Raw genomic sequence first — 142,192 nt, 5'->3', positions numbered from 1 at the left:
GGCTCGCTTATTAAGGGTAGAACTGGATATGGAGTGTTTAGTCAATCCCCTAGAACTGCCCTTAGCGGCAGTTTGGGTCGGAACTGCTCCATATTTCAAGCCGAAATCTATGGTATCCTAGCCTGTGCCAACCTAGGCCTCACCAGAAGGTACCAGGGAATGAACATCTGTATAATGTCAGACAGTCAGGCAGCTCTTAAAGCTCTTGACTCCAACAGCATTTCATCCAGCCTTGTGTGGGAGTGCTTTAACACTCTCTGCAAGCTTGGATCACGCAACTGTGTGCGTCTTGGTTGGGTACCGGGCCACACAGGCATAGGTGGCAACGAATGTGCCGACAGGCTTGCTAAAAGCGGAGCAAGCATGCCATACACCGGTCCAGAACCGAGTTGTGGTATAAGCAAGTCAGCCGCTTACCAAAGTATAAACAAATGGTCCAGGAAGACACACCGCTTGCGGTGGCAGAGTCACCAAGGACAAGCACTCGGCAAAAGACTGCTTGCCGATTCTAGCTCCGGATTCACCAGATGGCTGATGGGGCTGGGCAGGGATCGGGTTAAGCAAGTGATTGCCTTGATCACTGGACACGGCCACTTCAGGAAACACCTAAACACTCTAGGTTTACGAAATGAGGACTCGGAGTGTAGACTCTGCAATAAGTCTGAAGAGACTGCAAAACACATAATACTGGACTGTGAGAGACTGGGAGCAAGGAGAAGGGCTCTTTTCGGTGATAAACAACCAGGCGACGAACCAGATGCTAGTATCGGGGAAAAGCTTCTTAGCCTAATTAAGGGCACGAAGATAGGCTTACCCCTCTAACATCAAAGGGGCACACAATAAGCTCAGGTTGACGTGTGAGGATCTATGAATCCACCCCAATATCCCAAAGGAAAAAAAAAACCGTGTTTCTACGCGAAGATTGTTGCACATCGCAGAGCTCCTTCTTAACTTGCTCTAGCTCACATTGTAGCTGAGAATTCTCCACCTTGAGATTATCGATCACGTCAAGGCATTTGTCAACATCTTCTCGTTGGGCGTTAATTAAAACCTTTCCTTCGTCTATCTTGTCATGTGTAGAATCGATCGACTTTCCCATGGATTTTGATTCCTCACGAAATTCACGCATTTCCTTACCAAGGCTTTCCAGTTGACTACTCAATGAACTCAAAATGTCACTGTCACTCATTGATCTAGTCTTAACTGTTGAGGGTTTTTCCGGGGGAGGCATGATGCCCTTTGCTCGGCGATAAGACAGACCGATTGACCTTGAACTGCCCAACTCCGCCCGTCGCTGCTGCAAAAAACTTGAAAGTGCAACTGAACACTTGCAAAAAACTACACTCTCCTTAGACAAAACTTCATGACACTTTAAAACTAACGTAACAACATGTATATCTAACACTATGCCAAGTTACACAATCATCCGCTAAAGATAAACCACTTAAAACAAGGCGAACAAGCGGAGCCGAAACCAACGCAGTATAGTCTGAACTCATCGTCTCGTTATCTCTCGAACTCATGCTTTACAATATAGTGTTTGTAAAGCATGACAACATCCGCGTTTATTTCACTTTGGGCCGTTACAACAATATCGATGTTTTCTATCTTGTTCAAACATACAGTAGAATTTCGAAACAGCTGATACGGGACAATGCAAATTTCGGATGACACGAAAGCATTGTTTTACATGTATTACGAATGTACGCGTATACACTTGATTCGAACATAATTAATTTTAACGCATATTCAGGTAGCCTAGCGGAGTCCAAAGGTAAGTTTTACAAGTTGTGTGGGTATGAGTACATTATTCACTCGCCTTTTAATTCTTTGAGCTTGAATTATTCTACTTGTACTTTCAGTATCTGCAAGAATTTCTTCATCAAATACTGCACCTTTAGAGTAAATTGTTACAGAGGGTACAAACACATTACATTTTGACAGATATTGGGAGTCGACTATATTATTGCCTCATATGTTTTACATTCAACCGGTAGATTTTTTACCAATCCGATCAATGTAATGAATGTCAGAGTAATTAATTAATTATTTTACCTATACAAATCTCTTAATTAATTAAACATTTAATTTTTATTTCAGGTGGATTGTGATGACATTTCTTGTCATTTTTATTAAGGTGTAAGTGACCTGTATCTCGTTTCGTTTGTTTTGATTTATTTCAGTGTTTGTGTCAGTACTATAATCATGATCTAAAATTGTTTCTACGGGTTTTTGTGTCATATTCTGCCACAAGGACATCGCCTGCTAGACCCTATAACATGTTGGGCCCGGCCTGAGCAGATTTAAGTTGAAGACCACTTATTGCTTAATTGAATTGTTATAAAATAAAATGAAAAGAAAAGGAAATCAAAGTTGTTTTTTAATCTTAGAATAGAAACAGACTCAGGAAGATTTTTACATCTTATCTTACTCACTCAGACAGTTTAGTTGGAACAAAATTGAATGTTACAAATTTCTATAAGACACATTAAAATGCAATCCATGATAAGTGACGCTTCTACATCAAAGTACGAAATGTAGTTATTTTGTAATAAGTTCCAATTTTTATCATATTATCAGCTCTTAATTATCTGGTTATTTAATCTTTAGTTATGAAATTATCTTAATACTTGAGTATCTGTCACTATATAAATATATACACACACACGAATTTATCATATCAACTATTATTTTTATCAAATGTTTAACTACGCAGTGCTTGGTTAGTAAAATGGAGCTGAACTTAACATTCTAGGTAGTTCATGGGTATCTAATGTCGAAACGATGTAAAGAATTCGTTTTGGGCTTCATCGTCACCGTCTCTTTTGGATCTTTTCAGACATCCATTGATTCCGATTCCAGGAGTCAAGTCTGTCACAGTGTCACAGTGTTAGACGACTTCAGCCGCTGCGCTGAGTGGAAGATGAAATGGAACTGAACTATATAAACATTCATACTAACAGAATTTGAAAAATATATTCAGAATATCCAAAGACATGTAGAATTGAAGAGACAGATGTTTGAATAAAGGACAAATTAATGTTTACATTTCTTAACCAGTACGGGTTTTCAGGGTTTCGTTTGGCATTTAAATCTAACTTAATCTTTTAAATGTTGCATTTCCTCCATTAGGAGCGAGAGGTTTTTCTCTTTATTACTTACATTTATTTGATTTGGTTTACGTGAAACCATCTGGACAGTTGTGGATTTGGGTTGAGTTGCTTGCAACAGATATGTTTACGTTGTATCTGTCGTTTTGGACTGAGATGTAGTTTTAGGTACACTAGATTTTAGTTTAAAAAGTATGTAATTAAATATTTGGTAGAAATAAAAAATATAGGACTATAACATTTATTAGAGTTATACTTCTTTTGAAAATAATAGAATGTTTCAATATATTATTTATTATTCAATGTATTCAAGAGAATATAGTAATGTATAGTTGAATGGAATAAAAAAGATAAATTACAAGCAACAATGAAAAGATCAAGTTTAGTAAACATATTGTTAGCTGATGATGATATTGTTAGCACACATGACTCAAAGTCAGTTATGATTGTAAACATTTGAATGCTTATAGGGTTATAAGTTAATCCTCCTCCAACAGGTCTCTTGATAAAGCTTGAACATGTTGAATTACTCTTATCTAGGGTTTATCTGGGTAGAATAATTACTTACGTGTTCTATTATACATTATTTAGACTAACCGCTATCTTGTATCCAGCACGATATTGTGGAATGGCATATTTACAATAGCTGAAGAAACCAAAAACAGAGGGACCGTAGGCTAACACAACTAATCTAATTTGGTTTCTGATAATTTGAGGAAATAAACATACCTAAGACAGTTGCAATTGGAATCGCAAGCAATGTACCAGATACAAAATGCAATTTTTGGTAGCGAATGGGCAGCGGATCCATTTTCTTTTACAGATATGAGGTATTATACCGATTTAAAATTCTAAAGCTGATATACGTAATTCTTCGATTGAACCAAGACAATTAGATGATACAGAGATGATAAAATATTTGAAGGCTAGGAGATAAACCGATTACGTTTACTGTTATTAAGGAATTAAATTCAATCATACAACTTATTTTTGTGATGGGATGTTTGTGCTTATGCCAAGCCTAACTATCTGATTCTCATTAAAATATGTAACTAAAATTGTACCTACTTCCAAAACTTTTACCTAATTTCAAAATTACTAGTACCTAGTTTCAAAATTATACAGGTCTATCGTATCACATCGTGACGTAACTTATTTAATTAAGAAAGCCATGGACACCAAATTCAGGATTCCTCCACACTAGTTAAAAGTTACAGAAATCGTTAGAACTAGTCAATCAAATATCATGAAATGTTGTATAGAGATTCAAGTTATATCATGGTGGTTATAAAAACAGATTTTTCTCAAACTTCAGAGCCCCGAAACACTCAAATCAAATCATTTTTATTTTGCTATAATTTGGACCAATCACTCCACACACACACACACACTGCTCTTTAAACTTCTAAAACAAATCAAGAAGCATCACTTCAGAATGTTTGTGATCCCAAAAAATGTCTGACATCCCGAGACAGCTCATCAAACCTTCTCGCAGCCAGACCACGGTCGAGGCAGTCGAAAGGCCTTGATATCAAGAAATTACCCACAGTTTTCCAGTATTTTAAACTGCCAATAATATACTCAACCAAGTCTATTAGTGTCAATGTTGTTGTCTTCCCAGCAATAAATCCATGCTCAGTTTTAGGAATTATAAAATTATGATGTAGATGGCTTAGAAGTCTAGATAGCACTAATCTTTCATTAATTTTGGATTCAAATAGAAAAATTGATATTGGCCTGCAGTTTTGTCCCTTTTGTTGCATGTCTTGTGTAGTTGTTATACATTTGAGATTTTTAATTTGGAGGGAAATAATCTTTGAGATAGGAATTTGTTATTGTCTGTCAATGGTATACAGATCTCCTGAGCACAAGTCTTTATATCTTAGATGAGATAACATTAATTTCTGCACAATTCTTTGACTGCAGTTAATGGTTTTTATTACCTATTTAGTAGTAGTTGGCTGAAGTTTGGAGAGTATTGCATTGGGTGTATGGTCTGGTATAGTATGTGTAACGGATTTACTAGAAATACTAAAATTAGCATTTTTAATTGTAGCATCATGGTGTGCTATGCTGTCAATGTCCGGTATAGTTTTCCCCATTTCACAACATCAAATTGTTCAGATCTTTAAAGGCTAGGTTAAAAAATCAGTACTTTGGTTTTAAACTGTTTTGTGTTTTGCACTGTAATACTTTTAATGTTTTCTGTAATTTTTGTGATGTTAATATTTTTTGTTGTTTTTTTAGTTAGAAGTGCAAATATTGAACCTAAATTAAAATATATTCAGTCGCTTTTCAAGTTGTTAGTTCCATTTTAAATAGTAGTAATAACTAATCAAAGCTTTTCAACCATAGAGTAACTAAACAATCAATACAAAAAGTTTACAGGTTTGAACATTTATAATTCTAATTATCTACTTATACAGCAGTCATATATATAGAGAGAGTGTTCATCAAAAGTGTTCCAATACTTCGGGATTTTGTTCTACACATAAACATAAGCAAAAAGTTCATTTGAAGGAAGTCCTAAAATCTTTAGTTCTCCGTCTACCTGTATATATGTGGTTTTTATAAAAAAAATACCTTTTGAACCAGTTAAGATGAAATTTTGATGTATTTATATTTTGCCTAACTTTTGGATTAAGTTTGTATAAGGCGAAAGCAAGAAAAGATAAATAATGAACCTTTTCAAACAATGAAGATGTTGGCAATTCCCTCGACTTCTCGAGTGATTGTTAGGAAATTCCATCATTTCCGTTTATAAGTTTTTAAAAAGATTTCGAAGATTTATAGTTTATTCGTAGCAGATTTGACAACATTTCCAATAGATTTTACATTGATTCTAAGGAGATTTAACATTAAAACTGCTTAAGAAAGTAGAAGCAAACAGCTATAGATTCGGTTATTTTTCATTCGTGATTCCTCAGATTTTCATTTATGGTTCACTAGAGTAGATATATATATGCCGGTCCTGGATTACTTTTGGAAACGAACGGATGTAGATTCGGTTAAATTTTCATTTGAGATTTGCTGTGTTGTTTCTCAGCTTCCTTTATGGTACATTGAACCGGACTTTACATTGATTTTCGGTCGGCTCTAAAAGTGGTCCAGGACCGGCATATACATATCTACTTATACGTATATATACCTTTTGTATATATATACACAGGCCCGAGAAGACTAATTCGGTAATAAATTATCTACTTTCGGCCATTGTAATATACATCTAGTCTAAAATATTTCTGACGCCACAGTTTAGTTTGTTTTGATGCCAAGAAATTGCACAGACAGCCTATAAAGGTTCGAAAGTTTACTTCTAAAAAAAACATCCAAGTTAAGTTTCATTAAAGCCTTTAAATCTATAGAAAAAGTTAGACATTAACATTATCTTTAATTCCTGTATTACACTACTGATCAATTTCATTGTCTGAATAACCACTGTGCTCTAAAAGTGATTACAGAAAATATTGAAATAAGTGAAATTATTTTTATGCTTACTCCATGCTTTGAAGACTAAATATCACCTCATTTAAAAATGGTAGGCTACTTACATTAATTAAAAATATGGTTGTGCTGTAATATTATAAATTTTCACAGAATCTTTTAATAAATAAAATTGTTTGCTGCAATGCATTTCTAATAGAATTTTCACATCTTTATCACCAGCCCTGAGGTCTTGGAGAAAAGTTATTCCTGAGCCTCCAGGGCGCAATATGAAGGTAAGTACCAAGTTTCATAACTCTATCTTTCATGGTTTTTACTTGGCATTGATAAATAATTCAGAACCTTCCTTTATATAGATAAGCTTGATACACTAAATTGGTTACAAAGAACCGAATTCTGTCTGTTTGAATTCACTCTGCCTAAGATATTTACAGTACCATTTTAGAGTTTGCCTTGTGCTGGGATCAAGAAAATTATACCAACGAAAATAAACTTTGATCATAACGAGTCTTCTTTGGGCTATTTTAATTAACTTTTGATCTAACCATATTCGATTAGATTTGTTGTTGTGTACATTTAAATTCACAGCTTTGTACATTAAGGTTCTTTTTAGAACAACATATGAATAGTATTTACATTGTATTAGATGGTTTATTGATCATTGGTGCAATCTAAATTAAAAATTGAATAATAACTTCGTCTTTGCAATCTGGATTACACTTTATATTACGTGTTCTATCTAGTGCAGTCTGCTGGATCCAATGTAAAACATTCCAAAATAAACAAAAATAATTTATAAATAAAAAAATAATGTAATAAACAATTTAAATTGGACCAAATTGTAAATATAAACCATTTTTGAATCCCACCTGAATACACACAAAAAGTTTCATTAAAATTGGTCCACCCGTTTCACAGGAGTTCAGTGAAATACACACGTGTGTGCGCGCGCTCACACAATATATATATATATATATATATATATATATAAGTAGATAGTAATATGGGGTTCCTGGCGCACTTTCGGAGCCAACCGAAAAGCAATGTAAAATACTGTTCAATGTACCATAAAGGAAGCTGAGAAATAACACAGCAAATCTCAATGAAAAAATTAACCGAATCTACAGTCGTTCGTCTCCAAAAGCGATCGGTACATTACTATCTACTCTGTGGAATGAAAAATTAACCGAATCTGAGCTTCTACTTTCTTAAGCTGTGCTTTGTAAAATGTTGTCAAATCTGCTACGAATAAAGGATTTATCTTAATAAAATTTAATCAATTTAAAACATTTTTACTAAAAACATACTGTACTTTAATAAAAAACTTTTCTACTAAATAAACAACATGAACTCACCAAGCTCTCTTCAGTTTCTAGCATTTCAAAAACTTACAAAGAAAGACAATTTTAACGAGTTCAACGAATTACCAAAACATTTTAAAGAACAGTTGATACTTTCCTTAAATGATACAGAATTCAAAGAACTTGTAAAGTCTTTTGCAGAAAAAACGTCTAATGGAGTGTTTTACTATCGGCAAAAAACTAAAAAAGTAAGGGATTACATATTTAATATAATTACGAAAGATATTGAAAAGAAAGTAAAAAATAAACAAACAGAGAGTTTTCATCGTTTTTTTTATGACATTTTTCCCATATTATACGTTCTTTCAAGATAATCAAGACTTAATTGATGAATTTCTTAGGAATTTTTGTGAGTATCAAGATTTATCAACACAATTCATTAAAGAGCATTATAGAATTTTTCTTATAGAATATAGCCACATTTTGTGTGAAACAAAAGGTATTACTGTAGATAATATTCCATGTGATTCCTATGAAGAAAGACACCAACTATGGTTATCAAAACAGTACTATGACGTAGGGAGGGACTGCAAGTTTTAGAGTTAAGACTTTATTCTACAAAGTTAATTGTTATAATTTCTTTATCTTTTATAGTCTTCTTTCCAGTAACAATCAAGTGTAATTTTTCATTTTTGTATAATTCTTTAATCTTTTTTTCATCCAAAACAGTCAAAAATCTGTTCGGCAAGTGTACTTTACAATCTTCCAACTCGGCAATTATTGTAAACCCGAATTTATCTTTCATTTTCTCCAAATTCAAGATTCTATGTTTCTTCCTTTCTTCCAATTCATTTAACTTCTTATACTCTTTAAACTTACATTCTCCAATATCATTTAACTCCTTCAAGAACTCCATTTAAATAGAAAAAATTTAAAGACGGAAAAAATGAAATTCGCTAACCTTCACTCGAGAAGTCGGGGAGAATGTGAGTAAAACCGCATTCTTTTCAAGAGGTTCTTCGTTTAATTTCTCCAAATGTACTATAAAATCATCGAGGATTTCTGGTTCAAAATCATAAACAAATTCAACATCCAGATAATGAAAAAATACAGGTAATATCTTTTCATAATAAACGTGTGTATCGATACCTACAAACCTAATGTATTCTTTGAAAAGGAAAACTAATTTTGTCAATGGTTCCAAGAGATAAGTAAAAATTTTTATTCTGTTTTCTAAATTCTGTAACAAATTTTGTTTGCTTCTTGTCTCCATATTGCAATTTTGTAAGCAGGTTATTCAAATGTGTTAATTTATTTCGAAATTTCTTAGGTTTAGGTCTTTCTAACAAAATTAAATTACAACCTCTACAAACTAAATATCTTTTATCGATAATTTCTCCTCTATTAGAACACTTGTAACAGTTGGCATTATACTCTTCCATTTAAACAAAAAGATTTTTTTATAAATGGAGATTATGGAACTAAGTCTGCCGAGATATAAATTTTTCGGCGCAAATGTTTGTGTTTACATTTCTACAACAGAGATAAATAGAAATAATTTCATTCTATTGTACAACTATTTAGGATATTATGTGTACGATTATAAAGATTATTACGGGAGAAATCGGGATTTTTCAGTGGCGAAAGAGTATATTTTTGAAATATTAGAAGGAATGAAAGTGAATAATATGAACATCATTAACTACTGAATTTCTCTAATATCGTTCTTAATCACATCATAGGCTAAAAATTTCTCAGAGACAACAACAACATAACAAATCGCGTTTGTAACAGCTTTTTGAAAATCCATGTTGATAATTATATCGTTCTTTGAACCAGAAATATTTGTCAAACTCTTTGTTGTATCAATGACATAAATAGGTCTATTCGCTAAAAATTCTTTAGGATTGTAATACATTTCCTTATTATTACAGTAAACTTTCTTAAAATCTTGATACATCTGATACATGATTCTGAAAAGACCTCCTGAAATGTTTAAGTTTTGTAATTCATCTGGATAATAAGAACCGTTCAATTTTACTCTGATATTTTTTACATCCAAACTATCAAACTTTGAAGGATTTTTCTCTTGATTATTCTGTCTATCTGTTTGAAAACCTATGATAACGAACTTGGGATTGAAGATATTTCTATAAATATTTGTGATATCGAACGAATAAGTTGTTCCGGAAATACCTTTTTGTTCAATACATTGCCAATCTAGAAAATTAAACATAATGTTTTGACTTTTTGTAATTTCATCAATCAACCTTATTTTACTCGTGATTTTATAATCAATCATTGGAACTCTAATAAAAAAATCTGTAATTGTTATTTTTCCATCAACAGGCATAACATTTCCAGTTGCAGTCTTCAGAATCACATCATCGTCTTCTGCTCTTATAAAACTTAGATAAAATCCTCCTTTATAGATCGGAATAGTAACATTTTCAAAAAATCCTAATCCAAAATGAGATAAATTTCCAGCTGCTTCAAAAACACCAAATTTAAAATCTGATTCAAAGCCATTAGAAGTTTGAGAAATAACATCACTTTTTGAATACGAAATAGTTCCTTTAATTGTGCTTAATTGGCCACAGTTTTCGACTTCTTCTATCAATTTATTGTGTTTTCTTACTTCAATCTTAGAAAATAAAAACGGTTATAAAATTATCGATTAATCTAACATTATCAGTTCCAAGATATGCTTGACCATCTTGTTTTGTTAAAGTTCCAGAAATATAAAACTGGAAGTTAGACGAGCAAAAGTTATCTCCAAAATCAATATTAAACTCAGTTCTTTTATTCGGTTCATTCAAATGTTGTTTACTAATTGGATAGAAATTTTTAAACTCCGCCCTTTCAATATCACTAGCATATTTTCTGTAGTCCGCCATTTAATAAGAGAAAATTTAGAAATTTTAAACATCGTGTATCATTTTTTCATCGATCTAATGTACGTTTTTATAAGAAAAGATATAAATTTTAGTAAAATAATTAAAAAGATTAGAGTCATTTTTAATGATCTACTTCGTCATATTCAGGATTCTCTTCCTTAAATTTTGCGATCTCGGTCACATATTTCAATAAAATCTGCACAGGATAGTAACCGCTATCTATAATATTGTTCCAATCAACTGTATCTTTATTTTCATCCAAAAACTTTATACTCAAGTGTTGATAGAGACAAAGAACAGACATATGATCTTTTAATTGATAATGTATATTTTCTTGAATGAACTCTGATGATAAAGTTTGATATTTAGCAATGTTATACCAATTCAATTTGTTTACGTATAATCTCATCATATCTTCGGATAATTCATATTTTTTGAGAAATGTCATCCCAATGTTCTTTTTTCAAATCTCTTTCGTGTTGCATGATAAAAAGATCGAAAGCACTGTAATGTCCCGCCATCTCTATTTATTAGGAAAAAAATTTCAAAATCAAGTTTTTATAAATTGACTCTTTTTTGAGTTACATTCAGCACATTTTCCAGAAATTCTCTTAACTCCATTGATGTTTGCATAGTATTTTATATCATTTGTTGCAGTTTTTTCTTTACATCTCACACAATATATGAGCGCCATTTATATAAGGAAAATTAGTCATCATAGCCGCCTAATCCATTAAAATCTGTTATCAATATTTTCAAAAGTTTTATTAACATCTTCTTTAAATTTATTAAAGTTTTCTTCTAGTTTATTTACTTTATCGAGATATAAAGAGTATCGATCATCTATTCTTTTAAGTAATTCATTATTATGTGTTGCTTTCTCATTGAAACTTGTACAAAAATTTTCAAAAAAGTTTACTTTCTCATTGAAATGTGTATCAAAATCTTCCAGAATTTTGTTAATTACTTCACCAACTAATACATTAACATCATTTTTATATGTATTAAAGTTTTCTTCTAGTTTATTTACTTTATCAAGTAATTCACCAACTTCGTCTACTGATCTTTTACTTCTTTCATCAAGTTTTTCATAGACTTCTGTTGTAAAATCTTTAACATGCTGTTTATGATTCTCATAATTTTGTTTTAGTTCATTAAACATTTTAATAGGATCTTCTAATTGAATCATTACAACAACATCAAATGGATTAATTCCTTTACTAACACCGCTAATTCTTTTTCCTTTAAAATCTAAGGCATTTTTAACATTCGGATCATGTAAATCAACAATATCGATGTTTTCTGATAATTTTAGAGGTTTTAAAATTTGTTCTTTAACAACAACATCATGTTTGTCAATACCAGGTCGAACACCGACAATTCTTTTTTTATTAGCCAAACTAACATAATTCTTTTCAACTTTGATCGCTTCAGTAATTTCATCAGCTTTTTCGATGTGAGACATTAAATTGGTAAATAATTTTTTTACACCATCATCAACTTCTTTTTCCAATGTTTTTATTTTATCAGCAACTTCATTTGAACTCATGAAATTTGCAAGTTTGTTATCATATTCTGCTTTAAAATCTTCAATCTCGACAGCAAACATATCTGAATCTGGAAGGTTTTGTAATAAATTTTCTAACTTGTTATCAAACTCATTTCTCAAACTATCAAAATTCAAACTATTATCTACATTTTGAATAATTTGTGTTCCAAATACGTCAAAAATATTTTGTGAATCCATATTTATTAAGTAATAATTTGTTAACAACTTCTTTAAAATCTTTACCAGTACTCAGTTCATTCAAAACAAAAACACATAAATGACCACAAATTGGGGGATCTTTATAGTCTTGAATCTGAGAATCATTGTAGTAGACGCTTGATTTTTTCAAATATTTAATCAATTCTATAGGTGGTTTGTCCTCAATTCTTCCATACGAATCAAAATAACATGCATTCTTATCATTTTTATAATAACAAATCCAATGCGTTCCACTTCCCATAATCGAGTCTAAATTCACAATTCCACATTCAAATTTCTTAACTTTTTCAGGTAATGTATCTCTCATGAAGATTCCTCTAAAATGTTTAATATTTTTGCAGATTTCTTCCAATTCCCCGAATGTTAAAGGTTTAAATTTTTTTTTCAATGTTTGATTTCACGTAATTCAAAGTTTTTTCATCTAATCCAGATCCTGTAACATCTTCCAACTCTTTATCTAACCAATTTAAAATGTTTCGAACAATAGGAATCACATCTTTTTTAACGATTGGAGCAGCTTTACGAACATAAGGAACAACATTTTTAACAACTGGAATATTTTCTCCAAAATCTAATAAATCTTTCAAAAGTCCACCATTTTTAAGTTCTTTCAACTGATTATAAGAAAATTCTATTCTGGTTCCTTTATTGTTTTTCTTATGTTTTTCGAGTTTATTGTATTGTCTATTTGTTAAAAATATCTTATCTTCGCCATTTTTTAGTTGATCTATTTTAAATTGAATACTAACGGGTATTTTCTTCTTAAAAGCGGATTTTATTTTTTCTTTCTGATTTTTGCTGAAGTTTACGTTCACCTCCATTTATATAGTTAAAATTTCAAGTTCTCTTCGATTCCCATTCCTAGTTTTCTCTTCAAAAACATTGCTCCAGCTGTTGGAAGCGCAACAAATCTTTCACCTAAACTAGCATCTTTTGATAAAAATCTATCCATTGCCTTATCTTGCAAAACTTTATCTGCGATATGTCTGGAATTTGTGTCTCTATGTTTTGCATAAAAAATATCGTGTTCCATAGCAGCTTGATCTAATTTATTTATACCAGGATCTCCTCTTTTTAGTCTTTTTTTCGAGTTTTGTGCCAGGCCCCAGATACTGATAAGTTGGTACGTGTAATTCAAAAGGTAAATTGTTGATAAAATCATTCAAAAGTCCACTACCCTCAATCATAGATGAACTTATTGCCGGCAAAACTCGTTTTAAATATTTAATTCCATCAGGTTTTTCAATCATTTCATCAAGTTTGTTCGAAATAAAATCTTTAATCGCTTTCTTTTCGTTCAAAAAATTGTTGTTTCCAGCCTTTTCTTGAGCATAAATATAATTAATAATTCCATCGAGTTTTGTCAAATCGTCGATATATCTGTATTCAATCTTATTATCACTGTATTTTCTCACACCTGATCCTTCGATTCTTTTTTCCCAAATTGGTTTAATCAAATTGAGATATTTTTTACCTTTACTTGACTTTGGTTTCTTAGTTGATGGATCATTATTTTTGTAAATTGAATCAGATTTCCATAAAATTTCAGTATACTTTTTCAAGTCTTCTTCAGAATATAAACCGTCTTTTGGAACATCAGTGCCTGTTAATAATCTCCATAAACCTTGAGTTCCTTCATATGTTTTTTCATTAATAATGATATCATTATGCTCAAAATTCACGGGCAAATTTCCAATCATAAAACTTTTCTTTTTTCTGTCCCAATACAAACCAAATTTATCATCCTTTGCTCTAGGAAGAAATTTTTTACCAATTTCACCAATTATTATATCCGTTGTTCCAGGACTTATTGGTTCAACTATGGTAGAGTCTTCAATGATTCTAGGTCTAAATGGTGTTGAAGATGGTAATTTTGGCAATTCAAACTCAGATTCTGGTATCGAAATATCAGCAAATTGTCGTACAACTGGGACCAAATTCATCAAATTTTGATTATCGCTTAAAACATTTTCAATTTTGCCCTCAACATTTTTTATTGCAGATGTTACAGGTTGATTAATTTTTTGAATAAATTCTTGTTCTTTTTCATCAATTCGAATCTGTTCTTTAAATTCTTTGATTAATTTCTTTTCTATTTGATCAAGTTTTTTTGCTTCTTCTGAAGTTACGTTCGCCATTTATTTAGGAAAATTTTGAAACGTAAACGTGGAACGTGGAAACGTGAACACGAAACGAGAACACGAAACGTGGAACGTAAAACGTGAACACGGAACGTAAAACGTGAACGTGGAACGTGGAAACGTGAACACGAAACGTGAAAACGAGAACACGAAACGTGAACACGGAACGTAAAACGTGAACGTGGAACGTGGAAACGTGAACACGAAACGAGAACACGGAACGTAAAACGTGAACGTGGAACGTGGAAACGTGAACACGAAACGAGAACACGAAACGTGGAACGTAAAACGTGAACGTGAAACATGAACGTGAAACATGAACGTGAAACATGAACGTGAACGTGGAACGTGAACGTAAAAACATGAAAACAACTAGATTATCACACGTTTATATTGGAAAATTTATTCAAATATTTGCTATTTTTAGGCTTCAAAGTTAGATTAATAGTTAAAAATCCGTAGTCTTCCTTCCAAATTTTATCACATAACTCAATAAAGTGGTTAAAACTCATATCAGATCCCACATAATTGTTATAAATCTTTCTCGAATAGTGATCATCTTGCTTAAAAATACACAACATATTCAGGTTATTTCTTATAACTTGTTTATCAACCTTTGAAAAGCATTGGGAAAGATAGATACAAGATATGTTTTTGTGACGAGACATTACGAAATATTCCTTAATAACGTCCTGATTTTCCAAAATACAATCATCAAAAACGATTAACGAATTGGGTTTACATTCGCTTAACGGAACTATGTCCTCAGAAGCATTATAAAAATGTGATATTTTTTTGTTTAAGTTTTCTCAATATTTTCAAATCTTTCTTGTAATTTTTTATAGGCGTCTTGTTCTAAAGATTTACTAAAGACGTACAAATTGGAATAAGGAATCAACCTATTGTAGATGAAATTCAATAATAAAGTTGTTTTTTTTCCACATCCACTTGAACCAACAATTAACAATCTGATTGGTTGATCTTTCTTATTTTCTTCAAACGTTTGAAGTTTTATCTGATCTTTTTGCTTTAAAAATTTCTCCATTTAAATAGAAGATTTTCATCTTGAAGCAACGCTTGCGAAAATGAAGCTGTTCAAGTTGACTTCAGAAAGCTCTAAATTAGTTTTAAACTTGGAACATCCTATACACTTAGAGGAAGAATCAAATTATTTTATCGGTTTAAGCGGTTTTTATTCTGACAATTTTGTAATAAATATTAGTGAAAGTTCTCCTTATTGCATAGGATTTAGTGAGAAGAACATAACAAAATACTATGGTTTAAACAAAGGATATTATACTTTCGATCAAATAAAAAATTCCCTTAAAAATTATCTGAAAAACATTCAAACAATCAGATAAATCTTTAAACTTTGACGAAAACAAGTTTGAAATGCAAAAAAATTATCTTTATAATAAAATTCAAATAAAATCACCAGTAAGAATAATGTTTTTCAGCAATTATTGTAGATTTGTTAGGGTTTGTTCAAGAAACTATTGAGCCAAATCAGGTATATTTAGGAAATAAAACGCCAAAATTTAGACCGTTCGATGTAATTGAAGTGCACTGCAATCTCGTTGAACCTAGTTTTGAAAATCATACCGAACATTTACACAAAGAATCTGAAATTTTGTACACATTTTTCCCAAATGTTGCTTATGGATCAAAAATCAGTGAAAAACCGAATGAAATCGATTATATTCCAATTAGAAAAAATATTAAAAGAATTCAAAAAATCGTTCTAACTATACAAGACTCTGAGGGAAATTTATTAAATAATGAGAGTAAAACAACAATATATTTAAGATTGAAAAAGGATTAAAATGGACCCCAAAATATAAAAAAAGCTTCGAAAACATACATTCTGAAGGTAGGGGTGATTCGCCCCCGCCTTCAAAACTTTCAAAAAAACACTGTTTTCATTAATGAATCTGGGCTTTATTCTCAAAATAAAAATTACTAGTTAAATTTCTTTTCTATCTAAATGGAGACAGTTGTAGATCCAATAAATAATCAACTTATATTCAATAATAAAGACATTGTAACGATTGTAGACGAAATCAATGTAATCTGGTTTAAGGCTAAAGATGTTTGTGAAATATTAGGTTATGAAAAAACAAAAAACGCAATTAAATTAAATGTTGATGATGATGACAAAATTCAATATTTTTACTTAAAAAACAAGGGGCTATTCGAATGGCCCCTTAACAATCTTCATCCTGACACTGTTTTTATCAATGAATCTGGACTTTATTCTTTAATTTTGAGATCACATAAAAAAGAGGCAAAAATCTTCAAAAATTGGGTTTACAAAAGAAGTTTTGCCAAGTATTCGTAAATTTGGTGAGTACAAACTTGAAAACAAGATTAAATATTTAGAGGACGAAGTTAAACACTTGCAAATTAAAGATGAAATAAAAACGGAAATAATCGCAAAACAAAGTGTAAAAATTGACTTAATGAAACCAGACCTTGTTTGTAAAGATTTTGCTAAGAAAAAACACCATGTTTTTGTAGTCTATTAATTAAGAAGAATCACATGTGGGAATATCCTTATTACGTTATCAGAGCTCAAAAGAGAGAAATACCGAAAAGATTGAAAGAACTTGAAATTGATTACCCAGAAATGGAAATTTTATTAAGACAAGGAGATCCAAATAGTATAAATCTCTACAACCAAATGAAAGAATCTTTGAATATTTTATACAACGGAAATCATTTTACTACAAATATGGCAGAATCTCGACTGATTTATAGAATATCTAAATTACACGATGAAAATGTTTCTAAATTTTACTAAAAACTCTCGATTTATTATATTTTGTTTGTAAATGTTTAGCATAACTAGGTAACCATTGTAGAATTCTTTTTTCATATTCACAAGGCATTTCGTTTTTATAACTTTCGCTGAAAATTTTTTTAGCACAATCTTTGCAAAAAGCATCTTTTCTATCTTTACTATACTGCCAGTTATTAAATTCAGAAATATTTTTAATTTCTTTACAAAAGTAACACTTTTTCTCTTCTAAAGTTAATTTGTTCATTTTATCGTATAATTCCTTACAATAACAGTCTTTTCTATTCTCTTCTTGACACTTTGTACATTTCTTTTGAGACTCCATTTATATAGAAAAAATTATTACACGATGAAAATGTCAAACTCTTGAATTATGATATTTTGTTTGTAAATGTTTTTGATAATTATTTAACCATTTTATAGTTCTTCCACATTCACATTGAGTATCTTCATAATATAATCTATGGTGATTCTTCTTTACACAATCTTTACAATATGAGTCTTTCTTATCTCTACTATAGTGATCACTATTAAACTCTGAAATTTTTTTAGTTTCTTTACATTTAAGACATTCTTTATCTTCCAAAGTTAATTTTTCTATTTTATCATATAATTCTTTATGATATTCCCTTTCACAATCTTTGCAATTATAATGCATTCCATCTTTCCTATTTTTATCTTTATAAAATTCATTTAAATCTTTAAATTCTTTGCACTTTGTACATTTCTTTTGATGCGCCATTTATATATAGAAAATTTATATTACAGTTTTGACTTCTTCAATTCATATTCATAAAACTTTCCGGTTATTTCTTCATTATTTAAATCTTTTATACTATAAGTTACAGGATCTGTGTTATTAATTTGATAAATCACAAAGATTTCTCTTGACCAATTGTTCTTATATTTGTTCGAAAATGTTTGTTTTTTACTAACAATTCTTACATGATCATTGACTTTAAATTTAGTTTTCGTGTGAATTTCAGGTGGAACATACTTGAAAACCGACTCTAATAACTCTTTTTCTGCATCTTTATCTACGTCTTTAGGCTTCATTTTGATTGTGCTATGAACAGTATCGTTATATTTCTTTACGATTTCTTGAAGAATATCGATCCATTTAAAGTTTTTATTAATCTCAAAAAGAACCTTCATTCTTTCATTTTGAGTTCTGTTATATCTCTCTACAATACTTGATTTCTCTTCGTTTTCAGTATGATAAATCTTAATGTTGTATTTCCTCAAAACATCGTTAAATTCTTTATTTTTAAACTCTAAACCCTTATCTGTATGAAGTAGGTTAGGAGGTTTGTGATTGATCCTTATGGCATCTTTTACTATATCTTCGAAAGCTTTTGAAATATCCTTGCCGTTTTTTCTTTTGATAGCTCTTGACCAAGCATATTTTGAGAAAGTATCAATAACATTTAACATATACTTAAATCCATCATTTTGATCTGAATAGTTAGACATTATAACTAAATCTGCTGCCCATAAATCGTCAATTCCTAATGTTATAATTTTTCTCTTTTTAAACTTTTTTCGTACTGGTGCATGAATTTCTCGAGCTTCAATCTCTATCTCATCTTTAGTCTTCAATTCTTGCTTAACAGGTTTTGGATTTGGATTCTTTATAAACTTACTCTTGTTTGTCTTACATTTTGAACATTTTGCAGCAATTCTATACAATCCATTTTGAGTTTGAACGATTTTTGAATCTATATTTTTCGTTTTCTTTTTACACTTGTGACAGTGAATTAAATCATCTTCCATTTACATATCAAAGTTTCCAAGTTTATTTAATTCGTCTAATATATCAGATTTTGCTTCATTTTTATAGCCATACGGTACTGTATCGATCTTATTTTCTAGGACAATTCTCTTATCATCTTTAGCGTTCAGTGCCAGCTTGTTTATGGTAACAGTGTACAACTCATGTTTATAACTTTTGATGACTGTCATCTCCCTAAATTCTTCTTTATCTTCGAACAAACATCTCTTCAAGTTTTCGATATTTATTGTTTTATTTACAACGCTTCTCTTAATTCCTTTACACCTAACTGGGTTTTTATCTAGATATTTGTACGAGTACATCTTAGACCTTAAACCACAAAATTCTTCTAAAACTTCGCTATTTAACTCATCTTTGAATTTCCCTATTACCTTCTTATTTTTAGTAGTGAAACATTCATGATCTTTTGGATAATCACTTGTATCAAAGTCATCTATATTTTCTTTAATAATTTTAAAAGGATCACGTTTCAATTCTAGAAAATAACTGTCTGTATCCATGTAACACAGATTCAAATCTGGATCAAACCTCTTTAATTTATCGTAATAAAACTCGTACATTAGCAATTTTGATAGGTCAAGAACTGAAAATCCTATGTAGATCGGTTTGTTAAATTTAACCTTTTGTTTATACATGTGACTCGCTATACAGTTGTCGTCAAAGATAGTGAAGCTTTTGAAGTTCGTTTTCTTGGCCTGTTTCATTGAAAATTCTTCATTTCCTAGTCTAATATCGCATCTATTTCGCACATTTTCCATACTTTTTCCAAAAACTGAGTTGTTCATCAGCTTATAAAAATCCTTCTCAAAGTCACTTGTAGCTTTGGTCCTCATATTAGTATTAAAATCAATGTACTCTTTCATAAAAGGCTTCTGATCGAATGCAATAACTCTATTCACATGTTTCAAAATCATACCTTGTTCCAAATAGAACTTCAAATTTCTCGAATGAACAACGTATTCAGTTTTATCCAGTAGAGTTGTGCAAAGTTTGTTTTTAAAATGTTCTGGAGCAAGAGGTAAATCCTTGTGATGTTCGTGTAAATTCGTTGGATATCCAAGATCAACTTCGAGAATATAGCCATAATCTTCGTCGCCAGTGAGTTCCAAAATTGTTTCTTTCCATTCTTCAGTTGTGTAAGTTTTTGGATCCATCCACTTGATATCACTAAACGGCAGTTTTTGCATTAGGCCATACCCATAAAGGTTATTAGCATCAACGTATAACAAATAGTTTTCGGGCTTTGTCTTATCGAAATCTTTCAAATATTTGTTATTTGCTTTCACATATCGTTTAATACACTGAGAAATGCCCCCGCGAATGCCTTTTTCAATCATCAAATACATATTATAATCGTTAATTAGCTGAAGCTCAATTTTCGTTAATTTTAACATTGCGTCCCATGCGAGACTGGGAGCTGTTAGATAGTGTGCCGGATCGAGTTTATAACAATTAAGGCAAATGTTTCTGAAATTTTCGAATATATCAGCAAGCAATAAAACATCTTGGATATTGTACAAATCAGAGTAATTTCCAAGATTTTTCTCTTTTAATTTGTTCCAAACATTTAAGTAGTGTTGAAAATCTTTCTCAGATATGCTCTCATCTGTCAAAAGTGAATAGAAATCTTGAATTCTCAATTCTTCTGTGTAATCAAGTTTTTCAATACTGTCGATAAATTCATAGGGAAATATTCCTTTTCCAGATAGAATTTTAAAAATCTCGTCGTCGTCATTTGGCTGTCTTTCTATTATCTCATTCAGTCCATCTTGTATAAAATGATTTGTATGTTTGAAGTCTTCTCTCTTTAGATTTTTAGCTAACTTTTCTATAGACGAGGCCATGAATCTGAACGTGTCTACAAACGAAAACTTGATGAATTTTCTTGGCTTATCACCTTCGAATTCATAGCCATATCCAGAATTTACAGAATAATTTATATATTTTTCATCGGTGTTTGCAATCAAATCAACATTTCCATATTGTTTAGCCAATTCTTTTATGTACAAATGAGTATCGTAATTTGACATATTGTGGCAGAAAACTGGGAATATTCTGAGGAAATTTCAAATTTAGATTGCAACATGCATGAGCTGCGCCTCGAAACTTGCCGGTTAAATGACAATGATCTCTCACTTTATTATAACTCTTATCTTTCCAACTATCAGGAGTAAAACCATACTGAATTGACCCAACATCATAAGCAGACCATTCACAGATATGACAAACGTTTGAATTTTGATACGAAATTTCTTCTTCTTCTGTCAATTTCATAGGTTTCATGTTCTTAGAATTATATTTTTTTCGCTATGTATTTCGATAATTTATTGAGTTCTTCAAACAATTTTGTCGGGACGTTTTTCAAATCTTCTTCATTTTTGGCACGATAACATATCGGTTTGTACATGCGATTGGTCACATTCGACACTAAATATAGAGTAAAACCATAAGGAATGTGCCTCTGAATCTTGGTTGTAGTCGATCTTTGTGGATTGTTCTTGCATGTCGGAATTTTTTCTAATATGCTCTCAAAGTCCATATAAATTACGTACGGATGGTTAAATTTCTTTTGATAATTAGTAAATTTAGTTGTTTGACCTGGAAATGGCATAATTGGCTTACAAACTTCATGATTTTTACAAATTTCTAAGTGATCTGTTAAATCTCCAGATTTGTAAAAATGGCTTAAAACATCTTCTACACAAAAATTTTCTTTCTTTATGTTTAGACAACTGCGAAGAAACAAGCTTATTTAAATCGGTTATCAAAACATAATGAGATTTATCATCTTGTTTAACATACAATAAATCAATGTTTGTTTCAGCGTCATATTTTTCAGAAATTTGTAACGGAACAATGTTAATATTTTCATCAAAACTGTAGACATTGATAGACATTGTTGGATACTTATACTTGGAATTGTAGCTTCGTTTTTCAAATATTTGTATATCTTTCAGAGACATTGGATACTCAAAACCTGAAAATATTTCGTCATTCACAAATTTTTCGTATTGCTTTACACGTTCACAGTCTCTTTCTGGTTTTTCAATAGCACATCTTATTGAGTAAATAAAGCAAAAATCATCTCTATTTTTTATATTTATACAAGCTTTTTTATCTTTGATATTCTTTGGTAAATCGATGTATGATCCTGCATTCATCATTTCGTGTTTGTTAAGGCTCAAAACTAGTTGTTTACAACTTTTAAATGTCCATCCGGAACCTTTATTTGGATTATTCGTTTGTTCTCGATGTGTTAATTTATTAAATTGCTTAGTAATAAAGTCGTTTACGTCAAAGATTTCGTCTGCTTTGATAGTAAAATACATTAGACATGTTTGCGGTTCACCATTCACTAAAGTTCGTTCGTATTCACATTCCAAAGAGAGATAGCCCTTCATATTTTTAACATTTTCTTGAAATTTCTCGATTAAACTTTTAATTTCTGACCGCATAATTGAAAGATATTTGTAAATTGACATGGAATTGTCGTTCAAGTTTGTTAAAATGTATTGCTTGAAAAGACCGTGTATTGAGGATAAAACTTCTACATCAATGATATTTTCGGATTTTACTTTAAGAGTTTTATCAATTTCTCGATCATTTCAGACTTGGTTTTATCGTTAGTACCGATAGCCAACTTTTCAGCTATTGAATGAAGTTTTTCATCATTAAATAGGTCGAGATTTTTCTTTTCAACTTTGAAATTTCTCTTTAATTCACGTAATTTCTCAATATTAAACATGTTTTTCGTGATCGGCAATTTTATTTTCTCTAGCCCACTGTCTTAAATAATTTAGTTCATTATTGTAAATTTGCTTGTTTTTTTCATGGACTTTTAGAATTATAATGGCGATCATAGTTTTTTCTTAAAATTTCTATTTTGCAGAACGGACATGATATTTTATCGCGCTCCATTTAGATAGAAAAATTTATTTAACTAAATGGTGCTTGTAAACCAACGATTGCGCCTCTCACGGCGTGATATCACTACGGATATGACGCATGCGAAGCGATTATCGTGATGGTCGGTCTGTAGTAGCACACCTCGACTGTCATTGATACACACAGCGCAATCTTTCGGAACTAAAATGTCGGTAATGCAGATTTGCTTTTAAGAATAAAAATTGTGTTCCCGTTTACTATTATAACATTTTCTTTTTCAAAATGTTAGATAATTTTACCTATTTTAAATATGCGTACATTTTGTTACTTGTAATTTTCAAATTATATTTTAAATTAATTTCTTAAATTTTTACTTCTCGATGGGCTGTTGTATTGTGTTGCTGAGTATATATGTCCGCGAATTCGGTTTGGTCGGTTAGGAAGTTTACTTCTGAACTGTTTCAATGCGAGTGGCCATAGCGGAGAAACACCAAGTTCAGAAGTATTCAGATCGTATTCCGGAACCATTTCTCTATCCGTATCTCGCTCTTCTCTCTCTCTCTAGCCTGAATATAGATCCTAGCCTATAAACGGCAGAAGTGATCGTGTCATAGGCATAAAAAGAGAGGGAGAGAGAAAGAGACAGAGGGAGGAGAAAAGGTCGACCGAGAAATGGTTTTGCACTTTTTGACTTTGAATTTTTTCTATTTAAATGGAGTTCTTGAAAGAGTTAAATGATATTGGAGAATGTAAGTTTAAAGAGTATAAGAAGTTAAATGAATTGGAAGAAAGGAAGAAACATAGAATCTTGAATTTGGAGAAAATGAAAGATAAATTCGGGTTTACAATAATTGCCGAGTTGGAAGATTGTAAAGTACACTTGCCGAACAGATTTTTGACTGTTTTGGATGAGAAAAAGATTAAAGAATTAAACAAAAATGAAAAATTACACTTGATTGTTACTGGAAAGAAGACTATAAAAGATAAAGAAATTATAACAATTAACTTTGTAGAATAAAGTCTTAACTCTAAAACTTGCAGTCCCTCCCCACGTCATAGTACTGTTTTGATAACCATAGTTGGTGTCTTTCTTCATAGGAATCACATGGAATATTATCTACAGTAATACCTTTTGTTTCACACAAAATGTGGCTATATTCTATAAGAAAAATTCTATAATGCTCTTTAATGAATTGTGTTGATAAATCTTGATACTCACAAAAATTCCTAAGAAATTCATCAATTAAGTCTTGATTATCTTGAAAGAACGTATAATATGGGAAAAATGTCATAAAAAAACGATGAAAACTCTCTGTTTGTTTATTTTTTACTTTCTTTTCAATATCTTTCGTAATTATATTAAATATGTAATCCCTTACTTTTTTAGTTTTTTGCCGATAGTAAAACACTCCATTAGACGTTTTTTTTTCTGCAAAAGACTTTACAAGTTCTTTGAATTCTGTATCATTTAAGGAAAGTATCAACTGTTCTTTAAAATGTTTTGGTAATTCGTTGAACTCGTTAAAATTGTCTTTCTTTGTAAGTTTTTGAAATGCTAGAAACTGAAGAGAGCTTGGTGAGTTCATGTTGTTTATTTAGTAGAAAAGTTTTTTATTAAAGTACAGTATGTTTTTAGTAAAAATGTTTTAAATTGATTAAATTTTATTAAGATAAATCCTTTATTCGTAGCAGATTTGACAACATTTTACAAAGCACAGCTTAAGAAAGTAGAAGCTCAGATTCGGTTAATTTTTCATTCCACAGAGTAGATAGTAATGTACCGATCGCTTTTGGAGACGAACGACTGTAGATTCGGTTAATTTTTCATTGAGATTTGCTGTGTTATTTCTCAGCTTCCTTTATGGTACATTGAACAGTATTTTACATTGCTTTTCGGTTGGCTCCGAAAGTGCGCCAGGAACCCCATATTACTATCTACTTATATATATATATATATATATATATATATATATATATATATATATATATATATTTGTTAATTATCCTACATGTTTGGCTGTAATGTTAAGATAAACCATAAAATTGAAACAGGGACTTGCTTTGCTCAGTCAGTAGTAAAAGTAAACTGTAAGCATAAAGTGGTATAGGCTAGTATAAGAGAGCCATATGCGATAAAACAGGTAAATGAAACATTCTCATTAACAAAACATATTTAATATAAAATCTTACACGGTTTAAATACTCTGTATTTACATAACATATTGCATAAAAACACAGCTCAGATCAAAATTCATATAATTATAATTTGTATAAATTATCTTATCAACAACATTTTAACATTAAAAATCTTACACGGTTAAATACTCTGTATTTACATAACATATTGCATAAAAACACAGCTCAGATCAAAATTCATATAATTATAATTTGTATAAATGATCTTATCAACAACAAATATTTAATATAAAATCTTACACGGTTAAATACTCTGTATTTACATAACATATTGTATAAAAACACTGCTCAGCTCAAAATTAATATTTAATTATAATTTGTATAAATTATCTTGTAAAAGTAAAAACATGGTGTTTTACATTTAATTAGGTTAAAATAAAGTAATATTTTGTAATTAAAAAGATCTTATAGTTTTCACTTAACTTCCAATGCGTTATGTCCAAAATATGTATTGCATTAAAAAATACTAGTGCAGAGTCATGCTACTCAAATTTTCTCAAGTAATACCAAAGAGAATTTGAACTAATTTCTACTTCAGTCTTCATATCACAGTCTTCTTTTTAAATCACCATCACTAATATTAATAAACACAAGCTTAGAATAAATATTAGTTTTTATCACAGAAGTCTTTAGTGAAGTATATAATGTGATTATTATTCATGACCGAAACTAATGATACATACACAAAATACATTTACAAAAAGCAATAATTTATGGTTTTATAAAATTAATTTTATTCAGATTTACCATCAACTTAAAGACACAAGATATTTATTGGTCATTTTAACGTATAAGTAAATGCATTGACAAAATTATATACTACATAGTTGTATATTGTCCAATAATAATGCTCTCTATACACAAGCTGAGACTGGGCATAAGTATTACATGTAATGTAGTAATCAAGGGTGATATGACAAACATTTGGGACTAGAATAATAAATGAATAAGTAGTGTTAAAAGCCTTATGTTATTTTCAGTCTTCTCATTATTTAACAAGGAACAGTTGGCTGCAAACAGGTCTGAGACAGTACTTAAAAGTGTTATTTACTTTTCAATTTAATACATTAATATCTAAACCATGCATTAAAAAATTTGAGTAGTTAGCATAAGAATCAGTTTCAATGCTACAATTTACTGAAATTAAAAACAAATAAGGGCCAAAGTCAGAGCCTTCAGGTACCCCACATATCACAAGGTGACCCAAGCAAAGCCCATGTCTTCAAAAATGTTGGCAACTAAGGCACCAATGGCGTCAGTGGTACTGCAACTTTCTAAAACCAAACTGAGAGTTGATAATGAAACCGCAAGCTTCAAAATAACAACTTACCTGATCAAACATGATGTTCTTTATGACTTTTGACAGTGTTGGGATCAAGGAGACTGGTCTATAACTACCCGAATTTCTCATGTCTCCATTCTTGTGTGTAGGAGTGATTTTGTACATTTTAATATCACTGGGAAAAATACCTAGACTCAATCATGTATTTATGATAAAGAAAAGTGGTGCTGCAATAATATCACCAACATGCAATTACGCACGCAGGTGGCCAGTCTTTAGTGTGGGACTCCCCTAAAAACGGGTTTACCCACTAAAAAACCTTCTCTACTCTTTAGGATTCTAACCTGGGATTGTTTATCACATTACGTCAGGCTAGGCCTAAATTTGGCTTAAGCCCATAGGGCTTTCTCCTTTTCCAGCCGCTCGGCCAAGGGATCTGGGCCACTTCACGGTCCAGATCGGGTTTCTTTTCCAGGAGGTTGCCCCAGACGAATTGTGACAAACAATCCCAGTTCCCCTCATCCTCTATAATCTTTTCACAGACAGTGTCCACCAAAAAAAAAAATAGTTTTTCTTGTGGCCTCCAGGCGAGGCCTTTCCCATCACGGACAGCGGAAGGTGTGTTCCACGTCGTTGGGCAGTAGATGCAATCCGGTGAACCGGTCTTACCCATCCGGTTCAGGTACGACTTGAAATAGCCGTGACCTATCTTGTTTAACCGAAGTATGTGCACTCATTAAATATTGATAATTCAGAATATTAGGTTTATTGTTACTAGATATCATTTTACTACAGACTCAATGAAAAATTCATTTAGGCTATCAACACCAATAGGAATTTCACTGCTTCGAGATCGACTCAGCCATTTTATTACTTACAAGGCTAGTTTGTATGTATTACCTGAATTTTCTATTAAACTAGTATTATATTGTATTAAATTGTATTACAATTAACTACATCTGAAATAACTTTAAAATTCATGATCATAGTAATTAATATTGTTTATATAGGATTTACAAAAAGGTATTTGTCCTTCAGAATATTTTAGTTACACCAAAGTCTTTCTAAATTGTTTACTAATTAAATACACAATATTTAAAATTTTAGCAGTATGTAAATACTGAGTCTCCTTATCAGAAACTGGTATTCGGTAAATTAGCACCTAAAGAAGTATTTGTAACCAGTATTTGTACTCAGTAACACTGAGTATCAATATCAAAAGAAGCAGTGGTAAACAAGTCCTTACAGATCTAGCCATCTTTAAGCTAGATGTTGCGCCGGTGCATGTGTTTGTTGTTACGAGCCTTAAGCTATTGACTGCAGGTCCTTTCGGCAAATTTCGGAAATGCTTCCTAGTTCTGATCCCTTCCACAGTTTCAATGACTTCCCTCCCTGCAACACCTTCTACCGGTGTTGGCAGCAACACTCCTCGTGGATATCTAAAACATCATACTGCGATTACTGATTTGTTGTACATTGAGTCTTAAGATTAGCACGCTTGTCAATATACTAGGGCTTATTTTTAATAGTTTTACACAGTTTTGACTTTTCTAACAGGAAAGTAATTTTGAATGATTCAATAGAACTCGGTCTTTGTCACATCTGTCTCTTTCGGCTCTCTGCTCTCAACAACTGGGCGAAAACAAGTGTTGAATAGTCAAAGCAATGGAAACGGTTCAGCATAGGAAAAGCAGTTTTCGTTGTTGGCATTAGAAAAAAACCATTATCTAAACATGCATAAGCACGGGTTGGCTCTGTTATGCCAATACAAATTGTATTGTTTCAACAATTTTACAAAATTATCACTGGTTTTAGTCTTGTGTAATATAAAATTTTAAATTAATGTAACTAACACTAAACATAAGATTAAAGGGAAACCATTGGGGTTGGTTAAAGTAGATTAAAAGAATCTGAAGTGAATCCAAGAAAATTGCTTCAACAACATCTGGCGTGCAATATATAAAATAACTATCATCTTGAGCGCTACTAGTAGTATTGCACAATCTTCAATATCTGCATCTGTACAAATATTACTTAAGTCCACTAGTTTAAAATTGTTATCTTATACAAATATAACTTTACCACCTCTCATGTACCAGTTTTTCTTATAAAGTTGCTAACTTATCGTCCGCTAACTTACATTGACAAAACTAAAAATATGAGTTCTACTGTTGTAGTAGTAATGGGTCCAACAGTGTGTATGTTGTGATTAGATGTAAACTTCCATCCATTCTATTTATTTATTTCAACGGTACAACACCAATTTTACAAATATTACTAGTAGATCCGAATGAAACCAACAATAGATAATAAGTATACAATAAAACAAAACAATATCAAGGTATTTTAACAGATATGAACTAATTGTAAAACAGAGACTACGTAGCTCATGCACCACGCATCACTTCCAGTCTCTCAGGAAACCAATAGCATCTGTCCGGAAAGAAGAATTCCCGAAGAAATTGACGGAGGAAGAAGCCGCTTTGCCAGTCCTCAGGAGTCTGGATATGCTGTGGTTTTGAGTATAATTAGTTGGCTGAATTAGTACAAAACTGACTTCGAGCGAGTCCCTCTCGGCACAGTGAAAGTCACAGCACCCAGCAGTTTTTAATACCTTAGTTTTGATCCCAAGTAATAGGTAGATTTATCTTTAAAACGTTAACTGTAACAGAAGTTTTACGGTGCAGAGCATATAGAGATTATGTGAATGTCTAGTTCAACTCCAGTCAACCTTGCTCTTAGTAATGCTGTCACAGAAGACTCAGCTGGAATCTGGAGTCATGTTTGTCTGAAGAGATAAACAAGTCAGTGAAAAAGAAGCTCAAAATTAATTCTTTATATTGTTTTAACATCACATTTACTACAAAATTTAGTGTAATCTAGAAGGATTCACTGTTTCTTCAGATGCAGAACTGAGTCCACTACAATGTTTAAGAAACAATCTCTAAGTATAGTGGAGCAATGAGTTTTCTTTACATAATGTAGCTATGGTGGGAAGAGTTGATTCAATGTGAAAGTTGAGTTAAGCTACAGACCATCTCCCTCTTAGTGCAGCATCTGAAATCTAAAGCTGTCTCATACTTGACTCCTAGAATATGGAGTCATATTCATCTAAAGAGATCTAAAAAAAAGTCGATGACGAAGAAGTTCAAAATGAACTCTACATTGCTTTGATTACAGAGACTCCTGACTACAAAATATAGTGTAATCTACGTGAAGAGGTGTTCTTATTGTACAGGTGTAGGTGTTTCTCCTGCCAACCAAAATTGGAACTTTGAAACTCCTCTCCTCTCTTCTGCCACCCATAGGCTTGAGAACTTTTAGTATGTTACACTACTAAGACTCCAATCATGTCCCATAGTCAGTTTTTCAGCTTATTGATTTTTCTTCTAGAACCCGTATTTGGCCATTCGTTGACTGGACTACTACTTGTCGAAAACCGGTGTCTATAAAAAGTCATTGTTTCTAAATTATATTCTTTATACATATATGAGGAGAATTAAACAAAATAAATTATACTGTAATTTCCATTATTATAACTATTGGTTAATTTATAGTTAAATTGCAAAGTTTTGTAATTTTAGAGCAATAACTTATCTACAGTTTGTGCATTTGAAGATGACAGTCACATGTGAAAGTTACTTTTCTTCCAAATAAAAGCCAGAGGGAATATTCTTATTCCATAAACATTTAAACTTTTGTAAAAAAAAAAATACATAGAAAAAATAGAGTAGGTAAAGTTTATCAATCTTTAAAATTAAGATTAATCTTTGATTCAGAGATATGTATTATTAAGTGTACATAGTTAATTTTTCTGAAAGAAAGACTGATCTAAAACAGTTTAAAATAGAATAAACTACATCTAAAAACAATAATTAACTTTTGAAAATGAACTTATATGAAAACAAAACTCAAACATCTAAACTAAATAGGCCTACTTAGAAAACTTTTGAGTGTGTAAAGCTGTTTCTAATATGTAAAGGCAGAAAGTTGTATTTAGCTACTTTGTCTAGGTTCATAATTAATTATTCTTATGCACATATAAGCAAATCTACCATAATTATCACAATGTATTCTACTGCTGGAAGCCAATGTTATGAATGATGTTATTTTTCATTATAAAACTGACAGCAATGTAATTGTTTTTCACATTTTATATACTAGTATTGTAAAAATGTAATGGGTTTGGCACTATACATAAAAGTAAAGTAAATCAAATAACAAAATGTTGTAAGTATTCCAAGTTCAAATTTAGTTGAAATTTATCTCTGTATACTACTTTACGCTTTCAGAACTATTGAATAATTTGTATATCTATGAGGTGTGGCTAGAGAATAATTGAGGCTGAAAACAAATTTTACTTACAGATAATTACAACTTTTACTATCCCCTACAATGTACTCCCCTCTATGATCTCTACATAGCTCCAAGTAAATTTTCCACTGTGTTAAACAATTCTGCAGATCATTTTCCATAACTCTGTTCATGACTTCTGTCACTTTTTCTTTTATGGGCTTAACAGTCTCAAATCTTGTTCCTATCAAAGCTCACTTGATTTTGGGGAACAAAAAAAGTCCCAGGGGGCCAAGTCGGGTGGATGATCTAAGATGGGAATGTTGTGTTGGGCAAAAATGACTTCACTGACAAAGATTTGTTAGGTGGGACATTGTCCTGGTGGAGGATCGATGACTTGATTTTTCCACAAATCATCTGATTTTCTCCGTTTTGATAATCCCTGTTTGCTTAGAGCTCTCTCTGATAGTTAATCGAGAATCTTGTCAAAGAAGGTTACCGATCTTTTCAATGTTAGCAACAGTTTTTGATGATGATGGTCTGCCAAAATGTGTGTCATTACTTGTGTCTTTGTGGCCATCTTTAAATAGTTTAAGCCACTCAAACACTGGTGTTCGTGATAAACAGTTGTCACCTTTCACTTGTAACATCACAAATATTTCATACACAGTGTCTTTATAGATACTCAAAAGTTTTGGCAATTTAGAGACAAAAGGTTAAGTGATTTAAACTAATGCCAAAGGCAGAAAAAGTACGGGAGCTAGAAAGAAACACGAATAGGAGAGGGAGGGTGAGTCATGTTACTAGCCGTACGATATTCAGCTTTAGTGCGTTTGTTCTATGGCTCCACTAATACTAGCCCGGTTATTTTCTAACCAAATCTCAATAAACGACAGTTTTAAATTGGCAATGGCTATCAAACAGATTAAACTTAGACTTGGTTATAAGTATGGTAAAAAACAACTACTATCAAAAATAAATAAATGTTTTTCTTTATATAATTAAATATCAACACCTTTAACAAAGTTGAACATTTTCACAAAACTGGCTTACCTCATATTCTGTAGAATTTCAAAGGTACATTGTACTTTTCAGTTGTTGTGCCATTCCCCCCCTTGTTAATATGTTAAGACACTGTTTAATTTTTAAGAAGTAGTCCAAAAGTTACTTGTTATACAAAGAATTTTAAAATTTTCAGCATTTTTCCACAATAGCATGTAGTTTATATGAATTTTTAACATGCACTTATTTGTACAATAAAGTTTTCAATTCTCGGTCACTTAAATAAGACATAATATGCCTTTTCACCTCATTTGGCAATGTTATATCAATTTTAGCACTCACATTTTCTACTGCTAAATCTAACAGTTTACGCCTAGCTTTTGCTCTCTCAAATGTTACTCTCAAAAGCTGAGCATACAATGGAAACTCTAAATCCAAATTAGAAGAATATATCGCTTCTTCCATGGATTGTTTCATAACAAATTTAGGATCACTGTATTGGGAAAACACATCATAGAGATTATTGCTACCAATTTTCTTTGTTTTCATGTGCTTCAGTTCTGTTAAGCACGTGGTTTGAAATGAATCAAGTGGTCTATCATAAGATTTTAGGAGGTCTGACACAACTTCTTTATTCAAATATAGTTCTAAATTAGCACATTCAGGCTTTGATGATAAATTCTGAAAAAATATTTGGAAGATTTAATACAATTCTCCCCATAATCTAGTGGTGTTTTCCCTCTATAATCTTTTTATATCCATGGTAGCCCCATAATCAAGCAATACTTTAGCACAGTCATCTCCTGTCCACATACAGTATTGAATAACCACGTGGAGAGGAGTTCTTCCTTTTGAGTCTTGAATATCAACTAAAGCTCCTCTCTCTAAGAGTTTTCTTGACAATGACTCTGATCCACACTTAGCTGCATAATGGAGAGATGTGTTTCTTCTCTTGTCCCTCAAATTTACTTTGGCTCCATAGGTAAGTAAAGGATCAACTCCAGCAATAAAATTGTAACAATATTGCTAAATGAAGTGGGTGTTCTGTACCACTTATCTCTAAGGTTTACATTTGATCGATGTTAGTAAAAGAATTTCTGTTTACTTCAACATTTTTCATTAAAATTGCATAATGGAGAGGGGTAACTTCCTCGATTGTTCTTTATTATTTACATTTGCCCCATTATTAATTAATGCTTCAACCAAAGTCTTATTGTTTTGCTAAGGACAGCCAAATGAAGGGGGGTTCTGTTTTCAAACATCCCTGTCATTCACACTTGCTTCTTTCTCTAACAGTAGTTGAACAATTGGGTTGAAATGATCTTGAAACAGCAATATGGAGGAGGACTGTGACATTTGCTGTTTTTTGAGTTCAAACAAGCTCCATTATCTATCAATGCTTTGACCAGATCATAATCCCCATTTGAAACAGCAACAGTGAAGAAGGACTGTTTGTGTCTCTGTCCTTAAAGTTCAACATAGTTCCCATGGTCCAACATAACACTTACTTCTGAACCAAACTCTTCTCCACAATTGTAGAGTGCAAGGTGAAGTGGTGACATGTTTTCCTTATTTTTTAGGAAAATGGGGGGGTGGGGGGGGGGGGGGGTGGGGGGGGGGGGGGGTGGGGGGGGGGGGGGGTGGGGGGGGGGGGGGGTGGGGGGGGGGGGGGGTGGGGGGGGGGGGTACATCCTTATTCCACACGATTCAAAACCTGTCCTATGGTTCCAAAGCATCTCCATTCTTTAAAAGGACAACCACATATCTTGGGCCAAAAATTTGAATGCTCTACCAGACTGTATCAAAACTAGTGAAACCCTTTCAATATTAAAAAAGACTAAATAATTATCTCCAAGAACAGAGTATGTTATACCTTGGAGGAATTCTTGGGAGGCTTGTGTCTGACCAGTGTAAAGTATATAAATGTTAAGTGATTTTTTTTATCTGATTAAATTTGAAAGGGCAATGAGTAAGTAATATTATATGTAATATAGTTTTTATAAATATTATACATATATGATTATTAACAATGTTCCATGCAGTGCTGTATTGTTAATGAACAAAAAAATGATTAGAATCAATCAGTTGACAGGAATACTTCCCGTCATATTGTAACCAACATGATTTGCTTTAAAGGTGGACTTGCCTATCTGGTTTGCACTATGTAAAAGTGTAATAAATGTATGTAGCGTTTTCTCCGTGAACTTGAGCGGTGGATCAGCAGCGCCGCGCCACATCCGGCGCTGAAATAAATTGGAATACGTGACCAAAGGCATAGAGGCCGGGTTTCCTCTGCGATTGCGATTGCGGATAAATACAAATCAAGGAAATTGATATGAATAGGATGAGAGGGAGGGGGGGGTTATGTAATCAATATTATCACTGCCGAGAGACTGGGCAGTGGCAAGAGCGCCGAGCGGCAGTACTGTAGTGTCCTTGGGGAGTGGATGAATGGGCTGTGCTGGCGGGGTGGGGAGGGGGGAGCGGATGTAGAGGGGGGACATTCCTAGCACGTCATTTCCGGTTAACGCGAAAAACAACTGGCTTGATCGGGCTGCGACCGCTCACCACTCCTTCGTCTGCTTTATACAAAATCTGCGGTGGAAAACAACTTGAACTGCGCAATTTGGAACGTCATGGAAATTCATCTAAAATGGACATTGACATTACATTTAGTATAACTGTGTAATTTTTAATATTCCCATAACAAAAAATTAGATGTGTTCCATTTATTATGATTCCTATCCACATAGTAAATTGTTGTAAATTCACACTATTGACAATTTCAAAAAATTTATGTTACAGATTTTCGATTTTATCTATACAATACAGTTACTAGATATCATGAGCCGGAAATACAAATTTTAAGATAGTCATAAAAACACTACGAAACACTTGAAAGAAAACCTTTTATACTTTTTGTCGGGGAAACTAATTAACCTCTAAAACGTTCTTTTTCCATGTCATTTAATTAAAGCATGTAAATAATAGGTTTATTGCGACAATACGAAAATCAATGAACTCAATTCTAATTACAAAACTTATCAAAATAATAAATTGTAGTGTTACTCTTAAAACTATATCTATACCATTCCAGAATTAGTTTGCACTTTCAAATAATTTGTGTAGAGAAATAAATAATAGGAAACATATTGAACACCGTAAAAACCATAAATACTCCTGTTTATTTTAAGAATAAAATTCCATTGCAATGTAGTTTTACAAAATATAATATAATTTTGTAGTCATTAATTTATTCGAAGCTATTTTTTTTAGTACAACATAAATTAACTTAAAATTAAATATTAATAAATAATTATTAAAAATACATATTATATACTTCAAAAACCATTTCAAATTCCATAACACAAATCAATTAAATTAACTATATCTACAATTTTACCTACATGCCTAATTTTAACAGTAAAAATAATAGTGTCATATCTTCCAAAAATAGACAGAATTCAAAAGTTTAAAAAGTGAGGACGGATTTCTTCCTGTCTAATTAAATCCTCACATTAAACACTATTCTTATAGTTCTCTGCAGGAAGTACATTATTTCTTTTCCAATAAATATATATAAGATGTGTATAACTTTCACGGTGTGCGATCGACGGATATACCGTGAGGAAATATATCGATGGTCAGTTGTACTGCCAAAAGTCTGGGACAAACCATTAATAGAAGTCATTCATTCATGGCACATTGTTCCATTCAAGTAATCCATTCATTTGAAAGATCATTGCTACTGTTGGTGTCAACCGTATGCTAGCGCTTACCTAGCAGAGAAACGTACAACTTATACGAGAAGAAGAGTAAACAGAGATGCTTGTATTTAGTCACCTCTTTTTACGGAAGTGTATTAATTCTAAGAATAATATTCCGTAATTTCAAATTTGTTTATCAATGTTATCATGTTTACGATAATGAAAGCTTGAAAGAGTAGAGAGATATAATTAAAAATAAAAAATGTTAGTTATAATACCCGTTTGTAAAATTTACCTTACTTGTAAAATGATAACATTTTTAATATATACTATATACAGAGCTCCTCCTCCAACAATTTGCAAATAGGGTCTACTAACATAACCTAAACAGTACAGCAAATACTATATTTATACACTGTGTAGTCTATATGTGGATATATTATATTTTAATCGAGTAGGTACTTTCCACATTTTGTTTAATTTCTGTACATACACTAATTATTTTACTGAACATCGTAATTTTTTTTTACATACATACTTTTATTATTTAATGTAAAATTAGTTTCCTACTCAGCTTGACTTTCATACAAATATTGTATTTTTTATATGTTAATTATTAATAATGTACTACTGACTTTTGTCATACATGTAATACATGTCTACGACAATAAAAAGATTGAAAATTGGACTTGTGTTCATTAAGTTTATGTTTCATAGAAGTGTGTTTGACTATGAACAGAACTATGAACAGTCTATGAGAAGATGTCACAATGCTAAAATCTGTTATCACTTGAAAAGTTGTGTAAACAAAAATAGCAGTGATATATAAATACATTACAGAAAAGTATTACACATGCTGTAATAGAGTCAACTGACAATAATAGAAAACACCCAATACTTTACATTTAACTACTACAATTGAGGTAATTACTGAAGAATAAAATGAATTATAGCTCTAAGCAAAATATGTACTATAGTGGTGGTATCTACGTTTTACAGAACATAATTAAAGGTCATATTCTGTGGTCAGTCAAAGACAATGTTCAAAATAATGAATGTTACTTTGGATTAAGGGGGTACTACAACGCAAGATGCGCTGAAGTCAATTCTTGTTTCAAACATTAGTTTTCCACATTGTTATTTTTACTCCATGAATAAAAATGTCTCCATATTGAAAATCTCATTTGATTGAACTCAGTTTGTTTAAAAAACTCTATTTATTCTGCTATTTTCTCCAGCTACCATGGATACCCAAAATACCAATTCGCTAATGCTCAACCAGACCCCATGGGGTGACATGCACCGCAATCAAACTCATTGTTGCCTATATAGCAATGGAGCACCACGCAAAATTTCAAATCTTTAGGTCAGTTAACCTACAATATATCGTGCGGACAGACAGGATTTGCTAACGTTCAGCCAATAAAATAGTAGCTATGCCTTTTAACTGTAGATTTTCGTATAATTTCCAACTCCAGTTATAAAAGAATATAAATAATTTATACTAAATGTAAACCATAGATACATCATTTCAAGAAACGATTATTACAGTTTAGTACTCAATAATGTGGATTGACACCTTTGAATATTTTGAATAAGTCACTCGTATCAGCTAACAGATTATTTTTTGATGATATTTTTAGTTATAATTCAAAAAATCAATAACTATAAATGGTAAATAATTTTCTTCTCCTTTCAAAAGTGGCTGGTGTGAAACCATTTCTAAAACTCCTGGTCTTGAAATATCATTATGATAGCTATCGACCCATTTCAATCTTCTATCTTCTAGGGTGGTTGAAAAAAAAAAGTGTAAAATAAAATAGACTTCTATCTTTTTAGCTACAAATGAGATTCTGCTTCGAAAGCGTTTGGATTCTAAAAGCTAGAAAAGTACACTCACTGTAATGTATTTTACAAACAAAATAGTCGTTGTCATGAAAATGTGTGCTTTAGGTTATTTTGTTGACCTGAGTAAAGCTTTTGATCTGATGGACTAATTTCATATTTTATACAGATTTTCAGGTAGGTGTCAGATGTATTAATTCATGTTTGGTTTTCTTCTTACATGACAGGACGAACCCAGAGACAATGAATTAAAATTAGATTGTATTATAAGTCACTTTTACTACGACTTTCAATTGAGTGTCAATTTTTCCATTTGGGATTAAAGGTACTGTCTTGGACATTTTAAACACTTTTCACGTAAGAAAACTAGTTTAAGCTTTATTTTGGTCCATTGAAATAAACAAATAGGAACTGTATTATTATTTGATATGGATTAAAATCATAAAAAAGTTCTGAATAGGTAATAAAAACGTATATTTTCACAATATAAAATTACTGTATATTTTAAAAATTTAGTTGAAAATTTAAATAGAGAAAACATCTTTACAAAAGATCTTAACGAAAATATTGACAGTAGAGGTTATCGCAAGCCACGGGCGTTTATAAAGGGACAAATAAATTGAATATGTTAGTTTACTAATCTCGTTATACGCGTTAAGCGACACGTGATCAGACGTAAAAAACAATGGTGCTAAAGATCGAGCGCACTCGGTTACGCTAGGCTGTGCCCTTGATTATGAATCCTCAGAAGGATCATGTAAGGTCCGTGTTCGTCAACAGTGGCATCCTCTTCACACGTGTTTTCCCCGCAAGGGCACTCACCCTCCATGCGTTAAAGAGTACTTTACTACTAGAGAAACAATTAGTTTTTGGGGTTGGGCATGATATCCACAATGAGAAAATAACTGCTAGGCTTTGTTCTAGCTTATTTGCACTTCGAAACTGTGATAATACGCAAACCCATATATTTCTTTAACACTCTATTATGGGTGTTGTTATCCTCAAACTTGTGTACTACACCAATCCTTGGGGAAATGAGAGTTTTAAGATCAATACATTTTTCGACTGCAGAAAGAAAGCATGTTAACAGGAAAACCAAGTAATCCAATCTTTGGTTTAAGAGAATCCAGTCTTGTAGATGTTTGTTCTGGGAAGACTGTATTATTTTTTCCATGTGTCTTCATTTTATAATGTTTGCTCTTTTCAACCTAAACCAGACTTATACAGCTCACTTCGGATACCAAAAACACACCAGTCACCCATCATGAGTCTTTAAGAAATACGTACAGTATGATTATAAACATTTAAAGGTTTGTAAAAAGACTTTTTTTTATTCTTTTACTTAAACCAAAGAACAAAAGTTAATTATTTATACGGGTAATAATAACTGAGTTGTGAATTAATTTTGAAATTGCTGCAGTCTTTTTTATTACCCTGTTTAATGCACAATTATGACACTAAATGGATCAACTATCTCCCAGCTATTTTGAAGGAAGATCGACCCATACATTATTTCAGATACATGTTAATGATAGTTTCTCATTTACAAATAATTTTACAGTGTTCATGAGTTTGTTAGTGATTAGATATTCTGTAATAATAAATTTTGTTTCAAATACAATAGTATTGTATTTACTGTGCGTGTACTCTAACTTTTCGTTTGGTAACTCTACCGCTTAGTGTGGAATTGGAATAGGCAACACTGTAAAGTGATGGTAACGCCCGTACGTTTTATAGCTAATTCGCAGGTCTACGTCCTAAGGGTATTCTTTAAATTAAAAAACTTCATATTTTATCTTACGAAATTGTTAAATGTTTACTATTAACCTTGCTTTAATTGTAATAAATATGTAAATATAACTCAAATCAAACAATTTTACGTATTTTGGTTTGCTAACATAAAATATATATCTAGCAAGTTGAATATGTGATACATATATCAGAAATTCATTTGAGTATTGTAAAATGACTATTGCTAAGTTAAAAAAGTGTTTTGTGGCAATACAAAAATCATTTGCAACGATTGAATAAGCCTATTTTTATTATATAAATATGGTTAATCAAAACCCATTCAAAAACTCAATTGCTAACCAACAATTTATATATACTCTACATTTTGTAATCTAATAATTAATTACAATTACATATTTTATACATTAAAATTTAAAAAACAGTTTTGTAACCTGCGAGACCTCGAATTTGCAGTACTTCATTACTGTATCCTCAACGAAAAATTGAAAGTGCAATGGTTGATATCGAACTTCAAGATCAAGGTTACGAGTTGTTGATTATTTAGTTCTATAAGAACAACATAAAACCTCTAACGCTTTTCACTCCTTTATTGTTTGGTATTAGGATTATAGAAGATGCCTTATTTTAAATATATCATTAATACGCATCCAACCGCTTTTCAGTTTTTTTAATTATTTTTAATGATTTTGTTTTATGCTTTATCATAAAAAACGGAAAAAATATTGTATGTGTATTTAGTATACAGGGTGTAAATAAAGTCTCGCATGAGCTTGATAATTCCCGAAAGAATATAATATGTAAAGCAATAAAACTTGGTACATCATTAGTGGACCTATAAATCTACTTTTTAAAGTAACTAACATTTTCTGTCATGTCTGTGGGTTTGCCCGCAAGGACTCAAAAGGAAATCTTAAATGAGAACATAGATCGAGTAGTACATCAAATTAAAGGTCTTAGTAGAGTACAATGCCGCAAATCCGACTTCAAAAGGTTCACTCATTAAAAAATTACACTGGTAAAAAACATTTACAATGTAATTCCTGTTCTAGATGAATTAATATACTTGGCTTGGCTCAAGTTGTGAAAGTTAAACTTAGTAAGTAAATGCTGGACCTTAGACATTGTTTTTTTAGGTAGTTAGTGATTCTTTACATTCAATAGATGATGGTCTACAAGGAGTTCGACAAAAAATTTAACATAAGTATAGCTCAAGATGTACATCGTTCCAAAGCGTAATGTAAGATGTACATCAAGTAAAGTCCAAAGCCCAATCTAAAATAAGTACTTTCTACTATAATAACTGATAGACGGTTTTTCCCGTTTATCATTCATCTCTGCTAAAAAACCCGTTATAATGATTTACATCTCGAGCTATACTTACTTACGTAAATTTTTTTGTCGAACTCCTTGTAGACCATCCTCTATTGGATGTGAGGAGTCATTAACTAAGTTACCTTTAAAAGCTATTTCTTAAGTCTAGTATTCAATTACTAAGTTTAACTTTCACAACTTGTGCCAAGACAAGAATATGCTACTTCCGGAGTGACAGGATATTTAGGATTTGTAAGGTTGGGAATATGAGCCGACTCCTGTCGAGATTCATGAGGACGAATGACAACGAGCGTCATCTTGGAAGAGGGAGAGCATAGCTCAGTGCCAGCCACTTCCAAATCAAAACGGATAGCTGTAGCCTCTCATGTTTGGGGTTTAAAATCCTTTAACATCAAAGGAGCCCCACCCAATCCATCACAGGAAATAGTCATATTCTGTAGTGAAAAAATACATATTTTTTACCCTTTTTATCACATTTTGCGGTTAGGGATGTGCCACTCCTGGACATCCATCACATGGCCTCGGTTTGAGTGAAAGTATCAGTTGTAGCTGTACTCAGTATATGTTCTACTGTTCAGGCGTAAAACCAGCTAGAAATTAACACTGCTAGGATTTCACATTACATTTCGCTACTAACGTATCACTAACTGTAAATTTTGTTTACATTTACTTGATAATTAATTACCATAACCATTAACAGATTCGGGCCAGACTAGGAATAATTTTAGTCATATAACATTTTAAGTTACAGAATTGAGCATTGTATTAAAGTGATAAAAATTGATAGTATATACTTGTACACGAAATTTAAAATTCTTAATATTTGATAAAAAGTATCCAGCCACTTTAAGAAGTGTCTAGTAACTACGGTATCTCATTCTTTTGCTTTCTACGCTTAAATTAAAAAAAACGAGAATCGGGATTTCTCATTTACAATAATCCGACTTTGGCCCATCTTTTTGTAGAAGATCTAAGTTATCGATTTATGAGACACAGAAAGCTTTCTCAGCAAATGGAGTTTATATATATATATTTAATGAAACAATCCGTATTTTGTCTCTGATCAGTTTTATATTCAACAGCTTTTTGTTACTTTTCTCTATATCTGTACTAATTTACTAAAAAAACAGCTGTCATCTCAGCTGATAATGGCGGTTTTGTTTTTGTGTACATCATGGCGTAAAGCTACGTGATTTCAAAACTGTTAACCTTTTTATGCATTTCACTTATATTAATTAATCAATTTGGTTTGATTACTTAGTTATATTTATGCAATTATATTAATACTTGATTGATTTATTAATTTTAAATGTATAACTTGAATGCATTACACTTACTAGTTTTATGTTATAAATCAGAATCAGTCACATAACCTAGGATTCTATGTTTTATATCAAAATGAAGGTGAGAAGTAGGTAATGGAAAGTGAAAGTGAAGTGCTTTCTCCTGATGCACGGCAATTGAGAAAGCTAGTCATTTGACAGATAGTGTTCACTTTTATACCAATGTGTATGTTGGTAACTTTAGCTTATATATAACATAAAGTTAGCTCAAGTATGGAACTAAACTTATTAAAGATAGGCTTTACTCTTATGACTCTGTTTATTGTTGTCATTGGAGGGTTTATTAATAATTTTGAGAAATGTTTACCTACTTTTATTGCTCAAAACATTTCAGGTATGGAAAATTCGCTTACAAAGGTGTGAACCGTCATCTTTGAGATTTATTATCTTGGAGGTACCCAAAAGGTAAGATCATTATCTTTTATTTTAAACATAGATGGTTATATTTAAAATAACCTGCTTACAATAGAATCTCTTGTGGTTGACCATAAAAGTGGATAAACATTAGGCCTATGTAATTTGTAGGAATACAACTTGTGATAGGAGATATTTTAAAGCCGTAAATTGAAGGAAAATTAGTAATCCACCACATGTCTAGACAATACACATTCTTTGTCTTGATTAAACATATTTGGTGGCTGGTTCGATAAGTTCGGGCTGCAGTACAATAAGTGGCCACCACGATAATCGAATTGGTAAACAGATTATTGATACAAATTTCTTACAAACAATACAAAAACATTCCTATTATATTTATTTACCATTAAAACTGTTGTAGGTTTTGTATTAAATAACAGCATTGTTTAAAAAATAATTCCAAAAAAGTAAAATCATTTCTGTGGTATTTATGTGTTATTTGGGTAACAAGCGTCAAGTTTATCCCTTCATAATACTTTTGACAGTCCATGTATACTTAGAAGTAAGTGTTACACGGATTTGTTTGTTACTTTTAATAGATACACATTAGATAGTTTGAAATAAATCATTTAATTATTACTTTTCTAGGTATAAAAGCATAGATATACTATACTAGCCAGTAATTTGAAATACCTACAGAAGTTACAAAGTAATTCGGTTCTAAATTATGTAGTATTATTATGATTAACAATATCATCAACGTGGGAACTCCTCTTATCTCTTCTAATATATTTCTTCACAAAATTCTTGATATCTGTTAGTTTTTTACTCACTTTGTTTTCAAAATAATTAGGGGAGAGGGGGGCACATGTGGACAAATTTTACATTTTATTTTTTTAAATTTTTGTTATGAGAAAAAATTGTCAAAGGTTTTATTTATATACTAATATAGGTGTTGAGGTATGTAAATATATGACATTTTACTCTTTAAAACATCTTTTGAACTTGTTAATTCTTACCTTTAAAATAGTTAACGGAGTGTCCACAAGTGCCCCTCCAGGGGGCAGTTGTGGACATAACCCAACATTTTTGGGGGGTAGTTGTGGACAGATAAAAACATCTTTCATATATCTTAAATATGATTTTTATTAATTAAACTCAAAACATATGACTCTTTGTACAGTTACAAGGAGTAGTTATTTCAACCTTTAAGTGAAGAAAGTAATAAAACTAGTAAAAAAATAAGTTCAATACTAACTAACAATGTATACTTTACTTAAAATGACAAGAAAAACAAATAGGCTATTTAACCTGTGTTATAGCTTATAAAAACATAACCTACCTATGCTTACAAAACAAAACCAAACCTATTTTCTTACATATTTAAAAAAATATGTGAAGAGTAAAAGTATGACATCAATTCGTAAAGTCAAGATTCGTGTTTTATTTTTTCCTGCAAGCTAAACTTATTCTAGACTATTACTAAATTAAAACAAGAATGATAGAAAAACAATATTAATAGCCTACATACACATCAAGTAAACATTAAATTCAACCCATGTTATAGTTTGTAAAGGAAAAATTAAAGATAAACATACTGACAGCTCTTTCAGTACCTCCTGAAACAGTCGGTAGGGGTAGTTTTACAATTATGTCTTCAATGTCAATGGCACTTACATCTGGAAGATCAGGTTTGACAAATTTAATTGATGATGTCCCTGATCCCTCTTTTTTCTTAAAAAAACTTACATTAAATTCAGTAAGACAAATCTTGTCATTGATTTGTGCTACATAAAATTTTTCACTTTTTTTACTGGCTAGCCGAACTAAAACAAAATCTAAAACATTTATGTTGGATCCATCAGACTCTACTTTCTCACCTTTACTTTCCTCTATATCACTATCTTCACTTAAAAACTAATGGGCTCAAGACTTTATCACTGTAGCATTCAATATCATCTTCTTCGTTTTCAGAAGTACTAGAGCTATCCACATGTATTCTGCGTTTTCTTTTTTTCTGTTTAGATTTTCCTTTAGACTTAGACAAACCTTGTTCATCTCCATTAAAAAGTTTTTTCTTGTAGGCCAAAAAAGATTCTTTTTTTAATTCTTCTTTAATTTTCTTTGATTTTACTGCTGCCTCTATTCTATTTTTTTCAGGGGTATCTGTCAAGATACATGTCTTTCCTTTCTTTCTGCCCCTTGGCTTTTGAGTGTTATTTCTTAACGGTGCTTTGGGGAATGGGCGAACTTGTTCTGGGGTTACAACTTTTACCTTTTTTGGATATTTTCGCACAACTGTTGGAGTGCATTTTTCATTTTCAAATTGAGAATTTATTTGGTAATTTTCTGCATCCATCTGATTTGTACTGGTGTTTTCACTAGTACTTGCCTTAGGTTCTTCTAGATTAGGCCTACAAGAACCTTCATTATCTCCATTTTCTTTAGCCTGGTCTGTTGGCAAAGAGCTGATAAAGTCGGTATCACTAAATACTGAGCGCTGAAATGGAAAAATTCCGGATTTTGCAAAGCCAGAAACAATATTTTTCCTAGAAAAAGCTTCATCATACGCCATTGACGTTAGATAAGCAACTTGTTTTATTGATATAGTCATTCCAGGATTTTCAGATAACCATTTGTTAAAAGAGGTTTTGCAATAACTTTTGAAAGGTCCAAACACAGCAATGTCGAGAGGTTGCAAGCGGTGGCTAGTGTGAGGTGGAAAAGTTAGAATAAACAATTCCATTTTCACGGCAGAACATAATCACATCCAAGTTAATGTGCGACTCATGATTGTCTAATAAAATGAGGATTTGATTGTCTTTTGAACATGCGGTGTGTAATTTAACATGTTTGACCACCTCAAAGAAAACTTCTTGAGACATCCAGCCAGAACGAGTCGCAAAAACCGACACTGCCAGTTGGTGCTCCATTAAGGAAAATGTCCTTATAATGAACACGGGGGGGGAAACACATAAGCAGGAGGTATTGTGTTACCAGAAGCTTTTATAATCCCACAAAATGTTACAAGCTCTCCTCGCTCTGCAGAAACATTCTGGCCTACCTGTTTTACACCAGTCGGAGCAACAATCTTTGGAGCTTGTAATACAGTAGTTATGCCAGATTCATCTATGTTTATGATTCTGTCACTAGTAAAGTGATATTTTTCCATAACTGTTTCCAAATTATTGAAGAATGAATCAACATTTTGTTTATTAAAGTTTATATTTCTAGCAAAGCTGGTGTTTTCTGGCTTTCTCAGACTCAGTGTAGACTGATGACGGCGCATAAAACATTTTAGCCATTCAATATTTGCTAGTTTTTCATCTTCCCACTTACAAGGAATCTCAAGCCCAAGTTTTTTAGCATATGAATAGGCAAATTCACGTACCTGTCTATAGGTTAGGCCGTACATCATTTTACTGCATTGAATTAGATAGTCTACTATCATATTTTCTTGTACATCTGTAAAAATCTGTCTGGTGTTATACTTGCTAGACCGGGGAAAAGTAAGATTGCACAGGATCGTCCTCATTTTCAGCGTTTGGCAGCTTTTGAAGTCTTTTGTGAAGCATAGATTTAGAAAGTCCATATGTTGCAGCAGCTCCACGGATTGTTTGGTTGCCATTCCGTATATCCTCAATAGCACATCTGACTGCATCCTCTGAAATTGCAGCTCTCTCGGTTTTTCTTATGTAGGTTCTCACCATCTTCACCCTAAAAAATAAATAAATCAATGTATATAACTGTTGTATTTAGATAAAGATAAAACTAGTTAATCTTAAAAAGCCTTTTGAAATCTGTATTGGGCAATAAATATTGCAAACCTCCTTGATTGATGTGGTGTTGTCAAGGCTTGGTTAAGCTATAATTTACTTAATTTTGGTTATGGGAGCAAAACAAAATGTTCTAGATCATGAAAATGACTAAAAATGATTCACAACAAGTGTACATGCTAGTTTATTAGCTATACATTTATGAGATGTTAAATAAGTAACTAATATAACACTTGTCCAAAACTACCCCCTTGTCCACATGTGCCCCCTTGAAAGTGTCCACATGTACCCCACCAGTAGATTGTAGGTGGTTTGAATGCATTCTCATCGATATTTTTTTTTAGGTTAGGATTTATGACATCTTCTACACAATAAAATGTTGCTTAAATATTACTAAGTTTATAAAAATACCTTATGTTATAAGGAAGAGCCCGAATAAAATAACTTTTAAAGTTAAAATTTGGGCTCAATTTTTACTTTTTACATAAAAAAACATAAAAATATTCTTACCTCTTAAACCATGTAGCCAAACAGCACTAAATTTATCTGGAGGAAACAGTAGACCAACACTGTTCTGTGAACAAAGTTTGAACTAAACTGGTTAGTTGCATGGCGGGAAATTCAAATTGTCCACTTGTGCCCCCTGTCCACATGTGCCCCCTCTCCCCTACATATTTGCTGCCCTCTGTTCCCGATATGGCAATATTTCATGATTCCAAACATTTAAATGTATGAATAAAAACCATGTATGATAAATTATAGTCACATCCTGCATGTTATTCTTTTATTAGACAGGTTTTTTTTAGGTACAAAAATTGTTATTTAGCCTATGTTTATAAAAGTACATATGGGAATTTGTCCACTTGCAACCTTCCACATAGTCTAAATTTTTTGTCAAATTATACAGTACTTGTAATATGTTTTTTTACTGACAGTTTTATTTCCAGATAATTTAAAGTTGTATATTCTGAGACGCAGTTAGTCTATATGAAGAGGAATATACATAATTTTATCCTGAGAAAAGTTGTATTGCCATGACCCTGTTTTTGTACTTGTTGTGCCATGATAAAATATCGAACTTGTATTACCTAGATTCAGACTCTGCCTTATCCTACTTACCTAGAGATTATCTGGTTACCTACCTGGGTAAAGGAAAATCGTTTTTATTTGCTTGAGTTCATTTTTAAGTGTGACAAGATTTTGAAACGTGTATCCTGTATGTGTAGTTTATCTTTGTATTATTATTCATGATTTTTTTTATTAATTGTATAATGCGTACTTTATTGAAGGATTAATAAATTACTCATGATTTGCTCCACTCTTGGTTGATTGGTTTTAAATCTCAAGAGCATTTGATAAACAAGGCTTTTCCTTATAAAAAATAACAAGACCTACCTATCAAAATTAATTTTAGATTTCAAAAGACGTAGAAAGAATTTACATTGGTAGACGATTTTTACAATTTATAATACTTCTCTCTAAAATACATCAAAAACATAACAAACGTTTAAAAATGTTTTATTTCAGATGGTTCAAACATTTCTACATTTTTTCGTCAATATGGTCTACATATGCTCTTATGTTGATGACCTACGTGTACATATTCGGAGGAGACATGCCTCATTATGTAAATGTGTGTTTGGATTTCTTAGGAACTTCACACCGAAGAGCTGGAGGTGAGTTGAAAAATTGTAATTCATATGCTATTTTCAGATTTATGTTTCGTGCTCCAAATGCTATTGTGGTTATAACAATCTTATATAACTTGGCCATAAACCATAACAATTGAACGAAATTCTAAGAACAGAGTTAGCCTATTGATGAGTTTACATTTAGTTGAATTAGGAAAGTAGTATATTTTTGGTTTATGAAAAAAGAAATAAAATACATTAAAAAAATCAATGTACCTTCTTGTTTACCACAGTGATTTAGTTTTTCTACGGTTTTAAAGAAACTGTGTTGTGGATAAATCTCATCAAATTGCATCTTTTGAGGTGGCTGGTAAGGCAAACCATTTAATACGAGGTGTGATCAAAAAGTTCCAGGACTTTTTATATACTATGGGAATGCAATGTCTCACAGCGATGCGGTTGGCAGCATTGTATTCCCTGACTCAACAGTAACACAGCTGTGTTTGCAGATCAATCATAACATCTCTGAAAGTAACATTAGCACAGTTTGTTTGAGATTAGTTTTATAGAGTTTGGCTATTTTTTTGTTTAATGAAAATGAATGTGAAAGAAGAGCAACGTGTTTGTGTGAAACTGAACAAAACGTTTTCTGAAACCTTTTTCATGTTACAAGAGGCTTTTGGTGAAGAATGTCTAAGCCGATCATGCTGCCATCAGTGGTTCAAGAGGTTTAAAGATAGCCGACCATCCACAGACGACGATGCTCGTTCCGGATGCCCTTCAACATCAATCAATGATGACAATGTTGCTAAAGTGAACACTCTCGTACGATCAGACCGTCGACTAACAATCCGTGAAATGGCAGAAGAGTGTAACATTTCATTTGGGTCATGTTTGGAAATTTTAACTGAAAAACTTCAAATGCGTCGTGTTGCAGCAAAGTTTGTGCCTGTTGACTGAAGACCAAAAAGAACACCGAATTCATGTTTCTGAGGAACTTCTTCAAAAGGCAAATGGCGACGAAAGCTTCTTGGATCAAGTCATTACGGGAGACGAGACATGGGTTTTTGGTTACGATGTGGAAACAAAAACCCAATCATCACAATGGACATCAAAAGGCTCTCCAAGACCCAAGAAAACACGTCAAGTCAAATCAAATGTGAAGGTCATGCTTATGGTTTTCTTTGACTGTAAAGGTGTCGTCTACTATGAATTCCTTCCACAAGGTCAAACAATTAATCGTTTTGTTTATCTTGAACAAAGCCCCCCTACTCACCTGACCTGGCTCCAGCAGACTTTTTTCTCTTCCCGAAGCTCAAGAGACCCGAAGCTGAAAGGACGAAGATTTCAAACAGTTGACGAAATTAAAGAAAAAACGACGGAGCTGCTAAACACCTTTACAAAAGAAGAGTTTTCTGGAGCCTTTGATCAGTGGAAACACCAGTGGGAAAAGTGTGTAGCTTCCCAAGGGGAGTACTTTGAAGGAGACAAATTCGAAGAAGAACCTGTATGTTGTATGAATAAATGATTAAAAATTCATTCCTGGAACTTTTTGATCACACCTCGTATTTATCAGTTTTAATAATTTAAACAACATTTTGTAAAAGATATTATGTTTGATGAAGCTTAAATACTATGGCTCATATTTTAGAATCAAATTTCAGCTTTTAAGTTGAAACATTTCATGTTATTATATAGATTTTGTAAATCATAAATTAAGGTCTCTTTCAAATGTATTAGCCTATTTACATTCTGTGTTCTTATCTGCCTAAAAATAAAGACTTTTCATTTTATTATATTTTGTGTAGAAACATTATTTAATGTTTAATTGTAAAAATATTTTGCACAAACTATTAAAATATTTTCACTACATTTACATAAAATTTGCTGTGTTAAAAAAATTACTGAACTAGGTATGGTACTAGTTTCCCTTCAACAGTGAGAAAATTCAAAATCTCCATTTGGAACACAGTTTAATATGCACTATAACAATAGACTATTCCATGAGACATTGATTTTTGAACTTAATGCACTAGTCTTGTGCATAAACATTTACAATCTAATTTAAACTCTTTATATTGTCAAAAAGGAATTAGTACAAAATTGATACTATGGTATTAATCGAAGGGCTCTACTTTTGGAAATCTTCTTACCAGCAACTGAAAAAAACTACATTATTAGAAAGAACAGATCTTATTTGACTTACTGTGAAAATATTATGATGATCGGTTCTTGTTTTCTGCCTACCAAAAGGAAACTGTGTTGGCGAGGAGACCACTTTGTCCCCATATACTGTTATTTATTAGACCATATAAGTAGGTAAATACATACATATGTATTATAAATATGAAAATTTACAACATGATCTGATGTTAGAAAAGTTGGACAAACTGAGACATGATCTGATGGTGGGATAGTGCCTACCGGAAATGCCCTTGATCATCAGTGAAAAAAACCCCTCGAGATAGTACCTAAATTCAAACTTAGATCACAACTCAGCTCTTAAAGATGACCTTTAACTTTGGTACTAATAGTAACATATTTATGATAATCTAATCTAAACTCATTTATATAGCCTAGTAACAAATAGTGGATAGAGACAGAGTGGTCTCCTTCTCGCCGACATCGCTTCCTCTTGGGAGGCAGAAAACAAGAACCGATTGTTATAATGACATATAATTTTCACAGTAAGTCAAATTATGTTTTTTCTAAAAGTGTAAACTTTTTAGGTCCCCAATAAGAAAAACACTTCTAAAAATAATGGCCTTTGGATAATACCAAAGTACCTCATAATTCAACGCCGATAGGTGCAATTACTAAGGAATAGTCGAATGTTAACAGGTTCAAGATCATTAAAAAATTAAAATTGTAAGATAAATTTTATTTCTCTGTATTGTGAAGTGATATTTAATTTAAGACCTGAAGATACTAATTGGTAGAGGATATCTTTTAGTATGCTGAAGTGTTGCTTGAAAGAAACCGATCAAATAACAAATCAATTGTTTATTTCTTTTCAATTAAGCATATAGTTAGTTAAATTTACTTTTTTGTCAAATCTAAAAATCTATGCTGGTGCTCCAAGCAACAAGCTAACTAAAATTTGAATTACCGTCCAACCTCGGCTGATTCGTTTTGTACATAATACTGTATGCCAGTGATTTATAACGAACCCAAGACATGTGCCAATATTTTGCAGGTTCCACTAGTTAAAAATTATGTACATGCTAGTTGTTAGTTTTGCTAATTCTTCATTCTTTTCATCTGAACATGACTAACTGAAGACAAAATGTTGTCTTCATTATTATTAGATGTTTTAAAATGTTAGACAAAATGTTGGTTTATGTAATTTTTAGAAAGAAACTAGCGTAAAAATGACATTTTTTATCATTCTTATGTTAACATATTTGCGTGTTTTAGTGAGTGCAATATCAGCATTTATTGCCTTGATATTACTGACGCTTCAAAGCTGGAGACGTTTCTATGAGACATTTTTTGTGAGTGTATTTTCTGACTCGAACATAAACTTCGCACACTATATCGTCGGCTACATACATTACTTCGGTGCTGTGGCGGCCGTACTCGTGGAGGCACCTGGTCTCACTCCTCTCTCTATCGGTAAGTTACACACTCTATTGTACAGATAACATTAGTTGTGTGTTGTACAGGTGTATAGTGCATTCATTTTGAAACTGTTCACATATGGTGCTAGTCTCAAAACAATTTAAATTAGGCTAGTTTATTGTAATCCAAAACTTTTTCCTCCCATCTCAAATTATTAACATTGTTGAGTAATGCCAATTGACTCCTCATTACAAAATTATAAATTTGAAACAAAACCGTACTTAATTTGGACCATTTGTTTGTCTGCTAAATTTTTCGTATTTTGTACAAAGAAATGATTGCCAATAAACTAAAAGTTTATAAAAAATATTTTAGGAGGCAATAATGTTAAAAATTCTTTCTGTACAAATTAAATCAGTGTGTAAATTATGAAGTTTTATAATTTTTGACAAATCCTTTTTGTATAAAATTTGTTACTGACAATGGATGATTTGAAAGACAAACCAGATTTCAGATATTTGACATTGTTATATGTTAAAAATATAACGTGATGTTTTGTAACGTACAACTCCCATATTTAAATGTCCGAAATCTTGATTTGAAAAATGTAGCATGAAAAATGCAAATGTGAGCAACCTGCTAGTAAATTCAACTATTAATTTTGTAGGGTTAAGATGGAAGAATCTGCGAAAGCACGACAATGTTTCTAACCTCAATACTAAAAATATACAAGTAATGAGGAGGTAGGCGTACATGTGTGTTTTCAGAACACAAAGCTGTCGTCAGCCTGAGTGACATTCGCTGGACAGATGCGCTGGGCTCGGCTCTGTTCCTGTGGGCGTTTGTCCACCAGTTCCGAGCTGCTGTCATTTTAGCCAACCTCAGAAAAAATAAAAAAGGTAAGTATTAGTTTCTGTTTTCAATACATGGATTGTTACTATCTTTTACCAGCAGCTCCATAAAAAACTTTCAAAATCAATGTCCTTATACTATTTAGTAAAAGTATTTATGATGTAATATCACAAACGCAAGTAGACATCTGGTAGATACTATTTAAGTATTAATGGTTAAGATTATTAGAGTTCACTGACTCGTATTATTGTCCATGTGTGTGCATTTTTGGTTCAAATTAATTAAATTTTCAACGTCACAGCTAAGTGTGTCTTGTTACCCTTATCTAGAAAATACAAATACACAGGTCTTAGAAACCTACTTATTGTAAAACCTACTTAGATTAAAGGTTAGGTGGTAACCTACTCGGGTTATCTACTATCGTTTACTTCAACCCTTGTCATATATTTCCGGTACCATAGTAGAGTTTGCCTTGTTCTCCAGACGAGGAGCCTATTACGGCCTAGGAGAAAATAACTACTTCCTATCTACTTCTGATATAAGGGGGAAATTCGTATTAAGTTCATGCAACATTCCAAAATAGTCGTTTATAAGGTAATACGTTATAGAAGTCTTGTTATTGCCATATCACAACGTTAAAGAAGCCGACTAATTTGGAAATTACCTACCTTATGTGAAAACATTTACAGCTTTGTTTGTTAAAGTTGGTTTTAGAACAGTGTTTAAATAGTATTTACAATGATGTGGTAAATTTATCACTAGCACAATCTGGAGTAAAATTTAGATTTGTTCTATTTGCTACCCGAATTACATTACTTATCAAGTACTTCTCTTTTTCCTAAATAATTGATAACACAAAATAGTAAATAAGCCTTACAGTTCATTGCACTGCAGTTTTTTTTTTATCAATGGTAGATACCTGCAAAATATTGTTCATAAAGTAATATACATCTTGTGTCATGTATATAGTGTTTGTGCCTTTCAAAAGAATAAAGAGTATTTTATAACTAGCTCCTCCTTCAATTTAATAAAGTTTAAATAGAACAAGAAAATATTATTTGAATAGATGTAGTGGTGTAACTAGGACTTTTTTGTGGAGGGGGGGGAGGCAAGTATCCATGTGACCGAAGAACATGCCACACTATGGAATCTGAAATAAATCTAATTTTAAAGATTATGACCTCACCGAGTCATAATAATTCCAGGCGCTCATGGTGCAATTGAACCCTATTAATTCACTACACCGGCTAGGAACATGTGTTCACGGCTCCTGTAGTTTTTGGTATTATTTAATTATTTATTATCCAACCCTAATAATGTAAATATTTAAGCAAATAAATTATAAAATACCAGGGAGGGGGCAGACGGATAAGCACATGTAAACGGGTGCTGAGCCTCAGCTGTTGGTCGGGCAGAAACAGTCTCAAGGTAATCTACACCAGACTCACCGCCACTACCATTTCTGTGTTCACTGAGAACATGTGTTGCCAACAATATCAATATCACTAGAATCGTCACCATGTCGAATCAATTTCACTGTCTGTCGTTAAGCACACAAATTGACCCAGTCATATTTTCCACTCAACTAGCCAAATTTTGTAACAAAAACGTTATTACATTATTATAGGAAAAAAGCGAGTCTCCTTGTAGCGAAACAATTGTAATACTCTAGAATATTGCCGCTAGAACGCATCAGTTGATGGAAGAAGATGGTAAAGTAGTGCAAGTCAATCTGAGTCGTGCATTCGACAGCCGTGCTGAGTCGTCCAAGGCAATTCAAGTCTTGCGTGCAGGATAGGATTAAAAGTAAAACAATACAATAATTAAATTTCAAATTACGCCAAACACTACCTACATGAAAATCTCCTACCTACATCCACACATAAAATACAATGTACAATACAAACTGAGATACAGTTCTTTTTGCTCTGTTTAGTATAGTTTTTATTAGTTATATTTTTGGCCATAGGGGACTGACTTGTATTGAAATTTTTGCTAGCGTTGTTCTGCTGGTATGTATTCAAATTGGGTACTGTCAAAAATTTATCTAAGTTCCAACAATTTATCTTTATTGTTAATAGGTTGGAAAAAGTTTCTTAACATGTTGCTCAAATAATAACAGAAATATATATTTGAATTAACTATGATTGAATTTTGAGTGTCAAATCTTGATTAAGATATTAAAAATATTACAGTAAGTCTTTTTAGGCAGTTTTTTTACAAATGTTAAATCAGCAAAGTTTATATGCAGCATGATAAATTGTTACACATGCTGAAGTTTAGTTAGAGCGGAATGATAATGTACAGGAGATGTGGTCAGCATGAGACACAACATACCTAGTGGGGACTGGTTCGAACTGGTTTCCTGCCCACACCTGCTCAGTGAGGCCCTCATGTATCTAGGGCTGGGCCTAGTGCTGCTGGGCAACTACACTTGGCCCTTCGTCTTCTTCTGGGTCCTGTCCAACCAGGTCAGTTGTCAGGTATAGATTTAACAGAAACTGTAAGCTTGGAGTGTAGTAATAAAGTACGAGTTGTGTACTTATTGTTAGGGAAATTAATTCTAATGCGCTTTCCAGCATTGTAAGCGTGCTATTGTTGAGTTAAGCTGTACTTTACCTTCCACTCAGTGCAGCATCTGAGATCTGACACGATCTCACAGTTGGCTCCTTGAATTTGTAGTTCACGACCATCTGAAGAAATCCAGCAAGACCGAAACAGTACTCTGCTATGATTTCATTATTCAAAATGTACTCTCGGCAACGTGATAAGAGTTCTTAGTTGCTTTCGTGTTGCATCGTTTCAGCATCTAGACCACAAAATGGATACTATGTCTGGATTACCTAGCAGAAATCTACTGTAATCTAGATGAAGACGTGTTCTCATTCTCTTATCAGGTGCACAATTCTCTCTCAAATCATGGCCATTATTAAGTAGTATTGCCGAGATACTCTACTGTTTCAGTCTAACTGACAGATGCGGACTTCAGATTGTAAATACTGCACTAAGCGAAAGGTAAAGTAGAGCTAAACTGAACATTGGCATTGAATCAAGCCCCCTCACCATAGAGTGTGTTGTTGTTAAAAAAATATTAACTCTTTAACGGATTGAGATACGTAAACACGTTTCATAACTGTGAGCCTTTGGCATGGCATGATCGAAAGGCTGTGGTTCCTTCAGCACGGGCTAGTGTTGGGAAATCTGTGATGCTTTTTTAAAAAATTTGTTTTATAAATAAATACTATCAGTAAATTGTAACATAAATAATAACACACAAACCAAGTTATTGAATTATGACACTAGTGAATCTTTTGTACAATTTAAAATTAATATTGTACATTTTGTAGATTGTATTGTATTGTACAAAAGATTGGACTTAGGCCTAAAAGAACCTTTGCACTGATTCAGAGTGATAGGATATTCTTATTCTGAATGGTAAGTTTGGGGATAAGGCCCTCTGTTGAGATCTATGTGGAAGGATTTTGGACATTAATCTCAGTCATGTCTCCTTGGAAAAAAGGGGAGACCAGCTGTATAACAGCCTCTCCAGGCAAAGCAGGCAGGAGTGGGATCCCATTATAGCAACTGCCTTTAACACAAGGAAGTCTTACCAACTCCAACAGTCAACCTCCGCAGTAGACTAGACCTATCAATCTATCCTAGCACCCCAATATCTTGACATCTGTGGTTAGTGATGTGCTGCTCCTCGACATCCTTAAAATTGCCCATATTTAAGTGATATATCAGTTTTGCTGTATCTGGCGTAGGTTCAATTGTAAGATATAAACCAGCCAGAAGTAAGTTTGTCCTGGAGATAGTTTATCAATAGTCTTTGAGTTCATAACTAGTGCTAAACAACTGAGGTAAAAATGTCAAAAATAAATAATAATCAGTTGTATGTCAAAAAAATGTCGACACGAAAGTATCGCTGACAGCAATAGGCTGGCTGAATTGCTCAGCAGTTAAAGGGTTAAGAACCAGCTTGTGGCAATTTGATTTTATAATCATTAGAACATTGTAAAATACTTGTAAGTCCATATTTTTTGTTGTAATCTTATGGGAAGTTTAATTTAGAAATTGTATTTAATTTCAATGTGATAGAATTAAAAAAATCATTTAAAATTATTTAAAATGTAATAAAAGTGGTAAGAAACATTGTTAAGACAGATATTAGTTTTAACTTATAGAGCGCTAATTAAAAGTAAGTTTGTCTTTATTATTTTCAAGTAATTTCATCAGTATTTTTCTGTTTACAGATGGAAACTGCCCTCCTGACTCACTGGTGGTATTTGTCTCATTTCAAAGAGTATCCCAAAGAACGTCATGCATTTATACCTTACGTACTATAGTTGACTGATCGTAGTGGTAGCAGAGAGGTCTTCAGTGGGTTATAGTTTATTTGATCGGGAAGACTGTATTCTACAATGGAGATATGTTGATTAAGGGATCACTTGTAACCTATGTAATACTATATAGATTCTTCACTGATATTGCCAAAGTTAATGTAAGGAAAAACATTTCTCGTATAAAGATGTACAAAATTGCACAACAGATTGATTAAAATAGTGTAAACAGAAACACTGATAAACTCTCTTAATGGAAATGTTTACAATCATATAATTTTCTGTTGTATTTTATTAAACTACTTGAAAAATGAATAGTATCATTGCTTTTAAAAAATGAAATTGATTCCTTATACAAAGATTTAACACCTAATGTTTTTATTTAGTTATTTTTGGTGTTAAGATAAAAATAAAATAATTTAAGTAACCGATAAAGTATTGCTCATAAAATATTAGGAATGTCCGACCAAGCAAAATAAATATAAACAAGTAGAATAGTAAATGGTGAACTAAAACCCTTTTTGAAAATTATTTTATTTCTAGACATGTGTTTCGGTATTTAATCCATCATCAGTGTGAACATTAAACTTTAAATCACTCGAAACACGTGTCTGGAAATAATAAAGGGTTTTAGTTCACCATTCATTATTCTAATATAAAGATAACCCTGTAATGTGTAGTTAATATCATAATAAACAAGTAGATTCAGTTGAATGAAGTGATTTAGTGTATGTATATAAAATCATGTTACAGTCTTTTTTATATTTTTTTAAAGTGTTCCTAAGAAGACAAACGCTTAACTTCAAACTTTATATTTTTTTAAGAAAAAGCTTTTACAAATAAAGTAATTAAAATAACACTGTAATATTGATACTCAAGATAAATCTGTAAAATTGTAATTGATCTATTCGAGGCAGTGGTATGAATATTTACTATGTTTATTGTTCACTATTTGTTATATTTAGTTTAAGATATAAATTAAATGTGATATATTTTTTTATATGAAGATGTTAATTAATAAGCTTGTTATGTTTGCTCACAAAATAAATACAATTTGTACTTTCATACATTGTGTTTCAATTCAAACACGACTGTGCCTCTAATAAAATGTGGGTTCCAAATTTGTGCAAAAAACCTTTAAATATAACCTAAATCATAAAAACGTAAAATATCAAATAATAGTTCATTAACTCCTAGTTACATTTTTTCTAGACTTTGTTAAAAAATTCAAGTTCACTGATGAATCAAGTATCTAAATGATGGCCACCATTGTAGGATTTAGGAGTTTGAGAAACTAAAAGAAATTGCCAAGTATCAATGATTGAACTTATATAAACATTAGCAGACCCACACCTAAGATGTTTCGGATTTCACTGCTGCTGAAGATTTTGATAATTATGATGCCTCTCAAATAGAGGACCTTCTGCCTCAGATTTTTTTACTTTCTTCTAATCAACCCTCTTTTGAAGTAAGTCTGTAAATGACACTGTTGCGTTTAACCTATCAATAGTAAGGATGTTTATGATGTCAACAGATTTTTTACATAGCATTTAATGAATTCTTGTTTATTATGGATGTCTTCCCTGACTTTCTTCAAACTTCTAGAACAGTGCCTATTTATAAAAGAGAGACCCTTATGATGATGTATCTGTCTATAGTCCACTTAGTCTACTTCCTGTAATGTCTTAAGATTTTAAAATCTGTTATGTTGGAGCAACTGTATTGCTGCTTTGAGTCACATCATCTCCTAGTCCCTGTGTAGTTTTATTTTCGCAGAGGCTCATAAATGTTTAAGGATTTAATAGTACCTTTCGTACCTGGCTATGTTTTATATAACATTATTTTCACATCCCGGTGATATAAATAATAAAACTGGCAATTGTTTAGAATATTATTAAAAGCACAAGTTTTTTCTATAATATGAATTAATTTAATTTTGAAATTAAAAAGCAACTGTTTTCTATAACATACAATGAAGTTTCAAACATAATATATAAGAGGTGATGTCAGATGAATGAAAAATATTGAGGTAACGAGTGAAATACAAGTAAACAGAAGCCGCACCAGCCAGCCAGTAGTGGTATCGCCAGATGGATGAGTCATGCTAATTCCAAGAAATAGCCCCATCCTCCATCTACCCATCAGTGCCTAATATCTCTGTGTTAGTGGTGATTTAAACTTATTTGCGTTTTCCTATTTTCACTCAGTGGTATTTTGCTGGTTTTCGTCAGCAAGCTGCAAACATTCATCGACTGATTTGCGAAGTGTAAGGTGATACTGTTATGAGTGAAAGCAAAGTGCGTAAGTGGGTATGACAACTCAAAGATGGCCTTGAATACATCCATGGACTGCTGTGGTCGCCCTTCTTTGGTTAAAGACTATTTGGTCGCTTCGGTTGAAGTGAGGATTCGTGAGAACAAGCGCTTCACAATAACATGTCTCTTAAGTAAATTACCTGAGATGTCAAGATCAGTGCTTTACAACATTGTTTCTGAACATGTAAAATTTAGGAAACTGTGCTCACGTTGGGTCCTGAAAGTCCTAACAGAGGACCACAAAAACAAAAATTTTGAGTGTGTGATGAAATTCGCAATCACGCCCAAATTGAAGCAACAGAGCATGGAATCAAGACGCACATACTTGCCTGTAAAGGTAAAGGCCAAACAGACCTGTCCCAGCACATGGGGGGATAGGAATAGGCATGTTTCATTGGTCGACTTCATGCAACGAGGAACCATTATCAATGCAGAAGCATACTGCCAAACTATGAGAAAGCTAAGCAGAGCGATTCAAAACCAAAGACATGTCATGCTGACAAAGGGAATGTCCTTCTCCATGGCAATGCAAGACCTCAAACTGCTTGTCAGACCCGTTATTGGACAGTTTTGGCTGGGAAATTTTTGACCACCCACCCTACAGTCCTGATCTTGCACAGAGCGATTACCATCTGTTCCTCCACCTCAAACAACACCTCAGTGGCAACTGTTACAATGATGATAACATCTTGGAAACGGTAGTGAACCTCGGTTATTTTTGCAGGCAGCAAAAGTTTTTATGAAGAGGGTATTTAAATTGTTTGAGAGGTATAATACGTGTTTGACCAAACTGTTGAAAAACAGAGTGAAGTATGTACTTTCTGATAATATTTACTTATTTGAAACAACCTTTCATTGTGTACTTATGTTCAAATCGACTTTACTTAAAAAACACACCTTTTTTTTTTTTTTATACATAATGTACATGAATTGCGTTCAATTACCTTTACTACAATATAAAACATAAGACTCAGGTTAGAGTATTCATACTTTATATTTAATACAGTATAATAATACATATAATATTTTAAATATTTATGTCCATGGTGTTAATATGTTTTGTAATGGTAGGCAAATACAAACAAAATTACTTTCAAGTCACAGTGTAAAAAACTCTTCAAGAGAGTAGAATGAATGATCTGTACAAAAATTGTTTCAAACATTTTTCTTAAAATTATTAAAAGAATTTTCATTCTTAATACAGCCTGGAAGGTTATTTACAAATTTTATTCCTATGTATGTCGGACACTGTTTATATTTTTCTTTATTATGTTTCTTTACTACAAAATTTTCTCTATTTCTTGTATTATAATTATGATAATCTTGTTGCCTTGGTATAGACTCTGCATTTGTCTTGACATGTAATATAGTTTTATAAATATATAAACTATATACTGTCATTATTCTTAGGTTAATAAAGTGGTCTTTACAACTATCATTATTTTTAAGGTGTAGAATATGTCTTATTGCCACTTTTTGTAAATGTAATATTTTGTTTAAGTTATTTGCACTGGTTCCACCATAAAATTTCAATGCCATATGAAATGTGTGGATGTATCAAGGCATAGTAAACAGATTTCAGTGCATTTATTTCTAGGAAGAAGGATAACCGCCTGATTGCAAATATTCCAGAACTCATTTTATGACAAATTTTTTCTACTTGTTTTGTCCAACCTTAATGTATTACTTAGAGCCAGACCCAAGAATTTTGTATCTTTTACAAATTTATTTCCAATTGTATTTATCTCATTTGATTGTTTACATTTAAATTTCATTAAAATTGTTTTATCAGAATTAGTAATAAATTTCTATCATTCAAGTAACATTTTAGTTGTGACATTGAATATTCTGTTGTATTTATTACACTTTGTAAATCTTTTCCAGAAAACCGACATACTTATATCATCTGCAAACAAACATAAATGATTTTTATTTGATAAATTTGTTAAAATCTGTGGGTATACCTCCCAAGTAGCATAAGAACAAAAATGGGCCCAATACTGAACCTTGTGGTACAGAATATTGTATTTTTTCTATTCTTGAATTAATATTTCTCATTTCATTATTACCTAGATATTTAATACTAACATACTGCTGTCGCCCTTCCAGATATGACTGATGCCAGCTTAATTCTTTATCCTCAATACCATATGATTCTAATTTTTCTAGCAAGGTTTTATGGCAGACACTATCAAATGCCTTTGTCAGATCCAGAAAGGCTCCAACAGTATGATTCCCTTCATCCAAATTTTCTAGCACATTCTCAATATAATCAATTAATGCTGTTACCGTTGATCTATTTTTTCTATAGCCATGCTGCTCCAAATCCAGCAAATTACCTTTCTCAAAATAGTCTACTAATTGAATCATCATAGTCTTTTCAAATATTTTTGATAAAGCAGGTTGTATTGCAATGGTCTATAATTTAGAGGGATTTTTGCTGTCTCCTTTTTTTTAACACAGGAACAACTTTTGATATTTTTAATTGAGTTGGGGAAGTTTTCTGTTATTATAGAAACATTCCCACATGTAAAAGAGGATTTAAAAGTGCATGTTTTGCCTCTTTAATAATCTTTATAGGTATGTCATCATACCCTGCCGACCATTTGGCTTAATAGAATCAATTATTTTAATTAGTTGATTACAGTCAATAGTGTTGCATTTAAATTTACTTTTATAATTTGAATTTCGATTAATAGAAATTGACTTTTTGTTTAAATTTGGAGCAACATGCTTCTTTACCATTTCGACAAAACTTATGTTTAATAAATCAGCTACACAAACAGGGTCACAGATTATTTTACCACCATCGTTAAGCTCTATATTTTTAAATGACATTTCCTTTCTGTTTCTAATTTCATTATTTACCACTTGCCATATAGTTTTATTGATATTTGTTGTATTCACCACTTTATTATTAATGTAATCTCTTTTCTTTTTTTGAATCAATTTTTTATATTTATTTTTTTGTTCCTTCAAAGAAAGTTTTATTTTTTTGTTATTTTTACTCTTCCTATATAAATTATGTTTATTTATAAGTTCTTTTGTTTGCAAGTTATTTCATAATCTATCCATTGGTTTTTTATTGTGTTTAATAAAGAAGCGTTTTAAGGGAAAATTTTATATCAAAATAATATTTTAGGATGTTGTAAAAATATGTAAACTTATCATCTACTGGTGCCATATAAAGTTTAGTCCAGTCTTCCTTAGATATGTCTTTCTTAAAGTTTTCTATATTTCTTTCACTAAAAATTCTTCCAATTCTACTTATTTTTAATTTAACATTTTTATTTTTCTTTATTTTGAACATTTGAGCATCATGATCAGAGAGTGATGTTATTATACATTCTACATCAAAATAAAGTAGCTTTCATGTTGGTGAGAAAATTATCTATTGCAGTTTCACTGTTGTCTGTTACCCTGGTTGGAATTTTAACTGTATAATAAAAACCATGCATATTCAATGTATTGACAAAATCTTTTTTTTTTTATCCTCCCTCAAAACATCAACATTAATATCACCACCAATAACAATGTTATCACAAATTTTGGATAAAATCTCTAAAAACATGTCTAGTTTTTGTAAAAAACTTGCAGTATTTTCAGATGGACTCCTATAAATCCCTCCAACTAAGAATTTTACTGAATTGATTTTAATCTGAATAACACAAGATTCAAATATTTTGTCTTCATTCAGTAGATCCAAATTAACATTCAACGATTGTTTTGTAATTTATTAAATGCTCCGATACCAATATTAATACCCACCTCCCTCATAATTTTTTCTGACATACCCTTTTGCTAATACAAAACCTGGTATTTTAAGTTTTTCAACTTCATCACTATTTAATTTATGTTCAGTCAGAATTATGATGTCAGGTTCAAGCTCTTGGATAGTTATTGTCAGAGGATCAATTCTGGTGGCCAGGTGCTGTATGTTCTGATGGAAGACAGTTACATATGAAGTTTGATTTTGTATGTAGTTCGGTTTCCTTTTATCTTACAATGACTTTTTGCTTTGTGAACATTAAAAAAATCTTCAGAATTGTTATTTGAGTTATTAATTAAACTACATGCCTTATGCCTACCATTTAACAATAATTCACCATTAAACAGAATCACTTAAACCTATACTGCTAGAATGACAGCTATCATTAAAACTACTGTTTGCCTCAGAGCAGTCTTTTCTTGTAATACAAATGCGTCGAGTTGGTCATGTGGCGAGGACCTGGGTATGTAGTAGAGTGTAGTCTCTGCTGGCTCAGTGAAACTCATCTGGTTTCTCTTGAGCTGCTGTGTGTGCCCCTTCCAGCTTCCCTGGTGGTAATGGTGGGTTGTTTGTCATGGGCGTTGGTGTTGAAGCAGAAAAGATAGTCAGTTGGTGCTGTCTTTTTTTTATCTTCACTATTTTATGTAACTGTCTGGTACTAATAGTATCCTGAATTTTTTTCAGAAAATCCTTGTGAGTCATACCATTTCTCAAGCTTCTTTGGGATTTTTCATTAAAAAACAATGATTTTTAATTTGGGCATTAGTTGCATTTTGGAACTCAAAAATATTTTCAATGAAGTGACCAATTGTTATTTTGTCCCGCATACATCCCATCGGTGAGCAGACTAATGTTTTGAAGACCTTTGTTTTTGAAAATCAGCAGTGAGTTGTTCAAATGCCTCATCATAGTCGCTTTTTGATGGTTTCATATATTATTCATATAGACCTCACATTAATAGTCATTTTACAGGGCATGGACGCAACCTTTTTTATACCTCTATGAAGGGTATCCAAAGTTTATCACTCATTTCACTTTAGAGTTTTCTCATTTTCTAGCATTTGAATGAGAAACTTTATATTTTTTAATTGAATACATGAGCCCTCAAAAATAAATTGATAAACGTTTGAAACGTCAGGTTTGTGGATAATTATTATTTCAGGTCTATATTTTAACTATTTTTGGTTAGAGTACCAGATTCTCTCTGGATCTTCTATTTTAACACAATCTATTCAGTTTAAAAAACTTTTAGATGTCATACTACTTTCTACACAAACTTCTTCTTGATTTTATTAGTAAAGATTTTGAATAAAATTTACAAGGATGTTAAAAACTAAATAACATTTAATGCGATAAAGAACTAATTTTTGAATAAAAATAAAAATTTATTTGTAAGAAAAATAAAATATTATACGTTAGTATTAAGTGTAAGTTTTATTGATATATTTCATAATAGAGTAAATAGTTATCTTTACCATGGTGAAATAATAATTAAAATGGTATAAACAATACCAGATACAATAAATGATTTTTAGTTTGCTAATATATCTACAAAAATACTACTGTACTGACAAAAATACTTGGAACCAATGAGTAGTCTTTTAAAATTACTTTGAAACTGAGGGGAACATGGTACACCTGAGATTTAAATCATCATCATCAGATGTTTCAGTGGAAAGTACAAAGTAAAACAGAGAGCAATTTGTAAAAATACCAAGTTTTTTAATGAACAAACATACAATTCTTACTAAGATCTTAATCTAACAGAATTAGATTGATAGGACTTAATGCCTCTAAACTTAGAACTAGAATCTTCAAACTACACACATTGTACAAATAAAATACAAAACAAACTCAGTCCTGAAATAGGAACATTAAAAGAATCCAACTTCCAATTATTTGGGGATAAACCGCATTGTGGGTTTACTGTTAGGCATCATGACAAATTGATGAAATATATAATGGGAACTAAGATATAGGTCATCACGCCAAAGTGTTATACTTTCCTGTCTACCTTTAGTCTCAAATTTAATGTAACCACAAATAATACTTTCCGTAACATCAACTCTTTCCATATTTTGTAGTTACATTATTATTGCTTCAGACTTATTCTTTGCACTATTTATATTTAGGACCATAGCGTTTTTGTAAATGTTTATAAAATAACGTTCTTGTTTAATGGCTCCATAATTAAACCATTTGTTTTGAATAACAACAAAGCATACACTGGTTTCATTCATTAATATTTTTTTATCTTAATTTCTGTGTATACGTTAAAAACATCCTTAGACAAACTTTCAAAATTAAATTATGCCAAAATTTTATGTAACCTTTCTTCCACTTTACACAACTTGCACCACAGTTTCTACATCACCATACAATTATTTATCACTAGCAAATTAAAACACAATCAAGTAATTGTTATAATATATAAAAAAGAAAAAAAACCACTTGTGCAGGACAATAATGGTTCACTAAAACTACACAATCCTTGATAGCAACAATACACTTTAAAAACTAAGTCTAGTTATTGATAGCACCATGTTTGTAGGAATTTTCCTTGGAAAATGCCTTGGTTTAAGGTTACCTGTAGACGTTGTTGCCTCCTGAACTAACCCGGATAATTGGAAGTTTATTGTTAAGTTTAAAAATTTAATAGTGTTTAATAGCTACAATACACATATGAATTGCAGTTGTTTAGCTCTAAGGGTAGAAAAGTCGAGGTTCAATCATATCTGCCCAACGAAGCTCTACGAGACCTTCTGCAGTTTTAGCAAAGGCATCTCCACATTCACTACTGCCATCTGAAACAATTAACACATTTAAACTAGACATATAATTATAAGGTTTTGTACAAAATGGAATTAAACCTTTTTAATGGGTTAATTATTATGTTTTAGTGAAAATCCAGTTTTCTCACTAAATAATACAATGTGAAAAAATCTTTAAAAAATTTTACTAATTTATTTCTATGTTGTGTAAAGTTTTATGTCATCCAAGTAATTTTTAATCGTTTTAACATTGTCAATAGATAACAACCATAAAACCTTTTGTGCTTCAAATTTAATTATTCAGAAAATATACATTTGCAAGAAAAAAACCTTTTGGATGCTTTATGTCTTTGAAATAAATTATCTTTAATTGTTTTGTTATTAGAAGGAAGAGCTTAAATTGCCTGAAGTTTAACATAATTTATATGATCAAACAATGAGCATAGTATCTTATTGTTGTTTTGACTGCATTTGGTCACAAATAAAATTGAATCTTATCTTATAAACAACAATTTTGAGAAAGCTGTAATTTTGTTAAGCAGCATCTAAGAATATAAAAATCTTAAAAAAAAAGTTTTTTTAAATTTTGGTTTTTTTACTTACCAAATATCTCAAATGAAATCTTTTCAGGATAACTGGAGCAGTTGTTGACTTTGCCTAATATGGTCCTTGAAATTTCTGGCTCTCTGTTTTCATTTAGTTTTAACACCTGAAAATAATTAAATCTGGTACATTATTTCATACAACTTACAGTCAAACGTTGGTCAAAGGTTCTTGTAAGAAAGAAAAAAACGATCATGACTACAAAATTTAGCTTTATTTCAATAAAGAAATTTTTATTCATGGAAGTTTTTGGGGATTTTAAAGACAAGATAATAACAGTAATGTTTGTATGTGCATGTAGAGCCTTTTGTACAACAAATAAAGTTACACTTAAGGTATAGTATTGTAGGCACACATTTGATCTTAAAACATCTTAATCTGTATTTTAAAATATTTTACTTCAAAAAAGATTTATGAAAAACCAGCATTTTACGACATGTCTATAGTGATGTAGATAACATGCTTATGTATTTATAGGAACCTTATAGTGATGTAAGGTACATGCTCATGTATTTAAAGGAACCTTACAGTAATGTAAGAACATGCTCATGTATTTTGTAGGTACAATTCAGAAACACATAGTATAATGAAAATCTAAAACAAAAAATCTATAATTTTTACTTTTTTTACTATATGGTTAACCCAAATATTGCATTTTAAACCCTTAACGGTTAAATTTTTGTATCTAAAATTAGGTTTTTTCTGAATGTTTTGCTGCTTTTTACAGAGACAGGTTTGTAGATTTTAGATGTATACTTTTTATACAAAAAAATATATTTTTAGCATTTTTATTAAATTTTTGCTAAACGTAGTTCACTAAGTAATTTTTACTATCTGTGTCCATGTCATCATCACGCAAACAAAGCTCATCGTCTATTTGTGCGTTGTATATTTTAATTGTGCAATAAACATTAGAAATAAAACCATAAAATACTCCAGGACAGTGATATACAACAACACACAGTAGCTGTCTGCACTGTGTGACTACAATTTTAACTCGTTTGCGGGCACAGTTTGGAGACAGTACACTGTTTCATAATTGTGTGTTTATGTGGACAAAAGAATTTAAAGGTGGACGAGAACGGATTGTAAATGAAAGTCATGATTGACGCTCAAGGACAAGCCTTACAGATGACAATATTTGTGCCATTCAAGAGCTGTGTATCAGCTACGGAAGTGCTCAATCTATAATCACTGATCAACTCTGCTCCAGAAAAATTAGTGCTGTATGGGATCCGAAGTTGTTGACTAAAAACCAAAGAAAGGTCAGGTTGGAGATCGCTGGAAGTCTTCTAGATCAATTTCAGTAAGAAGGGGAGGCATTTTTAAAGCACATCATTACAAACAAACAAAAAAGCAAAACATATCTCTGCTGGAAAATCTTTTCAGTTTTTTTTTACTCTAGGGGAATTTTATTGGTTGATTTTCAACATAATCAATGTACAGTAAATGTGGCTTACTACGGTCATTTGTTATGTTAAGCAACATCCGTCTATTGAAACAAAAGACGAGACATGCCCATCAGAGAGGCTTTCTCCTTCATAACAATGCCAGGACTCACACCGCGGCTTTGACAAGGGATACACTTGAAGAAATGGGCTGGAAAACCCTTCATCACCCTTCTTATAGCCCTGACTTGTCCTCTGTGACTATTTTTTTGTCCGCGCCCATGAAGGATTCACTGGGAGGAAAATGATTTGAGAACAATGAAGTCGAGAAGCATTGTGCACGATTGGCTTACAACTCGTCCTCAAATTTTCTATGACCAGGAAATACTGAAACTTCCTAATTGGTGACAAAAGTGTAGATCACACTGGAGACTGTGTAGAAAACAATAACAAGTTTATAATAAATATATATATATATATATATATATATAATTTCAATAAACATTGAATCGCAAAAAGTACTTGCTCCGCCAGGACTCGAACCCGGATCTCTCACTTGCCGGGTGAATGTGCTACCATTACACCACAGAGCCCTCACTTTTTACAATTCAATTGTTTTGTATTTGGCTGTTTCTTTCACATATGTGTTTAAATAACCAAACTAACATATGATCGGAAGACCAAATACCTGTCAAATGACTTTATTTACATTAAATTTGTATAAATGGCAATAGCCTTATTTAATTTCAATAAACATTGAATCGCAAAAAGTACTTGCTCCGCCGGGAGATATAAAAAATTACCATTTATACCTGTTTTATCCTTGTTTGTCAGTGGCACACCTTTATACAATCGTTATGACCGTAAGATATTACGTCGGTTAAGTTATTCATTTGTGGATTTTTGTATACGATATCAGAAAAAATCTGGTCGTATCTATTTATTCATACAAGAATAAAGATACGTCTGGAGTATCTTCCATACTCCATACAAGAGAATACTGTTTGAATGGTGTGAATTGATAATATAGCCTTGCCTTATGTGGCTGAGCCAGATGTTTGTCTCTACACAGTATTTTTTGCAAAAAACATATGGTTAAATAACTAAAGTGACAAATAAAGAACTGTCGTTTCACAGGTGAATAAAGGTGAAACTAGTAATTTTATCATCGTTGAAGACAATAGAGTTGTTCTATCATTCCAGTATTCTATTATTTTAATCAATAAAACACTGTTAAGTTTACAAATATAATAATGTCGAGAGATTTTATTTGAATTAATAGTTTCCTTATTCTATCTCGAAGCTGTAACAATTTTGAAATAATAACGCTACTAACCTTAAAGAGGATTAAATCTTGGCGATTAATTTTGTTGATGATGGGGTAATTATCAATGATAATATTTTGTACATTAATTTTTGTATCATTACATTCTTCCAGCTTTTTCCTTTCAGTTACATTTGTGTCTGCGTCAGAATTAGGATTAATTGTTGTATCACTCAGTATTTCACCATTACATTTCTTTATATTTTCTTTATCAGAAGTATCTCCAACTTCTTCCCTTTCTTTCTTTGTCTTATCAACATGACGAGGAGGACTGGCACTATTGCCCTTTGCTTCCTCGGTTACAGTGGATGATGAATCTCTTTCAGGGAGTTCTTTAGAAGATGTAGAAGGGCTACTTCTGTGAAATATCATAGGTTTCGAGGAACTTCTAGCAAGTCTCAGAAGACCTTGTTGCCATTCTGCTTGATTCCTTCCCATCACCTCATACAGTGATGGTTCAGAATCCTTTTCTTTCTTTACTGCAACTGGGACTTTGTCTGTAAACAAAATTATTAAAATTACTTATAAGTTCCTGGCTACAACTTAATCGTTACTTAGAAATACTATGCAAAACAATTAGAGTATTATATTTCTATTAATACTTAATAAACAAAATTCTTTATTTTCATAGTCATGAATATTGGTGCGGCCATTTTTAAAGTCAATACACCACTGCCTTACTCCGCTTTCACTCATTATTTGATTTCCATAAACTTCACACAGTTGGCGATAGATTTCAAATGGTTTAATAAATTAATGTAGTTTTTTTATGTAATAACAAATAACAATAATACATATTTTTTTCAACCCTATTAGAATTAAATGATGTTCATATTTATAAAAGAAAATAAAATAAGATTGTACGAGGTATTAGAACCAATTTTTTTTTAAGTTACGTGGGATTAGAATGTAAGATATTTAAGATACGTAGTATTTTAATTTGATATCAAATCAGTTACATGGTATTAGATGAATAAAAAGTCATTCAAATTCAATATTGTTTTAATTTTACAGAATAGTTATCTGTTTAAACAATATTTTTATGTCCGTTCTCTGATCTCCAAAAAAGTTGTCTTAAAAATATACAATACTTAGGCTAGTTAAAAAAATAAAATTCGAACAGTCTTTATATCAGTCTTTTGTTACTGAAAACAATTGTAATACAGTGGAGTCCCCGCTAATCCGAACACGTGTAATCCGAACGTCGGTTAATCCGAACAGGTCCAGGAGGAATTGATTATAACGATAATGAACAGTTATAGGAACTAGTTACATAAAAAATGAAAATGGGTGCATCATTTCGTACGTAAAACAAAGAAAACTTTAATTAAATAGACATACAGTATTTTATTAAGACAAATTGTGTACGGTACAGTACATAAATAATGAAGTTAAATACAGTACCAAATTGAAACTTATAGGTTAAGTATGAGTTAAATTACTGTATTAAGAAGTGAAATCAAACAAAAATTGGACGTACAGTACTGATATTATTATTGAGTACAATATTAATTGTTAAAAGACATAAATTCAGTTATTGTCTTCTGTCGCATTAAAGAGAGTCTATTGGATGACGCGTAGTTTCGTACAACTATTGAACGCGTGGACCCGTACAATATCCAGTACGCTCACATTGCTTAACATATAGAACTCTCACACTAAATACGGTAAATGTGTTAGTATTCGCAAACACACGTTTATTTGTCAAGAAATACAATGCAACAGTCAGAAAACCATATTTTAATAAAAATGTTGATAATTCTATAACAAAATAGACCCATTCTCAAGTTTAAAAACCGTATTTTTCTGTAATTCTGGCTAATCCGAATAGGGCTCGGTCCCAATTAGGTCGGATTAACGGGACTCTACTGTACTTAGATTAGTTTTAAACATACCACCTTAAGAACATGTGGGCCTTAATAATACAATGTAGGTAGATCCTTAATTATTGAACAATGTTTATGTTTATTTTTTAGCTTTTTTGATTGGATTTGGGTTGAAAGGTTATTGTTCTTTTCCTGGGCATTTCTTTACCGTTCTTACTGTTATTTTCTTCTTGTTTCTGTGAATTCTTCAGCTTTAGAATTTTTATATAACTTATATTGTCGTAAAAACTATGGAAATCCGAAGGGATTACTGATTTTAACTCCTGCAAATGCTTCCATTTACTCTCAAGAATAGGAAGTCTATGATGATAGAGCCTTGGAGGGTTAAAGGCCTTATTGACTACTGAAGGTCTTCGTGGCAAATTCTTGTATGGGTCATCAAATTGAAGTTTATAATGAACCAGACCATCCTTGTATAGAAGACTGTGAATATCAGTCACAACAGGGTCACCGGCAAGACGGCCAGGTCTGATGGAGTCGTAATATGATATTTTACTGTAATCCCGGAAAAATTCATGGGATAGATATTTTGCAACATATGGGAATGGTTCCTTCCGAGCCTCTTTAGTATAACTAACAAATTCACACGGAATGTAAATGTCCTTTCCTTTTAAGGTACGCTCTATTTGGGAGTGAACTGAGTCACACTCCATTTGAGTGTGACCCTTTATCAAATATCTTTGCTCTATTTGTATATTGTGGTTAATTGAAAAATGCAACAGAGCATTTGACATTTGTCTGATTCCTATTTTGATAGGTACAGCCATCACTGTAAATCACGATAGGAAGTTTAGGAGCCAAACATTTTTCCTCAAGGTAATCAATGAGACAGGAAGTAAAAGTATTAGCAGTTAGCTCACATTCTGTCTCATTACACCAATAATTGGTACAGTCCCGAGTGGCCAAGTCAAAAAACAGTAAAGTTTGTGAGAGGCAAGCTTGGTTTTATAGAACATTGAATTGGCTTTCGTTAAAGGTGTTATTTTCACAGCTTGAAGATCGCAAGTGAGGCAATAAATTTTTTTTTCTAATGATAGCTCTTTGTCTTTTTCCTTTTCTTCTCGGGCTCTTTCTTTTTCTTTTATATGCTCTTCATAGACTTCATGTTCGATGTGTCCCAGTTTATAAGAACAGCATGTGTCGCACTGGTCTTTACGTGGTCTGAATAGGGACAAGTTTTAGTTCATTGAAAACTTCGTCAAAAAGTGCTTCGCTACCCCATTTTTTGTTTTGATCGATCATTTTTTTGTTTGTATGCGCGATAACATTCGCTTTTTGAAGACCAAGTAGGCTCAAAGGTAAAGTTTTTTTAGTATCACGCCTGGCATATCACGCCAGTCTTAAGTTAGATAAAAATTGTAATACCTCTTAATGTCATAAGCTATCATTGTTTTTTCTTAATTTGTTCTGTTTGTTCTTATGTTTGTCACACACAGTGAAGGAAATATTAACTTGTATGAAACCTGAACATATATAAAAAGTAAGTAGTCGAGTAAAAAAGTATATTTACTTGCAAGTAAATTCCATGTATATCTGCGAATTTATTTACGTTTATTAGCCTTAGCCTATCTCAATCTAAATGGTAAATCTTGCATTTAATGTAAAATTGTAAACAATGAATTGGTTAATTTAGCACAGTTGTTTGCAACAGATGTTGCGGATTTTTTATTTTGATTTGTAATAAATTGTGTTTATAGTAATGCAGGCGTGCTCGAGCTTTATAATATTTTGTAAAAAATACTGAACTCATTGTTGGCCATATACTAGTAACAGGCCAACATTATTTCCATTTATTACATGTATTTTATATTACCTTATTTATATGGAAATAAATCATTTATTCATTTATTCATAATGAGAAGGCAATTTAGGGACACTCTCAAACCACTCTACCAAGTCCTCCCTTTTTTTAGAGTTTGATTTTGGTATTTTTTTTTGTACTATCAGTTATTGACATCGATGTTTCATCAGTTACAGTTGGTGATAGAGAGCCATCAGCTTCTTCTTCTCGTTCCTCTTTGTTATTTTTATTAATCCAATTCAGAACCATCCATTCGTTTAAATCTAATGTATGTAGGAACATAGTCCTTACAAAACACCATTATGCTTCAGGTTATAACTTACAGTGCACTTCTCCTTGAGGGAGTCTGACCAGATCTTTTCTTTGGTTTCTGTAATGGAGGTGTTGCATTTAACATACATTTCCTTCTCTTTCCAAGTAAGTTTCCAGAAGATTTCAAAAAGGCTCTTTCGGTCATCATCAGTAAATATGTTACAGTGTCTTTTATCACTTTTGTGGCACATTTTGGACACATATTTTGCACCATTTTTTCTTCCTTCCCTCTCAAAATTGGGTTCTTTTTACTATTATATTGTTTTCAGTCTTTTTTCTTTGGTAGCCAAGTAACAAAAGGCTGTCCAGTCATTCTCTTTAATTTTGTCTGGTTTTTTTTCCCATAAGGATGGGTTAGCCTATTTCTCTTTCTTTTTTCCTTACTATCTTTATTATTATCATTTGGTTCAAAATGTATTAAGATGTGTAACCTCTTCGTTGTGCTCTACTAATTCTTCTTCCGTTTTTTCGCTTTCTACAATATCTTCTTCTCCCTGTATATCTGCACTCACTGAACTGTCATCTCTTTCTATTTGACCATTTTGACTTTTTTTCAATGATCAAATAATTGAATATAGTGTATATGAAACAAATTTGAACACAAACAAGAAAATCAGTGTAAAAAATCAACCCAAATCAAGACTGAAAAGATGGAATGACATGACAGCATCTAATTTCAAAATTGTCCTTGGTCTAAATATAAGTATGGTTTGATTCTAAGGACCTCCATCAAAGAATACTTCCATACAAAATGGGTATTATGTATGAAGATCTATAGTAGTATATTTTACAAAAACGAATTTTCTAAATTTTGTTTTGTAAATCAGGGTGGTGTCAAACCACATGCTCCTCTCATACCGCTTCTGATTGACCATATCAGCAAGATGTGTAAATTATTTTACAATCCCAACAGTTCTGTGACTGTGGTTGAGAGCACCACCTCGTTCAAAGGTACAGTAAGTTTTACAATTTACAAAAGCCAATAAAATTTGGAATAAAGGTATTTGCGTTATCTCATTGTTCATAAGGCTACATAGATGATTTCATCCCTTATTTTGGACAGTAAGAAATCATACCAAACTCGACTCTTCTAAAAACTAAAAAGATAGTGGAAAATTCTGTGCAGGTCTGCAGTTTAAAAAAATCCAACCTATCCAGTAACTGGGTTACATGTTTATACAGACAGGTATTACACTATCCCAGAACTAACTAGGGAGCTACTGAAATAAAGTTGTTTCCTGACTGGTACAGTTATGCAAACTAGGATATACATACCATATAGTTTAAAAATTAATCTAAAGAAATGTAAATGAGGGATTAATTAATCACAGAGAAATAATAATATATTAGTGGCCTTTTGGTAAGACAAGAGTTTTCACTTTTTTTTTTTTTTTTGTTCTCTTAGGACAAGAAGCTTATAAACTGCACGTAGTCCTGTAAGAACCTTTGAGCTGCTTCCGGAGTGACAGGATATTCAGGATGGGAAAGGTTAGGGAGTACGGGCCGCCTCCTATCGAGATCCATGAGGAAAAATTAGGGCACTACATCTCAAAGTCATGTCTCCCCGGAAGAAGGGGAGGCCAGCTCTGAACCAGCCTCTCCAGTCAAAGCAGGCAGGGGGTGGCATACCCATGTTGAGGTTAGCAAGAACCTCCGATAGTTAGGGAACAAACCCTACCAACTCCAACAGTCATCTCCCACAGTAGACTAGACCTATTGAATTGCCCATGAACCCCAGAATCTCAACATTTGCGATTAGTGATGTGCCGCTCCTGGACATCCATAATGTTGCCCAGATTTAAGTGACACATCAGTTTTTGCTGTGCCCAGTGGTGGGTTCAACTGGAAGATATATACCATCCAGAAGTGATCCCTGCTGGGTAAGAGTTTTCACTTGCTCAGTACTAATAATAAAGGCAGTAACGACTGATGACACCAGTAAACGGCCAAACACACCTCCAACAGTCAAACCGAATGTAATCATAGACTATACCAAACGCATGAGCAGTGGACAGGTCTACCACAACATATTATCCTACAGTATAACTTTTTGCAAAGAACACAGAAGTGGTACCGCAAAACCTTTTTTTGGCTGTTAGAGGCAGTGTAAAATAAAATTTGACGCTAAGACAAAGTTGATTGATTTTAGGCGAGGAAATAATGGTAGAGAAGATTTGGAAATACTGAACCATAAATTCGAACAGGTTGAAAGATTCAAATACCTCGGAGCAATAGTTAATTCAAAGAGTAATGAACTAATAGAAATCCAAAATAGAATAAATTTGGCAAATAGAAGCATGTACGCATTAAATAATATTTTAAAATCAAAATTACTGTCTTACAAAACAAAATTAAGAATATATAAGACTGTTATAAGACCAGTTCTTCTTTATGGAGCAGAGACATGGATTATAGATAAACAGGCAGAAAAGAAATTGGTTACATTCGAGAATAAAATTTTGAGGAAAATTTTCGGACCTATTAGAGATGGAGATGGATGGAGAATCAGGCACAACCAAGAAATCAGAGAGATGTTTCAATCTCCAGACGTTGTAGAAGCAAAGAGCAGGAAGACTTCGGTGGGCAGGCCATGTGATGATGAGGAGGGAGGATGATAAATTGATTAAAGAGGTTTGGAAACACAATCCAGTTGGAAGAAAACCTCGAGGTAGACCAAAAATCGCTGGAAGGACCGGGTGGAGAAGGACTTGCGGAAATTGAGAGCGGGTCAGGGGGATTGTGAAGACAGGGAGAGATGGAGGCAGCTGGTTAGCGAGGCCAAATACCACCTAGGGTATCCATGGCCATGGGAAAGAAAGAAAGAAAGTAAAGAGGCAGTGTAAAAAACACACAAACATATTTTTAAAAAATGAGGGAGATGATACCATACGCAAAGGTTAGAAAAAATTTGGTGAGGGATCTGTAAAAGTTTCATAGTTCACCGAGTCATAGAGACGGAGCAGCACCCACTGAATGCCAAAAAACAAACTCGCACTTCATCCAGAAGAGATCAAAGGGTACTGCGAGGTTTGTTATGGTTTGTCTCAAGAAAAGGCTTAACAAAAGAAACCATATACTCGTGAAAGACATGTACCGATAATGCAATATTGCACCCGGAAGATTGTTTTATATGAAGTTAACTATACTTTGGAGGACATTTTTTTAAGTAACTAAACAATTAGCAAAACCTGTTTTTTTCTAACATTTGAAATTTGTACAAAACTTTTTTGTTTATTTACGATTGTGTAACAAAATGCAATGTATTATCAAAATAACATTGTCCATTGATTTCATACGTACTAGTACTTAAAATGTAAAAACATGATATAGTTAAAAAATCCCCAAAAACCACTGAACAGTTTTTTTTATTTGTTAAATCAACCATTTAACCAAACAAAAATGGCTTTACATTTTTTAATTAAAATATTCTTTTAATTATTTTTTAATTTAGTCCTAGAGCAAAATGCCTATAAAAGGATTTGGTGTTCAAAGGGTTTATAATAGACTCTACTATAGGGTGTGTAAGGAACATTTCTTCATATTATCCAAGAAAAAACTAGTTAAAAAAAATATGTAAAAATATTGTTTTAATGAGATTTATATCTTACATTACTTGTTTACTGTACATAACTTTGGATTATCTTTTTGAATTACCAGTACAGCTAGTTAAATAAGATTTGCAGAAATTCTGAGATATTTATATAATATTTTGGTTCAATAGACATAGAATATTTTTAATTCTGATTCAATACACGACTAAGCATGTGTTTTATCTTTAGCAGTATGAAAAATGAATTCATGTTTGTTAGGGAGCAAAAATCCATTATGTGCCATAATTGCACTTTTGTAGAATACTTATACATATTTATATATAAATAATGTTTACTTTACCTTCTTGCGTACTTGTAATATTCTGACTAGCTACAGGAATTTCTAACTCTGATGCATCAGCATCCGTGAAGAAGAAATGTTTGGGTGTTGAAGCCAACGGTAATGTTACTTGTGGCTGCTCATTTAATCTGTTTAGCACAGATCCAACTGCGTTCATCAACTCCAGTTTTTCTTTCTTCTTCTTCTTATTGTGTTTTCTAATTCTTTTCCTCCTTTTTTCTGATCCCTCACAAGCTGTGCCGTGTTCTATATCTGGTGTAGCACTTTCAGATTCTTCAATACTATTTGAGGATATATCACACGATTTTACATTTTCGCACCCGCCTGTGTTCAGTTTCTGGGGACCGTTTGAGTCTTTTATATCTCCAATCAGGAACTTACTCAAGGGTGTCAGCTCTTTGAAGCATTCACTAGTCGGCTGATCTGGCTTTTCAATTTTGATTGCATCCTTCAGTAAACGGTTTTCTTCTCCACTATGTCCATTTTGTGAGAATGTAGAAACACTACCATTACAGTCCACAGTACGGTTTGATTTACTTACATTGTAATCAATATTTTGTCCAAAATCTTTCCCTTTATCTGATTTTTTTGATTTCTTAGGTTTGTGTATGATTGAATCATCTTCAAAATTAGTTGAATTACTTGGTTCATCTTTTTCATTTTTCTGCATACTAACATCTGAATCTGTAATAGAAAAGTCTTCTGTTAATCTACTTTTCTTTGAGGTCTTTTTGGGTTTCTTAACATCTTTTACAGTGTTGCCATTAACCAAACCCCACGCACCACTCATGATAGTGCTAAGATTTTCCACATGTTCTGATGGAGTTTTTCTTTTCTTCGATTTTTTTAATGATTCATTTGAATGAAGTTCATTTTCCCCACGAATTTCATTTATACTAAGGAAAGTAGGTGAAAGCACCATAGCATTTTCAGATTCTTCACTTTGTGAAGTACCATTTTCAATACCTTGCATTACTGGCTGTATACTCATATCCAGGATATCATCATTTGTTTCATGATCACAGCTTCTTCCCTCATTTCTCTTAACATGAGATTTCTTCTTTTGTTTTTCCTCTTGTTGTGTTTGGATTACATTTGACTGACTGGTCGAAACCCTCAGTCTTGGCACATATAATTCACATTTTTTAACAAATGTAGGTATTTCTGCCCCAGAACTATGAGAGCGGCAAAGGTTGACTTTAAATCTTTGTTTAGGTCTGCATGATAGATCGATAGTCTTTTCTGGTTGGACAAGATCTAGTGCCAAGTGTTGACAAACTGTATCCGTTGATTTACTTGGATGTGTTTGGGGGAACTCACGCTTCTTCACTCTGAAACAAATAAATTCAATTGAGAATATCAATTTACAGTGAGTGAATACAATTTTAAAATTTATCTTTTGTGTACACAATTACTTGGTATCTCCGACATTCTTAAAGGGCTTTGTTTTCTTAATGGATCTGACAGGGACTTTTAAAAATCATATCATTGTCCGCCCTTCTGTGTGATAGTTCTTGATGAAAGATGCTAGAGACTTGATACTCGTTACATGGATTTACGCTGTGATACGTACAAGGAAGACTTTAGGGTTAAAAAGTAAAAGCACTGATTGCCTGTCTATGTGATAATCTCAATAAAAAGATCCTTGAAACTTGAAATTTAGTATGTAGGTTTCTCGTGGTCCAAGAAACAACGTTTTTGATTGAGGTCAAATTGGTGAGATGACCATCCGTCTATCCGTCTGTACGATATCTGAATAGAAAAGTCTTAAACTCTTGTACATAAGTTACTCTTGGTCCAAGGAAAAGCTTTGTTGACCTAAATCCAGGATCTACTAAATTTATAATTTAGACATTATTTCTTTACAAACTATTTATACTTTTATTCTTTAGTAATGTGTTGAACACATCTATTTGATCTTTTGTAAAGACAAAGACATGATTCAATATTTATAATAATTTACTAAAGGGAGTTTATACATAAATAACAACATTTCATAAGTATGGTGAGAGACATTGTACTACATGTACTCCATTATCACAAACTACTACAGTTGATACTTCAAACTCTAAATACTTATTCTACATATACCACTTAAAATTAATATGTTTTAAATAATTTATTATAAGGAAAAATACATCATAAACTTATCAAAAAGCAAAAAATATGATTTAGTTGAATTTCATTTGCTTGAATATTTTTATATCATAACACAACATTAATCAATTCAGCTTCCTAAAAAGTAACTTCCTTCCTGTATGTAGCCTCTACTATTTAAAAACAATTTGTATAGAAGTATAATAAAAAAAAAAAAAAAAAAAAAAAAAAAAAAAAAAAAAAAAAACAGTATGAACTTTTCTTCTTTGAATTGATTTTTCTAATTCTATATTAGTTTAATTACAATAGAAACTGCTAGCAAACGATATCACGAAGGAAATTCAGAATGGTAGCTTGTTATATTTACCAACGAAGTTATTCTTGTCACTAAAAAAAGAAAGTGGGGAACTGATGTATTTTACACGGCAAATCTGCAAGCCTCTTTTTTAACGATTTTAAAGTCGGTTTGTCCCAAGAAGAGTGAAGTGAATGTCTCAAAATTTCCTTTGGTTCTGAAGCACCATCCCATGTTACAGTTTCTAGGATTAAAATTAGGAATATCAAAGGGGCCGCAAATCACTTCACAAGATGACTAAAATTTTCGGGAATATATTCCACGGTCACTCAAGAAAAAAATTGATTGTATGTGCGCTATGATCCAAGAGGATAGACGTTGCACTTATTTAATGATTGAAGCTTTCCTGGAAATCAGATTTACAGTAGTGCAATAATCTTGCGTAGCTCAAAAGGTAGAAAAATTGTTTCCCGATGGGTACCTACCTCACGATTTGACAGATGAACATGTGAGAATGTGGCTGCAGACCTTCTAACTTTTTAATTGGTGGTCATCCGATTATTTTTCAATTGTCACCGGTAATGAGTAGAACTACGGGTTTATGAAGTCTTCACTCAAAGAGAGGTGCGTGTGGGTGTTTTGACGAGCCATCCCCCACAATGGTTGAGAAACAACGGTTGGTCGAGAAAATTATATATGCAGGTTTCTTCAAGAGTACGGGATTCGTGAAAACTATTGAGTAGGAGGAACGACGATGCCTCTTCTTGTATATGGCCGAAAATGGGATCAAAATGATAAATGAACCTAATTTACTCGATCTCCCTATGAGCAACCTCTAGCTGTTCTTGAATTTGAAGAAACATACTCGCAGCAGTTACTTTTTTTGGGAGACGAAATTGGTGATGAAATTCGTACAATTTTCAACAGGAAAATACTTAAAAAATAAGACTTAAGCAGCCTAAACACATAAAAAAGTTCTTGGCGAGTGGTCAAAGAAGCGGAATACAGGCAGACTGTCTAGCAAACCATCTTTGTACAACAGGGAATTGCACTTGTCTGGGGAGAATCCTTTCCTCCACTTCACAAAAGCTGTTGCTCTCTGCTATCAAGGCAAGCTGTAAGTATTGTAAAGTATCTCTGATATGTAACTTACGTCTAAGTTAAAGTTGGTTTTGTGATTTTAATGCTATTGTAAAATTATTTTTGTTATTGTAATGTTGATACTTTGGTATTATCCGGAGGAACTCGGTCTCTATTACTTGTTATTGGGCTATATAAGTAGGTAAATACATAGTCTATCTTTTCCGATGTCAGATTATATTGGGCGATCTGCGACATGATCTGATCAAATGTTACTTATGTAAAATTGAAATATTACCTTATGTGTATTATTTGAAAGTGTTTACAGCTGTTGATATAGATAATTTAAGTTAATTGTTCAAAATAATTAATCAGTATCAATTGATTATATTGATGGTTATGATTAAGGAATATCCTTTGCCAATTTCGATATAAAAAACCGGGTCCGCTTATCGTACCCTACCCGGAATGGTAAAGCAGAACCTTTATGAAGCAATTGGTTTTGTTAGACCTGGTGGACGATCTGAACAGGTTCTAAATATGGAAACCATTAATAAAGAAAACTTAGGAACGAAACGAAGACCTATGTCTAATAATCGGTGGAACTAATGATGTTGCAAGAAATGAAGGTGATAAATTCATAACTGGTATTGAAAATGTACTGAATGAAAAGAAGAGCATAATTTTGTTATTGTAGATGTCCCCTCACAGATATGATCTATCTGACTGGTCATGTGTAAACAGTGAGGTAAAAAAAGTGAATAGTAACCTTAAACAACTGAGTGAAAAATATAGTAATGTTATTTCTTGTAGAATCAAGTAAGGCAATGCGACAAACATCACACAAGACATGGTATGCATCTCAACACTCATGGGAAAATGTGGCTTTCAGAACAAATATGTGAAGCGATAGTAAAATATAAACAGAAAAGAATTGGGGACTCTTCATTCAAAACCTCAACAACCTATAAGTGACGTGGACGTAACGAATCAAAAAAGACTTGGGAAACGCGTTCACTTCAGAAAATGGAAGACCAGCTTGAGCATTCACAAAACCTTATCTACAGAAGAAGTTGGGCCTCAACATCAATAGATATCATAAAGCTGAAAATATGTCAATGTTATATAAGTAGTAAAATGTAATAAACATTACACCACTTAATTTAGTTCACTTAAATATTCAGTCATTAAGAAAAAAGGTTGGAATGTTAGAAGTATATTGAATGAATTTAATTGTAATGTGGTCAGTTTAAATGAGCATTGGCTTAACTCATATGAAAAATTACTTTATGTACCTGAAGGTTTTGTTGTGGTGACATGTATTGTAGAGAAGAACCTCATAGAGGTGGGGGCTGTTCCATATTTGTTAAGGAAAGCATCGATTTTGAAATACTAAATGTTAATTGTTTTTGTGTTTTAAGTATTTTTGAAGTAGTTGCTATTGTTTTAAAAAGTTACAAGTTACACATAGTTTTAGGTTAGTAGTATATCGTACTCCTCAGTCTGATAATAACTTATTTTTTACAAAATTAGAAAATTTTTTAGGTTTTCTTACCAGAAGGTTTATGCCTGAATATGACTTGGTTATCACAGGTGACTTCAATGTAAATATTTCAGAAAATTCACAAGAGTCTCAAAATTTTCTTAATCTTCTGACATCTTATAATTTATTTTGTTTTAAACAAAAATCCTACTAGAGGATTGGCTTGTATTGACAACATCATAACCAATAATGTACATAATGTAAGTGAATGCAAAGTTTTCAAACCACATATATCAGATCATGATTGGCCTTTATTGTCAGATACTTAGGGAGAATATAGAAAGCAAAGAGAAAGATGCATCACCTTGTAGTTTTAGAGTGCTATCTGTAAAGGGCTATCAATTCTCTTAAATACATGTTAAGTAAGGACAGACTGGAGCTATATGCTCTGTGAGCGGAATGTAGAATTGCTATTTACAAATGTGTTAAGTTATCTTAGTAATACCTTTGAGCAATGCTGTCCTATAAAAACTAATAAATTCAAGCATAATAAAACAAAGCAAAGAAAAGAAGTGGTACACAATGAGTTGAAAAAAATTAAAGAAAAGAGTAATTGTACACTATAATTTATATGTCCAATGTAGTAATGATGAGTTGGATAGAAAAAAAACAATTAAAAGAACTGTATCAGAAGGAAAAAAAACATTATAGATATAAAATTAATGAGGCAAAAATGTTACACAATAATGAATTTATTGAAAATTCTAAAAAAACAAGTTGCAAAGCAGCATGGAAGGTAGTTAGAGTAGAATCTGGTGGAAACAGTAGAAATCTTGAGTGTCCAATCAAGTCAATTGATTTTAATGACTACTTCATTAATGCACCAACAGACAGAAATTAACATTAACAAACCTATTGATGTTCATGGGAGCAACCTTACTTGTAAATCAATACTTACATAGTAACAATCTAATAATGCAAAAGAAAACATTTTCTGGCATGCAATAACTGAAACAACAAGTAAAAAATGATTGTCAGTAATTTTTAGCACATCTAATAGTGAAGACATATATGGGTTTTCAAATAGAATAATCAAAGAAATCATTGATTTTATAATTAAGCCCATTAGTTTTCTTGTTCAATAGAGCCTTAACTGAAGGTGTGTTCCCAGATGTGTTAAAATTTACAAAGGTAATACCAATCTATAAGAAAGGAACAAAGTCTGAACCATCAAGTTACAGAAACCAATATCATTAATCCCCGTAATAAGTAAAGTTTTTGAAGCATGTATTAAAGATCAATTTATATAATTTCTTTGTAAATAATAATTTGCTTCGTGTTGAACAGTTTGGTTTTATACCAGGCTTGAATACAATTAAGGGCCGTTGAATGTGTTGTTAATTTATGTTTTGAACGGTTTTGAAGATAAAATATTGACATGTGCTACTCTGATTGACCTGACCAAAGCTTTTGATGTGTCTCTCATGAAATATTATTGAAAAAATTGCAATGTTATGGTTTGGGGGTAAGGAACTTGGCTTAATGACATCCTACTTGTGTAACAGGAAACAAATGGTATATCAAAATAATGATGGATCTAATTTTCAATTAATTAAATATCTGGTGTTCCCCAGGGAATCTGTCTTGGGACCATTCCTATTTTTAATTGCAATAAATGATTTTCCAGTAATATACCATGCAAATCAGTATTATATGCAGACGATACTACTTTTAGTTTGGAATGGTAAAAGACATGGAAAAATTGAAAGTGGATCAGAATGTATCAATGAATATTGCAGAGAGCTGGTTTAAGACAAATCATTTAAATATAAATAATAAAAAGACAGAATCAATTATGTTTTTCACTAACTAAATTAACTGAAGCAGAGTCTATTAAACTACTTGGCCTATACTTAGACAGCAGTTTGAAATGGGATGTACATATACAATACCTTTGCAAAAAGCTATCTAAAATCACTTATTTACTAAGAAAACTTAAACTGTGTGTTAGTAGTGATATGTTGATCAATGCGTATTACGCTTTTTTTCACTCTCGATTGTATATGGTGTTACTTTATGGGGAAATAGTACTTATATGGAACAAGTTTTTAGATGGCAAAAATATGCTATACGGATCATAAAAGGACTGGACAATCATGAATCTTGCTTTCCCATTTTTAAAGAATTAAAAATAATGACACTCCCATGTTTATATATATATTTCTGTCTAATAAAACGTAAAAGAAAATTTGCATAAATATAAAAATTAGATCTGATATACATAATTATAACACAAGAAATAACTATGCCTTAGATTTACTACCTGCTAGACTTACAAAAACAAATAACAGCATATTTTGCATGAAAAAATAGATTATTTAACAAATTGCCACAATCCGCTCACACTGTCACTATTAATAAATTCAAATATTGCTTAATAAAAATGGTTAAAGGAACAAGTTTTCTACAAGGTTGATGGACTATTTAGCTACTGATTATGGTAAATTTAAGGACATCTTCTACTAATTTTTGAATTGGAAGCTGAATTCAGATTAGATAATTAAATGTATGTATTTTTATAAATGTTGATGTAATGTATATAGGCTATTTCATTGTTGACATTGTTTTAAATTTTATTAGTTAGTTTATTGTTTTTTTATGTTGTTAACTGTTGCCTAATTATTTATTTGTAAATATATGTCTTTTAGTCTATTAATAATTTACGTTTTTAATGTTAAAGAATTAATATGTAGTTTATATAGTGTTATAACTATTTATAATGTTATATGTTTGTTTTTAGTTTTCACTTAAATATAGTGGTTAAATAGTATGTTTCTAAATCTATTAATAATTTATGTTTTAATGTTAAAACTATTACAGTGTAGTGTATATAGTGTTGTAAACTATTTATTATGTTATTCTATATTTATTTTAATTTTCACTGAAATATAGTAGTTACAAACAGAATTCTTGAATTAGTTATTAACCCAAAACTCGTATTTAGCCGAGTCGGCCATTAACTTTACAATTACCCTAAAATTATACTAACAATAAACTTCTTATTTGGAACCTGGAATAGTAGTAAACTTACATGACTGTTTCATACTGCTGCAAAATCCTTATATCTTCACAACTAGGAATAAGAAATTTTTTATTACTAAGACAAATACTTTCTTCTAAAGTGAAAACTGATTTGATATGCTTTTCAACATCTCCTACATCTTTACATTTAGTTGAATCAACAAACACACATGAATATCGTCTCTGATCTTCAAAGTATAGCGATAAATCTAAATTTAATCCAAAGTTTGACATTTTAGAGAAATACCAAACATAACCTCAATTCAATACAAAACACCATGACCGTGGGCACTGCACTGGACGAGCTTCCTCCCGTTTGTTTTCAATGGGGTGATCGTGACAGGCGGAGAGAAATGAGTGGGGGCAGAGCCGAGCAAGTACCGATAAATCCCGAACATTCCATGACAAACCCTGTACATGCGGCTGATAGCAGACCTCAGTTCGGAACGGTTCTGATTTCTAATTATCTTACAAATTAATGAGTCGTTTTATATCCGAATTAATGAGTCGTTTTATATCCGAACATATCTGCAAAACATAGAAATTATATCGAATTAATTATATTAATATTGAACTTTCTTTATAACTCTAAAGATACTTTACAAAATGTGAGATGGTGCACAACGAATTTAAAATGTCATAATCTAGAATAGAATAGAAAAATTATTTTATTTTCTTGAAAATATGTACAATAGTAAAATTATATATAAACATCATTTATACCTTAAGCACAAAAACACAAAGCTCCTTAGTTGTTGTAGACACAATTGACATGAGAATAAAAATAAAACAATGTTACTTTTAGTAAAGAAATATGAACATGTCTTTTTTTATTTTAACAGCTAGGGTACATCAATAAAACAAAATTCAAGAAAACAAAATAGGACCTCAAAAGGCAAGGAACTGCCTGTGTAGAGGCTCCAACTTTCTTAGAAAAACAAAAGAAAACAACACTCAAGCAAATGAAATTAACAAATAAATTCAAATACGATAAATCTACCCATTTAAAACTAAGCTTTAATAAAACACTTAAATTTGAATTAAAAAACACATTATATAATTTTCAAAGTCTAAAGCTAATTCAGTATAGGCTACATAAAATGCCATAAAATATAAATTATAACCATATCCAGTTATCTTTTGGTGATATTGGAATATATTCAAATTTAATAGGACAAAAGCAACATATTATAATGAGGAGTCCTTAATTGGTAGTAAATAAATTAATAATTACTTAACCAAAACATAATTATAGAAATATGACAAAATCAATGACAACTACCTGACTTAAATACCTAACATAGCACGTGAGAAATAAGCTAGACTTGAAATTGTGCATGCAACTTCGACCAAGCCTGATAAGTGTCATTTTGTGTCGTCTGGCGTACGCGATTATAATGCTGATCTGATCTATAGTACATGGAAATTATCGAATTAATTTCTAACTAATAGTAATGTAACCTACAAATTATATTTATTTGATTAAGCAGTTGGAAAATGCAATGAACCAAATATAATGTTTACGAAACAATTTTATTGGTTTACATTTTAAATACGAAAGATGCAATTAAAAAACTCAAACATAATTGTTGATTTTGTGTTTGGAGACCACTGAAGATAAATTCTTTTAACTACTATGCTAAGTAGGGCTCTTTTTAATCCTCCTGGATGTTTAATCCACCCTCGAATGTTTTATAGCTACGCCACTGAATGTAACGAAGTTACTTTGTTACATTAGACTTCCTTACGTCTTTTTTGGTATTTCGATACTCCGGTGTATTGGTTTATTTGTATGTAGACAAGAGTAATTGCCTGCCATTAATTACGTTGTAAAATCACGGTTCAATGAAATAAATTTAATTGCGCTGCATCCTGCAAGCATCCCAGCTTTGAAAATGTAATATATATATTACATTTATAACATATACATACATATACATATTACACCACCAGGCTCTATTAAATTCAGAGGAGTACAGAGCGAGGAACGCGCGGACTGCATATTCCACTATTCTAATTACGCGGGCTATCTCTAGTTGGCAGGAGGGGCCCCTCCCATCCCCACTTTTTCTCTCCGCCTGTCACGATCACCCCATTGAAAACAAACGGGAGGAGCTCGTACTGCACTGGTGGCACAGTTTCGGTTCGGGCTTTTGGCTCGGCTTGTATCAAAACACCCATTCGTTGACTTTGACGCTGAGTGATCAGAGACCAAAAAAGCTGTAGACGTATTTTACATTATCAGGTTTATTAACTTTACAATCTATACAGTAAAGTATGAACAATAAGTACATGTGATACTTTAGAAAAGCAATGGTCAATTAGCGTCCAAAGATCTTAACCAATCACTTTTTTTAACATTTATTTATTTACAATCTGTTCAATCTGAGAACACTCTAACTACAGTAATACTTTAATATTCCAACACTCCAATAGGCAAGCACGTACATCTTTAACCTAACTAATATTAAAGTAATATCGTCATGTAAATTTCTGGGTTTAGTTGTGGATAATTCAATATCATGGAAAGAACATAAATTACAGTCTTTATAGAAAAGAAGTTACATTCAGCCTGCTTCGCATTGAGAACTATCTCTCATGTGGCTAGTTCAGACACTGTGAAAGCAGTTTACTATGGTTATGGGATGGTATTTTGGGGGAAATTCGGTGTTATCAAAACAAATTTTCAAAACTCAGAAATATATCATTAGAATCATGTTCAAACTTAAAAAGAGACAATCCTGCAAACCACTTTTTAAAAACCATAACATTCTCACTTTACCATCTCTATATATTCTAGAAACCCTATTACTATTTAAAACTAATAACAACTCTTTTCAAAAAAATCAAGTATTGCACCATCATAACATCAGAAATCATCCCTTACAACACCCCATACACCGATTAAAATTAATTCGAGAACCTAAAAGATAGATCCAGGATAGCAGTTCGGAGGAGTCTGTACACATTTTAGAATTATTAAGTAGATTTACCGCAAGGTGGTTGAATGATCTAATCTTAAAAGGTAATTGCGACTGAATTTGCTAATTTCTTCTTTGACTGTTTGGATGTTCAAATTTTGACGTAACGTTTTTTTGGATACATACCATGGCGCTTTAGCAAATTTTTAATTGATACCGTTGAAGTATCTCCAGATTTGAGTTGCTTGCTGTGCCCCTTAACTGCACAGTTTTATAGTTTTATAGAATAGTATCTCTTGTTCTTCAAACTGAGTTTTTATATAGATCCGAGTAGCCAATTTATTTTATTCGTTCATTGTTTATTTGTAAACCTTCTGTCTAAGCGGATGCCCAGATAATTTACTGCAGTTAATTTGGGGGTAAATGAATGTCATTCAATGCAACTGGAGGACAAGAATTTTGATATAATGTAATCGTTACGATTGTGAACTGCCTTATTTTCGTTAATTTCGATTCTCCATATCTTAAACCATGTAGCAGTTGTATCTAAGCTCTGTTGTAAGTAATGAGATGCTATAACACAATCTTTATGGACTGATCAGTATCATCTGCGAAAGTTGCAATTTGAGTTTGTTCATTTTCTGGGAGGTCAGCGGTATATAGTAAGTATAAAAATGGACTAAGTGCACTTCTTTGAGGAACTCCGGATTCTATTGAATGTAACTGAGTATGGACCAACGAACTATACTACTGGAACGCGCACTGCCCATAAGCCACATGTAGTGTTTCCCGGTCGCACACAGCTGTGCGTTACTGGTGTATCCATGGACTTGCAGGCGCTTAAAGTGGGCAAGAACTCACCGAGTTGAGGGACGATACGGCATCACGCCTTTTCATGCCGAAACACAAATAATTGTTGTTATTTGCATTGTTGGCAACTCTTCCTGTTTATTCCTTCAAGACGTCTGATCTGAGCTCAACTAGTTTGTTTTCCTTTTATTTGTCAATGTTAGTAATGTTTGTTATTTCGTGACATGGTGAAGAGTTGCTCTGCGTACAACTGCACGTCCAGATGGACTAAAGGCAGCCACATTTCTTGTCACAAGTAACTTCTTACTATATCAACCATGTCAATATTTATTTGAAACTTCCAAAATAGTAATTTTCACCAATATTATGTTCTGTAATGCCAAATTATTAACTGGGTTATCCAAATAATTAAAAGTACGGTACGACTGTTAATGAGTACATTAATAAACTATAGTTTTTTAATCATGAACAATAATATTATATAGTTGAATAAAACATGCTTATCACCCAATTATTTTATTCGCATTGATCCAAGATATCAATGTTGGTCGTTATAGCACTTTATAAATGCATAAACTTATAAATCATTGCTAAAAACAGTATCTACTGACCTACTCTACTTTATAATTATGGGATCTTTGTGATTGTAATTTGTTTGTTTTGGCTTTCCATTAAATTATGACAATTTACTAAAAAAGTGGATTACTGCGACAAAGAGAAAAACTTTTAAGCCAACAAAACATACTGTTTTATGCAGTAAACATTTTACAGAACATGATTACTATTTAATTTTGCCTAACACACTAAGAAAATGTCTCAAAAATGACACTTTTCCAACAATTGTTTATTTTCCATCTCATATACAACAGCCACTGGAGAAACGAAGGAGGATTATTGTCAGAAAGAAGGCATCCATTGAGCTACCTAATGCTGATAAGTGTGATTTGGATTTGTCTTTGGATGATGAAATTGAGAGTGCCATGTATATTATGGAAAATTATGATAGTTCTAGTTTTAAGGATGAAATTTTATACTATATTTGTGGCGTCATTGTAAGACGTATTGAAAAATTTATTAAATATAACGATTGTAGTTCTATACATTCTGTAGCCAATGATTCTGATCTTAGAACACATTAACTTTTTATTGATTTTAAATCTAAGGGTAAATTAATTACATCAAGTAATGATGTATTGAAAATTTTAAAAGATTGTTATTTGCTCAAGTTATATCAAACAAATGCGACCACTTCCGAATTGACATTGAGAGTTTGTAACCAGTTTACTGGTAGTGTTTTCAAGGGGCATTTAACTTATGACGAATTCACTGGAAGCCACGGGTTATTTTTAATTAAAACTGTGATTAAAATATTTTTTAAATAATATCTCATTACACCGGAAAACAAAAAACTTCACATTACAAAAAAATCCAACTTAGGAATAAGGCAAAATTTGCAAAAATAATTTTATTTTCTAACACGTAGATTAAGTATGTCATGTATGTAAATTTTATGTAGTTTACTTTGAAATAAAATACTGTCAATAAAAATGTTGTTTTTTTCACCTGGGAAATATTTTAATCTTACAGTCATCCTCGTTTCCAACTTTATAAGTAAAATACCAAGTCGAAAACTCAGTTATTTTGATATTGTACAAAAATCTGTTTTTTTAACTAAAAATAAAAATCCACGGTAAAAAGCAGTTATTAACATTTGTAATAATAAATAAATGGTGGTATCTAACAATATTATTAAGTCTAGAAGGCGTTTTAAAGTGATGTTAGATCATTACTATAATGCCTGCCATATGGGCGGAGTGAGTTCTTGCCCATTTCCAGCGCCTGCAGTCTCGGAACGCAGCCCAGGATTTCGACTCGGTTTCTCTGGCCCAGAGCGCGTTCCATTAGTACAGTTCGTTGGTATTTTATTTGAAAAGATCGGTTTGTAAGATATGATTTTAGTATTGAAAAAATAGAGTGAGGTAAAAACTTCTTAATTGTTTATAATATACCAGTATGCCACACCTTATCAAACGCTTGACTGACATCTAAAAAGGTAGCCGAACAATAACTTGTATTTTCCAAGCACTCCTGTATCATTTCAAATACTCTATGGACTTGTTCTAGTGCCATGTTTCCGCCTAAAACCAAACTGATGAATCGTCTACAGATTAATGATTGTAGTCTTCTCAGAGGAAGCTTTACAAACAGTTTTTAAATAATATGTAAGAGGCTTATTGGTCTCTATGAGGTCAGCTGTGTGAGAGACTTACCTAGCTTTGGAATGAGAATTAGCTGGTCTCTTTTAAATTGAACGGGTATGTGTTCTAGTCTCAGTATGGCGTCAAATAAGAATGTTAAGATTATAATCGGTTATCTTAAAAGTTCTTTCAGTATTTTTCCAGTAACAGATTCATAGCCAGGAGACATGAGGATTGGGATGATGAGTTATAACTGAGCGAACTTCAGATGGTTTGAATTTTCGTAACGGGAAATCGAGTTGAAGTGGAGGATCTAAATACTAGTATATTCCCTCTTCGTTGTTTACAAAGACGTCATTGGATTTGAAAACTGGTGAAACATTCTTCAAATGCCTCAGATTTGTCAATGTTACTTTTCGTTCAGTTTCCAATTTTGTTTAAATAGGGGAAATGGGTATCTTGGGCTGCTTAATTCTTTTAGTTACTTTCCATAACGAGTAGTCTGTTGCTTGGTTACTGAGAGAGACTAGGTATACTCTTTAAACCACTGGTGTTTAAACCACTCATTTGAAGAACGGTGTAAGGGTGTAGCCTCTTTAGCAGAACATTGCAAACAATCAATGAAGTAGTCTGTTGCATTTTCTAAATCCTCAACACTTTTCAACGAAATGTTCAAATTCAAATTTTCATTTAATGAATCACGAAATCGAACCCAGTTAGTAAATTTGTTATGTAACATTCGACTTGACTTAAAAAAATCCTTTTGTGCTTAAATTAAGTACAGTTCGAGGACTTTACCTGATGATAATTTTTTATTTTTGATGATACTTCTGAGTGTGTGATGATAAGTGGGACGGGTGGCGGGGTAGCATTATGCGCTGCATCCCAAAAACATTTCCTATGTTTCATCGACGACAGCCCCCTTTCTCTGAATCGTATTGACGCAATAAACTCATCTCACTCGCTAAAAATCAGTCTGTTTTATGACGGTACTGCTAGTGGTGGTTGCTGGAGCTTTGTTTTTACTGATAATGCCTGATGAGTTAAAGTCGAAATTCAAAGGTAAAATAATTCCAGAAATCGTGAATAATGTTTATAAATTTATGAAGGAAGATACAGATCATCAAACCGTTAATATTCCGTTGCCAAAGGCTCGTCAAAGAACTGCTCCAGCAACAGGTGTATTAGAGCGAGTTGTGACTAAAATAAACGGTGAGTTTAAAAATTGAAGGTTAGTAGTAAGTGCAAGGCAAGTTTTACTGCACAAAAGTAAAACATTTACTTATTTAGATGACTCGATAAGTTTGTAGTCAGAAGACTAGTGTACAATTTCACATTGTAAAACATCGGATATCGACTGCAAAACTATTGAGGGAGGCGCTAAGAGAAAAAAATAAACTTCCAGAGCTGTAAGAAAAGTTTGTTTGAGATGGATTTTAAAGAACCTGAGGTTTATTTGGCGATAGACAGAAAACAAGAGGTAATTATTAATTTAAAACCCAGAAATCCGAGAGAAAAGGATAACATATTTCAGAGCATTAAGACACTACAGGGAGCAAGGACGGCCAATAATTTATTTAGATGAGTCTTATATACCATCGTCCCACGTATCTAACCAAATTTGGCCTGATGGCTCAAATAGAGGGTTACTCGTTCAGATTTACAAGGGCGAGAGACTGATTTATGCAGGTGGAGAGAAAAAGTTCGTGTCTAATGCTCTTACCTGTTGGAAGTGGAGACTACCACGACAGCGTGAACGGGGAAATATTTGTGAAGTGGATGAAGGAAAGTGTTGCTGAATTTAGAACAAAATTTACTACGACTTGTCGATAATGCGCCCTACCACAAGAAACACAATGATAAGGCTCCTATGAAGTTAATTTGTGTCGATGTCAAAGGTATTGTAGCTAAAAGGAATACCTCATATTTATGTTTGAGGCTAAAGATCTCTGAGCAGACAAATACCAAGTATGGGCGCAGAAGAGTGGTCAGTAAACTGCATGTACGTGGAGAAAATCGAAAAGGACTTTGCAGCCGTAGAACCCCAGATTGACAATATTATACAATCCTTTATTGTATCAGTTGGAGATTATTCGGATACAGACAGCAGTGACAGTGTCCCAGAAGAGGAGGACCATTTGTGTAGGATTAAAGAACTCCAATGAAAAACAATCATTGTATTTTACACTTGTTATTATAAACTTGTATTTATTCCAGTATTTTAATCAACTAAATACTATTGAATTCACTACAAATTTAATAATTAGAGACATTAAAATAATAGCAATAATAGGACATATGCATGTTTGGTTTTTTTTTATTAAATTTTTATAGTCTCGTTTAATATGTTTTCCAAAATAACTTATTTGATACTAATCGGAAAACCAAAAAATCGTGAGTTTAAACTGATGTTAAAAAGATTATTGCGCCTTCATCTCAGCGGCTAGGATGTAAACGCAACCCGCCACACATATAGCGTTTATTTGTTGAAAGGGTAGTATTTGGGTTCCGCGCGCGTAGCTAAATTCCTTCATCTGTATAATCGGCGAATGTTCAGAAGAAGATCAAGGCAGGATTTAACATCTGTGTAGTTTTGATTAATATCTTTTGTAACAAAACAATCTAACAAATCTGGCATTTTTCGCTTATCAGTTGGCCAGTATCTAGATTAACCCATACAAAGAAGATGGTCAGTAATGATGTTCATTTAAAACCTTTAATAGTGGTCGTCCTCTTGGTGTGGCCAATCGAGAACCCCATTCTTGGTGTTTTGCGTTGTAATGACCTCCTGCTATAAATTTATTTCCCAATGAAATAAAAAAAACTGTTCAAATTGTTTTTGGTTATAACATGTCTGGGGGACAATAAATTGCTGAAAATGCAATAAGGCTTAACCAATCTTCAAGAACAATGCTGCAAACTTGAAGGTGATTCTATTTAAAGCTGGGTAGTTCATAATGTTTAATTATCTTTTACTAAAATGGCATTACCCCCACGGGCCGTGTTGTCAGGATTATTGGTATAGTATAATGTATAGTAAGGAATTTAAAAATAACTTCTGTCTGTGAAATGAGTTCAAATAAGTAAGATGACTATGTCATGTTGGGTGATGAATAACTGGACTTCTTCACTATGCTGAGTCAAACCGTTGGCATTCCATAAAGCGATTTCGAGAAGAATATTCATTTTAGTCAAGAAACAATAGTAGTAAGCAGATTAAGTAACGTACTAATCTGTTCTGCTGGTTTAGATCAAATATTTTCAAATCGTTCAAAATTTTTTAATTATGTTGGACAAACTTTGAGATACATCTATATGGCCATTATATTCTTGTTCCCCAGAAGGAAGTGTTATTTCTGTGATTATTCTGTACAGCTGGAGCGAAGAGTATCTTTTCAGTAGCTAAAATACTTTGATAGAACTGGTTTTGTTTAACATTAGTCCTAGGTGGTTGTTTGGATTGTTTCGTCTAGAATGGTCCTGGTTGGTTTTAAAAGTCTTCTTTATAAGGGAAGGGAATTTTGTTTTGTATTTTTCTGTACACAGGACAACCTTTGTAGTTAGCCGGATGCTCACCGGACCACAAAACGCAAGAAGAGGGTACTGATGAAGGCTTATTGTAAACCTTTGTATCATGATCCTGGGAACATTCAACACAACGAAATGTATTTTGACAATATGATTTAGTATGTCCATAACGTTGGCAACGTTTACATTGAACAATTTTCTTCTTTTTATTATGGGGTCCAAATAAAACTTTAGCGTTTAGTAAATACAGGATTTGAAATATTTCTTTATTACGATAACCAGGTTCCAAATCAATAAAAAACAGGGACATTGGTTTCTTTGTGATTATATTTCTTACATTGATCAGATTTCTTACTTTGTGGTATTTTTCTTCTATCACTATTTTTAGGTCTTCGATAAAAGCCGAGCAATGCATATTCTTCAGCACAGCCCTAAATGCTCGTTCATGCTTTAACTGGTAGGCCTAAATATGGAAACTGACGTTCAAGTCTGTGAGTCCTTTGCCTATTTTCCGGTAAGCGTCAGGAGAAGATGGAGTTTTTGTCTTAAGACACTTGTACGAGTATTCAGTTTTACTTGCCATTGACTCTAGGGTTTTGATCATCGTTGAAACATTTTTCACTCCTGGCAAAAATATGGGGGGTGGCTTTGAATCTTTTATTAAGTTGATAGTGACAATATCTCCATCCATTGAATTATCTTTGTTAGGATATAATAATTCATAGCTATTACTGAGTTGAATAGTGTCATCATTTCTTTGTTCAGTAACTTTACTGAACCAATGGCGCTTAAGTCCATAGTCTGGCAAAGAAGTAATATTTCTTTTAGTGTTTCTTGACTTAACTGTTTGCCAATTATGTAATTCATTATTAAAAATATAAACATCCGATGATTTTACTGATTTAATTTCAATACGTTAGAGTTCTTCCTAAACGAGGAAATGTAATTATGATCATGTTCATGAGCGTTCTGTTCCATAATTTTGAGAAAGATAAACAAACAAGTCCTTACCTAAAAAAATAAATGGAATATATCAAACCAAGGAATGTTAAAAATTGAAACTAAACTAACGCACTGACTTTACACGATTAATTTATCTTGCTTTAACAAATTAAAACACCAATATATACAACATAAATAAATAATATCAAACAAGTAATTAAATTATTTTCCCAAAGAAAAATGAACTCTTCCTCATACTGGTCAATGACCTAGAACTCGAGGGTCGCTCTCTCCTATTCGCAGATGACTCAACCTTAACAACAAGAGGGAAAGATTTAAACAGAGTGAGGCAGGATGCAATAATGTTACTGGACAGGGCAAAACAATGGTTTGAAGTCAACCATTTGCAGTTAAACCCAGACAAAACCCAGCACCTGATATGCACACTCAAGAGAGACATAGGCTCCCAAACCAATGATAACGTAAAATTGCTCGGTTTTTATCTGGACCGAAGAATGACGTGGACGGCACATGTTTCTCAGGTCTGTGTCAAACTCTCCAGAGTGCTCTGCCTCCTCAGGAAATTAAGGAACCAGGTAACAGAACCCTATTTACAAACAGCATATCATGCACTCTTCCAAAGCCACATTATCTATGGACTGATACTATGGGGTCATTCTGGAGCCTGTGAAGACGTGCTGAAGCTGCAAAAGAAAGCTGTAAGAATTATAACCTCTTCAGGATACTTGGAGCACTGCCGGCCAATTTTCATCCGCCTGAATATCCTTACAGTCTACAGCCAGTACGTCTACAACTCCATCTTGCAGGTACGGGAGCAGTCTTTCAGTATTCCCTCCAGAAGCGACATCCACGGCTATGACACTTGCAGAGCCCGGGACTTAAACATCGCACGATGCCGACTCTCCGGCACACTAAGGAGTTTCCCTAGGTATGGTCAAAAGCTGTTTAACTTGCTACCGATAAGTGTGAGACATCTTGAGCATGCCAAGTTCAAGTCAGCCTTGCATGAAGAGCTCATAAGGAGGCCGCTTTATTCCTTAAAGGAGCTGGAAGAAAAGCCACTGTTTGGGTGACCCACCGCCACAAATGTAAATATGTAAATATTGTAAATTTTTTAACTTTTTAACTATTTGACATGAACATTTACTTTTGACGCAGTCTATACGGGAAATCCGTCCATTGACGAAGAATACAAGTATCAAGTAAGTATCAAGTATCAAGAACGGTATGTGTTACTACTCTCGCAACAATCAACTTGTATTAGACCAGACATTTAAAACCAATTACTTTATTGTTAGGTTAGAAAGGCAATCTGGAGTATTAGTTTCCTTTTCGATCACCTAAATCAAGAAAGTCGTTCCTTTTAATTCTACACACGTCAATTGTCCCGTAAATCCAAGGAAAGATGATTTTGATGTTCTTCAAGCTTAGTTGTACAGCGTAGACTAAACTATACATGTAAATATACACATAAAACTAATCGAAAATCAACAATCATCAACAGTGCTTAATATAATACACAACAACAAATAATTCATAAATATTACCATATGACGACCAGATCACGGCAAAAGAATTAATTTTAGTGCCAAATTATCTTCGAATTGTTCTTTACTTAGTCTAAAATACTGTTTGAATCTCAATTCTTCCCCCTCGAAATATGCCATCAAATGGTGGGAATCCACCACACACTTTTCTTTTGACGTGACAACGTCTTAAATTAGGTTGCGGCTCGGAGTCACTCATGAAAAAGTGTAACGCCCGGTAACGTTACGATGCCCGTCCAGTGGGTCCGCCGCACGGGGATCCGCACGGGATAAAGCAGATAACTGTGGGTCACGCCGCACGGGATAAAGCAGATAACTATGTTTATTCGTGAAAATGTGGAGTGCTTAGATTTTATTTATTTTATTTATTTATTTATTTCATTTACGGCAATACACCATTTTACAAAATATCAATTAATTAGCTCAGAAGAGGACTAGTAACTTAGAAGCAGCGTGCAAACAATAATATATACAATAATAAAAATTAATAACAGTTACATAACAATATAAGTAACTAGGACAATAACAATGGACATAAACTATATAATACATTGTAACAATAACATAAATAATAAAATATAGATAACAGATAGATAACAGTAACGATAGCAAATATATAACATCGCAGCACTATGTGGACCCTTATTAAGTTGCTATCAGAGCCAATATTCGTGCATAAAGCACGATGTGGCCCTTTAAAGGCACCACCCAGGCACTCATCACTTAGAACACACTGTCGATTTTCAGGCTCCAGTTGGTGAAGTTTATAGCTGCCAGTACGTTTCTCCTGAAGTGACGAAAAGACGGATCAAAGAAGTCCACGTCAGAACACATACTGTTGCCCGTTCATCATCACCTCGGGATCGTACCGTGGTAAAGGTAGTTGGTATTGATGGTGACGTTCTGGTGAAAACAGTTGGGAGCTCCGTGCTTGACTACGAGGTATATGAAGGGTCTATTGCCTGAAGAATGGCTGGACATTCGATCATCCCATTCAAGATCTTAAAAAGGAAAACCATGTCCATTAAGGTTCTGCGAACTGACAGCGGTGGAAGGTGAAGAAAATTAGACCATTGTCTCCAAATCGACATCGAGATACTGATAACCAAGCTTCACACCAACAGTTCTGAACACACGCTTTTTGAAACAGATTCAAGCATTGAGATGTGTCCAACCTGGTAGGGGGACCAGACCACAGAAGAAAATTCGAGGACCGGACGGACCAGAACCAGCATACAGGGTCCCGACTACAGTAGCAGAGAAACCACGACGGACAGGTGCGGCATATAAGCCCTAGGATTGAGACTGCTTTACTGACGATGCTGCGAATGTGCTCACCAAAGTCCAGCGTTGATGTAAGGAGAAACTCCAAGGTCACGGGTTCTCGTAACTCTCTGAAGGGTGACACCATAGAGCGTATAATTGAAACTGCAGGGAATTTCATGAGCTCTGGTGTACGACATAGTGTTGCATTTATCAGTGTTTAAGTCCATACCACTTGCTTGACACCAGTCTTGAATTCGTTGTAGATCCCTTTGAAGTTCCTGCTGATGTTGGATACTTGATATCTCAGCAAAGATCTTAAACGTCATCAGCAAACAGGAGATATTGGCTCGATAAAGTAGTACCAATGTCATTGATAAACATGGAGAACAAAAAGGGTCCCAGATGTGATCCCTGGGGAACACCAGACAAAACATTAACTTGTCTGGAGAGCGCTCCTGCATACTTGACCTGAAGAGTTACGCCCGTCAAGGTAGCTTCGAAAACCATGATGCGTGTAAGGTTCCAGTTTACACCAAAAGCCTCAAGTTTTTTTCAGCAAATGGGAATGTCCAACTCTGTCGAAGGCCTTGCTGAAGTCCAGATAAACACAATCCACCTGTTTTCCTCTCGACAATGCAGGAAGAACAACACTAGTAAACTCCACTAAGTTGGTTCGCAGTAGATCTTCCTCGCTGAAATCCGTGTTGTTCAGGGATAATCAGATTCTTAAATGTAAAAGTCATTCTGTCCAAGACCAATTTCTCAAATATTTTTAGCCATAGCTGGTTGAATGACGATTGGTCTATAATTTTTCACATTAGAACGGGATCCTGATTTGTGGAGAGGTTACAAGAAAATCCCGATTTTAGGTTAGTAGGAAACACTCCCTGGCTTAGTAAATTTGTTGAAGTGTATCGATAGATGGGGAGCCAGAACCTCTGCACACATCCTGAGAACACGCGGGGGAATCATATCTGGACCTGGGCTCTTAGAACTATCCAGACTCCTCAAAAATCCCTTCCACTTCAGTGGCTGTAACATGGACAGTCGAAAGATTAAAGTTGTTGGTAAAGGAGTATTCAGGAACTGCAGCACTGGGGCACTCTGTAGATGGAAGAAAAGAAATCAGCAAATAGTTCACAGATCTTGTGCGGTTCCCTAGCCACTTGATTGCCAAGATTAAGATAATTCTGAGTAGAATTATTACTTCTAAGATTCCGCACATAGCCCCAAAAAGTCCTTGGATTATTTGATAGGCCCCGCCTCAACATTGGATATATAGAGAGAATAACATTCTCTTGATAATTTCTTACACTCATTGCGAGCTTCTCTAAATATTTTATAATCTTCTAAATTCATCGTTGACTTGAAACGGGAATGAAGTATTTTTTTGCTTAATAACACATTCACGAAGCTGCTTTGAGAACCAGCTGGGAAAGGGGCTGTGACCAGTTCTCTTGTTAGGGCAGTTTTGTAATATGGACGTCCCTCAAATCTCCACAAAACTTGACAAACAGGACTTCCGCATCGATGAGAGAATTTTCAGCGGGGTACATCTGTTTGAGAGATCCAATCGTTTACCCTAGCGACATTGCATCTATTAAAGTTCGGTACATAGGCCGTAGGGCGGTTTTGGGGGGGTATGGTCACCCGCAAGCATAAATTCGAGGGCTGGGTGAGCACTCTCTTCAACTATCAACGGGTCAATAGATGGAAACACTTGCAGTTCCGGATCAGAAGAGAATACATAGATCGAGAAATACTCCTCTGCTGTTTGAAACGTTGTTGACTTGTGATAGCTGAAGAAAGTTTGACATATCGATCAATAATTGGGCTCCGATAGGCGGAGCAAGGGCCGAGGTATCTATCCAGTTCACTGATGGTTGATTGAAATCTCCTGCTATCACGATTGAAGTGCCAGGATCAGACACCATATACACTTCCTCGACTGGCATCACAAAAATGGGAATACTTGTCAGACGGTGAGCTGGGGGGGTAAATATGCAGCGCCAAATATTATTTCACGATTGCAGGTTCGGGTAGACACAAAACACATGCTCTACATTCCATTATAGAAGAACAAATCTCAAATGAGGTGAAATCAGAATGTACAGCTATCATGACTCCCCCACCCGACTCTTTTAGTCACTGGTAAGAGGTGGACCTATCTTTCCTGAACACAGCATAATTATAGAGACCCAACTCTGAGTTTAGAGATATCTGATGATAAATTTGTTTCAGTGAGAATGATTATTTTGTACAAACTAAGTATTGACAGACATTATCAGGTTTCTTTAGTTTTGATCTCCAGACCTCATTTACGTTTTGATAATAAACAGTAGCTGGTGTATTGCCATTTAATCGTTTTTTGACTGCGTTTTTGTTATTTCAGGAACTCCATTTCGGTATTTTATGGTAAGATTCTTCTCAACCCTTCCCTGCTCGAGCATCCAACTCCGCTCTAAGACTTTTCAAACGTTGTCTTTCACGGGGTGTTCTATCCCTTGAGATACTTATGTCTGTGAAAGCTACATCTGCCTCAGCAACCAAGTCCTTTGAGAACAATTCATTTAAATCTACGTGCCTCAGCTTCTTCATGAAATATCAACTTAATGGGCCGTTGTTTATCTTTGTTTGGCTTTCCGAGTCTCAGCACCTTTATATCGTTTGTTCCAATATCTAGGGAGACGACCTGAATCAGTTTAACCATTAGAGACTTGTCATGCGAAATCCTGGCCCGGTTGTTCGTGCTCCTATTCTCAGGGATATTGTACACCAGCACGTTGCGCGCTCTTCTTGTACGATTCGTTGAGCTCTGAGATAATATCTTCTGGAATAAATTTCTTTGAATTCACGATCGCCAATGCCATTTATCTTTTCTTCAATTATATCAAAAAAATGGAAGGGGGTAAAACCAATCTATCTTCAGTAGATTTTAGCCGAGGTTCAAACTCATTCAGCTTCCTATGTATTTCTTTTAAGTCGTTCTTTATTTCGGCAATGCCGTCATTGACGATAGTTAATCTCGTCTTTGGTAGACAGCTTAGACATGTTTTTTAGTATTTCGGAAATATGAGCGGACATAGTTTGCAGTTGGTCAACTTTGACAGAGCAATCTGTGTTCATTTGTTGTAGATTCGTCATTTACAACAACTACAACAATAAAGGTAAATAATTGTACACTGATATTTCATTATCGTAAACTATGATTGATTGATTAATTGTTAGATTGACACAAAAGTTTGAGAAACTGAGTCTATAGGTTATGTCATACTATTGACAAATGTTGATAGTGTTAAGTAAATTATTAGTTTAAATCACTCTGCAATCAATCGTAATTCAGTCGATTGAGAAGAAACAGCGCGTATTGCTAGTCAAACATTTAAAATAACAAATTATAACCTCTAACCTGTCATAACAGTGCGACCAAACAAAACGAACTAAAACCGACCAATCACCACGCGCGGAGTTAGAATTTAACTGTGTTTAGCAAGAATTTCAAATTCCAATTTTAGTAAATGTTTTATTCAACTTTACCATTTACAAAAACAAATTTTAATTAATTTCAAATTATGTACAATGTTTTAGTAAACAAAATATATTTGTATAGTTAAAAATTTTGTGCAATTCTTATTTTCATTCATTCAATTCCTTGTTCCTATTGTGCAATTTAATAATATTCATATCAATAAATATCTACCGAGAAAAAGACGTTGTCAAGTAAAATCTTCGCCGTAAAACCGACTTTACAGGCAACCATAATTTTTTTTATTAATTGGGTTTACTAAATGCATTCAGTACGACTGTAAATTAAATTATTGTGTACCTAAAAATATTTCACCATTTTCTTTAAAGGGACACTCTCGGCTAGTAAAATTCTTACAAATGCAAATATTGTTTTTTAATTTCTCTCCATTGTCTCCTTTCTGTATTAATGTACAATTCAGAACGACTTTTTGAACGTTCCTAAGATCTTTTCCCAAAAACTGTTAGTTTACAGTCACTTGTGGTACTTCATGAGCAGCCAAACTCATACCTACATTCTTCCATTCTCAAACACCTTAAATAAACCATTTAGAAGATGCCTTTGCCTGCGCAAATAAATTGAGTGTGTGCTGTATTAAAGTGAATACTCAACTTATCTCACGAGTAAAAGTTAAAACAATTACATCGGATAATTATAATGGGTACACATTTCTTTCTTTATTTCTTTAAATTTTTTTTCAAACTGCCTTTTTGTGCTCATAGCAATGTAAAGAATAGATTTTTTCACTTTATTTAAATCACTAATCTGTTGATAACCTGATCCGAAAGGTTAACATTGAATTCGTATGGATATAATTTAAATCTCAGACATTTTTTAATTGGCAATTTTTAATGTTTTTTTTATTGTCTTCAACTGAACCGTATTTTTGTTGTTTTTCATTGTCCATATATGTGAAGAACTACTGTTTTAATGTTTATCTTTTACTGACAATTATCAGTGCCATATTGAGGATTTTGATTAGACCCTCTTGAATTTTGGTATATTGGCTGGTGTGAACTATATCTGGAGGATATGTTTTCGTTTATCGCAATTGATGGGGGTAGCTCGCGTTGATGGCTGGATAGCTCAATCTTTTACAAACTGTGGTACCTGTTACCCGATGGTTAAGGAACGTTTTCGTTCGCCATTGGCGTTGGGAAATTTTGGTATAGCCAAATAGAATCCATTTATTAGGTCACTGAGAATTGTAATTTAAAGGTAAACATTGAATGGAACATTCTTCCTATATTTGCATGTTATCCTTTTCCGTATTTTACGATTATTCCTCTCATACATAGACGATGAAAAATGTCGAAAAGTTCATTCCCTATGAAAAACAAGATATATTTAAGAATTTATTGGATTTGAATTGACCATAAATTTATTGGTGGATGATAACTTAAATACCTCGTATTTATTTTAATTTTTATATAACTCTAATCTATATGATGGGTTAAATAATTACAGTTAAAGAAAGAAAAAAAGATACGTTAATATAGCATAACAAATTACCAATTTATATGTAAGACTATTTTTTTGTATAATCCTACTCCACCTTCTTCTGTCTATTGTCCACTGTGCTGTATACGGTTCCTCCAAGGACTGCGACAGACAAACGACTACACTTTCAGTGTGAAGCCGGACATTTAATCATGGAGGTCTAGGTCCATTGTACTAAATTTTAAGTTGTGTACCTACGATCTCAATGTGGGTTTTTAAAATTAACATACAGTGAGATATATTATACATTAATCACCCAATTTTATTTTGTCAACTGAGACCAGTGTTCTTATATTATGAAGGAAGGTAAAACTCATCTCTTATTACATATTGAAGTAACTCCTTACGTATATTCAGTGAATCCTAACCTATAATTTGAGTGAAGTAAAAATTTGTTTGGAGCAGCTTGTTGATTTGCAAATATTATTATTGGGCCCTTGTATTGTTTTACATTTATATGTATTTATCAGTACTCTTATAAGTATTGAGTCTTATCCTCTGTCAGTGGATTTACGCTCTACTATATAGTATTTGCTGTTGAAGCTGTTGCTCTTTCTACTCCATTATTTTGGAACTTGTTTTCTATTCACTTCTAATTTTGACTATGGGATTTGTTTATTTATGTGTAAGGCTGTCGATATGTTTTTTTTTTCTTCTAAGGAAAATAGAGATTGGGGTAGGGTACGATAAGCGGACCCGGTTTTTTATATCGAAGAATGTCATCATCGATCGATGCCTAATATTCGCATCTCAAATCCTAGACTATCAATCGATATAAATGTATCTATAGTCGTCAATAACAATCATATGTTTTAAATTAAAATATGGATTTAATATTTACAGTGATGAAACACCATATTTGCTCCTCTCACAGTTACAGTTGTTTCTTTCCCACAAATTTCACATAATGGATTTTTCGGTACGAGTCCAACATGTTGAAGCCACGTAAAACATGTCTTATCATCTTTCAAAGCAATGTCGTGTATTTTTCTAAAATTGACTGCCATTTTTAATAATCAAATGTTACTTAAATGTAAAATTGAAATATTACCTTACGTGAATTATTTGAAAGTGTTTACAGCTGTTGATATAGATTATTTAAGTTATTTGTTCAAAATAATTAATCAGTATCGATTGATTATATCGGTGTTTATGATTAAGTAATATCGTTTGCCAATTTCGATATAAAAAACCGGGTCCGCTTATCGTACCCTACCCAGAGATTGTAATAAATAAATACAATATTATTATTTTTATACATTAGTTGCTGAGGAGCAATCCAGACAGCCTAAGCCTCCAGTGATACTATCTTGTATATATGTAGATATATCCATTGTTACTGTCTGCAGTACTACATTCTTATGTTTTTCAACACACAGATTGGTTATTATATTTTTTGATATTATAAAGGATATTCCCAGCTGTCTTAACAGTGATTTTCTGCTAATGCAAGGACTAATGGCCAGTATGATGTGTGTTGTAGCCTGGTACACACTTTTGTATGTCAAAAGCACATATTCCACAGTCACAGTTGTTGTGTTGGCTTCTTGACACCTCAGTTTTTAACACTAGCTCAAAATCGTTTGAACTACCAAAAACCAGTGATAATTGTAAATATACAGTATTTTGTACTATTTTAGTAACCCTTGTTACTTGTGGAAAGATCAATTTTGTTAGTCTTGCTAAGCTATTTGTACTTAAAATTACATGGTGAACAGAAAATAATGGTTTTGGTTCTACTGTTCACTTTTTACGGTCCAGTTTTCCTGTTTTATTTGGGATTTCTGTTTATTCTGTTGAAAGTATTATGGTATTTATTTACATTAGCGTGACCATGGAAAATGAACTTCTTTTTCATGGGTTGGGCATTTATAGTCAAGTATTATTATCACAGGTGCATATGAACTGGGGGGAAAGTATATTATTCTATTATATTGATGCCTTTCAGACATTATTGCGTTTAGGAGCAGGGGCATCACGTGATCTGGGATTCGACTTTTGCAAGCTCGAGTTAATTTTTTTTCTAAAAGAGCAAGCAGTGCGCAGTGGGCAGGCATCGTTGACAGGATTAATGTATTAGTTTATTTATTTATATACGGCATACACCATTTTACAACAAATGTTAAATCCGATTCAACAAGAGATAAATTATCTTATAATACAGTACATACAACAAGCAATAATATATTTAAAGATAATATTATATATACATAGTCAGCATCATTTCAGTAACTTATCACTTGAGATACCGAACATCCAACACAAAGGTGTGCCATTACCACTACTAAACTAGGAGGTTAAGAATAGACGTGGAGGAACAACAGTAGTTCAAAATAGCGTCCCTTCTTTATTTGAGAAGGCGCGGGAGTAATACCAAACTGTCAAATATGGATAGTGTTGCCAGAGGTACGATAATTATCGTAAAGGTATGATAATTTCATTGATTTTATGCGCCGGTAAGATACACGATGGGTAGTTATTATCGTACCATGAAAGATTTTTGACAAATTTATACAAGTAACAAACCAAAAGTTAATTATAACATAATTTATTATACGAACATAACATACTTTTTCATTAAATGTGTTTGGTACGATTATTTTATATGAAAGTACGATAATTTCTCGTTGTTGGTATGATAATCGGTATTTAAAATCTGGCTATACTGAGTTTGAGCAGACGCGGAGTTATAGGAAACTGTCAAAAACAGAGTTTTCAGAGGATTTAAAAAAATCGTAGCTCCTTTGATTTTCGTTGCCGACGAATTTTTTCTTCAATATTGTTTTCAGGAAAAATTGTAGTTTTCAGGAAAAAAAAAATGAACATACCTTTCCATGGTCACGTTAATGTAAATTGATACCAAAACATTAATAACAAAAACAAATCTATAACAAAAGGTAACAATAAATATTAACATAATCATGTATCAAGCATGATAAAAACGTATCAGACATGCCGTTAATTGGTTCAACAGTCTTTAAAGAATATTTAATATATCACATAGTTGGAATATCGAAGTAACCATATAACTGAATTCAATATACGCTCATGTATTGTTAACCCTAGAAGTGTGTCCATGTTACCAAAGATAAAACGTCAGTCTCATTTTTGACGTGTTGCAAGGGTTTTTTTAAAAAAAATTCTTAAAAAATACTTAATATCAAGAAAACATATATTGTTATATATCATTTTTCTTCTCAGAAGTTGTACTATTTGAAATAGGAATAAATCTTTTGATATTCTTTGGTTTAGTATATATTTTCATGAAAATAATGAGAAATTGCAAAAAGTTTTATATGAAAATTTCAAGTTTGGGACCTCTGTAAGGTATTGAAATATTACAGTAAGGTCAAAATGTTAAATGTATAAAGTGTAGGAGAATTCTATGCCAAATTAGAAAATATATTACAAATTTCTATTAAACAAAAAATTGTAATTTTTCCATTTGTTTTTTACAAAAAAGCGAAAATTTACAAAAATGTACAAGGGTTTGGGCTTTTCATTTTTGTTACTCCAAATGTGACTATATATTTATATGAAAAAACAGTTTTCTATTGTAAATTATACATGCTATTTGAAAACACTAAAAGTAAAAAAAAAAAAAAAAAAAATAAACTATTATTTTATTATAAGCTTACAAAAAAAAATCTTTTGAAAAATGAAAATATTTTGTAACAAATATTCAGAAACAAGCTAAAAATGTTCACTTATACTTTATGTTTTATGTAATTTTTGAATATACCCTTAGTATGTATGTTTTGTTTAGCTAAAAATTAAAATATAAGATATGTTTAAATACTTTGAGAAGGAACTGAGTTATGACATTTTTTGTTAACAGTCGCACGTTGAAGAATTTACTCATAAAAAATAATTCTGGTTTGCAATGTAAAAAAAATATAAAAACCTTTTTTAATTTTTTTTCTTGTATATTATGTTAGCACATAATGTTTGAAAGAAATATACTCAATAATTTTTGAAATTGAGTAAAAAATAATTATTTGTGCGTCAAATATTGTAAAACCTTGCATTGTAAAATTTTTGGACAATATATAAACAATAGATATTATAGTTCAAAATATAACACTGTTTTTATAATGTTTTTTGTCATTTCATATGCATTTATGCAGTTGAGTATTTCAACCTGAAAAAATAGAGACCTAAATTATGAAAATCGGTAAAAAAATAAGCTTGTGTTGTGGTGAAATAAAATGGTCAACAATGGCCGACAGGGAAGGGTGTTGGGTTGGTCTTGATGCGACGCCCGTGATTCATCTCTTTCGTTACGCACTGCCGGAAACCTACTGAACTAAATTTACTGTTGAAAGATTGTACCGGTAGATCGTTTCTTTCACTTTACACTGTTTTTTTTTATTTTCTTTATTGACAATAAATAACTGTGTGAATGTTATTATACTAACCCAGCATAAAATATGCTGGTTTACAACTTTAGAATTGTCCCTTTTTTAGAATATTTATAGTAAATCAACTATTCGTTCTAATGACTTTCTGTTTGTACTGGAAGAAAGAATATTTCATTCCACGTCTATTGACATATGGCAGCACTGTTTGCAGGCAATACGAAACTTGCTGTGATTGGTTTAAAATGACGTATTTCTTTGACCCCGGCCACCCGCGAAAATTCAACTCAAATGATGACTTCTTCAGAAAACATTTCACCACGACCGTAATATTGAAGTTAGAAAATAAAAGTTTATACGAAAAATTGTAGAGTGGGAATCTCACAATTTCAATGATACCAAAAACATGGTGATTGTTTGAAGATAAATAATTATTTTTAATGAAAAACTGAACCGACATACAATATGCTGGTTTCCGCACAAACACACATAAATTAACAACCGACATAAAATATGCTGGTTCCACACTTCTAGGGTTAAAGCCTGTTTTCTTCCTCTCAGTTAGGCCTTTGGAATGACAATTAACTGTGATGTTATGGTCTGTCAGCCGATGAATTCGTTTAGCTAGTAGCACTGTTTACTGTGTTCTATACTTGTGTTTTGATGAACAATCATAAAGCAGTGTAAAATTCACATATAAGTTAGTGTAATTTATAAAATTTATAAATCCAAATATTTAATATTGATATTTGGATGTTTCCATAGCAACGAGCTTTGTTTGTTTTATTTTTTCCAGTATATTTGTCAAGTATAATATAAGTTTGATGATATATTGTTGACATTAGTTTATTGTAGAAAAATATAATGTTACACAAGAATTTTGTGGATAATTTCAAGACATTTTACATGGCCTACTTTAAAAAAATCTAAAAAATTTACACATTTGGACAATTTTTAATGAAACTCATAAGTTACAAATATATAAGTAGTATTTTAATTTTACCAAAAAAATGTGTATTATATTCTTTAGTTTACTGCTACAAAAAACCAAAATTATGAGAATCTTAAGTGGTTTTTGAACAACAAATTTTCCAAAAATTTTGCAAATATACAAAACTCAAGGGGGGTAGGGTACGATAAGCGGACCCGGCTTTTCATATCGAAGAATGTAATCATCGATTCCTAATATTCGCATCTCAAATCCTAGACTATCAATCGATATAAAAGTGTTTGTAGTCCACAACAACAAACATATGTTTTAAATTAAAATGTGAATTTAATATTAACAGTGATCAAACAAATTATTATAACCAAAATTAGGAAAACTGGAGACGACCATATTTACTCCTCTCACAGTTACATTTGTTTCTTTCCCACAAATTTCACATAATGGGTTTTTCGGTACGAGTCCTACATGTTGAAGCTACGAAAAACATTGTATTGTCATCTTTCAAAACAATGTTGTGTAGTTTTCTAAAATTGACTGCCATTCTTAATAATCAAATGTTACTTATGTAAAATTGAAATATTACTTTACGTGTATTACTTGAAAGTGTTTACAGCTGTAGATATAGATTATTTAAGTTAATTGTTCAAAGTAATTAATTAGTATCGATTGATTATATCGATGGTTATGATTGAGTAATATCGTTTGCCAATTTCGATATAGAAAAACCGAGTCCGCTTATCGTACCCTACCCCTCAAGGGCAATTTAAGGGTGTAGCATAGTAAAATAGCTACATGGCTTTCATAGAGTTAAGATTCATGTTTGAATAATAAAGTTATACAATTGATATAAAATACTAATTCTTAACATTTAACCTTTAAATGCTTTTTTTATTTATTTAAGAGAATTTTGTTTTCCACTTATATTTATGTTCAGTAAGTAAATACAAGCAGCATTCTCGTAATGGACCATGGACAAAGTAATATTAATAGATTTTTACAAAGTATAATTCAAAGTAATAATTTTTTCTCTTTCATACGGTGATGCTCGAGATATGGTCACACTGAAAGTTCTTTTTATAGGCTACATAAGAAATACAGCCTGATACAATTATCTAATCTCCTACTTTAATGGCGTTGTTAATGCTCATTGTATTAAACAACTTCAAGACGTAGTGACTTCAGATTTTTCACATACATCTCCAGAGGAGAAGAAATATACAAATAACATGAATTTGGTTATATATTTGAAAAATAGTACTGTACCGAATGACGATAACACATGGGGGTGGTGACTTCTGAGGTCATAGTAATAAATACTCGAATTGCAAAGTTTACTTATAAGTTCAATTTAATCAGTGAAACTTACAAGCACCACTTTTAGTTGGTAAATTAAATGTATGCCTTGCCACGTTGCTGCCAATTAGAGTACAAGAACTAAAAATGTATATCTGATAGGTGGGCCTAAAATATCCAGTGTTCTATGGAATTATGCCTACAATGTTTTACGTTATAAAACATTAAGATTTTACTTCCCTTCACAATATGTAGACTCACAACCCGGGCGTCGGCGTCTTGGCTCGAGACATTGAAGCTGTAGTCTAAGAAGGGTTATTTCTAGTCGGTAATTACTAGAAGAGGAGTAGAAGTCGTGAAAGTGGTAGCCATCTACTCAAATAATACGTGAGATACGTGAGCCCGCCTAAAACAAATTCGCGACGGTATTAGCCATTTAATGAGACAAAAAACTTATTACAACAACGTGCTCGTCAGAAGGACGACGCCACAACTTGTATCTATTTCAATCAAGCAAATAAAAGATCTTCAAGGGTAAGTTACTTTACTATTTACAACTTTACTTTACGTTACATTCATTTTTATATGTTTGGCATCAAAGGGCTAATTTAATAATACAGAAAGATAAATTTTATTTACGGACAAGGCGCGCGAGGTCAGATCGGTCACGTAGTTGGGCTGCTACAAAGGGTTAGAATAAAATATTTATACGCGTGCCAATTAGGTAGTTACTCCGCCGATAATTTAGTTCCGGAACATTGGATAAAAAAAATAATATTAAATTATACTGGCTGACTAGGTTGTGAAATGTTACATTATATAAAATCTAACTAACTAACGGTACAGTACGAAAAAAGTATCAAAAAGGTGTTATTTATGTCCCTGTGTTATGAATATGGTTTTGTTGTAGAGAAAATTGCTTTGAAGAGTTCTGCTGGTAAAGAAAATGAACCTGTGTTAGAAAATGGAAAGAAGAAGGGCAAAGAAGAAAGGCCTGCCACTAAGGTAAGATGTCAACTCTTCTACAGTGAGTTGTGTAGCTCTTGAAATATATTGTGGAAAATTTGACTGTTTTCATTGTAAGGCAGAACATGTTGGTAAGTCATGTAAGATATTGAATATTCATTGTGTAATATCTACCAACAAAATTGAGTCCAACTCTTGGCGGAAGTTAATTTTTTTGGCTACTCTGTCCCCATCCACTACATGTCAATGCACATATAAGTAGGTAAACGGATGTATTATTAATAGAAAAGTTGGTACTTTGGGATTATACCGACCACACCAGTATGAAGAACACAAAAATATAAATTTATAGAAACAAACATGATAGAGTAAAAAAAACAACTCTTTAACTACAAAATTACAAACTTACAACGATTATCAATTGTTAATGGGATCAGATTCCGTTATATGCCCCCAACGCTTAAACTTTTTCAATGCACTTTGAACTTTATAAAACGATGTAGTTGAGTAACAGAACTAACATTCCATCAATCAACAAGCATTTCCAGGTATTGCGATCGGTATTGTTGTCGCTGTTATCTTATCTTTCTCGAGAATCCCGATTACGGCAGGCCGCGCAGCATCACATGATTATTTAAGTTTTTTGCACGGTACATAATTGCCTTTCCATTACAATTCAATTTATATTTCTGATCAGCCCCTCTAGAATTTGGAATTTTACTGATAGGTGCTATCTCGAGGAATGTTTTTTCTTTCGTTGACTTCAGCGCGGGCTTCGGTGCTGCCGGAGGCACTCGCATTTTGGGTGGCGGAGTGTGACCAAGAATAAAAACAAGTTTTGTGTGTTTTTTTCAATAAAGAGTTTAGTTTTTGTTTGGTAATGTTTGTTTTTGTTGAATTTTTGTGTTTGGAGAAATATAGGGGTAAAACACGGAAGTACAACAAAGCGACGTACCAGCTGAACGGGCGGCGAGACTCTGCAATCAAGTTATCTACTAGACCGCTCGACTTTGACCTCTGTCTGAGGATGGGGAGGGGTTTGTGATAAGACAATTCCTGTTTTATATTGACGAAATATTGCTCTACGCTAATCTAGTAATCAGTAGAAGAAAAACGTCAAATAACGATTCATGTCTGGGTGTGGTCGGTATAATCCCAAAGTACCGAAAAGTTAAAATGAACCTTTACAAGTGCTCATGTGATCTGCGCTTGAATTTAGGTACTATTTCGAGGGATGTTTTCCGTTTAAGTGCAGGGTGGAACGGGAAGCCTGCACTGTGGCCAGAGGCATTTCGAATCGGTACTTTTACGACATCAGATCATGTTGGATGATTGGAAATGCCCCTGGCCATCAGTGCGGGCTTCCACCCCGCACTTCTGGTGAAAAAAGAAAAACATCCCTCGATTCAAGTCACTCCAATCACTTGAGTGCTTGTAAAGGTTAACTTTAACTTTGCTACTACTAGTAACATATTTATTATGGCGTAATCTAAACCTGCTTTTATCGCGTAATAACAATTAGTTGATAGGGACAGAGTGGTCTCCGGGTAAAATGTAAGTACCTGGCCCCTAACACTAAGGGCAATCATGCTAAGACAATGCAGTGTACAGATAAAAATACAGTAGTCTCACGGTGAAGTTGTTTCTATAATCTCATTGGCAGGAGGTTTATACTATGCCATATTCAGTTGCATAGGAATTATTGGTCCAAGCATTGCTGATTGTCTGAGATTCAACATGCTAGTTACATGTTAAGAATAAGTCAACCCACTGTAATATAAACAGGTCAGACTAGTACACATAAGTTAGCCCTAAAACCCATTTGTTATGGTTTAATCTAGATTGATCTGAACGTTAAGTGAACTTGTAGGTACTCTGTTAAATAAATTATGTCAAAAGTGTACTACATAAAATTTTCTGAAACCCAATTATTCTCTTAGAGACCTGTTGAAATTTGAAGTTAGGCTAACTACAACAAAACCGTGACTCTTCCTTAATCATAAAAATAAATTTTGGAAGATTCTTGGTTTTATCAATAACATTAAAAATATAGTGAATTAATATATCAGCTTATATTTCTGTTTTGTTTAATAATTTCTATTATAACATTTGTTTTCAATAATAGAAAAACATATCCTAATTAGTTAACACGTTATTTGATCAAACACTAGGTATAGAAGTATAATATTGTTGTTGTTTTGTTACCTACAATTAATTGATTGTGAAGAGAGAATAAACGTTTCATTTCATTTTTTCATTTCATATCTTCATCATGGTAGCTTGTTAAAATAAAATTTTACTAATTTCTGAAGAAACCTACACATTCCTTATTGTACAGATTGTGGTGCGGCGATTGCCTCCCTCCATGACGGAAGAACAGTTCAAAAATCAGGTCTCACCGCTTCCAGACATCGACTACTTCTATTTCGTGCCAGCTGATATGTCACTGACACCAAATGCATTTTGCCGAGCTTACATCAATTTTGTTGACCAAGCAGATCTCTTTATATTCACCCAGAAGTTTGACGGATATGTGTTCGTTGATAGTAAAGGTACGTTTTATGCCTAATAATATTGATTGTAAATTTAGTATTTATGTAGGACTGATTTGACAAACTGGAGATTTGCTTGTGTTGGATTGACTAATACAATGACATCAACTTGAAAATATTCTTTTCTTCCTATTCTCTGATCCACAAATAACTATGAGTCTTCTTTCCTTGCCAGACATTGTTGTAAAGATAATTTAAAAACGCATCCTTTCCTCTCTGATATAAAAATTAAAATAGCTAATAATCGCTACACAATTTTAGTTAGTATCCTCTGGTTTTAATATTGCTTAACAATTAATAAATTTTCTAAGATATTTAATTTTATATTTAAAAAAGTATAACTTGGAACTCACTATCAATAAAACTAAGAAGTAGTTTGTTTAAAACTCACTATTGGAAGATGGATCATTTGGAAGGAAAATAAATTTCCGACATTTGTCATTGTTAAAATGTTGAAAAGTTAGTAAGCCTAATGTCAATGTGAACGAGCATTTGTTTGGGTCAAAATGAGATTATAGTACAAGCAGACAATTAAAATTTCACTTTTTAGTGATTTATATAACAATGAATCTGTTCAAATGTTTCTGAAAAACATTACAACATATACTAGTACATTTAAAAATCAACACCAACAGTCTTCAATGTCGTCCAAATACACACATTCATGGTGCATTGATATGGTAACTGTAGTTCAAAATCAAAGCTTGTGCATTTTTGTTGTCTACTGGAGAGTCCCTTGCCACTCAAGTGGAAAGAGTGACTGTGTTTGGTCTGTAGTGTAGACAAGGGTGTCCCCTAGTTTTTATTTATGGAGAATAAAATCTGTTTGTGTATTATTTGGCTATGATTTAATCACAGTAAAGATTAGCTCACTGAAAGCATTGACTTTTTCTTTTACATATTAACATTATTTTTGTTGAACAGGTACTGAATATCCAGCAGTAGTGGAATTTGCGCCATTTCAGCGTATACCCAAAAACCGTCCCAATCGCAAAAAAGACCCAAAAGTGGGAACGATTGAAGCAGACCCATCATTTATTGCTTTCAAGGAACGGTTGGAGGCTGAATCTCTAGAGAACAAAACTGCTGTGAATGCATCGAAGCAGCATTTCTTTGAAACTAATTGTAAGATTCTTAATTGTTGCATTTTGTTTGTTATAATATTAGTTTTTACGTTACAATAAGTTGTAGTTGTTGAGTGTGTTATGTAATGTGTAATGGCTAATGTACCATGGTCAGCAAGTCAACCATATAGAATGTTGAATATATTACAGTTAAACACATGTTTAATTTTTGGGTAACCTTTTTTATTTTCTAATTTTAACAACAGTTTATTACAACTGTTCAAATTTTTTTCTTACTATATAAAAAATACATTCTGAACATAGAATTTTTACTTCTGCAACTTTCAAAACACTAATTTACTTGTATTTTAAATGTGATATGCTGGCATGGAAGAAGCTCGCTAAAACAGTCATTACTGTTCAACACCCTTGATTGATTGATTGATTTATTTCCAAAATTTATGTACAGAGTAAAATAGAATACATAACAAATATCTTATAGGAAATTATCCCCACATGGGCATCAGCCTGTGTGTGGGGAAACGAGTTCCTCAGTCTGCACTACCAATAACACACAAAAAACTTAAATTAAAATAAGGAAATGAATTGTCATTAATAAAAACATTTTCATTAACAAATGAAAAATGAAGATTTAACCTCTAAAATAAACCATACAAGGCCAGAGCATGGAATACATGAGTAAATTTAGTTAATAAATAATCTAAAATTTGAAAGGAATATACTTATTTAGAAAATACAATTTGAAGACTTAAAAATGTAATTTATAAAAACTTGTAACTTACATAAAAAAGAGCAATCAGAAAGACTTAATTAAAAATTAGCCGATATGAGTAGAGAGAGACTTGGATAAACCTGCACACCCACGCACACGCACACATGCACGCACCACACGTCCTCTTTGGCCTGCAGTCAAAACGATTGTACAAACTCACCAAACACTCAGACTAACATTGATTTATTGTAATACAAAAATATAACAGAAATTTAATACATAAAAAAAGCATATCTAGGTGTAGATTGAGGAAAAATACTGGCGAAATCCATCTCGCCCAGCATCTACTAACCATTTATTGATTAATTTTTTGTACGTACTAATGGTGCAAGGTCTTGAGTTTTTTAAAAAGTATGGTAATTTTGAGAAAATTATATGAGTAATATAGTGAGATGATGTTGAATTAAAGGCTTTAACAAGTCTAGGAACAATAATTCTGTTATGAAGTGAAGAACGCGTAAAATGGCTGTGGTTACTGTGAATGAAAATTGAATCTCGATGTTGAAAAATGTACAAAACTAATGTTTGGATATATATAAATGCGAGACGTTAAAAACTTTAAATTCTTCAAATAATAAATTGGTTGGATAAGTACGATTTCGCTTCAGAGCTACTTTTATAATAGTTTTTTGAACGACTTCTAAGGGAGCAAGGTTATTTTGAAAACAGCCACCCCATGCTAAATTACCATACTGAAGAATTGATTGCACATAAGCATAATATACAGTTTTTAAAAGATCTATTGTAAGTATATTACGCAGATTACAAAATATAAAGATAAATTTACGAAGTTTATTCCGCATGTAAGCTACGTGATTACACCACTTCAAACGATTATCAAAAACTACACCCAAGTATTTATACTCACTCAACCTATCAATACCTTCACACAAAACGCATCCATCCTGGCCACCACAAGTATGCAACCGTAGCTTAAAAACAAAAGCCCATCTTAACCAACCATCAAACCAACCCTCTTAAGCGGTTTCACTCCGCTAGTACTAATGGTGACGTCATATACATGACACACTGCTTGTACTGATCATATGGCATCATATGCATAAACATCGCTAGTACTGATGGTGGTATCATGTGTATGACACACCTCTAGTACTCATAGTGGCTTCATGTGTATGACACACCACTAGTACTGATGGTGGCTTCATGTGTATGACACACTGCTAGTACTGATGGTGGTATCATGTGTATGGCACACCTCTAGTACTCATAGTGGCATCATGTGCATGACACACCGCTAGTACTGATGGTGGCTTCATGTGTATGACACACCGCGAGTACTGATGGTGGTGTCATGTGTATGACACACTGCTAGTACTGATGGTGGCATCATGTGTATGACACACTGCTAGTACTGATGGTGGCGTCATGTGCATGACACACTGCTAGTACTGATGGTGGCTTCATGTGTATGACACACTGCTAGTACTGATGGTGGCTTCATGTGTATGACACACTGCTAGTACTGATGGTGGCTTCATGTGTATGACACACCGCTAGTACTGATGGTGGTGTCATGTGTATGACACACCGCTAGTACTGATGGTGGTGTCATGTGTATGACACACTGCTAGTACTGATGGTGGCATCATGTGTATGACACACCGCTAGTACTGATGGTGGCTTCATGTGTATGACACACCGCTAGTACTGATGGTGGTGTCATGTGTATGACACACTGCTAGTACTGATGGTGGCTTCATGTGTATGACACACCGCTAGTACTGATGGTGGTGTCATGTGTATGACACACTGCTAGTACTGATGGTGGCGACATGTGCATGACACACCGCTAGTACTGATGGTGGCTTCATGTGCATGACACACTGCTAGTACTGATGGTGGTGTCATGTGTATGACACACTGCTAGTACTGATGGTGGCTTCATGTGTATGACACACCGCTAGTACTGATGGTGACTTCATGTGTATGACACACCGCTAGTACTGATGGTGGCGTCATGTGTATGACACACCGCTAGATGATGTTTAATGCGTCATAAATTACAAGTTGGTCAGTTCCATGGTTAATAATGTATCATATTTATACAAATAAGACGTTCATATTCTTGTAAAAAAAACAATTATTTAAATATCTGATAATCTCATGTTTTTCTAAAGTTCCACCCAGATTATTTTTTTTATCAATACGTTAGAGTACATTAATTTAAAGTTCCTACACCATCTAGAACAATTGTGAAGATGGCACATCTCAGCTAACTTCAATTGCCACAATTTAGTGAAATTTTACGCTCAGTATAGATTGGAAGATTGCTGGAGTGATATGTGTTTTGTGTGTATACTATTTTCACCTTTATTGACTTACTGGAGTGGCTGTATTGTAACTTTTATCTTGAGTGCAAGCTCGCACCTTTACTCTCCTACATTTCACGAAGATTTTAATAAGAAAGTAACTGATAGTTTGCTGAGTGAAAATTCTTAAAGTCAGTAGCATATTTACTATCTCTGATATATTAATGGCGTTATACAGGGTATTCACAAAAGGGTGTCACAAACTTCTTGTTATAAACATAGGTCCTCTATCTCCTCTAATTTGAGTAAAATTTTTACAGTGGTTCCTGAAAAAAAGGAAGCAATCAACACCCCTCTGTTGGATTATATTAAACACAGAAGAGCAGAGAAACAGAAAGCCAGAGAGGAGAAGCGGGAGGAGAAAAGAAAGAGGGATTTAGATAGAAAAAAAGCCAAAGAGGAGCAAAGGCGGATAAAGAAAGAAGAGGACTCTTCTGTAGTAAAGGCAAGTAGTAGATTACAAGTAAAAGTTTCCTTTTTGCAACCCGGGACGGAGTAAAAGTTACTCCGAATTTGGTTATTTAGTTTTAAGTTAAGTTGAAGTGCAGGATGTTTTTCAAAATGACTAGTTCAAACTTTCTGAACTTTAAAGAAATGTTATATTATAGTTTCATACATAGTGAGAACAGTTTACACATCTCAAATGGTTAGTAGTAGAACGGATTAGTTCATTTAAAAAGGTTTTCCACAAAATTGGCCCTAATATAATTTAATATTTTTTACTTGTTTTTAGAATTACAAGGCATTCAACAACTGAAATTGTTTGTATGATTCTAAAAAATTTCAAATGTTAACCTATATTGTATTGTATATAATTTTATAGGTTTTTAAGGCGTATAAAGTTTGATGAAGAACAAAAATTAACTTAGTTATTTATTATCATATAATGGCTAAAATTGTGTGAATCTCTTTTTTATTAGATATAATGCAAGTTATAAGGGAACGTGCCTACACTACTAGAACAGAATATTCTCTTTACATTTTCTTTGAGAAAAACAATATTCTCATATATTATATTTCTATGGTTTACACAAAATTTAATCTCATAAATGGTATAACTAATCAAAAGTGTAGACTGGTAATCTATAAGCCAGTTTGTTAGGTTGGGGTTCAAATTCTTGCCAGTCAGTATCTGTAGATGGTCTGGGAGATGGTCATTTGATGTCGTGGAGTTCCAAAGTGGGATGCACGTCTTGTTTGATATCCATGTATAGGCCTATTGTTATTTCTTTGTCGATTTTTGTTCTCAGAATATAAGTTTACATTTCTTTTATAAAAGTTTAACTGTCATGATTTTTAATTCCATGAAGGCATTTTGACATGTTTCCAGTTGATGTTGATTGGCAAGGATCCTTGTTACCCCTTTTTCTAAAATCAAAACTCAATATTTGTCTTAGATGACCCTCCCTCCGCAATTAGATGATATCTGATATAGGTCTTACAAAGTCTGATGTATGCTGTTTTAGCTATGGTATTGTCAGCAGTGGTTTTTATTTTTTTCAATAAATCCTTTTGCATAATTGGTCAATGTGGGGTGTCCAATTCAGGTATATGTAAATAACTAGTCCCAGGAACTTGTTTTCCGAGATATTTGTTTGCAAGTTCTGCCAGATTATTTCTCTTTCACAAGAGGGATTTGTTTTGTTTCTGCCATATTTGCGACTAGGTAATTTTCTTCTACCAATACTGGATTAGGTTTTTGTAGGCTTAGGTTGATCCTAACCTGCAATCCGTCGATGGTCTTGTCATTTGCAATAACGGTGGTATCTGAGCATACATTAAACATGAACACATGTTGTCCAGAAGAGGAAGTTCAATTGTCAATAAAATGGAAGAAAATTGGTCCTAAAACGGAGCCCTATGGAACACCTCTGGTAATGTCTTTTGGAGTAGATTTTGCAGCATTCAGCATGCAGTTTTCTGATTATTTAACTTCCACCACTTGACTGTGTCTTCAATTAGGAGTGAAACCAATCTTTTGCTTTAAACCAGTCCTAGTGCTTCAAATTTTGAAATAATGAAGCCATTTTTTTTCTATAAAGCTAACTATTGTTATTGCTGTAGATTTGTCTCTTACAAATCCATATTGCTCCTCTATTATATTAGTGAGTTGTTATGTACAAAATAGTGTAAAAACCTAGAAAGCACAATTATTATTTCTATTACTTTAGAAAAAGCAGAAACAAAAGTAATTGGTCTGTAGTTAGTGGAATCACTTTTGGGGATTTTGTTGTATTTCGGATAGACTTTGGCTAGTTTTAATGCATTAGAAAATGAACCTTCTTGGAATGATTTGTTTATTACACTGGTCAGTGGCAAAGTTAGTTCATCGAAACAATATTTTAGAATTTTTTGTGAGATTTCATCTAGTTCAGTGGACAATTTAGGTTTAAATAATTATTACAGTTAAAACTTTCTCCAGAGTGGTTGGGACTTGTTAAAATGCCTGTTATATAGTATTGTGTTAGACTGAGGCCTGGCTCTTTGTGTGGCTATTCAGCAATTTTTACTTTGGAGTCAGATTTACTTTGTTTACTTCTTTATTTATGTATTATAGACCATATAGCTTTAGAACTGTTTTCAGCCTTATTTATGAAGTTGCTTGAGGCTATCTTTCTCATAAATTTTAACCTTAGATCATATGATATTTCTTACAGACACATTTAATTTTATCCTTATTAGTTCATGTTAGTTCATATCTTAACAAATCTAGATGATATTGTTGTTTAAGTTTTCATATTTTACACTCATCAAAGGATATTTGGTTTTTATTGTTTCTGGTTCAACTTGTCTTCTTTGGGCAAGCTACATCCAGACCTGAGACCAATTTCTTGACGAATTCGTTATGTCTTGTTAGCAGAAAGATGTACACTCAACCAATACCTGCTAAGATACTTTTGAGATAGTATTGGTTGTCAATGAGTGATCTTTTCATTAATGAACAAACCTCTGAATGTTATTTTGTTATTAAAAACCCTAACATATTAAAAGGAGAGTTGAAGATTCTCAGCTGGCACAGTACCTATTATAAGCTGATTGTACTGGCAACCATCTTGGTTTTAGCCCTCTAAGAACAATTTTAAACTTTTAAAATCTTCAGATCTTTATTTTTAATCGTAAAATTATGGGAGATAAACCATAAAAAATTAATGGGAGATGTCTTATTTTAAAGATAAGGTTAACACGCAACTAAACGTTTTTATCAATATGTATAATGGTTATTCGAAGAAAAATCTTAAATATTTTTGTACTACACCATTTCAACATTCAAAAAGTATACACTTTACAAGAAACACTAAACAATGTGTGGAAGTGTTTTAACCCTTGCCGAGCGGCATCCGTATATATGCGCCAGCCGCCAGCTGCGTTCCATCTGGCTGCCGCGCTGTCGCCACACGTTACTTTCAACGTCACCTACTACGTAGCAGCACTTGTCGAAGTAGCCCTGTACACTTGGTACGCCTTTCTGTTTAGTAGGTAGCAGCACGTATCAATAAACCTGTGTGTTATTTGTTTTCCTGCCTTTTCCAATGCGATCATTGTAAAGTAAACAAAATTAATAACTCGTGATTAGTGATTCAGAAGTAACCTTACATTTACATTATGTTTATTTCAGCTGTGTTTTATGTGTTGTGTTTTTAGTAAAGTTATATATAAATAAGGTAGAGACTCTAATGTAGGAAATTAGTGACAGTAATATCGGACATGTGTCGTGCCGCGCCGTTCCCATGCCTCGCTCGTCTTGGTGTCGTGACCCCCGCCAGTCCAAGGACGCTACACTACACGTTCACCACAGCAATTTTCAAGATAATATATTAGAGTTATACTGACAAATAATATTACTAAACATATAAATATGGGTAATATATAAGCATTTTACTCACTAACAAAATATAGGCATTGTACCTTATTTATATTATTGATTGAAAAATATCAAGTTTTAATTATTAATTTTTGTAAATATTTAATTAAAAAGCATTTAATATACTTTTTTCATGCAGTTATGTAATTATAATGTTAAAACAAAAAAGAAAATTTAATAAAAAAAATATGCTTGGTAAAGTGTTTTTCTATCTTAATATGCCGCTCGGCAAGGGTTAATAGTATATTTAAAATGAGACATTTCCCATAATTCTACAACCAAAATTTAGGTTGTAAAAGTGTTTGGAGTATAACATGGCTCTTATGGACTAAAATTCAAGGTCATTTCACTATAGCCAGCTCTCAAAGTGGTGGGTGAGACTTTGACAATGCATGGTGTAAGTATGGCATAACTGCCTTAGTTATTGCTCTGACATTTTGATGTAAAAATTGTATTGTATTACAAATTTTGTAAATCTGACCTTTTTTTCCACAGACCTCTTCTACCTCTCCTGTCAGTCCTAAGCCAAAATCACCTGCCCAACCAATACTTCCCTTACCTCTTACATCAAACAAGAAAGATGATAAAGTAGAAGATAGAGTAGGAGATAAGGTACATCATTCTCAAAAAAAGGAAAAGCAACCACCTCCATCCCATAAAACAGTAAGGGAAGAGCTGGAAGTTACAACAAAGGTTCGTGAAATGGTTAACTTTTTTAATAAATCCATAAAAGAGAGTAGTAGCCAGAAGTCTGGAATAGACAGTGCCATGCATGTTTCACCTCAGACGTGTGTGGAACACAAAACTGTAGAATCAGAAATCATACGAAGTTCAAGTGGAGTGAGAAACAAAAGTTTAGATAATCTAAAATATCTCTTGCCAAAAAATGGTAAAAAGTGTAATTTTCCGACGTCGTCTCATTTTAACGAGTCTAACAATATTGCTCCTTGTTGCAATGTGATTCCGATGCTAAGTTCTCGCAATAAAGTGTTCGTGCCCCGGTCGTCAATGGTACGTTCCCAAACCATAAGTGATATCGTCATGAAACCAGTCCGAATCGTCCCTTCGGTCTGTCAAAGACCTAAAAAAGTAAGTGAAACAAATGTAGAAAAGGTCAATACAACTTCTAAAACTAATTTTCCTGCCGAAGTTTTCAGAAAGAACTTAAAAAAAGTCGTTGATGACGTACTCGGAAATGCGAAGGTGAAGAGTCCAAAAGAAAATGAAATAAACAAGCCAAAAATATTCATGAGGCGGGTTTTTGGCGGATCTGGGGAACAGTGCACAAGACCGGGATACAACAGTCCAGGGTTTTATCTGCCTCCCAGAGCCTTTGGTTGTGGCCTGGGCGAAGCTACAAGTACACACATAAAACACTGTGGTGACGGCAAGCGCGACGGTCCATCTCCTAGGTCTGTCCAATCAGCTCCTTCTACTAAACCACCATCCGTGCCTGTATTCCCTAAAAAACCTCTCCCTCCATTTTCTAAAAAACCTGTATTATTGTCCAAGTCGGACGGTGACATAGAAAAGACTGAAAGTGTTCTTAAACTAGGAGGATCCCAGGAAACCCTCAAAAGGAAAATTGAACCTTGGGTGGTCGAGGTCAAACCTCACATTTTGAGAAGACCCTACGTCACCCCAAAAAAATGTTTGGTTGTGGAGGACAGCAATAAAATTGCATTTTGAACCTTTTGGTTGTATACAATATCTGAAACATTCCAATAAAACAATTCCTAGACGATGCAACTGGAAGCTCACTGTTATCCAGCTAATACATGATATTATTTCCAGTTATTGACATGATAAATCATGCTCAAGGTATGCAACATTTTGTTATCAAAAGAAATGTATGACGTTGTGTAATAATATTTAATGGAATTATAATTTTGACGATTTTGCAAAATTTAGTTTTTATTTAAAGCTTTTATTTTTAGAGTAACCAACTATAGTTTTCATTAGATATTGGGAAATCAATATATACACAATTAAAATATATTTTTACATAATATTAAGTGGGATTGATGAAGAATCAATCAATCAATCAATTGGTGTGTCAGGATTGCTTACCAATATTCTACCTATAAATTCTATCCAATATTTAATGAAAACTATTGAAAAAAGAGTTATAGCACATTTACATAAAATTTTTAGAGATATTATTTTTATTTTTGTAGTACTGATTTCTTAAAAGCGTTTATTTATTAGATTGAATAGTTGTTTTTATAACTAAAAACTGAAATTTGTATTTAATCCTGTTATTTTGAAGGTTTTTTGTATGTTTATTATGGAAAATGTATGGGCAAAAAAGTTTATCAGAACAAAAAAAACCAATGGTAACGCTTTAATTTTTTTCAAATTAAATTGAATAATCATACTTTAATGTAAATAAAACGCATATTTTCCCTCATAGAGACTCCAGGTATAGCCATTTAGATTCTAACGAATAATTGAATTAAAAATATATTTATTAAGTAATATATTTTCATTTACCCACGTCTATAACTAAAAAAAAGACATAAAAGACATTGGGAAAAATTAAATTGAAATATTTTGGAATTATAACTCACTCTATTATTAGAATGTAAGATTTCATACATACAAAATACTGTGTACACATAATAATAATATTTGGATTGTTATGTATACACAGTATAAATGTATTATAAATAATTACATACATATCTTTTCCAAGTCCAACACTTAGCATTGTTAATTTTTGTAATTACTTACTGGTAATTTTTATTGTCGAGATGATGGTAACGAAGTTAGCCAGGATTTGTCTAAGGACATGATGCGGCATTGAGTTAAATATAGTGGACTCTCAAGAAAGTTTCAACAGTTAACTTGAATAATTCATTACGAAAAATTCTAGCTTTAAAATATTCTGATGATTTCCTGAATGATGATTTGGTTAGTTTCATGTTTAAGTTTAAATTGACAGTTATCGTTTTGTATTTAATTATTATAAAAATAAATAATCTCCCTAAATAGTCACTGAAGCATGTTGTGAAAAAAATAGAACACAATAAACTTGTATTGTATTTTGGCTCTGTTTATTGACAAAATTCATATATTGTGGATAGAGACAGAAAGAAAAATAATAAATTAGAATGAGTTAGAGGAAAAAACTGGATAAGATAGTACAACATTTTTATAAGATTGTCAATGTTGCTATAACAACAAAAAATATGCATTTTATCAGTTCCAGTTATTTTAACATGTGACACAGGAGTTCATTGTAACGATATTCAGCTGAAATTTTTGGGGATGAGTATTTTAAAATTTTTAAATTATCATGGGGATGAGTATTTTGAAATTTTTAAATTATGAGTATGGGCGGATGCAGAATTATTTTTTTTATAGTTGAGAAATCTGTTGTGGATTTTAAGTCTGAGCGTATGCATTTTTGATGAAACAATCACTACTAACTATAATATATATATATATATTCGTCTTGTTTGATTCAAGCTCTTTAAAACTAAGTTTACTTGGTTTTATTATTAATTATATTATTTTCTGGAATTGGCCTGCAAAAATGTTGGTAAGATAAAAAGTAATATTAAATATACCTGCAAAAATATTTGACCAGATTTCAATTTACAATATTCATTTATACTACCAAAATACATTCCATGGAACAAAAGAAGACTGTAATACCAGATGTGGCAGTTAAACTCCAAAAGGTCTTAATTAAATGAAATATTCAATTATAGAATTCAAGTATGTTCAGAACTCATCAAGTGCTCGGTGAAATTATGTCTGTTTTAAAATAAACGTGAGTATTTTTGTATATTATTTGTATATTTTTATCCATGTAGTTTTTTTAACTTTATTGTAGTCCTGTATGATGTTTTTTTGATAGGAAGATAGACCAATTTGATGTGAACTGTTATTCCACGTGTTCCTGCAGTCTTGCTTATAAAGTTTAACTTGTGTCAGTCAGTATTCATTCTTATTATTATCAAGACTATTATATATGGGATGTAATATTAAGAAACTGAAGCTATTTATCAAATATAAACTATAATATTGAAAATATTATATAGTAAGGCAAATTGAGTAAAATTAAATAGTCATTTACTTCCACAAATCGCAGATCAGTAGTAAACCTTTTCAATCCTTGTGTCTTTCAGGCAATAGTCTAGTGTTTATTACTGTGTAGTAAAATTGTAGCCTGGAACCGAGAAGAGTAAAGTGCTTTTGAACATACTATAAGATAAGTGCTTTTGTAAATTAGTATAGATATTTTTGTATTAGATTTACAAAGCACTCATCTTAATTACAGGAAGATGTTAATAGTTGGTACTGTTCTTTTTTCAGTAGATTGATCTTTCCAAAGATGGTTTATTAATCTTCTAGTGTGACAGGATAACAGGATTTTGGACACTTGCCATCGTTATGGGTACAACAGGTTTGACACAACGTTTCGAGGATTGGAATCTATCCTCTTCATCATGTGGGGTAGATATAAGAACATACAAAAATTGAGAACAGAAAGAAGAAAAGAAGGGAAAGAAAAGGGTTTCAAACATACCTAAAAGCTGCTTGGAGCCTAGTCCAGGCGTTGTCACTACAGAGAATGCAAGTCCTGAGCAACAAGTCACGAGTACGAGAAACACAATCACACATCACACCATGTTAGTGTCCCGCTTTCATCTGTGCTGGTTTGATGTGTGATTGTGTTTCTCGTACTCGTGACTTGTTGCTCAGGACTTGCATTCTCTGTAGTGACAACGCCTGGACTAGGCTCCAAGCAGCTTTTAGATATGTTTGAACCCTTTTCTTTCCTTTCTTTTCTTCTTTCTGTTCTCAATATTTGTATGCTCTAGTATATCTACCCCACATGACGAAGAGGATAGATTCCAATCCTCGAAACTTTGCGCTAAACCTTTTGTAACCATAACGATGGCAAATTTCTGAAATCCTGTTATCCTTTCAAACCTTCCATAGTCGATAACAAACTTTAAACAAAGAATTCTAGTGTGGCTGGAGAAGCAAGTACCATCAATGCTTGAAAACAAAGGATTGTACAGACCATTTGTTAAAAAGGTCAGTGTCCCCCCTCAATAAAGTATGATGGAACAGTGCACTGGACAATGAAAACTGATTCATATCTCAGGACAACTAGTCAACGGAGAGATAAATCTGCAATGCTACCAAAGTGTAATAGAACCTTATAGGAGGATACAAATGCTTGATCTCCATTCATTATTCAAGATGAATTTTTTTATTTACACCATTAGAACATTTCGTTATTTTTTATTTTATTCTTTTTGTTAATTGCTGGTAGATGATTTGAAAGTAAAACTATGTTTGTCATTGTTATGCAGTAAAAATGTACATGAGCAGATTGTTCTGTAATAAAATATAATAAAATAATAAATAACAGAATAAAAAAATTCTGTAATTCTCTGATATTGATACCTTTAATATTGTGCCATCATGTGTGACTCAATACTGCAAACTCCGTCATTACCAGCCTTCTGAAAACTGACAACATCCTGCCAGAAATTAAATTTGAGAGTTGTTTGAAAATATTAATATTTTTATTAATACAGAGATTTTTTACTGTTATTTCTGTGAGTATTTACGAGTTGAATGCTTTTAAAACTAATGTTAGTTAAAGATAAGTGACCGTAGTATTTCTGCACAGGTTTTGAACAGTCAGAATACTAATAAAGAAAAACCCAAGGATAAAGAAGTGAAGAGCTACGTAAAAAAGAAGCCAGATGAAGAGAAACTGTCTGGGAAAGAAAAATCTTCAGCTGAGTCCAGGTAAGAGATAATATACCATACATATGATTGAATGTAAATACTTCTCCTGAAAATTCTGTAAACGTATATGTATATGAATAAAGAAAATTTTGACTTTGACTTTAGACTAAACGAATAGCGGTGTTTGTCAAATCTGATGTTTGTAAATACCTTGATAAGTTTACATTTGTGAAATTTCATACTTTTCAACTTTTTTTGTAAATAAAAAACTTGCATTCTATTCAATAAACCACTAAAAAAACCTGTGCTCTCATCATCTTCGCTTAAGTTGTTATTTTTTATACAGCATCAGATTTTTATGAAAACAATACAAATTGTATCCCTACAAAAATACTTCTTTAATAATAATTATAACCCTGAACAGTGCTATTATCACACAAGGTTAGGTCGACGTTTACCACAAATGACATAATGTCCATAATTTATAATATTTCTCAATTTGTTTTATACAGTAATAAACTAAAAAACAGCACTATTAATTTTCCCAATTGCCATCTTTAATGTTTTCTAAATACTGTCTCTAGACTAGATGATTTTAGCTTTGCATATTGTCAGCTGGAATCTTTTTGTACGCGAGTCACTTTTTACACAAATTATTTTGTTGTTTTTTTTTATAACTAAAGAGTTATTAAACATTTCTAGCTTTTTTAATAAAATACAAGTCAAAAATAAGTAAAATTTCAACAAAGACTCTTTTTGATTGTTATAAAACTCATCTGTTGAAGTAATTACTTGAAACTGCTGTTAGATTTTTAGAGGTTTTCAGCGTGCTCAAACTACAAATTTTTTCTTCCTGTATTTTTTTTTATAAAAAAAATAAATATGCAAATTATATATTTTTTTATTTTTAATAAATTGTATGTATATTTTGGGTTTTTATTAGAGTGAGTTTTGTAAAGTCCTATGCTGTGCTAAGTGTGAAAAAGTAAATAAAAATTTGTTACTAAAAAAGCATTTATTATCTTTTTAACTTGTAACAAAAAGTAATTGTAATTATATTTCCTTATCCTGTAGCTTTCACTGAGAAAAAGATATATAATATGTTGCACTTTGTTAATTTGTATGTACTTAGGCTACTATTTACTTTCAACATACGCTTGAAGCGTGAATATAGTCAGCACTTACAGGGAAACTTAGTGGAATGCTCCGCTAGTTAGATACTGTTTTAGAGCTGCTTTACATCATTTCAAGAATTTTGTTGAGTACGAGTGTAGACTTTTATGTTATATTCTCGTAATGTTACTGCCACGTGTAAGTACAAATTTGAACCGACGGAGAGTAAAGGGTCTCCAGTGTACACAAAAGGGCAATGTTTGGGATGTGATCACTTACGGACTGTCAACATGACTACAGGGCAGTTTGTTTATAATTATGATACTTCAAAGGTTATTTTCATACCGTGAATTAGAGTTTTACTCATTTTGTTACTTATTTTAAATTACTAGATAATGCCATTTGATAGTGACATTAATAATTATAATATATGATATTACTCTCTGCTTTTATATTTTATTGCTATTTATTGCCCTTCTGTGTTGTTTCTGAGAATTTCGTACATTTTTAGGTCAAAAGAGAGCAAAGTGAGGACTGGGAAGAGCTACCAAGAGGAGCGACAACGCCAGGCGGAGCGCAGAGAGGAGCAGCGCAGGAAGTTGTCGCAGAGCCAGAGTAGTAGTTCGGTCCCAGAGGCAAAATCTTTGACTACTACTGAGGATAAGACTACTGCTGGTGGAGAAGAGAAACCATCAGAGGAAAAGACTGTTGCTTCTGAATCAAAAGGAAAAGAATACAGAAAACCAGAAAGGGCGTTCAAACGGGAGGAAGTTAGGAAAAATTCATACAAGTATGAAAAATATGACAGTAAACGTGATAGAGACATTGATGAAACAAGAAGACCAAGGAGGACTACCAGTGAGAGAAGTTACCAGAACAATAGAAGGGATGATGAAAGATCGGAAGATGGGGGTAGAAAGAGATACTCTGAATCGAGAAGAAACCACGATTCAGCTCAACGTGATAGATATAAAGATAAAAATAAAGCATACAGCCAAAAGAAATCTTATGGATCGACCACAGAAATCGATAAAAGTAAAAATTCCGCAGAAAGTACAACCAAAACATCTGGTAGCAGTGATACTGTCAATGAAAGTACTGGAAAATCGGCTTCAGATGCAAAGGAAGAAATAGAGTCAGTAGAAAATGATTTAAAAATGGAAGCACAGTCTGTTAGTTCTAATAAAGAAGCAAGTAGAGAAACTGAAACAAAAGATTTGGGAGCAAAACGAAAAGTTTTTGAATTAAAAGACAAAACCAAACCAACAAGAAGAAAATCATTGGATTATGATAAAAGTAAGTCTTCTTCCAACTACAGCTCTAATAAAGGTTATAGCAGGGAGAAATGTCCTGAAAGAAAGAGGCGGAATTCTGTTGGATCCAGTAAACAAAATCAAGATAGTTCAGATGAGTCTAAAGGATTTTTAGCGAAAGAAGAAACATCTAGAGAGGCAGAACCAAAAGAAGGCTCTCCAACTGATCACGAAAATGAAATATCCAAAAGTGAAGAAATTATTCCAAAAGAAAACACAGACATGGAATTCGATGAAAAAGATAGAAATATTCCAAAGAGAAGGAATTCAACAGGAGATAGACAAGGCACTGAAAAACAGTCCCCAAGGCGAAATTCGTTGGGGTCAGAAGATAAAACACAAGTTAGTAATTTCAAAGACCTGAAATTTGACCGTGATTTATCATCTGAAGAGAGTAAACCAAGAAATGAAAAAGGCACAGAACGCAGCAGTCGTGATCCTAGAACTGAAAGGAGGATAAGAAATAAGGTAATCCCAATTACTTCTTATTAAAATCATATAAAACTTTTGATTTCCATACAGTTTTATGTCTTACAATTTTATGTTTAAAAGTCTATTTTTTATCTCTCAAAAACTAGAGTAATTCAACAAACCAAAATCAAAGTTCAAAATTTAACAAGTGTGGAGTATACAAATTAAATTGCAATGATTGGCAAAACCACTATATTGGACAAACTGGTTGATCCTTCAAAATCAGGTTTGATGAACATATAAAAGCATTGAAGACATCATCAAATTAATAAAAATATGCTGACCAATTAATTGACACCAGCCATACATACACAAACATCGATAACAATCTTGAAATTTTACACGAATGTAAAAAAAGGCACCTATTGTAAAATTTAGAATACTTTTTCCAAAGTGCCAAAATTAATCGTAATTTATTATTAAACGACAAAGATTTTCTGACAAAAATTTATTATTTGATAGACTTTTAAACAATATAAATTGGGCCACTTGCCTGTGCAAGGAGCTTACAGATGAATAGAATATTGTAATCGTTCTATTATCTAGAGGTTCTTATTGTGATACAAAATCAGTAATAGTAAAAATATTAATTCATTTTAGAAAAATAAATTAGGTCTTTCAATCTTTCATTAGTCCTGTTTTTTGTTGTTTGTTTTTGTTTTTGTTTTAAAATCAAGAATGGAGTCGTTTAAATTCTTATTAAAGTCCTAGTTTAATATCAGGAATGCAGTGATTGCAATTTTTAATTTGGTCTAAAAACCGTTGTCAATTACGAGAAGAGCCGGTTGCTGAATGATGGACTGTTGTTATTACAGGATCGACCGAGCATAGAGATCTACCGTCCAGGGATGGGAAGGTTCAGTAAGCAGCGTTTGGAGAGAGAAAAGGGTCTCGGCAGCAGCACCGAAGTGGACTCCCCGTCCTCCAGCCCTTCCCCTACGCCCGTTCTCAAACACAAGCTTGTTCCCCACTAACTCAGCATTCAAGATTTGGAATGGAATTCCTAACCTTTTTCACTGAGATCTTTTAAAATTATATAAAATTGTTTTTATTATTGAGATATATACATAGTTATAAACTGAGAATAATTAGAGAAGACAGTGTAGGTTTATGTGTGATAAACATCTTGTACACTTCACCAATATTTATTTTATTAACTGCTTTACTCAGTGGATTAAAACCAATACATACCTGTTGTATAGCTGTTGTAAATAACACATTGCATGAGTAGACAGATTGCAAGAATTATTATAGTTTGTATTTTGCTTTGTATGTAATTACTGTTATAAATAATTTCTATTATGTTGTATAAACAGAACTATAACGTTAAGTCATGAGAAACAGTGTACAATATTATATTCTAGTAGTATTTGTTGTAATTATGAGTAATTTACCCCTAGATTTATTTTCAAGGTGTAATTTATTTCTTATGTATGCTGTGATTAAAAATTGAAATCTTATGACTTATGAATAAATGTGTAATATTCATTTAACTGTCCAACTCAATTCTTTAGAGGCATTGTAAAACAAATAAAAGCAAACTTATTAAGAATCCGAATGAAAAACCTAATAAAAAATTGAAGAATAAATGAGAAATTGAGCCTGGAGCTAAAATATTTAATGCAACTGTAAGGCAAATTTAAAAAACTAATAATTAAAGCTCTAGGAATCAACGATTTGTGGGCACATATTTATTAATAATGTCAAATTATAAATAATTTCTATTATGTTGTATAAACAGAACTGTAACGTTAAGTCATGAGAAACGGTGTACAATATTTATATTCTAGTAGTATTTGTTGTAATTATGAGTAATTTACCCCTAGATTTATTTTCAAGGTGTAATTTATTTTCTTATGTATGCTGTGATTAAAAATTGAAATCTTATGACTTATGAATAAATGTGTAATATTCATTTAAATGTCCAACTCAATTCTTTAGAGGCAATGTAAAACAAATAAAAGCAAACTTATTAAGAATCCGAATGAAAAACCTAATAAAAATTAACTGAAGAATAAATAAGAAATTGAGCCTGGAGCTAAAAAATTTAATACATCTGTAAGAAAGAAATTTAAAAACTAATAATAAAAGCTCCAGGAATCAATGATTTGCGGGCAGCAGATTTATTAATAATGTCAAGTTATTCAGATCAAAATGAAGGATTTAAATATATGTTAATGTTAAAGATATATTTTTAAAATATATTTGGCAAGAGCAATTAAAATAAAAAATGGAAAAGATGTTTAATACATGTTTGAGTATATAATAAAAGATGCAATACAAATCAATTATAAAGCTCCTAATCTATTACATACAGATAGGTTTAGAGTTCAGAAATAAAGAATGTAATAAAGTTTTGAGAAAATACAACATAAACATTTATCACACTGAAAATGAATAAAAGTTTAGTATTGTAGAAAACAGAACCAAGAGAATGAAAGTCCTTTTTGAGATTAATAAAAAATTTTAATGGATCAATAGGATTGCCTTTTGTAGCTGCACAAATACTTTTTTGGGGGTACTAGAGTTGCCCCATAGATGAGTACCATAACAAAGGTGTGTATGGAACAGTCCAAAGTAAGTCGTTAACAATACTTCAACATAAACACAGTGCTTAAGTTTACGTAGGAGAATGATTACTCTAGAAAGTTTTTTACAGACATCTTCCACTTATACTACATAATATAATAAAAATATGTATAACATTTATAAATTTCTAATTTAAATATTTATAAAATAAATACAAATTTACAGTGTTAGAATGTGTTACAACTTTCTTTTACGATATGTGCTTCAATTATGGAGATTGCATTTCTCAAAAAATACGATTCTCCAGATTGTTTTGTTTGTTGAAGATACTGAGGGGATTATTGGGCTTACTGACCCTTCTGTTCTTGGAACAATGCACTAAAACTTCTATTTATCACTTCATTTTTAAGATGAATATTACAATCATTGTGTAGATTTGTATGACTTGAAAACTTACATTTCTGGAAGCAAAACTAAGATGATTACAATTCAAAGGGTTTCAACCAAATGCCCTCAAGTTAAGACAGTAACAAAGAAGTATTAGGTGCGGCTCACAACGGCAAGAAGTGTTTGAAGAGCTCACAGAGAGCAGCTTTTGTTTTGTTTGAATGACGATTTTCAACAGATTGCTTCCTTTCCAGAGCAGTTTTCAATAGATACAACCCTTGGGCCTCCTCACTTCGCTTGGCAAGATTTCTTAACATTCGCTTTCATTTTATGTTGTTCAATAGCTGAATGATGTTTACTGTGACTTGCTATCAATCTTTTGATTGGACGATCACAAAACCATTTCAAAGTAAAATACAATCAGAATCATTTATTAGCCACATCAAATATTTCATTCAAAAATACATAGGCAAGTCTTAAATTTCAACAACTTTAAATTCTTAGATATATCTCAAAAGTCTAAGATTGTCCACTTTCTATTCATGAACTGGATAGAGTAAAAAGGATTTTTTACAGAAATTCCTCAACTCTTATCTTAAAACTAGCTTTGTTAAGCTGTCTTATCTCTAGCGGAATTTTATGAAGGCATTTACTAGCCTTTAATACCTTTAATAGGGAGCCTCAATCACACCAACGATCATTATCTGCAGTCAACTACACCTACCGACCAGCCATTGTTATCTTATTATCTCGACATTTACCATTAGAAACTCATTTGCCACTTCTGAACATCCATCCTTACTTCCAAGAACAGAACTGAGATATTGTATTGGTCTTTTATGAAAATTAACAGCTCTTAGAGCACAAATTAAACACGAATGCGATTTTTCCATATATGAGGGTGAACTAATACGAGATTCTAGTATGGATGTGGATATAGTATATTAAATTAATATATTATATTAGTATATAGTATATTATTAATATTAGTGGGCTCTTATCACATTTGTGGAGTCTAGTTTTTGAGGCATTTCAACAAAGTGCTTAAATCTAGTTTCAAAAGTATGGATCTTACCTCTTTGTTGAAACCTGTCTACATTTTTCCGTACATAAATCGAAGATTGGAGAATACACAATGAAAGCAAGCTTAGTAGTCCAAGATCTCTAAACAAATTTCTACAGTGTTCAAACCTGCCAAATCCAGCTATAGTATAAATTGCTTTTTTCTGAAGAAGAAGTACATCGAAATACATACATATGATACTGGAACAGGCCACAGTAAGCTTGGCGGAGGCCATCCTGATCCAATTCACCACACAGACGCTTCAAGCATTAATACTTCTGCTCAGCTTCTTTTTGAGGCCAATTATATTCAGTGACTAGTTAAGCGTGGGATCTAAGGTGAATCCTAGAAATTTGTGAAGACTGGACAGATTTCTCTTTGATTCCAAAAAGAACTGTGGATGCTTTTTCTTTATTTAAAACCAATTCATTAGCAGTCAACCGCTTCTGAACAAAATTTTGATTGAATTCTGCTAATGCTAATTCTTGACTGCTTATCTTCTGTGTGTTGATGGTGGTATAATTTGCATATAGGATGACCTCCATCGGAACACATACTTTTGTTATTCTATGGGTTGTACTTACATTTGTACATGGGACTACAGGATCACGGAGAAATAAACATATTCCCACTGCAACTTTGTTTACAGTGCAATCTGACGGTTAGACATAGTAACTGCCATTAGCAAGACAGCGCATCACGAATTCTGTAGACTGTAATTATGTAGAAATTAGTAATTCCTAGTTACTAACCCTAGTGAGACATCTGGGTTTGAATTATCTTTGCAAAGGATTGTGTTCATTAAATGTCAATAATATTTATAACAAAAAATATATATATTATAAGCAAATAACAAGACTAATCAGAATATTATTTGCAATTTTTGCTATGGAAACTACTACAACCCTTTACTTTTACAAAAATTTTACTTTTTAGATTAAGTAAAAGGATTTAGAAGCATTTAAATTTTTTAATAATGATGGACATGCTTTTTGTACTTTTTAAGGTTAGTAATTGAAAAACTGATGATTACTTGCAAAACATTAGCGCATTTTCAAATACAAGAAAAGAATATATTTAACTGGATACTCCACTGAAATCTGTTGTAACAAATTAAAAAATTCTAATTTTGGCATTTTTAAACTCTGATAATAAGAAAAATTTAATGTTTTTAGAACATGTGTAGAGGTAATTTAAGTGTTCAGAACATAGCTTTCTCAAAAATATTGATATATATATATATATATATATATAATTTCAATTTCAATTTCAATAAAATATATATATATATATATATATTTTATATTATATATATATATATATATTTTATATTATATATATATATATATATATCAATATTTTTGGGATATATATATATATTAAATGTTGGTCCCCAGAATTTATTTTATCAACACTTAAGTGCACTGCTGTATTTAATAAGAAATTATTTTAAAATCCTTTTTTGACTAAAATGGGTAAATATAAAATATTTTGATGTTTTTTAAAATTATCTGATTTTTGGTCTTGTCCCTAAGTGTTCAGAATGTAACCCAGAGAGTGCAGTGTCTTTATTTAAAGTCAATATGTTTGCCTAAATTGTAAAGATTACTTCCAAAAAGAAGCTAAAGAAAAACTTCTTGTTTGTTTTTTTACAAAAGAAAAACAATCCCAAAAAGACTAAAGTGGAAATAAAACCCCAAATTCCACATTCCACTTCCTAAGTGAAATCTTATCGTTAAGGGCTTTTGCCATAAGATAAACTTCACAATTTATTAGTCAACATCTCTTTATTCTACTGTCCTGATGTTCAAAATCGACCTTACAAATTCAAACAGGTGTTTGTATTGGTTTTAGATGCGTTTTAAGTTTCTGCTTTGTGCACACTTTTAATACGTTGACTGCAATGAATTACAGTAAAAATTACATTACTAAATTGTTTTTCTACCATTACACAAAATATTTCATTTTGAAAGGATTTTACTGATTTTAATGAAAAACAATATTTGAACACTTTGGGCAAATTATAATAATTCTGTAATTTGGAATTAAAGTTTTTAATTATATATAATTTTATGAAAAGAACTTTCTTAAGAGAGTTAAAGGGAATTTTGAAAAAAATTGCAGAAAGTTAAAGACCCAAATAGTGTTTGAAAATAAGTGAACACTTTTACATTGGTCTTAATGGGTAACTATGATGGCAACGAGAAAATCGCAGATAGATAAATTTGTAAATAATTATAGTAGGTAAAATTGTATGACATATAACATGTCACATTAACATATGGAGCCGAATTATCCATATGATATCTCAAGAAAGAGTTCATATCTAGACTTTAAGTTTTGCTTGAAACTTCATTTCTAAATAGACAAGAACGAGTTCTATGATGACGCTTTTCCATCTATGGGATTTGGCTGAGTGTCGTTGAATGAAGTAAAGTATAGACTGGAAATGTTGAATTCAACTTCACCGAACTTGTTATATGACAGTGTATTGCGTATTCATTTGTGTTTATAACTAAGAAACCAGAAAGTACACTTTGATTAACATGATTATTATTTGTTTTGATATTTGAGACTTTTGTAAGAAGGCATATTCCAAATAATCTTCTTATTCTTTTAGGCATTTTACTGCATTAACCTCTATATGTGTATCGACAATGCACAAAGTTGCCATCATTTCTAACTAAAAGCAAGATACTCTTTTAGTCTGCATTACTTTGCGTTAATACAGCTAGGGCGAATAAGCAAGATATTTAAGACTTGTAAGAAGGCATATTCCAAATAATCTTACTCTTTTTAGGCATTTTACTGCATTAAACCTCTATATGTGTTATCGACAATGCACAAAGTTGCCGTTAATAAAGCTAGCTCCTTTCTAGCAATAGGCGAATAAGCAAGATATTTGAGACTTGTAAGAAGGCATATTCCAAATAATCTTACTCTTTTAGGCATTTTACTGCATTAACCTCTATATGTGTATCGACAATGCACAAAGTTGCCGTTAATAAAGCTAGCTCCTTTCTAGCACTAGGCGAATAAGCAAGATATTTGAGATTGTAAGAAGGCATATTCCAAATAATCTTACTCTTTTAGGCATTTTACTGCATTAACCTCTATATGTGTATCGACAATGCACAAACAAAGTTGCCATTAATAAAGCTAGCTCCTTTCTAGCACTAGGCGAATAAGCAAGATATTTGAGACTTGTAAGAAGGCATATTCCAAATAATAATCTTACTCTTTTAGGCATTTTACTGCATTAACCTCTATATGGTATCGACAATGCACAAAGTTGCCCATTAATAAAGCTAGCTCCTTTCTAGCAATAGCGCTAATAAGCAAGATATTTAAGACTTGTAAGAAGGCATATTCCAAATAATCTTACTCTTTTAGGCATTTTAACTGCATTAACCTCTATATGTGTATCGACAATGCACAAAGTTGCCGTTAATAAAGCTAGCTCCCTTTCTAGCAATAGGCGAATAAGCAAGATATTTAAGACTTGTAAGAAGGCATATTCCCCAAATAATCTTACTCTTTTAGGCATTTTACTGCATTAACCTCTATATGTGTATCGACAATGCACAAAGTTGCCGTTAATAAAGCTAGTTCCTTTTCGGTACTAGGCGAATAAGCAAGTTCCATCGCGTGTTTGTTCTGTATGTTTATTTGTACATGGTTATATACTGAAATTCCTACTCGTATTTCAATAATTTGTAAATAGCAAGCACACAAAGTTTTAATTACAAATGTTTATAATATTAATTTACCATACTAGTTATTTGAAACCCGAATTCAATTAAATTTAATGATCAGAAAACAGGACTGTCTAGGAATTTTTGGTGTCCGCTATTGTCATACTGAAGTTCATGAAGCTTGATCCCGGGCATCTATAAAGAGTCGGGAAAATGTGGTTTTGCCTATAAGTGTTTCACACATGGTGTACCTTATTTGCAAAATACGTTAAATAAGTACGGTTAGACAGTCTCAAATTTTAACACTATCTATATATTTCTTAAAAAAACTTAAACACACCAGTTTGGTACGGAAGTGAATATTCCAAATATATATTTAAAATGTGTTCTACATACCAAAAAATATAAGAACCAAATATTTAATCGAGACTATTTAAAATAGAAATATGTTATTAACTACGCAGTACATTACTGAATGAACAAAACCAATGCTGATTAAATATATTTAATAAATAGTTTTCTTATCCTTGACATACTGCAGAATATTTTAGCTTTAAAAACAATATATATATATATATATATATATATATATACCTATAATAATCATAATAATAATAAAAGTATGGGTGCAACTTGGAGTAAAAATTAGATACTAAATTTAATTTTCTATTTGCATTACACAACTGATAAATACTGTATAATTTTTATTTTATAAAATTTAAATGTAAACAGATACTTCAGTAAATTGGTTAAATTTCATCTGATGTGTGTAGCCGTTTAGTGCCAGGTACATCTGTACTAGGAAACATAAATATTACAACTTTTTCAGAATTCCTAAATATACAACTTGACTTTAAAAAAATTTATATTCTTATAATCTCCTTCGGATTTCTATAAATATTTTACCAAAAGAGAATTAGCAAAATAATTGGTCCAAACATTCTTGAGATTAACGCTTAGCAACACATTTAGCAGTTCATATTTATTAATAAGAAGCTGGACAGGAAGTTGATATAAGCACTGATGAGTAATCTTGACCTCAACTGTGAGAGTAGTTCTACTTTGCACACGGGATTTGGTTAACGAATGAGCACACCAAGGTTTCAGTTCTCGGTGGAGTGCGAGCGTGTAGTGTCGCCATATATACACAGGCCGCCGGGACTTTGGGCGGGGAGGACCGATGCTACTAGGTGTCGAAAGGGATTCACTTCTCTTCCTAGAGATTGAGTCCCTAACCTTAGATAAGTCGTGTCTACCAGGGGCGCACCCAGAATTTTGGTTTTGGGGGGCTTCGGCTTCCCAAGTATAAAATGTACGCCTATAGTTTTCCATTACATGACCTTTCAATGACCAGTAATATATAATTAGTTGGCCTATAACATATCGAACTACAATAATGTAACATTTGGTACATCACTGTATTACATGATCATTAGATAATTGAGTAAGCTAAAACCAACTGTCTGTGGCCTGTTTCATAATCACTACAAGTTAATCTTATTAGAGAAAAATTTAAGTTAATAGGCTACTATTACATTAAACCAGCTTTTAGCTCAATTAAAACCTTATTAAAATTACAAGTTAAAGCTTTATATTGATTTTTATTATGAAATGTCATCCTGGAATAAGTTGGACTGTACATTAATTAGTTTTAAGTTTTCAAGGAAAGAAATAATACATTTAAATTACAAATGTAAATTTAATGATTACAAAATGAGATGTAAGTTAAAGTTAAAATATTTACAAGACAAAATCTAGACGTCTGGTCGATTTTTTTTGAGAACAGAAAACTACCTCTGTATTGGTCACTTCTATTTCACGGTGAATATTCAAAGCCGCCAGTCCACTCAGTCTGTTAGCACCCATGGTATTCCTTATAATAGGTCTTGAGTCTACGTAATGTTGAGAACGACCTTTCTGCTGTACTCGTAGTTACAGGGATAGTGCACAATATTTTCAACAATATGTGGATGTTAGGAAACATGTCCTTATCACACAAGTTCAACAAATCAATTACATTTCTTGGTGTGTTGGTGTGGGTCTTAAAGCTGTTGTGCCACAACTCAAACTCGGCTTTGAGCAGGCTTTCGTTGTTCCCACCACTTTCAATTATGTCCATTTTTATAAAAACAACACAGCTGCAGATAATTAAGTTTTGAGGTTTCTTCCTTTCCACGTGATCCTCGGCTGTAGGCATCAGACACTCAAACCCCTTCAATATGTCTTTATGTTTCATGAATCGGGATTCCAAAGAACTTATCAAAGATTCAATCCAAGGGATGAAAATAGATCGCCGGTAGTACACTTCAGGCGTATCTGCTGGTGTGTTGTTTCTATTTTGTTGTCTGCCAAACTGTTCGGGGCATGGAGATTTTACATCCAAAGTTGTTGGCCATATGGGTAGCCTCTTCAAACAAGGAGTGAAACTCTTCATCCGCATTTGTTCTTATGGATTTTAGGCTTTCAAGTACAGTTTCAGCATGTGTGATTGCAGAAGATAGTTTCCAAATCACTTCCTTGCAGCTTTTTGCTTAGGTTTACAGTGTAACCAAGGAGCTTGTCTGATGCCAAGAGAGAAATGATGAATTCGCCTTGACGTAAAGAGCTGAGTAAAAATAAGAGTTCCAGAAGAAGAGTCTCTATCACTCCAGTTTTTTATTTCCTCCAACGCTACTTCAACTGGTTGAAGAAGCTCCTTCATGACAAAGACGGCATCATGCCTTTGCACCCATCTTGTTGGACAAAGTTTGTAGCAGTTTTTTCCTGTTGGTTTCAACATTTATCTCCGATGCAATACACTGTTGTAAAACGGCTTGTCTTTTAGGAGTGTTGAAAAAATTATACACCCTCTCTACTATTCCGAAACAGTTTTCTGATAGGTGCAACTTCAGAAGCGTTTGATAATGCCAGATTAAGGCTATGAGAAGCGCAATGCACAAATATTGCTGTGGGGTGAGCTTCTTGGATACAGGCTTGGGTCCCATTAAACTTCCCACTCATGGCAGCCGCTCCATCGTACCCCCTGGCCACGTAGGTTATTGACGTCAATGTTTTACTATCTTCAAGTCCTTTTATTACAGTTTTTTGCCAACTCCCTACCGGTTGTGGAGGTTAGTGGCATGAACTTGAGAAATTGCTCACATATTTGGTAATTATTTGATGCATCAGAATCTACGTATCGTAGACACAACGAAAACTGTTCAATTGTTGAAACATCGGACGTTTCATCTGCGAGAATACTAAAAAACTTAGCCTCTTTAACTTTAGTTGCTATTTTTTTCAGTTAATGATCTGGTTACAAAGCATCAATTATTTGGTTTTGGAAGTTCCAACTTATGTACGTAGCATTTTTTCCACATGATTCAAAGTGTTTTTTTAAATCTTGATCCCCCCGCTTCAATTCTGGCTCTAAGCAGTGCTCTAAAGTTACCCTCATTCTCGGCAGGTCTACGATTTATATCAAACTCGCCATAATCTCTATGGCCCCTAAGAGCAATATTTTGCCTTCCACACAAAATAATAGTGTCTATTATCGGAAGGATTCTTTTCACGTTGTTTTTGGGCTTGAAGTCTTTCCCTTTATCAAGGGATTTGTCGATTGATTTTGATTTCACTATCCATTACTCTTTTTAAAGTTAGCTGCGCTTACACAAGAGTCCTTGTGGTACTGTGAGGCTGCATGCTTTTTTTTCAAATTTTTCTAATGCTTTTTTTTCCAGTTAGAAAAAACCTTCCTCAACAAGTTGGCCAGTATGTTGAGCGTTACTCTTGCCTACTTCTTTTTGGAAAAAAGCATACAATTGAACACAGTATGCAGAGTCTTCAATTCCAGAATAAGACAGCCAAGTATATTTATTTAGCCATGAAAACAAAAATTTTCGTTGTTGAGTCCCGTACGTTCTGTAAGGAAAGTTAAAACTACTTTGAGGGACCCATCTGTCATTCAACACTTTTAACTTTTCACTGTCTGTCAATTTTTTTGTTTTAAACAAAGCAATGTCTAAGTTATTTTGACTTACATCGGACTGCAGAGTTCTTACGTTAGCTCCCGAGACATCCTCCAACACAAACTCAGGCTGTTCAGCACATGTAAGGCAGCTCCTTACTTGCCGAAATATTTTTTGTGGCATTTCAACGGTTTAAAATAGTTTTGTATACTAGCTTTTCTTTTATCACCCATAACTTACTAGACTACTGTCCAACCAATTTGTCAAGACCTAGACCACAAACACAGCTGAACTTGACAGCCAGACAACCCATAACACACACTATACTGCAATTCGATAAAACTACGACTGTCAACTGGACAAAAGACAAATTCACTGCCGGGGCGGGCACGGGCGCGTCTGGTGAGAGTTGTGGAAACTAGAGCTGGTCGCCCATGGCAACGGCACGTAGTCATCGCCATAGAGCAGGATGGAAATGGAGGGAGCTAACACAGCAGCGCAGGCAGTTTATACTGTGAATACATACGTCTAAATATTTGTTTCACAACTCTTGATTTCTATGATTTAATCTGTGTTACTTTAATAAATAGGTTTAACGTTACCATTCATTATAGTTTATATAAAAGTACGATAAAACATATATGATGATACATAACGAATGATTAGTCACATACAGTATTTATTAGTCGGATATATCAGGTCCTTGGGGGGGGCTTAAGCCCCCAAAGCCCCCCCCTGGGTGCGCCACTGGTGTCTACACCCATACAGGGCCTCATTAATGATGTATGGCAACCTGTATGGGACACTTACACCTCAGTAGCGGTATTTGTTCTCCTTTTTATTTTAGAAGATATTTAATTACTACAAACATTTTAGTCTATATACTCGTATATATCTTAATTTTCAATGTACACTGGGAAGTTTATTTTTATAAAGTGTAATTTCCAATTCTCACCATAAGTCTGTTTTACTAAAATCTGAACGTTATCAATTCGTTTTATTGAAGTAATATTTCATTACAGTCCAA

At 32.6% G+C, this 142,192-nt stretch overlaps 2 protein-coding genes and 1 pseudogene across 3 annotated transcripts; 2 read left to right on the top strand and 1 right to left on the bottom strand.

Annotated features, from left to right (window-relative positions):
• The first annotated feature begins 42,046 nt into the window (after positions 1–42,046).
• On the top strand, positions 42,047–57,474 carry LOC124363146 (annotated as a pseudogene).
• Positions 57,475–64,192: 6,718 nt separating this feature from the next.
• LOC124363145 lies at positions 64,193–84,801 on the bottom strand. The gene is made up of 5 exons (XM_046818286.1): positions 84,514–84,801; positions 76,468–77,798; positions 68,590–69,074; positions 65,866–65,971; positions 64,193–65,295 (listed from the first exon to the last, which is right to left on the bottom strand). Exons 1-5 carry the CDS (start codon positions 84,735–84,737, stop codon positions 65,195–65,197), a joined length of 2,247 nt encoding a protein of 748 aa, XP_046674242.1. The 5' UTR covers positions 84,738–84,801; the 3' UTR covers positions 64,193–65,194.
• An 18,081-nt stretch (positions 84,802–102,882) lies between these two features.
• On the top strand, positions 102,883–131,019 carry LOC124363143 (regulator of nonsense transcripts 3B). Of its 2 annotated transcripts, XM_046818284.1 has the most exons (9): positions 102,883–103,068; positions 110,273–110,367; positions 112,667–112,880; positions 113,805–114,005; positions 117,328–117,512; positions 121,425–121,622; positions 126,586–126,707; positions 128,272–129,541; positions 130,360–131,019. In XM_046818284.1, the coding sequence occupies exons 1-9, from the start codon at positions 103,059–103,061 to the stop codon at positions 130,516–130,518; spliced, it is 2,454 nt and encodes an 817-aa protein (XP_046674240.1). In that variant the 5' UTR covers positions 102,883–103,058; the 3' UTR covers positions 130,519–131,019. The 2 variants fall into 2 exon arrangements, with proteins under 2 accessions (XP_046674240.1, XP_046674241.1); XM_046818285.1 differs by lacking the exon at positions 121,425–121,622.
• Positions 131,020–142,192: the final 11,173 nt, after the last annotated feature.

The sequence above is a fragment of the Homalodisca vitripennis genome, chromosome 5, assembly GCF_021130785.1.
Source record: "Homalodisca vitripennis isolate AUS2020 chromosome 5, UT_GWSS_2.1, whole genome shotgun sequence".
Taxonomy (NCBI): domain Eukaryota; kingdom Metazoa; phylum Arthropoda; class Insecta; order Hemiptera; family Cicadellidae; genus Homalodisca; species Homalodisca vitripennis.
The sequence above is the reverse complement of the archived record's forward strand: the minus strand, read 5'-3'. Positions and strand labels throughout refer to the sequence as shown.

Excerpts from the sequence above, each read along its gene's own strand:
- LOC124363145 (XM_046818286.1), bottom strand. The coding sequence starts at position 84,737 with ATGTCAAACTTTGGATTAAATTTAGATTTATCGCTATACTTTGAAGAT. Across the intron at positions 77,799-84,513 it reads CAGCAGTATGAAACAGTCAT|AGTGAAGAAGCGTGAGTTCC; the intron begins GTAAGTTTACTA and ends TATTTGTTTCAG. Across the intron at positions 65,972-68,589 it reads AAGATTTAATCCTCTTTAAG|GTGTTAAAACTAAATGAAAA; the intron begins GTTAGTAGCGTT and ends AATTATTTTCAG.
- LOC124363143 (XM_046818284.1), top strand. Across the intron at positions 126,708-128,271 it reads AAATCTTCAGCTGAGTCCAG|GTCAAAAGAGAGCAAAGTGA; the intron begins GTAAGAGATAAT and ends GTACATTTTTAG. Across the intron at positions 129,542-130,359 it reads AAAGGAGGATAAGAAATAAG|GATCGACCGAGCATAGAGAT; the intron begins GTAATCCCAATT and ends TTGTTATTACAG.